General features: G+C 40.0%; 1 protein-coding gene and 1 pseudogene across 3 annotated transcripts; both read left to right on the forward strand.

The window, feature by feature from the left end:
* The first annotated feature begins 19,933 nt into the window (after positions 1-19,933).
* On the forward strand, positions 19,934-23,155 carry LOC147899847 (glucan endo-1,3-beta-glucosidase 3-like). Of its 3 annotated transcripts, none has more exons than XR_015541301.1 (5): positions 19,934-20,132; positions 20,316-21,581; positions 21,716-21,743; positions 21,839-22,470; positions 22,656-23,155. XR_015541301.1 is itself a non-coding variant. In XM_087376887.1 (4 exons), the coding sequence occupies exons 1-4, from the start codon at positions 20,060-20,062 to the stop codon at positions 22,011-22,013; spliced, it is 1,542 nt and encodes a 513-aa protein (XP_087233013.1). In that variant the 5' UTR covers positions 19,934-20,059; the 3' UTR covers positions 22,014-22,616. The 3 variants fall into 3 exon arrangements, 1 of the variants encoding a protein (XP_087233013.1); XR_015541302.1 differs by having other exon boundaries at positions 22,880-23,154; XM_087376887.1 differs by lacking the exon at positions 22,656-23,155 and having other exon boundaries at positions 21,839-22,616.
* A 4,148-nt stretch (positions 23,156-27,303) lies between these two features.
* On the forward strand, positions 27,304-58,430 carry LOC147899848 (uncharacterized; annotated as a pseudogene).
* The last annotated feature ends 71,911 nt before the right edge of the window (positions 58,431-130,341 follow it).

Here is a 130,341-nt window from a genome sequence, read left to right on the forward strand (position 1 = left end):
AAGGAGAAATGGACTCAATGATATGAAGAGGCAAAAAGAAAATGTGAGGAATCCCGAAGAGCCTTTAAAAGAAGCATTAATAGAGAGGTTAGGTGTCTAGAAGATCTGTCTCTATTTCCAAGCAAATGAAAAACTACATTTCCACAAGATACAATTATAGAGCCTATGAGATGCTAAGAGCTATGATATGCATGTAAGTAGTAGTCTTTGATGGGTGTTTAGAGTTTTGTGTGTGTGAACATGTGTGTGTGTTTGAGGGTGGTCTTATGAGAGATGATTGTTTGAAGGGTTTACATTTGGGAGTAGATAATGTCAAGGTAGATGAACCATTTGACATTATAGATGATGTCAACTAGCCAAGCCTCACAGCTAAAATAAATTGCACCTATCTTGATCAATATTAAGAAAATCGTTATATTTTGCAACCTCTAGAGTTCTCACCTTTGTCTACTCCATCTCTTTCCTCCATACTCTCCCCTAAGTAGCATGTGAGAAATCGGGGGATCGAGCTCTCCTAGTCATGAGACAACATCCTAATACAACACTAATCTAAGGAGGATGCAACCTAAGTGCAAACATGATGAAGAGAGTGCTCATGACATGTACCTCAAGTCAATTAGGTTCCAAGATAGCTTAGCTTGGACTCATAAAGAGAATCTTGAGATAGTGCAAAGTGCTTGATTTTTATATTACTTCAAATGAACCTCCCTTTTATAGGTGAGGGTACTTACATCCATATGCTTGCTCACATGTGGGATATTTCCTCCATGCCATGTGGTAGCTTGCCCTTTACTCATACCTTTGCTCTACATGTGCTCATGGCACCACAACGCTCAACAGCATGGCTCCTGTCATTGTGCATTTCTAACATGGTATCATAGTTGAGTGTATAACTTTCACACCAATGCCAATGTTTGTCACATCCTTTCCTTAGCTAGACAATCTCTACTCAGTTTATCCAAAAGCAAAAATATTGTACAAGAAACAATTTACCTATAATAAATGACTACTACGTGTAAAATAAAGTATGCTTATAGCTTTAGACATCCTCTCGCAAGCTCATCCATGTAAAAGGAGTAGTAGCATTTATGCAATCCCCCTTTATTAGTTTGTCAATTGCGCTAGTAGTAGTTTGGCTACTAGACTCAAGCTTGATGGTATTTACCAACAAGTATCCTTTTCCCATAGACATTACAATACATCCAATAACTTTATGTCAATCCATGAAGCATCGAGATCTATGGCACAAATATATTTGTCCTTGGAAAGCTGTGTTTCCTACCATAGCTACTAGCTACCTTTTTGGCTAATGATAGAATAGAGATTTCCCAAAATTAGACTCCATTTATATTACAATTTGATTAAGCTTCAGGACTATCTATTGATAAGACATGGATTGGGATATTGTTTTAGAGTGTCGATTTTTTCGGAGGGTGGGAAGGAAACGAATTCCATACAATGATAATCTCATGACATGATTGTGCAAAGGAGATGGATGTTATATCACTTAAAAATAACAAGATTCATGAAAGAAACAAGAATGCTATTGTAGCTTTAAGAGTAAATCATTATATATGCTTTTAATAAGGGAGAAACTTATGTTTGCCTTTCTCTATTGGCTGTTACAAAAGAGTAATTAAGACATCACGGATCATGTACCTTCGAAATAGATGACGATGTCTTAATTAAATCTAAGATGTTGGAGATCACCAAAGGATCTTAATAACATAGTAGGATGAAGTGGTGGAGATGAGTTTGGGCAAAGATGGAGAGCTTAAAGTCAAGGCTGAAAAGGAGATGAGGTGTTGGTGAGCTATTAAAATATTAAGAGGAGACCAAGGAGCCATCATGAAGTAGATTTGGTTGACCACAGGAACTAAGTAGACCTAGGATTTGAAGAGAAGCTCTCCCATTGCTAGTGGAAATGAGCCCAATAATAATAGCAGCCAAATGACTAAAATGTCCAAGACTAGACTTACCTTGTAGGTAAGGAGTGATAAGTCCAACCACAAAATAAGGAAAAGTGAGAAGGGCTACATGCAATGTTAAGGAGGAAGGGACTTGATAGTAGAAATAGATCTTGGTGAGGTGTTTCTAATGTCAATAGATGAGAGATCACCTTGGTGACCTAATGCATGACCTTGGGTGTGTAAAATAAATACTTGTTAGGGAGGATCTTGTGTTTTAATAGTGATACCTGGCATGGAGAAAGGGATCCAACAAACCTAGGAGATTAGTTTTCTCTAGATAAGGTCTATAGTGGAGAGCTCATTGATTCCCTAGGCACCATTTTACAAGTTGTTGACCATGCTCGGTTTTGAAAGCACATATTAAAGATACTTTGTCATGTGCACTGAATCGTCATGGTACTTTAGTCTCTTGGATGGTCTTGTCTTGTCATATCCTTTTTTATATAACTACAAAAACCAAGTCTATAGCCCAAGTGGCATTTGGTCCAAAGCACTCTTAATACATTGGGCAACATGCAAGACCCTGCCTAACACATTTGGTGATCCCATCCCAACCCATGTTGTGTTGGACTTTTCTTTTAGGGACTACTATAAACAAGGTGTATGCATGCTGAATGACTAAGAATAGAGAGAGAGAGAGAGAGAGAGAGAGAGAGAGAGAGAGAGAGTCCCCCTAAGAATCTAAAAGAATGGAGTTTAATGAGACCAAGGAACTTCACCTGAATGACTAAGAATAGAGAGAGAGAGAGAGAGAGAGAGAGAGAGAGAGAGAGAGAGAGAGTCCCCCTAAGAATCTAAAAGAATGGAGTTTAATGAGACCAAGGAACTTGGTGAAGATACACAAAATGGAGACAAGGTGGCTTTGTGACTCCAACTACACCAACCTTAATGTACACAAGGAGGAAATACAAAGATTTGGAAATAAGAACATCAAATGAGCATCGTGGTTAAGATGAGGAGATACCCTCTCTAGACAAAGGAGGTAGCCTCTCTCTAACCTCTCTAAATGAAGGAAGTAAACTCTCCAAATGGAGTGTAGGAGGTACCTAGAATGATTCTTTGCCACCAATTTGTGCATGAATACATCCCAATATCTTATTCTAATAATTTTTTTCCCACACACCCCATAAATATTGAAAGAATCTTTTGGGTACCTTGTATGCTCTTTAGATTATCCCAATGTTTCTCCTCGCTTGGGACCTTTATGTTCTCATCCTTATTCATCCTCAACACGCCCAAATCCAAATAAAATGTGATGAAGTTACTGGGTTTCAATCTTGAGCTCTATGAGTGCTGCAACAATGTCAACATAAGAACGGATGAACCTTTGAGTCTAACACACATGCCCCAAAGAGGATTCACTTCCCTTGGATTGCAGGGAAAAGGTAATATGAGTATCACCTCCACCTTGGCTGGACCTACAGTCATCCCTTTAATAGAAACAATGTGGCCATGGAGAACTTCTTGTAGTGCTAAGAAGAAGCACTTGTCTGGGGATTTAGGCACAAGCGGACTTCTCTGCACTTATCAAATACCCATCTCAATTTTTGTAGGTGATCGTTCTATATGGATGGATCAAGATGGAAGGCATTCTTACCATTGAAAGAAGAGAAGTCATCTAAAATAACCTCAAGGAATGTGTCAATATTATCTTGGAACAATTTGGTGACAAGGTATTGAAATGTGGTTAGTGCATTACATAGAACAAAGGGCATCATCCAATATGCATAAGCTCCCCATTGAGTGACAAAGTTGGTTTTAGACTGATCATGCTTTTAGACCTTGCCTTGGTTGTACCCACTATAACCATCCATGAATGTGTACAGAGCATGACCTACCACTGTTGTCTCTAGCACTCTCTTAGTTAGGGGAAGGGGAACCTATCTCATCATTGTGGCTATATTCAAACTCATATAATTGACACAATCTAAGAGTTTTTTAATCTCTCTTTTGGGTACAACCATTCCACACCCACTCAAAATTGTCAACTGGATAGATTAACCCTACTTGCTCCATCTTTTGAATGTCATCTTAGACTACCTTAGATAGTTGGGATTCATGCAATAAGGTCATTTGATCACTGCTTATACATCAAGGTATAAGTCAATGAAGTGCTCCATGAACTCAATTGGCACCCCCATTTAGATCCTGTACAACCAGGCAAAGACATCCACATATTTCTTGGAAAAAATAAGTCATATTGCTACTAGAAGATGATCAAGTTTCCAAACCCAACTAGCGATCTTCAAATTCTAAGGTTGAGCCTCAGTCCTAATGTTGAGGTACCATCAGCTTCTTGCCTGGATCAACCTGGGGCATGCTTGGGGATGTGGAGTTACTTGTCTCCCTTGTTCCCAATCCTTCATGTGCAGGAATATCCTCAAGCAAAAATTCTGACACCACTTCATGCAGCCAAGGCTGTGGGAAAGAAAATGGGGGGCTCTCTTGCAATGGATGAAATGGAGAGGAAACACTTTTGTTATTTTCTTCTTATGCCATCATGCTTGTTTGAGCATGCCCTAGTATAGTAAGACTTCCACGGTCACATAAGTGACTCAGGGACATAACCGTGATGGGGTAGCAAGGACACAAGATATGGATAGATCATACCAAATCGAGGACCATGTGGCAACAACAGAGGAAGAGGAGACTAATGGTACTATAGAAGATAGTGATGGTATTGTAGAGGACATAAATGGTCCTATAGACACTGATGATGCCAAGGAAGATGACGATGGAATCGTAGAAGAAGATCCAGATGATAGTGAGGAGGATCAACATCCAATGCTTAATGTCACCTAGGGACTAGTAATAGACCAAATGACTAGTGGAAGGACACCTACCACCATATTACATTAGGATGGGTATGGAGGAAACCAGGAGTAGTAGACTAGACAACAAAGAGCAATTGCACATATTCCAACTACAGTAAGGGACCTTCCACACAATGGAGCACACCAAACCCCTTATGGAGAGAAGGACTAGCTGACCTTAGCTCACTTGACCTTTATTTGTCAAAGGCAGTCCTACAACTGAGGATCTTCTAGGAACCATCCTGTTGACCTCACCACCACCTTGATCGGCACTTGTAGTCACCATTATATGATAAGGCCAAAAGGAAACCTTTCATACACTAGTGTTGCAAGACCAGGTGTAGATGCATCCTAACTTAGATCTTGTACGATCCTTGAAGTATCAAGATGGGTCTCAGAATCCTCTTCTGACATAACTGCACCATGTTGATGAATAGGGAGACCAAGGGTCCCATCCAATCTAGAATAATAGCTTCTTCCTCTTTTGATCCAGCTTGATGCAACAAGCATGTCAAGCTCTCACCCTCCCCTTGGGCTATCACATCATAGGTTTCATCTTGAAAAGCTAAGTCGTCTATGTAGGCAACATGTTCTACCCGAATAGTCCAATCCTCAAGAGACTAATCCTCCTCCTCCACTCTTTTCTGCTCTTTAAAAATCCTCTTCCCATAATTCTATTAGTCAGTGTCGTGCCTTTCCCATAACCATACTATAGGTGACTATAGGTGCATTTCTAGGGATGTGGGTCTCAAGGGCAACCAAAATTCATCAGTTGGCCAATCTTGAATGGCCCTTACTGCTACTGACATGATTGCTTTGATGGTCACTTGACATAGTTGTCACCATGGATGACATGGTGGTCATAGTTGTCATGGTTGGCATGGTTGTCACCTATTTGACATGGTTGTCACTTGATCAACATGGTTCACCTAGTCGACATGGTTTTCACTTGGGCTGTCGTGGTTGTCACATGGTTTTTCATGGTTGACCACGTAGTCAACTGGTCACATGGTCACCTTTGACATCTACTGGCCTCATCGAGATTATTCATAGCATCCCCCTCTAGAGAGATTGCATTCAAAGTCAGGGGGGAGGGGGGTAGATATTGCTTTCATTTGGAACATAAGGGGAGGATCACCACGCCTCAGAAGTTTTAATGGGACCGACTAAAATGTAGGACATAGGGGGAGGAGGATTAGCAAGGATCATCAATAATGTGATCAATCAATCTCTTTGTTTTACTATAGCCACACCCACTCTATCTCCTAGATAGACATCCTGTGTAGATTAAAAACGTAACTACTGATCTAAATCAAGTGCCGCCCACAATCATCTTCATGGGAGGTAGAGAAGTCACAAGTGGGTTATGAGACGACATGGTTGCGATGTCTTCTGCAAGTGTTCCACCTTATCAATGCTACTCAATGCTGCTAGACAATCAATTGCAAAAATGATGTGATCAACTCCAATCAATCACCTAAGCAAACTGAATGTCTTTGGCTGCATCATCTCCCTCTAGCTCACCACTCCTCTCGATCTCTCGTTTAATGGAGGCTCTATAATTATTTTTCGATTATCCCAGGTTCTATATCATTCATCTGGGACATATCGTCTTCAGATAACGAGAATTGAACCCATATCTCCCTAGAGATATTACTTTAGAGTGCATCCCCATACATTGAATGACATGGAGAGCATCGTTGAAAATCTATGAGAGTGCAAAAGTCACGGTGGGTAGCTCCACTAAACATGTGTAGAGGCCCCATGCCTATCAACCTGCTCCATGGTCCCTTTGAAGGCAATCAGGATCCCTTGAAAGGCAACCTGGCCCTAAAGGTCACCTCCACTGCCTCTGTCTTGCACAATTCAAGTGCGTGCATCATCCACAAGAGCTTGTGCTTTCGCGAGTTTGCCATGCCAAGGTACCTACCCATGGATGTGAAAATGCTTGCAAGCATTGCCACTACCTCAATGGCACTTGGGCTATCCATTGAGCAATGGCTATAAATGATGCGCACTTTGCGTGGCGATGCCACACACAGTGCAACCTATCAATGGTTGATGAAGACGAGTGCATAGACAAGGATGAGGACTCTGAGGAAGAAGAATCCAAGCTCCAATTGTAGGTGCTTTTGCCTCAAACAATACGTACAATGGTCTATGAATTCCTTTAACTGGATAACATTTGTAGGAGGGGTACCTACACCCTGTGGTATGTGAACCCAAGGTCACTTCACTTGTGGAGAATTTTCTTCCACTACAAGGATGAGGATGACGTGCAATTCGAGGCAGCTATGAGACTACTTTGATATCTATATCATTTTGTGTGCGAGCTACTATGGAATAACCAGTCTCAAAAGGAAATTCCTTTGTCATTGTAAATTATTCCCACCCAAGTGTTGATAGTAAAGAAGAAAGCTGCCATTGCATTGCATTACCTAAAGCTAGGCATGAAGCTCATGGATCTTTCCAACTACTATGGGGTGGTAAAGTCTACAATAGGCCAAATTGCCCTACAATTTGTGCATGCCTTGAACAAGCACTTGAAGGGCGTCATATGTTGGCTTGCAACAGATGCAGCCATGCAAGAATTGAAGCAAGGTTTCTTTGCTCTTTGAGGATTTGCCAACTGCTCCCCAATTGCTATGGCACAATCCATAACATGCACATTGTGATAGAGCTGCCTTCAAGGGAGTGGCACACAACATGGAGAGACCACAATAACCAGTGGTATTCCATGTCCTTGCAGGCTGTAGTGGATGTGGTTCTTAGACATCCTTACAGGGTGGGCAAGATCTATCAATGATTTAAGGCTCCTAAGAAATTCTAGTCCATACCACCTGGTGGAAGGAAGGCAAATTTTGAATAGTCCTACATTCTTTGAAGGGAATAATGAGATAAGAGAGTACATTCTCATAAATGGTAGGTATAACCCTCTACCTTGGCTTGTAATCCCCTTCCCTGCACTAGACTCTCAAAGGTTGAAGGACTTCAATTTCATCCACTCATCTTGGATTGTTTGTTGAGAGGGCCTTATTCAGTTTTCATTGCATGGCCATTCCTACAAAACACTATCTATAGGATGCACACCAATTTCTTGCCAAGGATTGTCGTAGCTTGTTGCACTTACATAACATATGTCAGATTCAACGTCAACATCCCCAAGAATTTTATGCCATACCTCAATGTTTAGTTGAACAATGAGGCCACTGATTATGAGATAGGGGAGTACACTTGAAACGCTCTCCTTAATTACCTTATACCTTAGTGACAAGTATTTTTAAGCTACAATCTCTTGTAATGATGTTTACATCTGTGTCTACTGGAAAGCATGAAATAAACAGTGGAGCAAAAGCATGAAAATAACATCATGTTGAGTAGAAAGCAATTCAAATGTTTATTTCGATTGTCCTTGAATGTCATCTTTTCAAAAGAGTACTAGAGAAACGATTTGCATTTCATATTTTGAATAAAAGGCACACCCAATAGCTTGAATTCATGGCACATAATCTAGGAGGCCACACATTTGTTTTCAATGCATGCAATGTATGCATTGTCAAGAGTAGTAGGACTAAGAACCCAAAACAAATACATCTCATTCCACCAAAACAAAACCTGTTTCCTACATGAAGCGAGGCACTCTACAATGTAGTTCAACAAGCTATAGAGAGTGAGAGTTCTCTCCCATGCCACCTTCTTCTTGAACTCTAGGTGCTACGGCTCCATCCTCTCCATGTGTTTATGCTTGCTGCTATCCTTGGTTGCCTCTACTTTGTTAAAGCGTGCCCATCTCTCTTGCACCTGCTTCTCAAAAATGCCAACCAAATTCTTGAGTGTGTCTTGCACCTCCCACTTGCCTTCAAAGAACCTTTAAGCCCTTTTGTGTGGTATCATGGTGCTAGAGTCGTCTCTACATGACTCTTCCACCAAGGCATCTTTTGTAGCTACAAGAGGCAACTTCTCCACTTTGGGGTTGCTCTCATCCACTACACAAGTCACATTTAAAAAAACCAAATTGAGAGCAAAAACATGCAAACTAAAATGATGAAAGCAACTGAGATGAGGGGCAACTGTTCATTGAGTCCACCACTATGTTGTGAGGGTTGATTTGACAATCCAACCCAACAACGCACTATCTTTGTGTACACCTACAAAGAGAAGCTTATAGTCGACAGTCAATGTTTGATCATTTCTTCTTTGCTATTTGAAATTTATATCTTGTTCCATAGACCAAACAATGTCTCCCATTTGTCTTTGCATTCTGTGTAGCAACATTTTGGGCCATGCAAATCTCTGATGTTTTGGTCCATCTATCTTGAACTCATGCATGTATGCCTTCCTCTTGCAACAATTTGTTGAACTGCTTCTTGCTCTTGATGATGACCATGACATCCCACTCCTTGCACTTCATTTTGTCGACAGTATCACCTTTGTTCTTCTTCTTCTTCAAGGCTCTGCTCACAATTGCAAACTTGGACAGAGTGGCCTTCTTCTTCATCACTGCTTTCTTCATAGTTGCTCTCGTTGGTGCAGACACCATGCTTGGAGGGTGTACTCCCTCACTTGCAAGCACATGCACCTACATTGATGGAATATACTCTAGAAGTTGTGTGATTTATGTTGATGTGTCCTCCCATGTAGCATTCAAGTCGACTTGGGAGAGGAAAGATGGGTTTGCCATGGAGGCTGGGCCTACATGTGAGCACTTTGGGTTGGCTAGTGGAAATGGAATCCCTCACGATGAGAGCAAAGAGCTCATTGGTAGCTCATCGGTGCAATGCATTCAAAGACATGTTCCAACTCATGTAGACTAGGAGTTTTTGAGTGCAGGGGGGTGCCGTTGAGCACCCCCTAGGCTAGGAGTCTTCCTCTAGTTGGCCGTCTTTGCATTCCACATGTTTCGTTGACAATAGCTCACCTCGCTATCTGTCTAGAATCACATGTAGCATGGACGTCCTTTGGCACATGGAGACATGCTCTTAAGATCAAAATCGAGGTCTTTTCATGTGAATTTCCACGTGTCATGTGGTTTTGGGCATTTGCAATTTCTTTTTAGAGGCATTGTTAACCATGATGGCCATGGTGGCTCCATGTCAGTTAACTGGAGTCCAAGGGGGCTTTAGTGCAAGTAACAGGAGGTTTGCATGGCATTGTGTGGTTGGGGCATTGCATGGCTTGGTTATACAAGGTTCTCTAGTTTGTGCTATTGATTCGATTCTAGTTTTTTCGAGTGGCGGTTCATGTCATGCAAAGGTGGAGGAGTTGAAGGTGTTGGTTGATTTCAAGGTGATGATGGTTGGTCTTTCCATTTGGTTTTCAGTTTGGCTATTTGTTTCTTTTGCTCAATTGATGAAATCTGTACAAAGAATGGTCGTGAGGTGGCATCCGTGAGCTCCAATTTGAAGGGTTATTTTATTAGATAATGGAAAACTAAGTGGTCTAAAGTCACATGATTGGCACAAGATGTTACATGTAGTCGTAATGTCTTTAGGCCGTTTCATATTTTCATGCCATACATATTTCTAAAAAATATTCATAGTACACCTATTAATGTGTTGCCTTTTCAATAATATGTGCTTCAAATAGCACTTTGGGGTTGCTTATTAGCAGAGGATGTCAGGAGTGCTTCAAATAGCACTTTGGGGTTGCTTATTAGTAGAGTATGTCAGGAGTGCCATTAACAAACTCTGCTCTTTTGTGAGGTTTGCAACCCAAAATCATGATCTACCATTGAAGTTGCATTCGTTTTCTTTTGTATACATAATTGCATTTTTGGATGATGTTGTAGGTGGATATCGTCAAGCCTACAAATTCATCAATCTAACCAATGAGAAATGAGAGAGAGAGAGAGAGAGAGAGAGAGAGAGGTGCACAAATTCAAAACGTAAGACATAATAACTACCTCATATACACAACCCTAATGTAGGGACAATTACCCTATCTATATGTGGATATTTGTTGTGAATCTTACTGGGTAACAGTCCCCTCTACAGTGAAATTAGGTAATTAGGAGAATTTGATTCGATAGGCATCAGGGGGGGGTAGGGACGGGGGGTGGCTCATCATATTTGTTGCCTGTTCTAGTGAAGGATAATTTTGACATGATCACTAATTTTATGAATTGGGAGAAACATATGTGGTACTCTACAATGTAAAGATTATGAATGTTTGTGCTACGAGAAACAAACAAGTTGAGTGAAATCTCATGAGCTCTTTATCGGATTTAAACCGATGACTTATGCCTTGTGCTTCCAAATTAGTTGTGACATGATCTTCCCTGCTATCAAATACTATAGGCTCAACGACAACCGATGTAAAGGCCCATATTTTTAGTATTTTTGTGGTTATATTGTGCATATGTGCTAATTGGGAGACCTAATCCATTAAAAATAAAGGAAGTGTCTACTACAAGTGTGTCTTTGAGAGATCCTCTCATTAACTAAGGTCATTAGAGAAATCAAGAACTAGAAATTCGGAGGATAGCTCCATGGGTCTCTCCAAGGAGCGAGGATTGATGGACAAGATTGCTGGATTCCTCTACGACTTTCTCCTAAACAGCAAATATCCTTTGACTACAAGACATGCAAAATCATGTATCATGAGATAGTCATACAATAAAATTCCCCATAACATAAGGTCTCTTTTGCGAATGGCTTCTGAGCTTCCATACACCTCTAAGTGCCATGCCACAAAGCTCAAGGATCATCCCAAAATGGTGCAAGATACATGCACATGTTCTTCACCGTTTTTCATGGAGCTATTAGGGCTAGATTAAGATATCCCTTCCTTATGGTAAGCCACAAAGGACTACTATAGTCACAACTAATAGTAGTCCCTTCTTTATGGTAAGCCACAAAGGACTACTAATAGTCACAACTATGTGAGATTTGGATTGGCATCCAAATGAATTGACACCCATCTAATCCAAGATGTACAAAGTAAGACTCATCTTAAAGCTCTAGCCATCTGCTCTCTGTGTGGTATCCTGCCTTCCCATCAACCATGATTCTTAACATGCCATTTGTTAAGCAAGTAGTTGGGATTCTCAACATGCGATTAATTGGGATTCTCAATATCCATTCACTAAGGAATTTTCAGAATGGCATTCCATAATTTGGGCCAATGAATTGCAATAAACTATCTGTTTTAGCCTAGGTATAATGTCCTAAAACCTTTCTAGTATCCTTAACCCCTTGAATACCTTGCTTATATCATAGTATTATACATTTTGAACAAATTGATATGCATCCATATAAATAACACAATCATTTTGGCAGGCATGGATGGAGGTGTATTCCATACCTAATGCTACATGAACTTACTATTTTCTTGGACTCTATGGCCATGTTTGTTGAGATCTTCACTTTGTATAGTGTGATGAGTCAAGAGCCATTTTTTGAGAGATCCCCAACCCTCAATTGCATAACCACTCCTTGGACCCTCATCCCCTATAATGGATCCAGGATAATGAGATCTCCTCTCCTTAAGGCATTGTTCACCTCTAACATTGGGCTACCACTTTATAGTGGGATTGCCACGTGTCCTTCTAAGGGCAAGGTTCATTTTAGCTCTCTTCCCTTTTCAACACTTGCACCTCATGCACTCGTGATTGCACATATTTTGATAGCATCCTCAATCATGAGTCATGTTCTAACTTGCCATTGACTTCATCCTCACATGCTTCCTTTTTTATCCATGGGCTCCAATTTCATCTCATCAACTTATGCTATGACTCGTGCCTTGCTTGTGATCTATTTTTCTCCTATTTTTAAAGATATGTGGCTTCTTTAGTCCTCCACCTTCAACATGTGCAAATCTTATTGGTTGCATGTAATCGAGCTCCATGCTTGTTTGTGCTCACACTTTGACATGTGCAAGATTCTTTGGAGGACTTGGGTTACACACTTAATTGCATGTGAATTGATCCTTAAGAAGAGGCATTGAAAGTCCATGTTGCCCTTTAATTGTCCATCCCCTTATTGCCACGTGTTGCCATGTCTAGCTATCCATGAAGCAGTCTATTGTGGTGGTAGTTGCCCATTTCTCTTGTTCTGGCTTCTGGTCCCTACACTTTTTACTGCGTCAATCTTGTGCCAATCTGCCATGTCATCTATTTCTTTACAATCTACGTCAACCTAATCTGCTTGTCACTACATAGTTTCCTTAATTTTTTTCTTACTTTTTCATTCTATCAATGTGTCGCCATTGTCACCACATGTGTGGTCGGCCTTATTGGTTGCTCTGTTGTCCATAGTCTATTTGTCTTGCACTTTGACTTGCATTAGCCATTGCCATTACATCAATGTCTACAAATGCTCTAGCCCTTTTTCCCACATCTATTGCAATGATTTTTCGTCTTGCATTGGTAGTCAAGTTTAGACTCTATCCATGATGCTCTAGACTCTTGCCCTTGCATTGTGCATGATTTCAGGATCTAACTCTCACATATTGCCCTACTTCCACATGCTAGTTGCCCTTCAACATGTACTTTGTTCACTCACGGATGGTTAGAGCTCCTTCAGCTTTGATATCATGTTGAGGTTTTATATGGTCACTTTGTATGGTGCCATGTGGTGGGATCCACATTCTAAGGGAGCCCCATCCCTCGGTCTCATAGCCACTCCTTGGAGCCTCATCCCTTGAAATGGGTCTAGGGTAAGGAGTCTCCTCTCCTAAAGGAATTATCTACCTTCAACTTTGGGCTACCACTCTATATGTGTGATTAAGCTTCATGTGGACACTGCCATATTTTAACCCTCTTCCCTTTTTAATGCTTGCACCTCATGCACTCTCATGATTGCACATATTTCAATAATGTCAACTTTTGGAAGCAATGTATGAATCAATCTATGTCAACTTTTGGAAGTAATGTACGAATCAATCCATGCAAAAATATACATACCAAATTATATCTATGTTTAAATAAATTCTTATTACAATAGAACCAGTTTCCTTACTAGAAAAGAGAAGTGACACTTGTGTCAAACCATGCATAGGTAGCCTATAGATTCAATATGAGATGAATTGTTGTGAGATGAGATTTGCTTGATCCTATGTATAACATTGTCTTTGATTCATCTCTTAGAGAGCCTCCTTAAAACTCAAGGGGTGTTTTTATAGCTGCTCTCCATCACTTTGAAAATCTATTTCTTCATGTTCATTCCTTGAATCTAGACCAAAATATGCATATATCATGCTATGCATTGTACCATCTTGCTCATGATTGCTCTCCTCTTGTGTAGGTACACATTCATGTTCTTGGACTTCCTCATGCTTCTTTGTTGCCTTTTTTGTGCTTCTTTTAGCAAATTTGATAGTTTCATTCATATATTCAATAATGCAATGCACATATAGGCTTTCATTGGTTCCCCTTCACCACCCTAAAATAAAATATCCACATAAGTTTTGAATCTCACAAAATACGGATGATTCTTATGAGTATAAACCTTCTTGCTTATACCTCTTCACTATTTTGCACATATATTTGCAACTCAAATCGCCCATATTCTCAAATATGCTTATTACCTATGAGAAAATTATATGCCCATTTTTTTTTCTATTTATGGCACCCTCACATCATGCACATTGACATAATATCTTCACATGCAGGTGATCAAAATGACTTGGAGTTTGCTTTGCCACATTTTTAGGTGCTTGACTACATTACAAATCACAAAATTTCCCCCATAGGATTTTATTATAATATGTGCCAAAAAAACAACTATCTATTATAGAAAATAGAGTTCTAATTGGAAAACTTGAAACAAAAAATCCTAATCATCGATATAAATGAACATAAAATCCTAACGGTTGAAATGGTCATCAACACAGAATACGCATTGAAATAACAATTGATATAGTAGTAATGTCGATATAACAACTGATAAAAGATGGTTGTATCTATGCTTGCAAGACCACTTTCCAATGCTCCTTTGACTTGACTTGGCCCACAATTCTTGTGTGAGAACATGGTAGGGCATGTTCTTTACAATATGTGTGTGCTTTGTCCACAACGGCTTGTATGATCGAATTTCCCTCTATTGTGGTGAAAGGGGGAAAAAGTCTGACAATCATTTTGTCCACCAATGAGAAAGGAGGAATATTCCAACATTCTTTAAATGCTTGAGCCTCCTCATTGGTGGATTCCTAATTTTTTTATTAGAGCACAAATTAGTCCCTTGTTAAGTAAAGGGCCCTTTTTTACTCCAAATCTTCCCTAATGACTATGTGTTTTCTTTTGTGGCTTTTACCTTAAGTACCTACAATTTTCTTGTAAGTAATGGATATGGAGTGCGCTAACAAATCAAGTTGGGCCATGGCATACTGGTTTCTAAAATATACACAAGGCCCCATATTATCAGAGACTACTTATAACCTTATATGTTGCTATTTTATTGTCCCATGTGACATTTATCACCTTAAAGTGGTAAGTTTCCCATACTTTGAAGGTGAGAGGTGGACATGAAGAAGCTCAGTCATCCACTCCCAAGACAAGGCTTTAAGGATGTCTTTTGTGTCGAAGGCTTTTACATCATTTATCTCACCCCTCTCCTTCATCTTTTTGTCTCTTGCCTTTTCTTTCCATTCCTTATTTCCCTGCATCTCTTACTTTTTTCGCTCCTTTTCTCCAATTTCTTCATCTTTTGCTCCCTCTTTTCTATTTCCTCTATCCTTTTCTCTTGTTTTGTGTTCAATGTTATTCCCCTTCCTTCCTTTTCTCTTGTTTTGTGTTCAATGTTATTCCCCTTCCTTCCTTTTCTCTTGTTTTGTGTTCAATGTTTTTCCCCTTTTCTTCTATCACCTTTTTTCCCCTCTTTGTGTCTCCCCTTTCCTTTCCATTTCTTCTTTCCTAGTTTATTTTATTTTTCCTTTCTTTCTCCCCTATTTCTTCTTTCTTTTTTATTCTCGTTCCTTTTCCTCCTCCTTCTCCCCATTTTTCTTTTTTTTAATCTTCTTCTCCTTCTTTCCACTATCCTATTTCTTTCACCTCCCCTCCTTCTCTCTTATATCTCTCCTATTTTTTTCATTATATGCAAAGAAAAAGGGTAGGAAGGACATTGGTGGGACGAGGGAGAGCGGGGGGGGTCACAAAAAGCACAATTTGATGATAGCATGCTTCTTCTCTCCTTGTTTTGGATAAAGTAGTCCAAGTGATGTATGCACTGCTGAAACCTCTACAAATTGAAAACATGCACTCATTATTTATATGAAATATGGGATAAAACATGAGTGTGGTTAGCTACTTATGAAAAGAAAGTGGCTTCATATTCCAGTCCATAATAATCCGTAAATTGATATTATTTTTTATGAAGATTGGCTACCTCAATAGCTTAAAAGGTGCACTATGATGTTGTAAGCTATCAAGTCACATCACATTATATTCTCCATCACAAAATACTCTAAATACATTAAAGCAAAAACACATCTATTGCAATAACATGGGAATGTAAGCAAGGTTCTAAATTTCTTTTTCGTTTCTTGAAGGAGACAATCAATAGGGGAACCAAGTCAACACCATGCTATATTGTCAACAGAGATGACAATAAAGGTAACTAGGTTTCTACCCAAGTACATTCCTAAGTTACTTTACTTTAACTAATATAGGTTAACCATATTGGAATTTGTAGAAATGCTAGGTAGACAACATTTTATGAAGTTGTCACTCACATCAACCTGACAAAAAGCAAGCTATGCACATCATAGGAAAAAACATAAATCTATTATTTTATACATTGAATGGCTGTAAAGTTAAAAATAACTCTGTTGATGACATAAATAATGCTATCAAAGGCAAAGCCAGGGCATTAGTTTATAGCTATATTTCTAGGGGCCTTTTGTACCAAATATTGTTATATGTGGCAAAGTTGAATAATGGAGAGTGATGATCTTAGAATCAGATAGAGTTTTGTTTTATTGTTTCATGTTTCTAATCGAAATTGAATAATGGCAACCTTAGAATGGACATGTTTCTTTTAATTGTTCCATATTTCAAAGTAAAATATTCAAAGCATGGTGCACATATAAATTTGTTTAAGGGTACAGACCTTGCAATATAATTGATATTGAGAGAATATTCACCAGATGTCTATGTCTAGTTTGAATGCTCATCTATTTTCCTTTACATGTACATTAACTTCTAGGATATTAATACTTGATACAATGCAAGATGCAATTCATATTCCCTTTTAATGATGGAAAAGTATGGCACTTGGATGTTTAAGTGCATGATCTAAGCAATAATAAAAATTTCAATTGTGCTAATGAAATACAGGATCGTAAAAAATCCTCATGCCTAGTGAATGTATGTACTAAGACTTAATGAATGCATATATCAAATGTCCATACTATGTGAGGGGCAAGTAAATTATGAGTCTAAAGAGATGTTTTATAAAAGGGCTTTGGTGATGTTTTGAAAATGTACATGCAACCCAAGGACGGGTCCAAGAAAAGGAACGGGACTAATTATAGATCTTGGGGCTCATAATTCCATGATTAAACTTAGTTTTAATGTCCTTATCAAAAGTACCACAATTGGAATGCTAAAAATTAAAGAACGCTATGAGAGAGAGAGAGAGAGAGAGAGAGAGAGAGGGTGGGGGGGTGGGGAAGGAGAAGAAGATGATGATGGTAAGTAAGCCTTTACCGTTCCACAATATGCGAAAACATATATGCAGTTATTTAGGCTTAGGACAACAAAATAGTAGCACCTTATTGCATTAAAGTGATGCACTTTGATAGCTTATTATATTCTCTTGCAATTAACATCATGTCAATACGCTATCAGATCAAACATTTTTGCTCCACCAATTTGTTAAACATAATGCATATTGGAAGTGGCATTTGTTGCAATATGCCTTCCTTTTGCAAAAACGAAAAGAATAGTCTTAGAGAAATATTCTAAAGTACACTAGTGGGTTCTTGTGGCTTTTTTTGAAACAATAGTTGGTATACCCTTCTAGTTTGAAAATAGCAAAAATCCTTAGTATTGGGGATGGGATAGGATTCTAAAGGTGAGAGTGTAAAGGCGAGTAGTTTTGTTTTTAAACATGAGCTTTTTGTGCTTTTCAAGCTTTTCATGTTCATTATATTAGTCATGATTGTCTCTCCAATCTATACATTCCCTTGAAAGCTCTTCTACAAAAAGACTACCACTTTTAATTGTTGTGATCTATTTCTTCATAGCTTCTATGATATGCATGTTATGATCCCCTTCTTTGTCATTCCTCATGAGACTTTGGGGCATGTAAGTTTGCTACTCATACCTTTGATCAAGTTTAAGAGTTTGTACATTGCATAAGGATGATAGCTTTTGGGATTGAGAGTTTTACAAATTAACATATATCCAAAACAATTGTAACAGTTATCATGAAGTCACAAATTTGGTACTTGTGATTTTTATGGAATATTGGCTACTCAATGCAACAAATCTTAATTTTGATTGGACAATCTTGTATAATGTCATGAAACTTTAAGTTTTGGAGACCTATTCTATTTAACATTATGTAGAATTATGGAAGCTCTATAGCTACTTTATTGAGGTATTGTAAATGCATCAACATGCGTCTTTCTTTTGCATGTAAAAGAACATGGAATTGCCTTAAAGAAAATTTCTAGTTTTAATAGGAGCAAGGATGGGCTCCTTGAGCATTTGCTTGAGCAAAGACTCTTGAATTGTAAATATGAATTATAAGGGTAATGCCCAAGCACTACTAGCATAAGGCATATGCTGACAAGGTGAATGTACCTAGCAAATATAATATATATAGCTGAGTGGTAACATCTTAACATGTAAGTGAGCATACAGAAATTCCATGAATTGTTACCTTTAGGGCATGTTTATGCGATGCTCACTTTAGGGGCATGCTTTATAAAAAAGAAACATAAGAAGGGGGGTTAGATTTGTACAAAAAAGGAAAGATTATAGCCTCCTTTAGCAGGTAGGCACAAAACAAAAGGATTACTGTTTCTTACAGCGCAAGAGGGCTTAATTTCATAGCCGTGTAGGTCTACCTAATTGGCAACATTTTCTTGCATAATACCTTAGAGTTACCCTTATATTCATCAAACAAGCTGGCATTTCTATGAATCTTGTTGAGAACCACCTTCTTGTGAAACTTCCATATGGTCTTCAAAGTTAAAGCTCGGACTAGTTGCGAAGCAACAGTAAATAGTATCATTGAGTTTTCCTCTATCACCCAGCAGTGAATGTGACTTGGAAGATAATATTTGCTCCCTCAAACTATGTGCAAATTTTCCTCCAGACTAGTTGCACCAAAATACATTTCCAAAACAAGTGAGTTAAATCTGAATGAAGGAGTGGCCTTCCAAAGTTGAGATATTTTAACCTTCCACATAAGGCTACCTTGTCGTGAGGGGGGCTTGAGAACTCCACATGTTTTGGGTTGTAGAGATTATCCAAGTCTCTTCTTGCTCATTAAAATCAACAATTGAACATTTGTGGGGTGGCTTCCTAGATTTAGAGGCAAAACCTTAAAAAAAATCCATAGTTCTTAAGATATTATTAGTTGGCCAGTCAATTTTGATTCTCCTTAATACTCCTTGCATGAATCTATGCAGTTAGCAATTGCTTGAATTGAAAATTAGTCACCAATCCTAGGATCTCATATATCATGCCAAATTGGCTGATAACATGGGGATTATGACATCATTGATGATTTAGGCCACTCCCATTTCACTTGCCTGCGAATGTGGGAACCCCGAGCATGTGAGCCAAATTTCCTCTGATCGCGAGAGTTTTCAGCATGCTGAGGTCGAGGTGGCAATCGGGAGATATATCCTTGCATGAGAGTTGCAAACTGAGTGCATAGGTTGATAAGGCTAGTACTCATTTGACATCCAATAAAATGCCTTTTACAATGAACTCCTTACTTGCCGGATTCCAAGGTTTGGCCAACTTCCGGTAGCCAGTGCCCGTAGGCGGCATGACTAAAACTGAAAGAAGTTTGGGTTGCGTGTGGAGGGGAGGGGGAATTTGGAAAAATGACGAGGCAGAAAGAAGAAGCGTGCACGTGGAGAGAAAGTGGCAGACGACCGTTTTGTGGTGTGGGCTGAGGTGGCGGTACGACATGCCAATTCTAAAACTAATAAACTCGCAAAGCATTCATAATACAGTCTCTCGGCCCACGCGCTCCGCAGCCCCCTTCTTCTTCTTCCTCCTCACTCCTCTCTTCTTCGTCTTCTTCTTCATTAGCTGACCATGCCTCCGTCGATGTAGTCGCACACTTCCACACTTGAAGCCCAGCTCCAAAGGCCACAATGCGGAGGCCGTCGGGTCTCTGGCCGCTACGACTATTGGCGTGGAGTCTGTTGGTAGTGTCAACAACTGCAGGTAGGTCTGGTTTGCGCGTTTCTGGATCGACGGAGTTTTCGGTTGTGGGCGTGAATGTGGAACGCAGCACATAAAAGAGCTGTGTGATCCTAAATCTTTAAAGCTTTGATTCATTGAGGCAATGGGTGCTCTGCAATACAGAGAAGATGATGAGTAGTTATTGTTTGTTGCTGGGAAGTGCAGCTGGAGCTTTCGTGGGTTTGAACTATGGCACACAATTCTCAGCTTCTCCTTCCGCCGCTCAAATCGTGGACCTCCTCAAAGCTCAGTCCATCACCAACATCCGCCTCTACGACGCCAACTCCTCCATGCTTCAGGCCCTCGCGCACTCCGGCATCCAGGTCATGGTCACCGTCCCCAACACGCAGCTCCTCAGCGTCGGTGAGTCCAACTCCTCCGCTTCTAACTGGATCAAGAACAACGTCCTCTCTTACCTCCCCAACACTAACATCACCTCCATCTGTGTCGGGACTGAGGTCCTCACCTCCGATCCCAACGCTGCTCTCGTCCTAGTCCCCGCCATGAAATTCCTCCACTCCGCTTTGCTTTCCTCCAATCTCTCTCAGCAAATCAAGCTATCCACCTCCCATGACCCCTCCATCATCCTCGACTCCTTCCCTCCCTCCCAAGCTTACTTCAATAGGAGCTTCAACACCGTCCTCCTGCCCATGTTCGATTTCCTCAACTCCACTGGCTCCTTCTTCATGCTCAACATCTACTCCTACGACATCTACAAGGCCAGCAACGGTATCATCTTGCTCGATTACGCGCTCCTCAATCCCATCACTCCAAATGAAGTTGTCACGGATTCGAACACTCTTTACCAGTACAGAAGTCTGTTCGACGCTGTTCTCGACGCTGCTTTCTTCGCCATGGCTCAGCTCAATTACAGCCAAATCCCCATCGTCGTCTCGGCAACGGGTTGGCCCCACTCCGGAGACTCTTCTGATACGGATGCCACACTTGACAATGCTTCCATCTACAATAGCAATCTTATAGCACATATCCTCAACGATTCAGGGACTCCCAAGCGCCCACGAGCCACCATCAACACCTACATCTTCGAGCTCTTCGACGAAGATTTGAAAATAGGTGCCCCTACTGTGACGAATTACGGCCTCTTCAACGCGTCTAGTCCTACCCTAGCTCCCATCTATCTGTTGCGATTGAGCAATTCAGGGCCATTGTTAGCGAATGACACAACTACGCAGCTGTACTGCGTATCGAAAACAGGGGCTGATGCGGATGCGCTACAGATTGCCCTGGACTGGGCTTGTGGCGTCGGTCGAGCAAATTGTTCCGCCATTCAGCCTGGGCAGCTGTGCTATGAGCCAGACACCGTCCAGGCGCATGCCTCCTTTGCGTTTGATAGTTACTACCAGGCGAACAATAGAGTCGGAGGAAGCTGCGATTTCAACGGCCTGGCTACTGTGTCGACCACGAACCCCAGTAAGACTATCCTGCTCTTGAAATGTTGTTACTTGCGGAGGTGTCCTCCAGGGCAGCTATCCCTTCGCTGAACTGGTGAAAGTGGTTGGTCCGTCTGCTCTTCCTCTTCCTAAGTGATTTTGTGGTCTCTGCAGGTTCTGGCGTTTGTGTCTACCCTGGAAGGTATACATTTGGTTCGAGAAAAGCTAACTGCAATGCTTTTACCTCTCGTATTACTCATCCTTATGCTCTCGAAATTGTCATGTGAATGTTTGCAGCCCTGGCTCTTCGAACGTAACGATAAATGGCACCACAAATTCTACCACGGATGCTGGGAATTCGACCAACAGTACCACCTCCGCTGTGGACCACAGCAGCGTAATATCTTATATTCACATCCTGTTCACTTTCACCGCGCTCTTCCTTGTGATGACCGTTACCGCCCATTTTTGAGGCCGTCTTTGGCTTCCGGAATCAATTGAATGGTGCCATGTCAGTGTCGGGCTGCGCCTACTCGCAAGACTTTAGACGCCTTGAAACACGCCAATTACTCTTCCGAGTGCTTTTGTGATAGCGATTCATTTTTTGACGAGGTATACATTCCGTCGTTGATGACGCGAAAGGTTGTCCCATTGGATGTAGCCCAAAAATATGACAAGACGAAGGATCCTAGCACGAGCCAAAGGGGGGGATCGATTGCACGTCCTTGTTGGGCTCTCTGTAAAACATTTTGAACCCGGTGGGGAGGGAAACGTGACCAGATGAAGTGAATTCGCACTCCCGAGGAGGCTATGGACGCTCAGTGCGGTGATGCCATGGGATTTGTCTCAGCTGACGGCCTGGCGCGGATTGTAATGGTCCATAGCAGTGTGTGATTCCCCAGCCATTCTAATGGAAATGCATTTAGCAGGTTTGTATTTTTGTCTGAAATTTTTGGTCTTGATATCTTCATTGTTTTACAGTCTACACGCTTCCAAGTGCGGAATCGATTTCCAATGGGAAAATCGATGCCAGTTGTATTGCCGGGCTCCGAAACCGACATTGGGGACGGTAGTCTGGCAAAGTAACGGTTGTTGTTTCTGCTTTTCGCTGTAGAAACGAGCCTTTCATCTGCTTTGAAGCTTTCCAACCAAAAGTGAGCCGATGGGACTGAAATACATATCTTGCTCGGAATAATCCGTCAGTCATCGCCGGTTTTTGCGCCCATAGCTGGCCCGCTCACCGCACGACGGACTATCAAGACACTGCCCATGGGCCATAGGAATAGGATTTGCACTGGGATATTTACTCCCCAGCACCTTTTCTTCGTTTATTTTCAGACTCCAGAGGAGCAGGATGACCACTAGGTGATTCGTTCTCACTGCGACAGGATATAGTTGCCCAGCGTCTGCCACAACCTGTAAGACGAAGTGGCTCCTGAGTCCTGTCCTTTGGGTCGGCTGCTGCACTGCAGCAGCTGCAGGCTGAGGTACTTCTCTAAATAAATAGCGAAGTCCTTGGTCCGGCTGCAGTGCTAAAGGACCGCATTGAATTGAGTTAAAGAGCGGCCAGGCCCCGTCAAATAGCACAGGTAGAACGTTTTTTAGTATCGCAGGCCGCAGGCAGTAAGGCCAGAGAAAAACCTTATTTTGAACCAATCAAAAAACCTTCTCTACTCAACAGTTTTTAACCCGTAATTTCAAGTTTAGTTCAAAAATTGATCGGTAATTTCAAGCTTACTTCAACAAGTGGCCCTTATTTTAAAGAAGTGATGAATTTACATCCGATACCGTGTTGTTTCATTATAAAAACAAAGAATCATTGTATTAATATTTAATATTTTACTACAGGAAGGAATGTGGAACGATATTCAAATTTCATTGTTCTTTTTCAATTGAAGAACTTGCAAAATTACAAAAAACCCATGGCATCTTAAAAAACAAGATTAAGATGCTACATACTTGGAATAATCCCACAACTTCCATCTTGAAAACATCGAATCATCACTTGCAGGTTTAGTTTACTCTCGTCACCCGTGTGCTCTTTAGATGATTTCTAAAGTAGATCTGAAATTTCAAATTAAATATCTTATAAGATATATCAAGCTACAACATTCAAACAATAAATGTAAAAGAATTGCAATCACCTTACTTACCTAGCTTAAATAGTACAGTAATCCATCTCATGTAGAAGAGTGAGAATGAGAGAGAGAGAGAGAGAGAGATGCACACTAGAACAATAACAAAGTATATCAAAAAATATGGAAAATCAAATCAATTGCATGTACATTATTAGTATATATCTTTTCAAACCCAATCATACTCATCCATCCTACACAAAAGAGAGAGAGAGAGAGAGAGAGAGAGAGAGACTAGTACAAGAGCAAGCAAAACACATCATAAAATATGAAAAATCCCATCAACTACACATCCATTATTCCATCCTCTAGAGTAGATCCCTTCAAAACCAATCTAAAACATACTCAAGTCTCATACCATTATTTCATCCTCTAGAGTAGATCCCTTCAAAACCAATCTAAAACATACTCAGGTCTCATACATAACTAAGAAGCTAATGTTTTATGATTGATCAAAAGAAGAAAGAATGTCGTACACGATAAGATGGAGCTATGGTACAAAACACATCATAAAATATTATTTTTCTATTGGATTCTCAACTAAAACTAGCGGAGGGTTCAAAATTTTTTTCATCATTGGCCATATATGCTTATAATTTTTTAAATTAGATTAAGCAACTAAAAACCACACATTCAAGCAATCAAACATAAACAAAAACCACTCATTCAAATCTCACACAAACACACGACACAAATGCAACACATCATACCTAAGACCCACACACATACACATCACATGAGAGAGAGAGAGAGAAGAGAGAGAGAGTTCATTATGCAAACTCATCATGATCTTTGCCCAACCTACACAACCATACATGAAAACATGTTAGTAATGATAATAAACCATATTAGTATATATCTAAGTAAGCACAAACAATTTCATTGATACGATTATTATAAAATAGTTTGCCTTGCACTTTCAGCGAAGATATGTCGACTTGTTTTAGCTCCATTCTTCCACATTTGAATTGCATCGGAGAAATCGAATTCACTTAATGGTGATCCCTCAATGGATATACGCATCAATGCATCCACACTCTTGGTGGATAAGCGGTTTCTCAATTTGTTTTTAATTAAGTTTTGTGTGCTAAACCCTCACTCACATGATGGAGTACCACAACACTGCAACATAGCAATCCCAGCCAGTGTCAATAGCATAGGATACTTTTCTCTCATTGTAATGTTTTTCCCTACCCGAACCCATGTATCTCTTAAGCCCAATTCTCTCCATTCATGTTGAGCTTGTAGCTTGAAGTAGTGGTATTCCCTTTTTGTTTGGTGTGCATTAATCAATGCCTCAAACTCCTCACCATTGCCTCGTAAGACATTTTGCCCATAAAAAGAGACTAGCTTATCAATATTTGCATGACCATACTCTCGAAACTGAGCAGATGTCAATGGAAATGGAAAAGTAGAAGGAACCAAAGCCTTAAAGCCAGCTAAAATACTATTATCATTAAATATTTCTTTAAGGTTCTGAATAACTAAGCTGGCAAAAGATCTTTGAAATGCAGTAGACCTATCTAAATCACTTCCATCAAGCTCTCTATGTATGTGAATATCTCGATACATATTACCACGGAGAGATGAACGGAGAACATATAAATGGCCCAAAGTCAGGAAGGATGGGATATCCTGGATTATCAAAACTAAAGGCATTTATGTCTATTTGTCGCTCACTAATAAATTCTATCGTGATCGCTTCTATCTCAATATTAATGAGACTTATGACAGATGAAATTTCAACAAAGGTGCTTTGAAACACTTTGCTAAGAATAGAAAGCCTCTCTAGAATATCTGCCATAAAGTGAAGATTATATAAAAATTCAAAGCTAGATATTTTTTCAAAAAGCAAAGTATTCTCTGCTTTTGTTAGTGCCAATAATGGCTCAAGGGTTTCACAAACTTTATGAACCACCTAGTGTCTACTCAACTAATGGACTTTATGAATGCGACTCATATGCAATATGGCACAACCAAATTCAATTTCCAACTCCTTTAAAAGTGATGTTTTTAAAGCACTTTTTGAGAATAATCCAGCAATCGAGCTCATACACTCATCGACCAATCATAGCAGAAGCTCCATCAAAGCCAAAGCAAATCATCTTTCTTATATCAAGACCAAGATGAGATAAGAATTGCATGGTTGCATTATGAAGACTCTCTGATGCTCCACTCTTAATCTCTAATAAGCCTTAAAAGATCATTATTGGGCGATAGTCCTCCAAAAAGGACACATAGACAATAAGATGCGGAGTCACTGCAATATTAGTAGACTCATCCATCATTAGACTAAAGAAAGGAGACCTCTTTAGTCTCAAAACATTGATTGACTAATATGCTGAATAAACATAGCACAACCTTTGTCATTATGATACATGCTAGGTGGTAATGCTAGACAGTTACAAAATGAAATTAACTCTAAGATAGGGGCGTACTGGCTGAATGCAAGATCTTGTTTTACTACATGATATGCGATAGCAAAAAGATTCAAAGTTGCAAGATCGGCCTTATTTTTATTCTTGCTTAAAGCCTCTGTTATAACTACCTTTTCTTTTCCGTTTAAGTATGATGCTATTCTATGTGTTCGCGTTTTTGCGTGTTTTGTAAGAGCACTATGCTGGATATTGATGGAACCAGACTTACCAAACTCACTATTGCACCCTTTATCTTCTTTACAAAAGGTGCAAAAAATCCTACCCACCTCCCTATCAAAGCATGCCCAATCGAACACTCTCATCCATCCCTCATTCCACTCACGACATGCCCTTCTTCTACGACTAGCTTCCTCATTTTCAACATCATCATCTTTATCTTTCATTTGTTCGTGCTTTAAAGTTTTTCTTTTCTTAGATTTCTCCGATGCATCCTTCTTTGTGAACCCATGCATCCCCAGCAAAGATGATTGAATGAAAGAGATAATGCTCCCTTCACATGAAAAAAAAGAACCTAAAAGAGAATTATTCATTTACCCAAAAGAATGTTATAACTAATGATGGTTTTTCTTTTAAAGCTAAAACAAGCACTAGTAAACAAATTTAAATACAAAATCATGTATCTAAAGATGAAAAAAAATTTGATAATGATATTTCTTTCTTTCAAAGAGAAAATCATATTCAAGAAATAAGGTTATACTTGAGTGTGACATTCAAATTTCAGTGTTCATTTCAATCTAACTAATATAGATTCAAATGCGAACTAAATTGATAGACTCAAGAGCATGTTGATCTTTTGATTGGGGGGTAGTGTGTGTGAGTCTTGAGATCTAATCCTTATTTATAGCTTTTTTTCATCACTAGAGACAAACCTAGAACAAGTGATAAGGCAGAAGAAAACAGAACCTCATAGGCTATAGCAATATTATTCATAACATCATTTCGGCCACAAGGTTGAAGGGACACTAAACTTTAAGGCATATAATCCTAATTTGGGCAGGCTATGGCGATGGCTATGGCACCTCCCACATGCTCTCTTTTGCCTTCCCTCTGACATTCTACTCCTCATCAGCCCTTGCTCTTTCGCCTTTACAGCTAACCTTTGCTCCCCTCGCTCCTTTCCCTTGTAGCTCGTCCTCCCTCCCCCCCCTTGTTCTCTTCCTCCCACACAATCCTCGCTTTAGTGGCAAAAATGAACATTTGGTTGAACACAAAAGGTTTCAAACGTGCAACATGTTTAAAACATCGAATTTCGGGAAGGCAGGCATTTGGAAAGCCAGCTAGGGAGCAGGGATCGTGCAGAGTCGGAGGTCTTGTTTGCTCAAACGAGTGGCACACCGTGCCACAGGGCAAGGGATTCGAGAAGCCAGTCATTCGGGAAGGCAGCCAGGGCATCGCTCCAGAGGTTTCAAAGCTGCGAGGTCTCCTGTGAATGGAGGTTTCCTCTGAGGTTGCCAGAGTGAGGCAAGGTCGGCAAGCAGGAGCAACACCAGTGCAATTCATACGCACTAGGTAGTGCGCAGTGCTGAGGGGGAACTCACTATACGATGGGTTTTTGTTCGAGGTGGCGGTGAGCATTGAGGAGCTTGTGGAGGAGGGGATTGGGAAGTGAAGGGAGATTGACAAAGTGCTCAGTGAGCAAGAAGGTGAGCAGAGAGGATCAAGAGGAGTGCAGGCGGTGCAAGCCTTGAGGGTTGGCGGTCCGCGGAGGCCTTATTAGCTCACTTCTTTTCTCTAGCGCTACGAGAAAAGAGTGCTTCTAAGTTCTTGAATCTTTTCTACGGCCCAGCCAGTTGTACAATGCAGCCAACGCATGAAACTGTGGATTCTAGAGCGAAACTTCAAACGAGTAGGAACTTCAAACTTTAAAGTTCCTGGGTCCTCGAGTTTGGAATCTGGAGTACCTTTACAAAATAAAGTTAATCTCGATTCGCGAACTCCTGTACGTACTCTTGAAGAAGTGAGAACTTAGAAGGCGGCTGTTGGAGACTGTGCTGTGTGCACTTTGCAAGTTTAAATTTTGCACTGTGCAGTGTGCACTGTGGAGTACGAACTACGAAGTGGACTGCTCACTATGGAATGTTCAATGCGATGGAGGCTGGTGTGACGAGTCTTGTCTTAGAAGTTTGTAAACCCTAAGAGAAGATAAGGTGGCTTAATCTATGGCTACAAAGAGATTAGATCTACAGCTATAAATCAATCTACTTTTTAGTGTCAAGTTATTTTAAATATTAGATATATCTCTTTTATATTTTATCATATATTACTAATTTTCAAAGTCCCTAGGCAATCTTAACGGGTATTCTAAAGGAAACTTTAATTGTAGCCTAGATTTTAAAGGTGAATATTTCAAATACCTTTAAAATACATTTTGCCATAAAATTTAGTCCTTATAAATACCCTACTTGGCACAACTTATACCGGTTTTTTTCAATTTTAAAGAGGTTTTTTTCTAGCAAGGAACCGACGAAAGGCGACGCCCCTGTTTGGAGCTACTAAAAATATATTTTCCATATCTGTTCACTAATGTCGCAGGCGCACTGATTCTTGCGTACGCGTCCATGGCGGCTCCAAATGCACCTATCGTAAGATTCGCCATTCGCTTTACGTGCATTGGAGCTCCCGAGTCCCTTCGACTACCCAAGCAATTGAAGCGTGCGCAGGAATGATGACTCCGATATCTTTCCTTTCGTATCTCTTGAGCCGCCTCCTTCGAGTCTTGTGCTCTGATATGAGTTGAAAACAAGAGAGCTCTCATTGCTCAAGCCTCAAAACAGCGCTGGCAGCTGGCTTTAGATATCTGAGGGCATCAAAACCAAGGCACGCACGCAGCTGTTTCCTTTTTGGGGGGGTCTCTCAGGATTAAAAAGACGTTCCATCATCGATGATATGAGGCTTCATGAATAACACTCCTCTCCAGTCCTTTGGTGATTGTGATTCGTTTGGAGTGAGTGGCACTGTCTCCACTGCACGACCACACACCATTCAGCTCCACGATGCGCCACCGACCCACACCCACCAAGCTTTTTCCTAAATAAAATTCACTAGATTCGTGGGACAGTGGAATACATAACCTTTAATTATAAGATAATCTATGGCTGGCAAAGCAGGTTCTTAAGTTAGACAGTGTCTTCTAGGTCTTAATAAATAAGAGAAAGGCATGGGCCTGTTTCTGCACACCTAAGTCCGTGACAGCGATTGATTGGCCACCGGTGAGCAAAATCCAGTCCATGGAGGCAAGGGTTGCGCTTGCAAGTTGTTGACATGCGCTTGGGACTTTATTAAGGGAGGCCTCATCTAACTTGCGGCCTATGCTTCAAGACATCAACACACTTGCATTGGAACGAGTAGCATAACTCGTGTATGAAGGGTTGACCAGTTTGCACACCCACTTGCAAGTTGTTGTCACGCGCTTGGGTGCATGCACACAAGGCGCATGGAAACAAACCCTAGGACAATGGGTGACACTAGTGTTGCAAAGACTTTTTATTTCAACTTTATTAAGGGAGGCCTCATCTAACTTGCGGTCTATGCTTTAGGACATCAACACTTGCATTGGAATGAGTAGCATAACTCATCTATGACGGGTTAGAGACCTACTTTGTTGGGTCTCAAAATAGGATCTTAAAATGTCTTTAGTTTCCACGATTAAAATATCGGGTTTTAAGACCCTCTACCATAGGCACTTGGCTCACTCAATATTTGGCTATGAGACACTCTAAAGTGATAGTCAACATTCAATTTTAAATAGACATGCTTTTCATATTTGTATGTCATTCACGTTTCAATTAATGGGCCTTTTTCATTAAGGATTTTTTATTTACCACCTAGGTCAACAGGAGAAGGTGAAGGCCCATTGAGAGAGAGAGAGAGAGAGGTTTGTTATGCATGAGGGTAAGGGTTGATATTCTGCACACATCACCAAATTCATTAAGTGTGTCATGGTTAGAGCTAGTGTTGTTTGGTAAGACTTGTATGCTACTCCTATACCAAGAACACATTCCCAATTGTAAGTACCTTCATCATTGCACATATTTAGTTTTCGTAAATTTTCATATATATCTTATATTTTTTCTCCCTCACCATGTTTGATTTTATTCTCGCCTATCCATGTTCGCTTGCTCCTTGGGATAGGGCAATTTTGAGCTTAAATCCATATAGCCTCCCTTGGTATTGCGGTTGCTTTGTTGTAATGCCTTTGAGCAATACATCAAACCCACTTGGGCAATAATAATCTACTCTTTGGAAATATTTCTTGATTTTAGACTTCCTTAGGGAACAACGAGTTTCATTTAATTCAACCAATTGTTAGCTTTAACCCTGGTTAGTATATACAGATTCCAACAACCCAAACAAGAAACCCACAAATTTCTTACATTCTAATAATGAGGATGATACCCAACGAACTTATATACACTTGGGGTATTACGGCTATAAAACAATATGTTTATGCACATGCATGCACTTGTGTGTGCATGTGTGTGTGTGTGCCTACACATGCTTATTGGAAGTTCACCTACTTCGATGATCACCTCTCCTTGGAAGGCCTAAATTGTCTAGACTTTTTGGTTTCTTACAAATAGTTTGTCCAGTGGACCTCTCAACTTTCCTCATGGATTTGATTGTTTTGTGCAAGATTATGTGCCTAATGTGTTTGAAATCTTCGATGCCAATGTAGTTCTACATGGCAACGTAATGAATCTTGGTTTATGCGATACATTAGTTTGAGTAAATAAATAAATAAACTTCATGAAATTATTTTGAATTAGACATGTTTGTACGCTCACAAATGTGTATGTGCATGAACAAAGACACACCGATACCTCTACACATGTATGTATGTACAATTTGGCTAACCCTCTTTTCATATAGAAGTGGGTGGAGAGAGAGAGAGAGAGAGAGAGAGAGAGAGAGAGAGAGAGAGAGAGAGAGAGAGAGAGAGAGAGAGAGAGAGAGAGAGAGAGAGAGAGAATCCATATTATTATTATACATTAGAGTGGGGGGATGTGGAGGTAGAGAGAGAGAGAGAGAGAGAGAGAGAGAGAGAGAGAGAGAGAGAGAGAGAGAGAGAGAGAGTGGGGGGGGGGGGGAGGGAAGGGGAGGGGAGAGGGGAAGGGGGGGGAGAGGTTGCATTGGGGAAGTGGATGGAATCAGTGGGTGGGTGGGTAGGAATCTTATTGGGCAAGACATGCAAGGAGGTATCATGTGGCACAACCTTTTCTTGTACTTAGGAGGAGCTTGCACGAAAGAGACCAACTTTCAAAACCACTCCTTGCTCCAACTCTACAGCTGTCCTACTGCACATTTCAGCTGTGACATCATTCTACAACTCATTCTTTCAAAGGTAGCAATGCGCCACCATGTGGCTCATCTCAACTCACTCTTTAGGGGGATTTCCAGCCAGCGCACTCCCTAAGAAGCTCTCTGCATTGCACGTTCATTGGGTGCCAAATGGCAACTCTCCTCCATCCATTGCAAGTAGGATAACCCATTTAAGGACCCACATTTGGATCACAATGCAAGGTTGGAATCCTCGGTTTCCTTGAATAAAATTTTAAGATTTTATTTATAAATCTCAATATTTAAGCACATTTTAGGGATTTTTCAAATTGGATCTGGGTTAAGCCTTAGCATAGCTTTTAGTTGGAAAAATCTTTTTTTAGCATTGCATGATTGTGTAGGCGTTTCATTTATACTATCTGTGTGTATGTGTCTTTACTTTTTTTAAACATAAAAAAAAAAGAGAAACCTTTTATGTCTTTGGGGTTTTTGTGTGTGTGTTATAAATATATGTATTTGTATTGAAATGTGTGTTGCAGGCATGTGTAGGTGCTCTCTCTCTCTCTCTCTCTCTCTCTCTCTCTCTCTCTCTCTCTCTCTCTCTCTCTTTCTCTCTCTCTCTCTCTCTTTGCATTTCATTTATACTATATGTGTATGTGTCTTTACTTTTTTTTAACATTAAAAAAAAAGAGAAACCTTTTATGTCTTTGGGGTTTTTTTTTGTGTGTGTGTGTGTGTGTGTGTTTTTTAGATATATGTATTTGTATTGAAATGTGTGTTGTGGGCATGTGTAGGTGCAGCATCTCTCTCTCTCTCTCTCTCTTTGTATATATATATAAATTATATATATATATATATACACACACAGACAGACAGACACACACACACACACAAAATAAAAATAAAAATAACTAAATATATATATAAACATACACACACAAAAATAAAATAAAATCATGAGAGCCACAAAATATTAGAAAAGCTTTAGAATACAAGTTTGGTAAAAGCATTGAAATGCAGTTATGTTGTAAGATAGCTTTATAAAGGCCAAGTGAGTAATGTAATCCATTGAAGTTTCTTGTCATCGATGCTTAAAACTTGATGGAGATTTTGAATTCTATGGAACCTCTTGAGTGGATGACATGAGTATTTGGGCAAGCTGAAGTTAACGAAGAAGAAATATGTACTCCACATTACTTGTGTGAGTTTTTTTACCTAGGACTTGTGTTTTGCTACCATTACTGTGCTTCTCATCTCTAGCAGTGCCTGTGTGAAGCATTTTCAAGCCTCTTGGTCTCTACCACTGGCTACACATAGCAGCATTTTTAAGCCTCTTCAATCACTAAGGTTACAACATTTGGTGGCTTAAGTTAGCAAAATCCTTGCATCTTCTTCAATTGTCAGCTCTTTAAAATTATTCCATAACACCATTAAATCTAGAATCCGTCCAAGCGCCTTTTTGCAAACCCTATTCTTTTCACATCATTATGCTCAAGAATTGTAGCTTGCATTCAAAATTAATAGAATTAGGAATCGCTTTCACTTCTTGTGCAAAATGGCCTTAACATTGTTGACCAAGGGTATCTAGATGAAATGCTTCCAACTTCAAATTTTAGAGCATTCGTCACAATATCTCTTAATAAAATTCATGACCACCTGGATATTTCATGCTACCTCCAATCGAGCCATAGTAATCCATCTAGGTGCATGCTTTGTGTTTCTTCGGATCAACGATTTGTGAAATATCCTCACATTCTTTGTGTTTGATGTCTAGACATCGCTTGCAATCTTCATGCACTTAAGATGAGTCAGGTAACCTTTTGGATGAACGATTGTCAAATCAATGACAAAGACCAACAACTTATCAAGCTTCACATATACAATTGTGCCCCTACTTTGACCTATTGTGGTCTCGCTGTCACACATTTGGATGCTAAATTTTTGTGGTGGATAGATCTTGCAAGTACCATCATGAAAAGTTGCATATCATTGAACTGTTTTTACATTCCTTCATGATTTTTTTTTGGGACGTGCAAGATCTATCCACCACGCAAATTTAGCAACCAAAAGTGACCAATTGTGTTGGTCACTACATCGAAACAATGGTCCTTGTTGGCATACATTTTCACAATGTCATTTTCAAATACACAACATAGATGCATAAAAAAGAATTTGACTATTGTAATTAATACCATAATTCCAATGAGCCACTCTTTCTTACCACCTTCAAGATCAAGTGACCTACCCTATAGAAAAGAAAATTCAAAACTTGGGTGTCTCAGCTTGATACATGGCCGTCTCCAACCCCCTCCCTCCACTTAAAGCCTTCCCTCTCCATCCAACACATGGCATGCCTTCCCTTTTGTCACGTGTTTCTTCCTCCTTAAGAGATGTAAGAGAAGATTCTAAAATCATCCCATGATATCTTTGCTCCAATGATGTAGCATGCCCAAATATATGTGGAAGACACAAAATGAATGAACTATACCTATCACTCCTTGTAGCACATTTCTGACAATGAAGTTGGAGCACCCTTGGACCTCCTCACCTTTGCTTACCACACCTCTTGTTGGGGACTTTCTCAGCAGCCCTCACCTTTGCCCACCTCCCCCTCCCCACTCCTCATGGGTTGCTTGCTCCCTCTTCCCTCCCCTACTTGCTCACTTGTCCTCTCTTCATGACTACTCCCTCAGCCCCTCACCTCCACGCACCACCCCTCTGGTGGGGTTGCTCTTCAAATCCCCTCACCTTTGGACTACCTTGCCCTCCCCTATCCTTGTGGGTTGCCCCCCTTACCTTCATTGGACGTACCCCACCCCTCTCCCTCATAGCTACTCTCTTAGCTCCTTCACATTTGCTTCACCTTCCCTCCCTTGTCCTTGTGGTGTGGCTGCTCCCTCAGCCCCACACCTCTGCTCACAACTCCCTCGTCATGGGTTTCTCTCTTTGCTCCCCTCACCTTCACTCCCCCTCCCCCTCCCTATTCCTCACATCTGCTCCCTCACCCCCGCCTTCACTCCAACACTCTTTCCTTGTGCCCCCAAGTAGATCATAATCAAGAAAGGCAGAATACTATGATGCCTTCAATGCCTCCTACTAGTACAAAATTACCAACAAACAATCTAAACTCATTCCATGAATGCAATCCTGATCCTCTACAAATCATGGTATAGGTAGCATGATACACATCGACTTGATGATCAAGACGTGCTGCATCAAAAGGGACTTCCAAGCATGATTGAAGTCTATGAAGCCTTTCTTCTTGCCATTTCAACCATGTGGAAATGCTACAAATACCACATCATCATTTCAAGACAGTAATGAGGCATAGATCCAATGCAAACATACTTTTCTCATGTCCTTCATAACCCAAATCAAAATTAGAGCACCTTAGCTGTTTCTAATTTTTGGAGAAGGTGAGCTCCTTCAACTATTAGCTTTATTCCAAAATGCTTATTACTTAACTTTGGGACCTAAATGCATGCATGACAATAATCATCCACATTTGACATAAATCACTAATGCATTCAAGATATATTATCTTTGTTGTAATGAGGTAGCATGCCCAAATGTACGTGGAAGACAACTCGTATGCACATATTACCAACAAAGTTGTTGTGATTTTAGGGGTTACCTTACATCATGTTAGGGGTCAGAGGAAGGCTAAATTGGTGGATAGAAAGGTTGGGTAGATCTGAGTACACATGAAAAAGTTTACCATGTGGTTTTAGCATACAGGCCCTGGAAAAGGGCAGAAGGGCAGTAGACTGTGGTTGTTTGCAGCACATGCAATAGCAAAAGCAGCAAGTTTTTAGCTTCTCATAGGCCCAACAAAAGGCTGAATAATGGCATAGTGCAGAGTCTCTCGATTCATGGATCCCTACATCATCAGATTGGACCAGTTCTTCCATCCATGTATACTCTATTGGCTCAAGTGAGGCAAAAGTAGGTTGCAATAGCTTATTGCAAATAGGTTGTAGTAGAGAGAGTCAACAATCCACGCTACCTACCCACTAGGACAAAGAGCAATGCGAATGTGTGAGGTCTTGGAATTGACTTTGTCACTTTCTTGGCCCTTGCATCACATTATCAATAAATAGCATGTTGAAGTTGAATCACCTTTCTCATTGCTTCCTTTCTACAACTACAAACTTTCATGATTGCACCTTGTAGTCATCAAGTTCATTAAACGTTAGGCCCTACATTCATAAGGAAACATCTTTTGTAGAAGAACTTCATAAGAGAAAGGAAATTTGCTTAGAAGATGGAGAGAGGCATAGACGTCTACTACCATGCCAAGATTGCTTTTCAAGCTCATTACTATAGCTCATTATTTTCTACCAAATTATTCGAGAGCTAAGATTAAAGGGAAATTTGCTTCACATGCTCCTCTAATTTTAGATCCTCCGCCTTATTTTCTCAACATGCATCTTTTTTTCTCTTAGGCACCTCCAGATGTCCTCAATTACAATTATTATTGCCCTTGTTTGCCTTTGCCTTTTCTCCTCTCGTGCTTGTTTCATCCACTCTCCCTGAAAGACAAATAACTATTAGCTCCAATGGCTTATGATTCTAGATCCAAAGAGATCATCCAAACTCGTAAAATTGTAATTAATAACTCAATGAAATTATAGTTACTTCAATTTTCATAAGCTAATCTCTTCCTTTCCCTTCAAATAATGGGATTGGAACTTCACTCTAGCAAAGTTTTAGGAGCAAGTGTAGAACCAGCTGTAATGTAGTTGAGATCACTACTATCAACTGTAAACTCCATAAGGACTGGCAGATTTGTTCCATGGAAGACTTGATCAAAAGGAAAGTAGTGTGTTGTTTGGCAAACAAATCTTCATCTTCACAAAGCCTTTTCCTTGATGCCACCATATTGCATGAGAGTTCATTTTATATATCATTGATAGTTCCCATGATCAAGGTAGGTTGTGGTGAGACATTCAAACCCATGACTATAGAAATTTGAATCCATAGGAAAGAAATCAGCATACGTTCAAAACCATACGAAATTTGAATTCATAGGAAAAAATTCAGCATATGTTCATCGGGGGATTCACAGGGGGAAACTTATGATATCACGTGAGTGTACAATAGGGGTTTTTTTTGAAATGAGGCATAAGCTTATACATTAGGGGTGGGGGCCCTTTTTTTTTCCCCAATATTGAATTTAAGCTAGGGGGACCATGTCATATTTAAGAAGGGGGGACATAATATAGGTTACCTTGGGTAACTAGTCCAAACAAGTTTGATTTTGTGTATGGTTTTAAATAGTCATAGGGAAAGTAACCTAAATTTGCTTATTGTGTAATCTAAATGCTTGAGAGAGAATGTAGATTTAAGGAAAGGGGGGGACATAATGGAATTTTGGTGGTATCTTATAAGCTTAAATAGGGTGTTTTATCATCCTATGTGGATCTTAAATAGGGGGTTTTCTTGAAGTTCATGCACGCAGGTGACGTCCCCCTTTAATGAAGAGTGAATCCCCTGGGGTTCAAAACCACTACACAGCAACAAAAACCATGCCCATGTGAACACCAACGGCTAGGATGGACGGCAAACATGCAACTCGATGTTACTTGAGTTGTTGTACAATTGTAGCAAATTTCCCCCACTCGAGATCAATGGCTTGGGCATGGGTAAAGGGGCACAGGTGCTACTGCTACCACTACTAAAAGGAAAGGAGACCATAGCTGCTGCTACTAGGCAAGGTCTTTGCCAAATCAAGATCTTAAGGAAATCCTTGCAAGAAGTCACCTAATTGAATAGGGTTGCGACATCCTTTTGACAAGTGAAGAAGATGGGTTTCCTAACTAAAAACAAGAATATAATAGTACCTGCACATAGGTATGATGATTAGCACATTTCGAAGGGTATTGCACAAGACGCTCACTATCGGTAAGTCTCAGAAACATTTGAGGTGACATGGGTGTAGCATCTCGAGCTCTAACTAAAACGCATGTTCCTTCTCCATTTTTTGATTATTGGCCATGGCATCCACCTTTCTTCTCTCCCATCTAGTACCATGCCCTTGTAGACCACCTTGAAACTCAGTTTCATTTGTCCGCTCACTCTAAACTTCGATCTTTGTCAACCTCCGGGCACTTTGACAACTAATGGCATGTTATCTTAAGGGACATAGTAAGGTTCAAATATCCTCCCACATCAATAAACTGACCATCGGGATGAATGTAAAAGGTGCTGCTTTGTAGATTGCCTTATAGCCTTTGATATAGTACCCAAGAAACACATATGGTAGAGAATTCAAGACATTGGAACCCCCCTAGAAAACATGCATGTTGCTCATAGACTATACGAGAAAGTGAAATGCTAGCTCCACAGCAACTTTCAAAACCTTCTCCAGTGAGGTTGGGGTCAAGCAAGGCTACCCCCTGGTTGGGACTTTAGAGGTCACCTCCCCACCAATGAGTCCACAAATGAGGACATTGGGAGGTAGACTAGTAGCAAAAAATGGCTATGACAAAGTCCTCATGAGTAGATCTAGGTACATGTGTAGGCTACCATGTTGATGGCACCCTAGAGCTATTACATAGGCCCTCGAAGAGGACAAAATTGTAGACAATGTGACTGGGGCATATGTAGAAGCTGGTTTGTGGCCACTCTAGGTCTATTTATAGGCCTAGGAAAAGGTTGGCTGATGAAGATGGCACTGGCAGCAGTCTGTTGGCTCAGGTTAGGTCCAATTCTAAGTATCAGTAGAAACAAAATATGTTAGCAAGTACATATGGGGTGGTAGTATAGTTAGGCCAGTGGTGGCAACCTACCACCATGTGGTAGTATAGTTAGGCCAGTGGTGGAAGGCTACCACATGGTAAGGTCCACGTAGTCACTACAGACTGGTTGGCCAATCTACAAATCTGGTTGGCTAGATCTAAAGGGGTCTCACCCCCATAAAAAGAAACTTTAACAAGGTTCTTCGCATCATGTTGTGCCTCAACTTTGGGTTGCATTTAGAGTAGCAAGGAGACCAGGGATGATCATCCTTATTGCCTCAATATTGGATGCATGTAGAGCAACAAGGCAACCAGGGATACTTCAAGAGAACATTCATTGTAGCAACAGATCTCTAGCAAGAAGAATGGCAATAAAGAGAGGTGTTGGAGCAAGTTCTTTCCAACCCATTGCAGCTCCATTGGAGCACGCAGCTAACATAGTTTTTGAGGTGCCAGCAAGAGGTGGGGAAGTGGAAAACACCATTGGCCAAACTTAAGTCAATGGTCTTACAAAGAGGTCTTAAGTGATGGAGGAATCAAGGTCCTAGGATGCCCAAATGCTCAAGTTCTTCATAGGACCCTTCCTCACTAGACAGAACTTGATGCAGCCTATGGACCATTTGGTTAAGAATTGATGTGAGCCAACTACTAAACCTTGAAGTATCACATGAAATTTCACTTCAAATTGAGCTTTCAAGAATGGTAACCTACTCATTGTCCTTCTCTTCATCTTGCACACTTACTTCTCCTTCACACTCTCTGGCTTTCTAAGACTCTCATTCTCTCCTTCCCCCCCTCTGGTTGCGTGCACTTATGTAGCTCAACACAACCCAATATCCATCCACTTTATGTGCTTCAAAAAGTAGCAAGACATGTTTAAGTTGCAAACACATTTTTTTAAAGAATGTGATGTTTTGAAATCTTGGGTTAGCAAAACTTTGATCTTATTTAAAATAGAATTGTAGTCAAGCTAACAAAGAACTTATCATACCACTGCAAAGGAAGTAAGACACCTGCTTTTATAAACAAAATTGCAATCAAGCCTACGATGAAGTTATAAAACCACTGTAAGGGAAGAGCAAGACGATTCTTATAAAAAATGGCAAGCTTCTAAGGGGATGACTCTTTGATAGAGTTTGCTTGTAGTTTGAGCATCAATTCAACCATTGGGATTGAAATTGAGTGTAGATAGATGGCAAGTTGATGTGGCTAGGAGCCTCGCAAAGTATTGCAAAAGATAGTACTTTGCTGTAGGATGCGGTCAATGTTGCCTCACATGCGTGCATCATGTTGCTAAAGTGCCTGGATCAATGTGCCTTAGATGTTCCATTTTATTCCAAAGTATGGCTTGATTAATGGCCAATTAATGGTACAGTCCTCACCCATGTATGTTGGCATCCCAATGGTGATGTCGCGGTATAGCATAGAACTTAGGATGGATTTTGAGGCATGGAGGTGCATAGAGGTATTCATGCAAGAATGTCTCATCAAAGAGCTTGGGTCATCTCGATTGGGGATCCAGCTTGCAAATCCAAGCTTCAGTAATCTGATGCTGGTGAATGTTGATTGGGAAGTTGTTCAAGGTCCATTTGCCTCGAGTTTTCATATGTGTGTTAGTTGTTCCATAAGTCCTTGATGGGGTTACATGGAAGTGGGATTACATCATAATCATCCCCATCATTGGAATTCAACATGGGAGTGTGATTTGGATCACTTGGATCTTGATATTCAAATTCAAATATCATGTGCCATTGATGGCATCTCAATTAGTGTCAGAGGTGATGATGGTGCATGCAGAGAACATGGGAACATGGGGGAACAATATTGAAGGGTTTTATTTGTGGGAGGGTTATACGAGGGGAGGGGGGAAATAACTAGGAAAATGGATTGAGAAACTTGGTAATTTTTGATGGTGGGATTAGCAAGAGTAGGGAAGAAATTAGGAGTGAGGGACTGGAAATCTTGAGACTGTTGGGTAAGTTGGAAGTGGTGAGAGGCATGAGCAAAGAGGCAGTGAAGCGAATGTAGATTTTACTAGAGCTTCGAAAAGCTTAAGAGAGTGATAGCAACAAGGGTAGTGAGATGATGAGATCGGCATAGAGAGTGGTAAGATATGGCAAGTTCAATGTGAGATAGGCCAAGTCATCCTCTCACACTTCTTTTTCTTAGTGAGACGGGATCATCAATTGCAAGGGTGGGATGGTGGACATGTCATTACCTATAATCCTGAGGGGAGGACTTCCTAAGGCACACTTATGTAGTGAAATCATCCGTACTAAGTGTAGTAAACTTTGCATGGATGGACAAGAAAAATATATTTTTTTCATTTTTTGACAAGTCTTAACAAATGTTGTGCAAGGCGTTTGCCCCTACTGAATGTTCCAATGTTATTTTTGGATGAAAAAATAGGATCTTGAGTTGGATTTACTTCCATTGGATTAGTCCACATCCTCTGCAGCCACAAGCTCTTGGTAAAGCAGCATGGTCATGCATTAGAGTAGGGCTTCATTTTATTGTGTCATCCATTTCCTCATTGGTCTGCACTAGTAATTAGAGTTCAAGCTTTGACATTGCAACCTTGTAGAAGTCTAGCTTATTACACTTCTCCTTGTGCTTGTGGTATATTGATGTATATGCACCCTTAAGATTTTCCATCTATAAGGTGACATGTTCTTTTTTAGGAATGGATTCATTGGTACCTGACCATTTCTCCAACACTTGGGTGGTTACTTGTAAATTGGTGGCAAGATGTTCTTTGATAGAAGGCATTCCCTTGTGAGCTGCTCAATGTGAAAAATGCATGCTACCAAGGAATTCCCTTGTGAGCTCCTCAGTGCAAAAAATACGTGCTGCCAGAGACTATTGCATGTCTACAAGCTTTTCTTGGCAATCTTGGAGTTCTTCTTCGTTTTGGACTAGTGTGAGCCTAGGTTGTACAAGCTCCTCCATTTGTTAAGCATGGGCTGAGGTCAAGTGGTCATTGGTGGTCGGTAGGATTGTCATAGCATGAACAACCACCTCTAATAGCTATGTTTAGCTCTGCTGGAGGGTGGAAGTCATGTCAAACATTGTTTTCTCCCAAATTTGGAGAGCTTGGTTCATTCGAATTTCTTCAACCTCTTTCTTAGCTATTTAGGCCCGAAGTGCTATGACCTCTATCTTCATTCTGTGGATTTGGTCTTGGATGCCTGCTACAGTTTGTCATTCCAATTCTTGGGTATGCTCCTCCTTGGACAAGCTAGTGAATATTTCTGACATTTGGAGCATCTGGTTGGCTTGATGTGGGAGGATGACAAATGTGATGAGGTGTGTCAAAATTGTTGATACATAAGGTGCCTAGCATCCACCTTGATGACCCTGCAGTATTGGATGTGGTTTGCTCCATCGGTAGCTCTGACACTTGGGTGTAGTAGCATTTTTTTGATCTTGCAGTAGATCCCCTTATGGCTCATTGAATGCCATGATGTTGCTGGGTTGTGCTTTTACTGATGTAGCCTCTGGCTCTTGCTACTGCTACTGATGGAGATCTATTGATTGCAACAACTGAGCACTAAGCTATAGCATGTTTGTGGCAATTCCTCATTCCCTACGTCCATTAGAGGTAATTGTTCCTTCGGGGCATCTTCATTGGGCAATTTGGCATGAGGAGGCGATTGGGTATGTCTAGATCCTCATGAGGTTTGGTGATAGTGGTAGAGCCATTTTCTTTTCTTGCACATCCTTACTGATGATTACTACCAATAAGTGGGGAATTTTATATTTTTGGTAGGTGAATCATCGAGTTTCTTTGTGAAGAAGATGACCAAATGTTGGATCAAGTCTTGTTTCACTTGCCTACTACTGAGAAAAACAAATGTGTGGAGTCAAAGCAGTCGATTCTTTCCACAACACTCAAGATTGTTCATAGGAATGTAGATGCTTCCTTGAGTCTAGGGTTGATGATTGTGCGAAGCATTATTCCATCCCTATGGAACTTAGTGCCCTTGGAGAAGAGATGTTGAATTTCTCAAATTTTGGCATCAACAACAAGCCTTGAGGCATATTTTGCCCCTTTAGTTGGAGCTAAGAGAGCCTTTTGGATTACTATAGAAGTGAGAATAATATTGAGTGGACTTTGATTTGCAATGATGGTGCCTTTTTTGCTAGTGTGTGCATTCCTGGAGTGATATGAGTGGTGAAATTCCTAGAGGTATGCTATCATGGTATAAGTTTTCTATAGGGATTGTAGGCAGTGAACAAGGAACCAAGTCCCCTTTGCACTAAGAAGTCTTTTGTGGCATTAGTAAGTGAATATACCAATGGAGGTGGCCACAGAAGTTCCTGGGACTTTGCTACATCAATGGTCATATAGTTGGAAGGAGACCTGGGCTACATTGGTATTTCTCTTGATTCCATTTCATGCATTGACTCTTCATTAGATCTATCACTCTACACCACAAATGCTTGGGGTCACTTTGGTTGAGAAGAGGTAGATGGCTACGACCTTTGGCAGGGTTCTCATTGTTTTGCTGAGGTTGCAGATTCTTTCATCGAATCTTCATGAGCTTTGGCATTTCTTCCCATCCTGCATCCATTTTGGATAGGATTGTACCTTGATCATTCAACTTGTAGATCCGTTTGTATGTAGATGTGATATTTGTGCATGAGGACATATGTGTGTTTTGAATTTATTACATGCTTTGAGAGTGTGAAATGAAAGTGTGTTAACGTTTTTTGTTGATGCAATTTACTATGTGCCTATTTGAAATTGTGTGAGTGCTTATGACTTAAGAACTAGGTAGGGAATAACTATATGCTTATTGTTGCTAGAAAGCATAGGGCAACTAGGATCCAGTCATCACCTCTGAGCCCTAGGTTGAAATAAATTGTCTACCTATATGTGCAAAAACGTACATATTCCAGTGAGAGTGTGTTTAACAATCTAGTTCTAACTAGGGGGGATTTGGGATTCCCAAATCTTTTATTTGTCAATATTGGCTTGCGAGATATCATGGATGAGTTGCAAGTTGTTGTAGGAGTGTTTGAGTCAGCTGCCATTGATGATCGATCTGAATTGCACTCCATCCAAAATTTCTAAGAGCACAATGCCAATGGGGTTGACCTTATTGACTTTATAAGAACCTTGGCCTTGATACTTTGATTTGCCCTTGTGGAATTTGTAGAGCAAGACAAGATTACCTTCATTAATCTCCTTATCTTCGAGATTCATATCAAACCATGCCTTGCTTCGTCTTTTTTCTACTATCATTGCATGGTAGGCTCTTAATATCATTTCAATATGCTTCTCAAGTTGGAGTAGTCATGGTTCAAGGGATTCTTTATCACCAAGGTGCTCTTGTACTACCACTCATAGACCGAAGATAATGAATTCTAATGGGACTACTTCCTCCAAACCATATACTAGCTAGAATGGCATAAAAGTGATGCTGACTTTAAAAGTGGTTCTGTAGGTCCATAAGGCAAAGTTGATATTTTTTGCTTAGTCAGAGAATTTGGGTTTTACTACCTTGTGAGAATATTGCATAGGGTTTTATTCGTGGATTCTACTTGCACATTTCCCTAGGGATAGTAGGGAGTGCTATCCTGATATACAAGAATGAATATTGAGAGAAGTTTCTAAATCTCTTCATTGACAAAGTGTATGCCTCAGTTAGCAGAGAATATTTCCAAGGGGCAACCATACTTTGTGATCACATTTTCATAAAGGAACTTGGCAATACTTCTGGTATCAGCTTTGCATACTGCCTTTTGCCTTAGCCCATTTATTTTAATAACATGTTGCCACAATAATGTACCAAACTTGTGTTCCTTTAGCAACAGGATGTATTGGTCTTACAAATTCAATTCCTGATTTTTCAAATGGTTGATGCACCATGCTTGTAATTAGGGGATTGCAGTCCTTGTGTTGGGGTTTCACAGTTCTTTGGCATATATGACAATTTTTTTATGGGGAGGGTTGGGGGGGGGGAGAGAGAGAGGGGGAGAGAGAGATGAGGGGGGTATGAGAGGGAGAAAGAAAGAGGGGGGTATGAGAGAGAGAAATACCCCACTTCTAGCCCACAATGGCACCTCAAGCTTTCCTTGAAATAGCTTCCAAACACAAACCCACAAGGGTCACTTGAGAAGTTAACCCCCGTAGAGATTGTTGAGTTCGTTGCAACAATTCAAAAAATGTGTCAATCTGATATCCTACATGAAAGTTATGCTCTCTAAAACATTCCTCACCACGGGCCCTCATGCATGTACAGTGTAATGCATAGGGCCCCCCCTCGAGATGAACTCCCAACTCAACTTGGCCCCTCTCGTACATGCTCCCAACCCTAGTCTCCCACTTTCACATGCATACAAGAGCTTCCAACCAAGGTCACCAAAAGGGCACCGAATACCAAAAGAGAATTGGAACTTTGTCATTGAAAGGACGTATAAGCTTAGATGCCGAAGCCACCTTGAGAGTAGCTACTCCCATATACTCACCCCACCTTGAGGAAGCTTGAGCTCTATCTCAATCATGAGAGTGTTAACCACAAAAGCCTAACCTCAAGCAAGGTTGACTTGAATGGGTAGCCACAAATGCACCCAAGAGCCTAACCCCGATTTAGGAACATCCTAAATGAGTGGCCACATACTCACTATGCTACTAAGCTAAAGAGTGCCTTCTCCTCATAATAGGGGGCTTACACAAGTTGAGCCAGTCTAAAATACCTTGTTACACACAATGATATTTACAATGGATTCTTCATAGAGAATTATTAAAATCAAGAACTAGTTGCCAATTTCATGCCTTGGGAACCCAATGACAATTAGTCATGGGCCTACCTCTAAACTTGACATAGAATTCTACATGTCCCCTTAGCATCTATTATTTCAAGATTGTCTTCGAGTCATGCACTGGGGGTACATTGCCGAATGAAGGGGGAATCTTGCAACCATTACGTCTGTCCACATGGAAGTGCTTTAAGAGGGACACATGAAAGGCATTTGAATGATCACTTCCAATGGGAGAGCAAGTTTGTAGGTCACATTGTTGATGCCATAGAGGACATTAGAAGGCCCATAACAGTGATGATTGAACTTTGGAATCATGTACTTGGTGGGTAGACTAATATTCTGAGCACTGACCAACACTAGGTCACCTTTGAAGAACTCAACTTGTCTGTGTTTCTAGTTAGGATAATTGGTCTTGTGGGCCTTGTTATGTTCAAGGCTCTCTTTTGGCAATCTTCATCCTATCTCTCCAGTTGTTGAGGAACTCTTTTAGATCTGGATCATCAATCTGTGAACTCCTAAAGCTAGGGCCATCGGAGTGGTGACATCCTTACAGGTGGCAATTTCAAATGGAGTGAAATGAGGCAGTCGATCAAGTGAGCGATGTTGAGCGAGCAGGACCAAATTTGTGAGAGAAAAAGCGAGAGAAGAAAAAATGGTTGGGCTACCAACACATAATCTCATTGTATCTATGTACTCATCATTAATAAAGATTTATAGTGCTTCCTAAACATTCAACATGATTATAACATAATATTTAGGTGCACATTAGGTACTATATATTTGAACTGCATCACTTGAGAAAAACATGTACTCATTGTGGGGGTTAAAGGTCACTGTGCCTTTACCCCGGTTATGTACAATACTCAAACACATATATAAATGAATGAAAAAGAAGATTAGGGTGGTTCTGCACCCACCAAAACTTGTGTGGCTCTCTGTTTCTCTCTCTCCCTCTTCCGTTCTTGCTTCCGTTGAGAGCACTCTCAACTGGTATCAGAGCCCGAGTGATCTAGCTGAGCGTGTGTGAAATGCTTGGTGTGAAATGCTTGAAGTCAGCATCTCTATGGAAGGAAGGAGAAGCTCTATGGGAAGCTTTGTGGGTGACTTTACTTGCATCCGAGTGTGTAGAGACCTTGGAGGAACCTTTGGAAAAATCACTTTGGCTTTGCGAAGTGGTTTTGAGAGCCTGTTAAGTGTTTTCAAAGAAAAAGTCGTTTTTTGAGCTTTTCCCTGTTCCGTTCCATGACAGAGACTCCGTATTGACTTGTAGAGGCAACTATTGCTTGATTTTGGTGTCCACTTCACTTCAGGAGCTTGGAAACAACTTCATTCTTGAATCTAGGATCATTTCATTGGATTTTTGACTCACTGTGTCAGTTTCTGCGTTTTTCTGCCCGGGTGTTAAAACTCAAGTTTGAAGCAACCATTTGCAGATCTGTCAGTTCTAGTGGACTTAGGAGGTCCTAAAACTTCTATGTTGCTCATCATTCACACTCCAGTGGAGTTTACAAATAGCTCTGTTTCCAAAAACGTTTTTCAGCCCGTGTGTTGGACCTAGTGATTGAGACCACGGTTTCCAAACCCGTCTGTCCCATTGCATTCTGGATGCCCAAAAACCCCTACCTGTCAGTTCTTATGTGATTTGGTGGAGGATTTTCAGAGTTATAGATCTCTGTGTATTCGATTTTGTCTCTCTGTTATGCATTTTTCATTCTAAGGTTTTTGAAACCTTAGATTTATGCCACATGGCAGTGGATAAGTGTTGACTCCCATTTCTCACTCATTGGTTGGGATTTTGAGTTTCGACAAAAGAGAGATATTTGCAAATTTTCTTGCTAAGTCCGATTATGCAATGGTGCCCATGTTTTGAGGCATCTCAGGTTCTATTTTTAGTAGCGGTCATTACCATGGGACTATGATTTCTTGAGCATACCTTATGCAAATCACTCTGGTTGCAGTTTGAGCACTGTGCGCTCATTTGTGGTGTGCATTGGGTTGCAGTGGATAATTTATAGGCCATTTGGATGCATTGCGGTCCTTGTTAGATGCGCTGATAGGCCCAAATTGCCTTGTGGGATGCTATTTTTTATGGACGCTTCGCACATGGATGATATTTTATGCTGAGGGATAGCTTTGACACATTGCAGGTGATGCACTGATAGTGCTATGCTCTCTTGGATGAGATATTATTAATGCATATGCCAGTGGACGATGTTTATGCTTGAGTCATTTGGCACCTATTGGCATTTTGGATTACCATTGCAGTTGGCATTTTCTTTTGGGCCAGATTTGCTCATATGGATGCATAGTACATGCACATGAGTCAGCTGCATCTTTTGATGCTTTGAGCTTTGAGTTTTGGTGATATTTCACTCTATTGTGGCATACACATTTGGGTGCACCTAGTATTTGGTGTGATTCTCTATTACAGGCACTAGCATTCGGGATTTTTGCTTCATTTGCATCATGGCATCCTCTTCCATGTCTGAAAAGCAGGTTTTTAGCATTAAAAAGTTTGATGGGACAAACTTTTCTTTGTGGAAAGAATAGATAAGGGATGTGCTTATTCAAAAGAAGTAGATTAAACCCTTGGCAGTAATTGAAGCTAAGCCTGCAAATATGTCTGAGGATGATTGGAATGAGTTGGATGCATTGCAAGGTCTACTATTAGACTTCATCTTACAGAGTCAGTTTATTTCATAGTAGTAAATGAGCAAACTACGGAAGATTTGTGGAAGAAACTGTGTGCCACTTATGAGAAGGAAACTACCTCTAATAAAGTTTACCTCATGAAGAGGTTGTTTAAGCTATAGATGAAGGAAGGGATCTCCATTGCTTCTCACTTAAATGAATTCAATATTATTTTCAGCTAGCTTCAGGCTCAGAAGATGAATTTTGATGCGGAGGCTAAGGCAATATTTCTCTTATGTTCATTGCCATCCTCATGGGATACCTTCCGTACAGCTGTCGGTAACTCTGCACCTGGTGGAGTACTGAAATTTGATGATGTTGTGGGTAGCTTGTTGGCCAAGGAGATTAGATGAAAATCTATGGCCGGCAACAAGCAGGATGCAGCCTTAAATGTGAAAAGGGGTAGATCACAGTTTAGGGGGAAGTCCCAAGAAAGAGGGAAGTCTCGTAGCAAATCCAGGGCACAGAACATTGAGTGTTACCACTGTGGCAAGAAGGGCCATATGAAAAAGGACTGCTACAAGCTGAAAAGAGAGCAAAAGGATAAGAAAAAGAATGCAAATTGGGGTGCAAATCAAAAGGAAGAGAGTCCAAGGGAGGACAAAGGAAAAGTGAAGATCGAGGAGATCAATGCAGTCACACATGATAGTGACAATGACGTTCTCTTCATGTCTAGTTTATCTGCAGAGTTGCTTACCACTTCAGATGATGCATATTCCTAGGATTGGATTTTGGATTCTAGTGCTTCATTCCATGTTACTCCCCATAGGGAATGGTTCTCCACTTATGACAGTGGAAATACAGGTTGTGTGCATCTTGGAAATGACTATGCATGTGACATAGTGGAAGTAGGTGACATAAAGTTTTCTTTTGCAAATGGGTCTACATTTATTTTGAAACATGTGAGACATGTGCCTAAGTTGACCAAGCGTCTTATTTCAGTGGGTCAGCTAGATGATGCTGGTTTTCACACCACTTTTGGCTTTCAGAGTTGGAAAATTCAGAAGGGCTCTATGCTTTTGGCTAGGGGTGCCAAGTGTGCGACTTTGTATCCCTTAGATGTATCAAGGGTATTTGATCATGTTGTTGCAATAACCGAGCAGCCAAACACTTCTTTGTGGCATTGCAGGTTGGGGCACATGAGCTAGAATGGAATGAAACTCTTATGCCGTTTGGGTTATGTACCGCATTTGAGTTTCTCTGATTTTGAATTTTGTAAGCACTGTCTCTATGGGAAGCAGACTAAATCAGCCCATAAAAGAAGGGGAAAGAAAGAGTTTGAAAATCTTGATTTGGTACATTCAGACGTATGTGGTCCCATGCCTACATAGTCATTAGGCGAGGCTGAATACTATGTGACATTCATTGATGATGCAACTAGGAAAGTGTGGGCTTATGCTATAGCTCAGAAGAATGATGTGTTCCAAGTATTTTAGAAATGGCTGGCCTTGGTTGAGAATCAGTTAGGTAGAACGCTTAAATACCTACGGACTGACAATGATGGAGAGTATCTCTCTCATGGCTTTCATCATTTCTGTGATACACGTGGGATTAAGAGGGAGCTCACATCCCCTCGTACTCTAGAGCAAAATCCAGTTGCAGAAAAGATGAACTGTACCATTCAAGAAAGGTTGCAATGCATGCTTTCCAATGCAAGTCTTTATGGTGGTTTTTGGGCTGAGGCAATGAAGACTGTAGTGTATGTAATCAATAGATCACCTAGTAAGAGTTTGGATAGTGGTATTCTTGAAGAGGCATGGAGTGGCAAGAAGCCCTCTTACTCTCATTTGTGTATATTTGGGTGTGAGGCATATGCACATGTGCCAAAAGAGCTTCGAAAGAAGCTAGATCCTAAGTCTAGGAAATGCATCTTTCTAGGTTATGGTGAAAGTGGAGAGGGGCTATCGTCTCTGGGATCCAGAAGCAAAGAAGATCATATGCAGCCATGATGTAGTCTTCAATGAGAAGAAGATGCATAAGGCAACCATGAGGGATGTGGAAATGAGGAGAATCACTTTCCAGGATGTGAATCCACCTACATAAGTTGATAGACAGCAAGCTGTCCATACACCAATGTGCAAGAAATGGTACCACCAAGTACTCCCACAGGTATACAATCAAGGGTAGATGATGGATCATCTATTGGTGGAAATGATGAGCCAAATGTGGCTGATATGCAGGTGGGACAGCAGGCTAAAATGCCCTTGAGAAGATCATCTAGAGTGTCTAGACCGCTTGATAGGTTTGTTCGGGGGGTAGACTATGTGATGCTTACTGATTGCGGGGAGCCTTCTTGCTACAGAGAGGCTATGATGCACGAGGATCAATGCAAGTGGGAGTATGCTATGCAATCAGAGATGAGTTCACTTATGAAGAATAAGACTTGGGACTTGGTTTCTTTGCCACATGGAAAGAAAGCATTGCCATGTAAATGGGTCTACAAAATGAAGGTCACAGGTGATGATGTGCCTAGGTACAAGGCCCGTTTGGTCGCTAAAGGGTTCAAGCAAGAGAAGGGTGTGGACTTTGATGAGATATTCTCTCCGGTTGTGAAGATGACCACACTTAGATGCATGCTTGGACTAGTGGCATTAGAGGATATGGAGCTTATGCAGATGGATGTCAAGACAGCTTTCTTGCATGGGGATTTGCATGAGGAAATTTACATGGTGCAACCATAAGGCTTTGAAGAAAAGGGCAAAGAGCATTTAGTTTGCAAGCTGAAGAAGAGTCTCTATGGTCTTAAGCAAGCGCCTAGAGAATGGTATCAGAAGTTTGATGCTTTCATTTGGTCCCAAGGTTTTAGAAGGAGTGAAATTGATCACTGCCTCTATACTAAAAGGGCTAAGGATAATAGCTTGATAATGTTCGCACTATATGTGGATGATATGCTATTGGCTAGCAAGAATACTTATGAGCTAGATGCATTAAAGGCCAAGTTGCATGAGGCCTTTGATATGAAGGATTTGGGACTTGCAGGTCATATTCTTGGTATGCACATCACGTGTGATCAGAGTAGGAAACTCCTTTGTCTTTCACAAAAAGAGTATGTTACAAAAGTATTGTAGCATTTCAATATGGAGGGGGGGAAGGCAGTGAATACTCCATTGCCTCCATATGTGAAACTGAGTCATACAAATAGTCCCAAATCAGATGAGGAAAGGGCCAAGGTTCCTTATGCATCAACAGTTGGGAGTCTTATGTATGCTATGATAGCTACTAGACCAGACATTGCATTTGCAGTGGGAGTTGTTAGCCGGTATATGGCTAATCCAAGAAAGAGGCATTGGGAGGCAGTTAAGTGCATCATGAGGTATATGAAGGGTACCAAGGAGATGTGCATCTGCTTTGGTAGAGGAGACATGCATGTACTTGGGTACATAGATTCAGACTATGCAGGGCATGTGGATAGTAGATCCACTTCTGGTTATGTGTTCACCTTTGTAGGTGGTGTAGTGTCGTGGATGTCTTGTGCATAGAAGTGCATTGCTTTGTCTACCACAAAGGCTGAGTATGTTGCAGCCACAGAGGGTTGCAAGGAGGCTATATGGCTTGATCGTCTAGTGAGAGATTTGGGGATTCATACAGGTGTACCGACATTGCATAGTGATTCCATGAGTGCTATTCAGCTAGCACGGAATCCGGTCTTTCATGCAAAGACCAAACACATTGAGGTCAGGTACAATACTCAAATACATATATAAATGAATGAAAAAGAAGATTAGGGTGGTTCTGCACCCACCAAAACTTGTGTGGCTCTCTGTTTCTCTCTCTCCCTCTCCCGTTCTTGCTTCCATTGAGAGCACTCTCACTCATCATTATTAATAAAGCTTTATAATATTACCACAATTTTGAAGATGATTATAACATAAGCTTGCAAGTCTACATTATTGATAGTATTATGCATTCTCATGAGAGAACTTGCATAGAAATGATTTGGCTACCAAGAGTAGCCTTGCTCTAAATCTCATGCAAACAAATGGTAAAAGTTCCATTAAATTCATATTTTGATGAATGAAATTTTACTAAATGGTGCAAAAGGTCATGATAATCATCTAAATCATGCCTTGACATTCGTTTTGATATGTAACATGACCCCATTTGGATTTGTAAATCAAAAGATGCAGGACATTGAGATTCTCATGTTTTGGGCAAAAATAGGGAGCGCATTAACCCAAAACATGAGAATTTTGATGTCCTATATCTTTTATTTACAACTCCAAATGGGGTTATGTTACATATCTAAACGAATGGCAAGGCATGATTTAGATGATTATTGTGACCTTTTGCACCATGTAGTAAAATTTCATGCATAAAAATGTGAATTTTTATTAAATTTAGCCAATTTGCTGCATGAGATCTAGAGGAAAGTTTACCTAATCTCGGGACCATGTCAATTCGTTGTCTATTTTGCCATTTACTATGGATTACATAATCAAATTTTGATTTGTTTTGGAATTTAATTCATTTTAAAAAAAGGGATGTACTTATTCTTTAAATTTTGTTGGATTGGTGGGATATAAGAGTGAGTCATTAGGGAGAGATGTTTTTTCAAACACTAAAACATGGGTTTTGTTCCATGAGTGAATAGAGTTTCAAAAACCAAGTATTTGCACATTCATGTAATGTGGACTATTCCATCCAAGGAGTCCTAAGAAGCTTTTGACTTGTGTGGAAGATTTCATCGGTGATTTCACTTATAATGGTAGAGAGAGAGAACTTGATTATGGAGGATTACCAAAAAGTGAACGAGGAAAATTAAGTAAAGATAGGGTGTGTCTTTACTTAATGATGCCTTGGCAATGACATATATCCAACTCTCTCATGGACTTTTGGAGAACTTAGATATTTTTGCTACTATTTGTCAATCTATTATTGTTTTGTCTTTATTGTTTCTTTTGGTTCGCTCACTTTTCCTCGCTCAATTTTTGGTAATCTCAGTGCTAATGTGGATGGATTTATGATAGTGGAACTCAAGTATATCAAGGTGCAAAGCCCAATTATTTTGGTCCACTTGAACATAGTTGCAAAGATAATCCTCTGTGGTCTTATTCACTTTTTTCATATGCCCATCAGCCTCGATGTGGTATGAAGAGGAAAATTTGAGCTCGGTCTCTAGAATCTTGAAAAGCTCCCACCACATATCACTAAGAAAGTGAGGATCACAATCTAACACAATAGCCAAGGGCAAGCCATGGTACTTGAACACATGCTAAAAGTATAATTGTGCTATGTCCTTGGTGGTTATTAATTCTTTTGCAGGAACAAAATGCACTTGCTTTGAGAAGTAAGCCACCACCATGAAATTGTTGTGTATCCATGAGAAGATGGTAGAGACATGATGAGGTCCATACTCACAACATCCCAAGGTCAAGATGGGAATGACAGTGAGTGAAGAAAACCTGCTTTCTTCTAGCACTCTGATTTCACAAATTGACAGGTCGAATAGTTGCGGACATATTCCACGACATCATCTCTCGTAGCCAACTAGAAAAAATGGCATTTTAACTTTTTGTACATTTTATTATGATCTAGATGCATCATCAATTTGTTGTCGTGGAACTCCCACAAGAGTGTCTTCTTTGAATCCTCATTGTTGGGGACATAAATCCTATTTTCTTCTACATAGAGGAGTCCTTCAACCTAGTACATTCCCTAAGCTTCCTTTTCCTCCTTGATATACTTTATGATTGCCTCTAAGTCCAGGTCTTGGGTAGAAGCTGCCTTAATAGATTCTTTCAAGGTACTTGTTACTATGCAAATGGTGCATCAATTCTACTTTATGGCTTAAGGCATCGGCATTGCATTTTGCTTACCTGCTTTGTGTTAAATCGTGATATCGAATTCTGCAAGGAGGTCTTGCCACTGAGTTTGCTTTTTTGAAAGCTTAGGTTGTGTTTGAAAGTACTTCAAAGAAATATTGTCTACTATGAACAACTTCATGGGTTTATCCTATAAATAGTGCCTCCATTTACAAAGACACTCGATCACCACACTAGCATCTCCTTTTCATGAGTGGTCCACCGTCTTTGTACATTATCTAGTTTCTGAGATTAAAAGGCCACCGAGTGGCCATCTTGCATTAGAACTCCTCCAATTTATAGTCCAAAGCATCAATGTGTATGTCAAAAGGCTTATCAAACTCTGGAAGATTGAGCACTAGCATGGAGCTCATCTTCACTTTCATCAATTGAAATGCTTGGCAGCACCTGTCAGACAATGCAAACCGATTGCTTCCAAGTGAGATCCGTAATGGAATGCATATATAGCAATACTATTCACTATGATCTTTGTTTGCAATAAGTTCAAAAATGGAATGTTGTCTTTAGGGAGTTTTCATTGTATTTCTCAATGATACCTTGTTTATTTCAATAGGTGGATCTCAAAATAAATCTCTACCTATTACAAATGTCCCTCAACAAAATGATATAAGTAGCGAGAAAAAATGCATCATGACCACAACTACTCTTGGATCCAACACCGAGGCAAAAGTATTATGGGATTCCTCCATCTAAGCTACCAAGGCATAAGAGGATCCCACTTCTAGAAAGTTGAGCTTAGGAAAATTGTATGTGATATTCAGATCTGAGACTCACATATTTTGAAATTGGGCCAAGGTCATCTTGGGTGCAATGGCATGTACATAGGATTGACACATCAATCAATGGTGATAGTAAGTATGCCAAAAAGCATCATGCTTCAAAAAAGGAACTCTTCACTGAGGCTAAAGTCCTGCTGCAACATCCATAGTGGGCACTTGAGTAGGATCTAGCCTCCATTAGCCCCCTCTTGTAGATCAAAGATTTTTCCTTTGCCATTTTTTGAAACTTCGTTGGATCATCGGACTTCCATACTGTCCTTTTGAGTAAGGTGGAAGCTTTGGAGCTTACCTTCCATTGAATTACATATGCCATGTCATCAATAACCCAAAATGAGGAGATGGCCTCATACCAGGTTGCATGGCCAAGTGTGAGCTCTTGAGGCTACTTCTCCTGTTTGTGTGAGTGCTCACTGACTTCTTCCTACTACTCCTCCTCATAGGGACATTTGACATCCGAGAAGAGCATGGGATTACGAATTTTACACCAAGTGTTGGTACCCATGTCATCTGGACCCTCCAATCTGAACTACTACTACTGCGTGTTGGTGGTGCTATGGTGTACTATGAGGTGGATGGTTGTGAGGGGTCAGCTAGTAATAGTAGAAGTGGGGTCTAGATTAGGTGAAGTGTTAGGATTCAAAAGGTGTATGGTTGTGAGGGGTCAGCTAGTGATAGTAGAAGTGGGGTCTAGATTAGCTGAACTATTAGGATTAGAAGGTGGGGGCTGTGGGCAAGAAGAATTAAATAGAGCCAATGCTGTATCAGCATCTACTTCATGTAGAGCCATTGGGTATGCTATGTGCAAATCATCAAATTGGCTAATACAAGTTTGAATTATGTTCTAAATAGCTTCAAGGATATTACTATATAGGACTATGATGCCGATAGGGGGATAACACTCATTGTTGTTTGCAAAAAGTGATTGAAGACAAAATTCGGCATCCCCTCGGCCATACAGTTGCAGCCACTTGAGGCTTCTAGCCAATATCTATGGGTTGCAAGGTAGGTCCTATAGGTCATTGGGCTTAAGAAATTCTAGCATAGGGCTCTCATTGGAAAAATGGATGAGTCTTGGATAACTCGCACCCATGCCATAAATTATATACTATGGGGTGGTATGCAAGTGTTAGAATATCAACATAATCTTGGAGGACAAATATATTGATGAAAATATGCCATAGCTATGATAGGATGGGCCATTAGGTTATTACGGTGGCAAAGAAGTGTGTCTAGGTCATTGGTAGAGAGTGGGTGTTCAAAATCGATATCATGCTATATGACAGCATCGAGATAGTGTGGAGGAGAAGTTGTAGGTGTCTTCAACTATGCAGATAGTGAATGCTAGTGAAGATGCATGTGTGGAGGCATTTAGTAATCGCTTGTGGAACTTGTCGGGGTCTTGCGAAGGAGTAATTGTTCATGTAGCCTAGAGATCTTCTTGAAGGTGGATAATCTGCATTTGCCTCTACTAGATTAGTGCATGGAGGCGCTCGATCTATTGGGCCTATTGGGCCACTCGAGCTTCTAGAGCCAGCTTCTCTTCCTACAACCTTGCATATTGTTGCTGATCCATGGTCGCCTATCTTTGGAGAGCATCATTGTCAGCCTATAGCATATCATTTCGAGAGTGTTTGGTGGCAAGGGATTCCTCCATCTCTACTGAAGCTTTATCTCAAGCTCCTTGCCAATTTCAACTGTTTTTTGGCCATTGGCCTCTACCATCATTCTGTCATCCTTTTCTTTTTGAAGTGTTGTGTAGCAAGTGGTAGCCACCACCAATTGGCATGATAGCTACTGTCATTAGGCACCCATTACTACCCCATTACCATGGGTGGTGGTCAATTGCTTGACTAGAAGATACCATTTGCTACCACAAACAAAGAGCATGCAATTATTTTAGTGCAAGCTCCCACTTGCTACTACTAAAGTAGGAGCAATAGAAACACACCACTTGCTGCCTAGAGTAATAGAAACGTAGCTCTTGGTAGTACTTGCTACCAATTGCCACCATTAGCTATCAGTTGCTACCACTAGCAACAATGCCAAGAGAGCTACCAATCCATTGAATCCATATGTGATAGCTACCATGTGATTGTGCGGTAGCGACCATGTAGTAGGCAATTCTTTTAGTGGAAGCTACCACTTGTTGCCACTAAGTGAGGCAATTTTTTGAGTGGAAGCCACCACTTGTTGGAGGCACTAGCATAGTGGTACTTCCCAACTGCAACTGCTTGCCACTAAAGGGTTTATTTGTACATCTCCAAAGGTGACCAGATTAAACATCATTGGATGGACCAGGGTTCACTCAAGATTCAACGCTTATTTTTAAAAAAACTTACGAGATGCTTTCATCAGCTACATTGATTGAGTACATGTTTTCACTCAGTACATGGCACTTAATTCAGGTTACAGATATTCAATTTGCATGATGGAATAGTAGCCACTCACATGCTTGTTGGAGAGGCACTAGCATAGTGGTACTTCCCAAGTGCAACTGCTTGCCACTAAAGGGTTTATCTGCTATACATCTCCAAAGGTGACCAGATTAAACATCATTGGATGGAACATGGTGCACTTAAGATTCAACACTTATTTTTAAAAAAAACTTACAAGATGTTTTCATCAGCTACATTGATTAAGTACTTGTTTTCACTCAATATGTGGCACTTAATTCAGGTTACAGATATTCAATTTGCATGATATAAGAGTAGCCACTCGTGCGCTTGTTGGACGCACTAGCATAGTGGCACTTCCCCAATTGCAACTGCTTGCCACTAAAGGGTTTATCTATACGTCTCCAAAGGTGACTAGATTAAACATCATTGGATGGAACACAATGCACTCAAGATTTAATGCTTATAAAAAATAACTTACGATTCAGATGCTCTCATTAGCTACATTGATTGAGTACGTGTTTTCACTCAGTACATGGCACTTAATTTAGGTTACAGATATTCAATTTGCATGATAGAACAGTAGCTACTCGTGTGCTTGTTGGAGGCACTAGCATAGTGGTACCTTCCCAACTGCACCTGCTCACTAACAAAACAATGGTAGGTATTCTTTTGCCCAATACATACAACAACAAGACAAGTATCCCTTTCATAAGTTTTGCTTGTCATAGGCAAACTTGAAACTCCCTATCTATTAATGTTTTCCAATCATTTTAACGAGTACTAACAAACTAATATGCTTAACTAGTACTAAATAACTAATATGTTTAATGTAGGTGGAGTTCTTTCTTATCTTCAAGCAGAGCCACCTAGAGGTACATATTCACCAAAGGGCCTTTGAGAAGTTGAAGCCTTACTTTGTGCACAAGCTTAAGGTTCGGTACACTTGTTGCTACATCACACATGTGCAGATGCCTTTTTTGAAGGATGTTGTAAACCACTTATGATAGGTCTCTCCTAGTGTGCATGGAGCAGAGTGCAATGTAGATGTGAAATTTGTGGTTTAGCTGATAGTTGCAACGCACGTGTGAAAACCTTTGTAGGCATAACTGTCCTTTGGGAATCTATCCTTTGCCCAAAAGCAATCTATGCTAGCTACCATACCCTTAAGTGCTTGATGGGACAATGCTCTTCATGTGGAGCACAAAAAATGGCATGTTGCCCAAGGGAGGAATCATTTACTGCACGTACAGTGTCCGTAAAGATATTTGAGGATGTCCAAGTTGGAATTACAGTTGATGGAAAAAAGAAAAAAAGGAAATTTCTTTTATTCAAATAGACGCAATGCAGGGAGCTTTTGGTAATGTTTAAGGACCACTTGAACAAGTTTATAAAGCATAACTTTGTCTACAGATGGTAGGCAGAGCAATTCAAGGAGTGTCTTGTTCGCTTCCCCAAAGAAGTGGTGGTATCTGTTGTGGATTTTGCAGAAAACCACACTTTCAAAGAACAAAACGAGATTCAATGCATGCATTGGCACTCCAACCAAGTTATAATCTTTGTCCAAATTATGTATGTGCATATCGTAGGCATCATCCACAAATACTATCACTTTTATATATCCGATGATAGGATGCATGACACTCTTTTTGTTCAGCATTACTTTATGCTCCATTATAAATGGCTGAAAGATCAAGGCATTCAGGTCAATGAACATTGGGTGTGGTCAGATGGAGCAACGTCACAGTTCAAAGCAAAGAGGCCGTTTTACTTCGTTGCTCGATATGGCACAATGACAGGAATGAAAATGACACAATTTTTTTGGTTTAGGACATGGCAAGGGTGAACAGGATGGTGCATGGGCTGTTCTTTAAAGACATCTCACTCATGAGCAACTAAAGTCAAATGGTGCAAGCTCCAATGTGCAAAGGAAGTGGTGTTATTTCTAAGAGAGACATTGTCTGAAGGGGCTCGACCCGTTACTCGAGTGTTTTGGGAAATCAAGGAAGGTGATGTGGACAGAAGTAGGAATTGGGATTGTAAAGCTATGCCTAATTCATGTGAGTTTCATTATGTGTCGGGCTATTCTTTAACAAATGGAATAGCTTTAAGGTGTAAACAATTTTTGTGTTTTTGTAGTGCCTACATGCAAAGGCAAATGGAGGAGGTGTTCCAATACATCACACATGCCCTTTTGGGAGTATGTTACCCTACAACCCTTAGAGAATATCATTAAATATGAGGACAAAACTGATGATCCAGCATTTGAAGGACATCATGATGCCTTGAGTGATGCACTTTGTGTTGGTGATAATTTTGCTATTATAGCTCCTCCTGACAATGATGAGCTAGCAAGAACAAACAAACTTCTGTTGCAAAACCCTCTGTGCCTTCTGAGAAATCCTCAACACTCCCCTCTTGCTCATTGATTTGCTGATATGCATCCCTGCCTTCCTCTTGTGAGCGCCCTATTGCTGTAGCTTTTATGGCACACAGTACAGTTGCAAGCGTCCAAGAGCACTGCTATGCCCTTCACTCCCCGTGTCAATTTCCAGCAATAGCCTGTAACATAAATCTTTGTATCAAGACACACTACATTATTTTACAACTACTTGTACAATCAAGGTTACATATTCATGATGTATAGGATAGGGAGTACAAGGAACATATGTCAAAGTGCTACATTACAATGCACAAGACAACTTTATTGGATAATGGTCTAGAAGAAAAGAAATTGAAGAACACAAAATTCCATTGAAAATGATTGTCGGTGGGATCTTACAAAGCCAAAAGTGGCCATAGTCTTTTGATAGAGATTTTTTGTTACAACACTAGCTTCCGACAGAAACAACTAGAAAGGCAAGTGTTTTTCAGCCTTGGAAGTAGCACCACCTTCCCTTGCATCTTAACAAGTGTCATTCTTCATGGTAGGTTCAATTGTCATGGTATTTTCTCCTTCAAGAACAATCAATTAGTAATTGGAGAGAAGATGCATCCATCATTACCAAAGAAAGGAAAAGGCCAACTGAATTCACCTCTTCCAAACTTCTGTTTCGTTGTTTTTCACAACAACATCAAGGTCTCTGCAAGTATAGGGTTCCCCTCGCTTCCATTTCTCAATTTTGAACCAGCAACTGTCTTTTGAAAAATTTGAGGGACCCCGTCACTTATATCTCCCGAATTTGAACCACCAAGTGTCTTTATCACATTGTCTCCCAACACCCCCATGCTATCGGTAGGAGAAATTGGATTTGGTGCATCCGCTTCTACTCATTCCATTTCATTAGAAGTATGACTAGCATTTGCCTTGTCCAGAGAATCTGGCTCAATTGAAGGGATGTCATTTCTCAAGTTTTTGAGCAAATCAAGCAAATCTCCATCAACAGTAGCAGTATTGACCGATTCACCCACTACCAGACAGCCAAAAACAAAAGATGTGAGCAATCATGTTGTCAAAAAGGAAGAATGAATAACCAGTCATGTCTTATACCATTTTCAGGACCCTCATCAACATCTCTTTTCAGCTCACAGCTTTATTTTTTAGGTGTTTGCAATTCTACAATCATGAAGATAGATATGGAATGGCAAAAGTATCACACAAGGTACTAGTCAGACACAAATATACTTGCCAACCAAATCAAAAGTATGAATGTAACAATGTCATTATAGGCAGCTACAACTATATATAGAATCCAACACTGTGAAGAGGTACCTTCAAAAGGAATTTTAGCTACCACTGTGTTAAAGCCATCTATCCACCATGTGATGGATAGTAGGTAGCTACCTATTCCATGGAGTAGCTACCACTGTGACATAGCTATCTATCCACCATGTAGTACCTACCACCATGTGGTGGGGACAGTAGGTAGCTACCTATTCCATGGAGTAGCTACTACCACTATGACATATCTATCTATCCACCATGAGGTAGCTACCATGATGACCACTACTCCTTAGGTTTTAGCTATCTATGCACCATGTGGAAGATACCAGACGTCAAGTCATAGCTATGTATCTACCATGAGGTAGCTACCACTACTCCTTAAGTTGTAGCTATCTATGCACCATGTGGAAGGTACCAGACGTCAAGTCATAGCTATGTATCCACCATGAGGTAGCTACCACTGTGTTGTAGCCATCTATCCACCATGTAGCTCCCTATTCCATGGAGTAGCTACCACTACCAGACGTCAAGTTATATCTATGTATCCACCATGAGGTAATTACCACTGTGTTGTAGCCATCTATCCACCATGTGGTGGTGGACAGCAGGTAGCTCCCTATTCCATGGAGTAGCTACCACTGTGTTGTAGCTATGTATCCACCATGTAGTATCTACCATGGTGTTATAGCCACCATGAGGTAGCTACCATGGTGACCATTACTCCTTAAGTTGTAGCTATCTATGCACCATGTGGAAGGTACCAGACGTCAAGTCATAGCTATGTATCCCCACCATGAGGTAGCTACCACTATGTTGTAGCCATCTATCCACCATGTGGTGGGTGGACAGCAGGTAGCTCCCTATTCCATGGAGTAGCTACCACTAATAGACATCAAGTCATAGCTATGTAGCCACCATGAGGTAGCTACCACTGTGTTGTAGCCATCTATCCACCATGTGGTGGTGGATAGTAGGTAGCTCCCTATTCCATGGAGTAGCTACCATGGTGTTGTGGCCACCATGAGGTAGCTACCATGGTGACCACTACTCCTTAAGTCGTACCTATCTATGCACCATGTGGAAGGTACCAGACGTCAAGTCATAGCTATGTATCCACCATGAGGTAGCTACCACTGTGTTGTAGCCATCTATCCTAGCATGTGGTGGACAATAGGTAGCTACCTATTCCATGGAGTAGCTATCCACTGTCATAGCTATGTATCCACTATGTAGTACCTACCATGGTATTGTAGCCACCATGACGTATCTACCATGGTGATCACTACTCATCATTAAGTCGTAGCTATCTATGCACCACGTGGAAGTTACCAAACATCAAGTCACACCTATGTATCGAGCATGACGTAGCTACCACGGTGTTGTAGCCATTTGGTGTGTTTTAGCTAGCACTTGTGGGAGGGCCTTGTAAGGTAGCATTTGGTGGGAAGGTAGCCAACCCCAAATCTTCACTAGTACCATACACTATGTTGTAGTTTTCTATGATGTGCTAGCAGTAGCTTGTAGTTACCAATTCATGTCTAGCAACAACTGCCAACAACAGATTGCTAAGTACTTGCCACCTAGCATGTGGAATTCATCAACATTTGTGATATGGCTTGGTAAGGATTATTTGGTGGGAAGGTAGCGACCCTCCAGTGCTACTACTATAAAAATGGAAAGGCTTATTAGGTAGCACATGCCGGATAATTAGATAGCTACAACTTCACGGGCATGCACCTTGCACCTCATAGGTATATAGGTACAACAGACATAATTAGAGCATGCAAGATACAAAACACAAATTCAAGTTGGATGATTTGTGAACATACCCTGATTGATGAAAGCTTTCATACAATGCGTCACAACTATCAAAGAGCACCAACAACTGTATCTTTTGTGTAATTATCTGGCTGCATTGTTTGTCCATACAATGGTCTGAGCTGGCAACAAGGTGTGCAAAATAGTACATGTGGTATGCATGCTTGCATGGAAGCAAGAACATGTAGAATGCTTCGGCATCATACATCAGCAACCCACAAGCTATACAAATATAACATGAATCAGATGTGTAAGCATCAGCAGATGGCACCTTAGGTGGTGGAACACTCAACAAAACAAGACTTTTGTTCACTCGCATGTTTCTTACAAAGTCCATCTAGGCTTCTGCACACATTACTGTCATGTCTTTCATGTCAAACTCTACTTGAGCCCTGGCCATAGCATCAACAAATTTTGTGTCTACCAAAGAACCATCAAGTGTCTTAATGCTCAATATCAACTACCCAATTGTTTGCTTCAGTTGGTCCATCTTGATTACATCAACTGTCGTAGCACTCTCCTCTGCTTGCAAAAGGCAGCCTTAGCAATTGTGCCATAAAAGTATCTACCAGTGCTCTCGCACCCATCACAATGCATATCCACCTTGTGTGCCTCAAGTGCCTTCGTCGCACCTCATTTCATTCTAATAGTGCTGAGGAATGCATTTTGGAAACTTGGACCAGCACACTATCCAAGTCTACAAGAGGCAAGGCAGCAAAAATTTTCTTCTTTGACCTTTGGAAATCTGATGAGGTGGGTGTATCCCCCACCTCAATTGGCATACCCTTCATTCAATGAGAGTTAGGAGGTTCCTCCATAGAGTGGAAAGCTGCCCACCTCTATCGCTTCAGCATCAGCTTTTCAGGTTCCATATTTGCAAGTACACTCTCAGAGAAAGATGCCCAATCAATTGGCCCCTTTAGATGTTCAAATAGAAACCCCCTTGCGAATGATTTCATGACCTCCAAACCATAATTCCCAATAGGTTCTTGGTACACAGACATAAATAAAATATAGAATTTTGCCCAAAACTCTGGCCTCACGGTCCGGCACTTAACCTTGGCACCTCTCTTAGGCACAACATCGAAACAGGCCAACCAATCTTGTGCAGTGAAATCATCCTTACCAAGGAGTCATGCATCTTAGCCGCTGTTGCAGAGGTTGTATACCTCATGCGCTTGGGTTTTAGTCATGCAGAATACTTTTTTCCTCTCAAATGCCACGTACGGAGGATGCCACTGATTTATCTGCTCAAACAAACAGTGGGAGAAGAAGGCATGCTGTGAGAAGGTGCATGCATTTCCTTTAAAAGAAAGATCTTATCATGCATGAAGAAAATCGACGAACTTGCAACCCAAATTTGAAACCTCACCAAAGTCACTAGACTGTCAACCTCAAGCACTCTCGATGGTGTTCCTTTCTTTTTGTTGTGTGGAGTTGAAGTTGACGCTCGACTATCAACCTTGGGCAACCTCGATGGTTTTCCTTTCTTTTTTTTCTGTGGAGGAGAAAGTGACGGTGAAGCTAAAGATGAGAAGGGAGATGCTACCTTCCATTTTCCTCTCCTTGCTTTCTTTGGAGAGGCAGAGTGGATGGGGGGGGAAACCTCCTTCCCGCGTGTCTTCATTCTGCCTTGGCTATGTGTAGCTTCTGCTAGTCCCCATAATAGGATGTTCATCAGGTAATAAGACTAAAACTAGCAACCAGCATTGAATCCTAGAGTAGTTTTCAAATTAGAGTATCATGTTCAAATTAAGACGAACTACAAGAGTCACTAAGTGTGGTAGCAAGCCATCCTTGCAACCCCAACAAAAAGTGGTAGCTAGTGTACCACCTAATCATGCATACCCCCGTAATTTTATTCGATTTACATCCAATTGCTCAGCGACGGTTAGTGCATGCTTTATCACTGTGCCAGCACCATTATGTTCTCCCTTTCCATGATCACTACCAAAAAGGCTCCACACATCATCCGAAGGCTATTCAAAGAGTAGTACCTTGCAACAAAATAGAATGGGCGTGCTACCTTGAACTAAGATGTTGCCCCATGTGACCAAACCCAATGTCTTTTTATCTTCAACCCTTTAGACAATACCTATTGGTATTGAAGCATAAAGCAATGCTACACAAATAGTGTGTCATGTTGTTTGTCATTTGAAATGTAGAAGATGGTTTAGTTCTTTATCTCTCCCATCTCCCAATAATATCAAATGTGAACCAAGATGGTACATGGGTCCTTATGCTAGTGCATCAACTGGATTTCATTTTGCACTTTGAACGTGTAGTTCTCTACAAAGTCAACAATGGAAAGAGAATGGAAACCACCACATCCTCTAGAAAAATTTTGATGCACTCTTTAAAGTAAGTGTTTTGCCCAGTAACTACAAAAGTTGTGGGAGATATAAACCTGAAAGTGCTACAATCCCAATGTATAATTCCCCCATTCATTCCCTTTGCAAATGAAACAAAGTTCCTTCTTTTTTAGGGATGTGAAAAAAGTGGGAGTTGGGATTTTCCCAAAATTACTAATACAATGTTTAATGTGTTAATTCAAATTAATTTTGTTGATTCCCTCTATATTATACTCTTTCCAAAGCAAGGTGCTAAACCTCAAATATTCCAAATGTTAAAACATATATTAAATGTAACTTGGGTTTCTATCTTTGGGCATAATCACAATTTTGGATTTAATCCTTGTAAATTCAAAGGAGTCACTATAATTCTCCAAAATTTATATGGAATATATATGATTGATAAACTATGCAATAATGTGTTTTATTAATTGAACTTCAAAAATGGGATTTGCAAACTTGCAATACCTCAATTAAATTCACAATTAAATTATTTATTATATGGTTTATTTATAAAAAGTAAAAAATCAAGATTAAAAGCAAAATATAATTTTCATCAAGAAAAAGCAGGCAAGGTAGAAGAAGAAGAAAGAAAGAACCTGAAGCAACTATAATAACCTAGTTATTATCCAATGTTTTAAATGTCGAATTACATTAAAAACACTCCAACATGCATGGTGAACTAAAATACACAAAGACGAGGAAACTCAATTGGACTAAGGAGAAATACAGTATAGCTAAGTACTTTTAGTGCATTGGCAATGTTGATCAACTAAGTTACACAACCTTGACCCCACCTTGACAAACTTATCTCATACTCTCTTAGTACTCAATCAAAGCATCAAAAATTTCATCAAAATAGCCCCATTTTTCTTGTAGTGACATTTGAGTGATTGTGTGATATCCTTTGAAGGATTTATAGTGGATAGTTATTATGGTCGATTATAAAAGCATTGTCACCTTGTGCTTCGGGTTATTATAACCATTCTGATGTTGGCTTTGTCTAACTCGCGCATTACATGTGAGTCTAATGACAAAGAAATCATTCGTCGTGATGCATGTGAGTCCAATAACAAAGCATCCCCGTCACGATTATGAGATTTGTCTAATAGCGATCATGCGTTGGACCATCATATTATGTAACAAGTGTGAGTGGCCCAAAGTTCGTAACATGTGAGAGGTGTCTGCCAATGGACTACACACAAAATTGGAGGGCACTAGGGCTGTTAGGAGATAGGGAGACACACATGTGATGATCCTTCCAAGGGAGGTTCGAGACGGGAGGAGAGGATAAGCATTGCCATTTTAAGAACACCCTTTCAAAACAAAACAAATGCCGTGCTGTTCTCGATGCCCAAAGGTGAGTTTGACTGTCCAATGGAACGTGGACGCGCGTCAGCCCAGCGCCAGAGCGGGCCCGCCTGGTCGTCGACCTTTATCAACTGGGGGAGCACATCCGCAGGCCACGTGTAGTATCTGCAGGTATCCTGATGTGACCGTCGAAACACCTTGAGCGGGACACGTGGCGGCGGACGACGCCCTGACGGCATGTAATGCGAAGGTAGGCGAAATATCTTCTGCCGCTCTTTCATTTAATTTAATCCTCGTTGTTTGGATAACGATGTCCTTTTCCTGCCACCTAAGCTACGTTCGTTCCTATGCACGCTCATTCAAGTTTCCTTTTACGTATGGTATGGTATTCTTTTGAAGTACCCATACGTAGAGAGCAAGCACACCATCACAACTAATATCAAATCACATTGTGACATGATGTTTCTTCTTTCTCTCCAATCTATTATACTCTTTCTTAGCCTAGAGTTTTTAGGCAAGTAGCATTGTCACATAAAAGGGAAATCTGGCCTCTCATGAAACCACGTGTCATTTCATGAAACGATGTATTATTTATTTTCTAGATATAGATTGGCAAGAAATGCTTCCAACTTCCAACTTCCAACGCAAGTAATTCTTCCAACTTCCTCGTTCTCCTCTTCTCTTCCACTCTTGTCTTTCCTCATTGTAGATTGGTCCTTTCAATCTGCGTGCCCTTTGAGATTTTCATCAACAATTGCAAAGTCTTAGTCCCTTCATCAATTCCTTGAGATTGATAACAAATCTACGTGCCCTTTTCTTTGAGAGTTTCGTCATTGATTTCCCCTCATCGATTCGTTCAAATCTTCGACACATCTAAAATTCCTTTGTAGAACTCCGTGCAATCATTGAAAGAGTGCTTTCACAAGAACTCCTACAGACCATCGTGCAACCATTTTGTAAGAAGGACGAGATTTGGCAATTTGCGAACAACAAATTCTGGTGCAAATCTATTGAACTCATCTCCTCCCACTCATGTTCTTCCATTCCCCATTATTTCTGGTAAAACTGTAGTCTTCTTCTTGTTCCATAAATCCCGATTGCCAAGTCCTGATAATGTATGGATAATGGAACTTGTCGGTGAATGAGTGAAGCAACACTCATCTTCTTTCATTTCCCATTGTTTTGGGTATAGTTGTAGTCTTCTTCTTGTTCCACAAATCCCGATTGCCAAGTCGTAATAATGTATGGATAATGCACTCATTCGTGGCACCGCTGGTCATGCCTTGCAGCTGAATGGTGTCGCTCAAGACCCCATCATCATAGGAAAGCGTCTCCATGTCCACACCTACTTTGTTTTCTAGACCCCATCATCATAGGAAAGCATCTCCACCTCCACACCTATTTACCTCATTCGTGATGCCGATGGTCATGGCTTGTAGCAGTTGAATGGTGCCGCTTAAGAGCCCATCGCCATAGAGAAGCATCTCCATCTCCACACCTACTTTGTGTTCTAGTATTCCTTTGGTAGAGCATTAGAAAATATCTAAGCAATTTAGCTGATGTAGCAAGTTATGGCAAGTCTCCACACCTACTTTGTGTTCTAGTATTCCTTTGGTAGAGCGTAGAAAATATCTAAGCAATTTAGTTGATGTAGCAAGTTATGGCAAGAGACCTGGGACTGTAGCAGCCTGCCACATGGCCAGGCAGGGCTTGCAAAGCCCAAAGAAGGTAGACAATCAAGTGGGTCAGGCGGCCTGCCTAGGTCGGCAGCCTATTTCCCCTACTATAAGTCGGTCCATAATACATATGGAGGGTTCAAGGCATTTAGACCTATAAAAGGAGCCTCTCAAGGGGGCATAACTCACTGCCTACAATTCCACTAGAACAACATTTGAGGAGCAGACTGGAGTAGCATGCGTGTACATTAACAATAGATTTTGGTATAGATTGAGGGCCGCATAAAAACCCTGGCTTGGACTTTTTATATCTAAGTAATTTAGCTGATGTAGCAAGTTATGGCAAGAGACCTGGGACTGTAGCAGCCTGCCACATGGCCAGGCAGGGCTTGCAAAGCCCAAAGAAGATAGACAACTAGGTGGGTCAAGGGGCCTACCTAGGTCGGCAGCCTATTTCCCATACTACTAAGTCAGTCCAGAATACATATGGAGGGTTCAAGGCATTCAGACCTATAAGAGGAGCCTCTCAAGGGGGCATAGCTCACTGCCTACAGATCCACTAGAACAACATTTGAGGCGTAGACTGGAGCAGCATGCGTCTACATTAACAATAGATTTTGGTATAGGTTGAGGGCCACATAAAGACTATGGCTTGGACTTTTTATAGGCCTAGGAAACAATAGACTAGTTGGCCATTATTGGACAATGGGTACAGCAAGTAAGTCTGATCAAATTGACCAGGTTGGCCCTACTTCTATTGGCTAGATAAAGGTTCAGATTGGCATGAACCTTGCCCTCCCTAGCCCTATATAAATAGCCATTTTTGGCTCCTTGGTTGACAACCTTATACTCATCTTTTTTCTAAGTTCTATATAGCCATTTCTTGCAAAACCCAAAGAAGATAGACAACTAGGTGGGTCAAGGGGCCTGCCTGGGTCAGTAGCCTATTTCCCCTACTACTTAGTCGGTCCATAATACATATGGAGGGTTCAAGGCATTCGGACCTATAAAAGGAGCCTCTCAAGGGGGCATAACTCACTACCTACAGATCCACTAGAACAACATTTGAGGAGCAGACTAGAGCAACATGCATGTACATTAATAATAGATTTTGGTATAGGTTGAGGGCTGCATAAAGACCCTGGCTTGGACTTTTTATAAGCCTAGGAAACATCAAACGAGTTGACCATTATTGGACAACTAGTACAGCAGGTCAGTCTGATCAAATTGACCAAGTTGGCCCTACTTCTATTGGCTAGATTAAGGTTCAGATTGGCATGAACCTTGCCCTCCTTAGCCCTATATAAATAGCCATTTTTTGGCTCCTTGGTTAACAACGTTATACTCATCTTTTCTAAGTTCTATATAGCCATTTGTAGCTCCTTGGTTGACAACCTTATACTCATCTTTACCTATATTTGTAAAAGTGGCCTGGAAGGTTAGGGATCTCTTGTCCCAATATTAGTAGAATGTGGAATATGTGTGGTGCTCAGCCAGTTTTTAGCAAGTTGGTTGAATAGAATGTATATTCTTGGACTTCTCTTATCTTGAGCTATATTGAACGAGGGTATTTGCAGCAGACTGTCCATGGGGAGTAGTCTAGAGGTGTGATTAAGGGTACAACCACAAGACCTATTAACGCTCTATGGGAGCTTATAGGCTGAGGGATTTAGGAGGAGGAGGACATCAAGTTTTTGAGAGTACAGAGTTCCACATCCTGGTGGTACACTGGACTCATCTTTTGTATTGTGTCCATATTCATTGGCCAAAAATATATTGATGGTCCTACATCTCTCTAGTTGGCATTGTCTATTTAAATGCTTGCACATCCCAGATTTTGGTATAGGTTGAGGGCTGCATAAAGACCCTGGCTTGAACTTTTTATAGGCCTAGGAAACAGTAGACCAGCTGGCCATTATTGGACAACTCGTACAGTAGGTAAGTCCGATCAAATTGATCGGGTTGTTCCTACTTCTATTGGCTAGATTAAGGTTCAAATTGGCATGAACCTTGCCCTCCCTAGCCCTATATAAATAGCAAAATTTGGCTCCTTGGTTGACAACTGTATACTCATCTTTTATAAGTTCTATATAGCCATTTCTAGCTCCTTGATTGACAACCTTATACTCATCTTTACCTATATGTGTAAAAGGGGACTAGAAGCTTATGGATCTCTTGTCCCAATACTAGTAGAATGTAGAATATGTGTGCTGCTCAGCAAGTTTTAACAAGTTGGTTGAATAGAATGTATATTCTTGGACTTCTCTTATCTTGATCTATATTGAACAAGGGGATTTGCAGTAGACTTTCGATGGGGAGCAGTCTAGAGGTATGACTGAGGGCATAGCCACAAGACCTACTGATGCTCTATGGGAGCACGTAGGCTGAGGGATTTAGGAGGATGAGGACAACAAGTTTTTGAGAGTACAGAGGTCCACATCCTAGTGGTACACTGGACTCATCTTTTGTATTGTGTCCATATTCATTGGCCAAAAAGATATTACTGGTCCTACATCTCTCTACTTGGCATTGTCTTTTTACATGCTTGCACATCCGCCTATTGTTTAAGTACACATGATAGAAGAAGTTTGATTTAAATTAACACCACCGTCTATCCTCCTAGTGTGAGAGAAAGCTTTCGCTGCATGGTAACTCTATTTCCCAACATGGTATAAGAGCTACTTTTGGAGATTTACAGGGGGTGAAGCTTGCTGACCAGGGACCAGCTTGCCTTGATGCTCCATCTACATCATCTTCAAGGCCTCTGAGTCTTGGCAGTTTAGACGGATGTTCCTCAGGTTTGTTGAGCTCCTAGAGCAATACTTGGATCTGAGTCTTGGCAGTTTAGACAAATGTTCCTTAGGTTTGTTGAGCTCCTGGAGCAATACTTGGATCTGCTCCAGAGAGGCCACGTTGATTTTGAGTTTCTCATTTGAGCAAATTTTGCAGCAAGGGAAGCGCACAAAATCCCAAGCAAATCGGAGTTGCTTGAGCAGCACACTAAGAGTTCAAAGGGAGGCAACCTTGTTGGCTGTCATTCAAGGCAACAAGGTGATCAAGATTACAAAAAGCACTACCTTACAATTGGTTGTCCCTAGGGAGCAATCTAGAGGTAAGATTGCAGGCAACATGAGGCCTACTAACACTTTATGGGAGCATGTAGGCTGAGGGATTTAGGAGTGCCACGGAGGTAGGAGGATGGTTTTTGAGAGTACAAGGGTCCACATCCTGGTGGAGGTTTTTAGAACCTTGCATTGGAAAACCAAACGTTTCTCCACGATCCAAACAACACACTAGAAGGAATAGCTCAGAGACTGGTGGAAGCAATACCACCTACTGGGTGGCCAAAAGCATTCATAGTTGGATCGTGTAATGTTTAAAAAAATCATGTTACAATCTACTTTTCTGAGTCCTCAGATAAGAAGAATACTGATCTGAACACACATGAGACCTTCAAAAACCAAGGAAGCCCAAGCAATAAAGTTATTCGCATGCCCATGGTATTCTAAGCAATCAAGTTTGGTACTTTGTAGATGCCTCTCACCACCCGTGCAGCCTGAGAATATTTTGAAGAGTTTGCACTATCTCGGTTGCATGTAGCTCCCAGACGGCTATCACAGAGGAGATAGCAAGGCAACATTTACCTCTTGGGTCCTAGAGAATGTATGGACCTTCTTCTATGATCTAATTTACCTTCTTAATCTCAAGAAGATGGACTATGACAAAAGCCTAAAGCCTATGCTATCACTTTTGAAGTCTTCATTCCAATTAGCCTATTCTTGGAAAGAAGCTATTAGCCTGTACTGCTATCAGTTTTAACTTCTTCACTTCATTCCAAGCCTCATCTTGGAAAAGATCGAGCCATCCATATGGCCTCACTATTATCTGTACTACTGTACTGTCCCATGGCAAAGCCATAGGTTTTGTTTATAATGTAAGATAATTCTCACTAAGTAATGGTCCTTATCAAAACAAAGAGCACACTATTGAAACAAGAGCTTGCTGCTTGACACCAATCTATTTAGCAAGCATTCATAGTTGGATCGTGTAATGTTGAAAATAAACGTGCTACAATCTCCTTTTCTAAGTTTCCAAATCAATAGAATACTGATTAGCACACACATGAGACCTGCAAAAACCAAGGAAGCCCAAGCAATAAAGGTATTTGCATGCCCATGGTATTCTATGCAGTCAAGTCTGGTATTTTGTAGACCCCTCTGACCACCCATGCAACCTAAGAATATTTTGAACAATTTGCACTATCTCGATTGCATGCAGCTCCTACATGGCTATCTAAACAACCCATCCATCGTGCAGGCCTATATGCAGTATCTTTAGACTGCTCTGACTCCTTTTGTAGTCCATATGGCTGCATAGAGTAGTCTTCTTTAGCCACAATCTGAGTCAAAATAGCCATAAACTATTTTGAACAAGAAAGAGAAGAAGATACCAAACAATAATAATAATAGTATAAATGGATGCAAGTGGAGGTCATACCTCCCAGTGCTGTCACATATGTTTGCATCTTGAAAGCTTGTGGTAGCATCCGATCCATAGTAAAAGTCCAAGAAACACGCCTTGAGAATGATAGACTAAAATTGGAAAGAGGTCATTTTGTTGGTAGCAACTTGGCTGGTGTGTCTGCCAAATTTGGATTCCTTGTGAAATCAAGCGATGTATTTTGGCAAGCTTATGCTCACGAGGTAGTCTTATGAACTACAATAATTGGAGCATATGTTGAACATGGGCTTTGTGAGGAAACACTAAATTGTTTTAAACAGAGTGTCTCGATGAGTGATCCTAGAGTTCTCTCCCTTCTTTGGGCTTTGTAGGCCCTACTTGGCCATGTGGCAAGCTGCCACTGGCCCAGGCTCTCTTGCCATAAGCGTGACCTGCTTCAAGTCCATTTTGCTAGCCCAATCCTTGCCCCTTTCCATCGCCTACCAAACCAGGCTGCATCTGCCCCTGTACTGGCACTTGTGTAGCCTTAAATCTACTGCTCTATTTTTGTACAGCCATTTGTGCTAATCCATACCATAGGTATGTCCAATCCTAGCTGTGGTCTAGCAACTCCATGATGTTGTCTCCTCTAGACCTGCCACATCAACAAACTGAATTCATATGGTTCCTTTTAGTCTCCTCTCCCAAGTTGTAACAATTCTGAGCCATATCCAGAAATTGGCACGTGTTGGTTTAGTGATTAAACATCATCATGAGGAGGTGCCTATGGTATGGATGGTTGTATCGAAATAGAGCAATAGATTCAAGGTTACACAAGTGTAGGCAAAAATCATTGAGCCATACAATATCACATTTGACTCATATGCCAATATGGAAACTCTAGAACAAAGTTGGGAGATTCATGCAACTATGACTAGCAACAAATGGGAGTCACATGGATGTGTCCAACACATGGCTTTCATAACTGCACTTATCAAGATGGGAGCTATGATTGCAGCTTTTACTCATAATTCACATAATAAAAATGCTTTGAATGTTTTCCATTAGAGGAAGCTTGAGGGATTCAAGCTGAATGAAATCACCTTTTTCTATGCTCTTGAAGTGTGTGCCAGTCCATCAAAGGAATCTTGAGGGCTTCAAGCTAAATGAAATCACCTTGTTTTACACTCTTGAAGCATGTGCCAGTTTGGCTGCTTAACAGAGGATAGCTTCCATCAAAGGGTAGCAAGTTGATCAAGGTTATAGCAAAAGCATTGCAGTTGGTTGTCCACAGGGAGCAGTCTAGAGGTGACATTGTAGGAGGTTACAGCAAGCACTTCCTTATAGTTTGCTATCCACAGGGAGCAATCTAGAGGTGAGATTGTAGGCAGCATCAAGCCTACCATCTTGTGCCTTGGACTTAGGATATTACAGTAGGAGAAGCACACAAGGTGGAGCTTGGACCTAAGCAAATTTTGCAGCAAGGGAAGCTTTGTCTATGCTCTTGAAGCATGTGCCAGTTTGGCTGCTGCTTAACAGAGGTGTAGGCAAATCATGCTGCTATATTAGATCATGGATGTCTCCAACACATGGCTTTGGAAACTGCACTTGTCAAGATGGATGGGATGTGTGAGAGCATGCGCAAAGCAAAGAGATTGTTCACCATAATGCATTATTATAATGGTCTCCTAGACTGCCATAATTGTGGCTTTTGACCACAATGGGCATGCTTGGAGGCATTGAATAGCTTCCATCAAAGGGCAGCAAGTTGATCAAGGTTACAGCAAGCACTGCCTTACAGTTGGCTGTCCACAGGGAGCAGTCTGGAGGTGAGATTATAGGCAGCATGATATGCTAAATGCAAAAATGCTAGTTGCTCAATGCTAAGTGCTAATTCTAAATGCAAAGTGCTATGTATGAAATTCAAAGTTCTATATCTCAAATTCAAGTTGCTACCAAATATAGACAAAGTGAGAAATGAAAAATGCTATATCCCAAATTCAAATAGCTACAAAATATATGCTAAACACGAACTCCTATGTGCAAAAAGAATCATACATTTCTAAAAACAAAGTACCATGTGAAAAATGTAAAGTGCTATGTTCTATATCCCAAACTCAAATTGCTACATGCTATATGCAAAATACTATTTGCAAAATGCAAAATGATATGAATCCAAGGAAGGGCACATTCCTTGGTCTTATAATTTTTGGAGAGGAAATGTGCCAACTCTCCCCCCACACGAATGTGTGGTTAAGTTTATTTGTTTATGTGTTGGTTACAAAGTGCTATATGCTAAATGCAAAAATGCTAGGTGCTCAATGCTAAGTGCTAATTCTAAATGCAAAGTGCTATGTACGAAATTCATAGTGCTATATCTCAAATTCAAGTTGCTACCAAATATATACAAAGTGATAATGAAAAGTGCTATATCCCAAATTCAAATAGCTACAAAATATATGCTAAACACAAACTCCTATGTGCAAAAAGAAAGAGCTATTTACCATGTTCTATATTCAAAATGCTATATGCTACATTCAAATTGCTATATGCTATATTCAAATTGGTAACAACATAAACTAGAGATGTTATAAATTTTGTGTGCAAAATATAAAGTGTTAACAACCTTGATATTTTGTCAACAGATTATTCGAATTGGTGAATTTCAAGTCATTTTAAATGCTCTGGTCTATAACAGGAAAATAAAGTAGGTGCTTCTGCTTTAACACATAATTTACTTTACAAATATGAAAAAGTCACTTATTGAGAGGAGAGAAATTGCTTCCTACATTAGCATAGAAAACAAGAAAAGACGATTACAACCGAGTTTCTCTTCACGGCTATTCATCGATAAATTTCTAAAAGAATGGAACTAAATTACTTCTCAATATATTTCAAAGATGCAATATTGTGTGTTTTGTGGTAGAATAGAATTTAACACATGTTCTTTTACAAAATTAAAATCAGTAATATCACTACTAGAATCAAGTATAATACCATATGACTTATCCAATACATTCATAAGTTTGCATGTAGAAAATGGCCTAGGACATAGATAAAAAATGGCTTGTAAAGCATGCATAGATAGTCCATTCAGAAAGTTGTACTTGATTCCCTATGATCTAGACTATTTATAGAATGTATTAGGTGTGGACATATTCCAAAGGCAAATGCTTTCTATAATCGATATATTCTAAAGTTATTACATCTTTAGCAATAGGTATACTACAAAGAAGATCGATGTTGGATAATCCACTAATATGTTGAAATTGCCAACAAAGATTTTGTAGTAACTCAACAAACTTACTATCAATAACGAAACACCTTCTAGCATTTAAATCTAGAACAAACCCCATATTTAAAAAATACTTGACAATGTATGAATGACCACATCCAAAACTAGGAGTAAGTGTTCTTTCTTCAGAAGTTATTCCTAATATTCTTGAAATACACTCTACTGACTCACCATTCGATCTTATGAAAATTGCACATGAGGACAACTACTTATCATTACTAGAACAAATCAACATGCTACCTACAACTCATCAATTCAAAAAAAATACATCACATGAAGTCGGCACAATTGTACTTCGTGATTCAACAAGAATTATTGAGTGTCATCTCATAACATCTATGGAAGGTCTATCACAATGTGACAAATGAACACTTGAGTATGCATTATTCCCATTCCTCTATCCTTTTGGATATGGTTCTCATGATGGCAAGATGTTCTTCAACATATATTTAAAAATGAGAATATCAACATTGTTCTCCATGTTCACTCTTTACAAACCATACTTCTTATTGATGTACCACATATGTCAATCTATTATAATAGCAAACTCTACTCAAACTACAGTATTACAAAGAGATATTGACCAACAAAGATGACAAGATCCAAGAATATCTGAACAAGAGATAATTAGACGTATTCTTAAGTTTTAGATACCAAGTTCTATTCCTAGATCTCCTTCATGGCACCGTAGAAACTTAAAAGATCTAATGGCAATGGTTGAAACATGGGGCCTTCCCAATATATTCCTTACACTTACTGCAGATGAGGTATCAACCACGAGATGGTGTGAAATCGATCAAATAGAAACCACTGCTAAACAATTCAATAAAAACTTCACATGGAGAGATTGTCCAGTTGAATGCACAGTGCTCTTCCATGTTAGATTGCAACAATTCTTAGCAAGATATATTCTATGTGATAAAGGACTACTAGTAGAGTCAACCATCACATCATAAGATATGAGGTACAAAATCAAGGATCTATGCATGCACACATAATGCCATGGGTAGATGAACAAGACATAGAGACCGTATCAAACTAGATAGATGCATATATCCCTTATATGAATGATTTAATAACTGGCCAAAGAATTCAATTCAAAGAAAGCTTAACTATATGGTAAAGAGAAAACAAATCCATACATGTAGGCCAACATGCAATCTATTTGACTCAAGCACAAACCACAAATGCAAATATGGATTTCCATATCCTATACTTTCAGAGACTAAACCTACTTTAGATCCTCTCACACAAAGATGGATCTACTTCCATCCATCCTTAGAACATCGTAATGTCGTTCCATACCATGCAAGAATATTACTCTTGTGGCAAGCACATATGAATATTCAAAAAATATCCAACACAGGCCTATCATATTAGCTTCTAAAATATGCTATGAAAACTGAACCCATGGGACACATGAACTTAGATCCTGGTGATGCGAAACTTCTAAGACTACATAATCTAGATCCAATTAAATTAAAAATGATATCTGCATACACTCTTTCAAAGACAACATCTCCAACAGAGGCAACATTGTCATGCTTACAAATATCTCCCATTCAAAGAAGTGAATCTGTGCATTTCATTGACTCCTCTCCCCCATCTATGCACCAAAAATACCTTCGTGAACATTGTGTTTCTGTAATGCATCCTATAGATACATATTGTGGTCGTCCAAGTGTCATGGAGAACTTGACCTTCTATGAATTCTGGAAATAATACAATGTCCAAAAGTCAAAGAAAAAAAAACAAAGATAACATAACTATCGTAGATTCTTTCGGAAAATATGTATATCCACCATCAACACGAATTGTACATTTCACAGATTACCACCCTGCTCATCACTTTGAAGGATTTTTTTACAACCTTCTACTAAAGAACATAAATTTTAGAAATGAGAATGATCTCATTTCTGAAAAAAATCATACGAATTCTTACTTCTTAGAATGCCATATTCGAGACCTCGTAAAAATAGAAGAAGATATCGAATCTCTGATCGATCAATATTGCAAAATGCACTTGCCAATTGATCAAAATCGCCACCAACTAACAAACATGATACTCCAGAAAAGCCCATTATATGTTATTCAAAACTCCTTCATGAAGATACTAATATACATAACATGGCATGCACAAAATTACTTCAAATGATGAACGAGTTCAAGGACTTCGAAAATGCAACTCTTTCTTCAGAAGAACAAGAAATTTACGAAAAGATTAATGGATCACCCACAGGATTTCATGTCATTTGTGGTAGTCCTGGTTCAGGAAAAACATTTATGATCAAGTACATTACTTATAATTATGTAAAACAAGGAAAATCCATTGTTCTAGCAACCAACAACAGGAGCTGCTGCAATGAGACTAAGTCGATTAGCAACTACTATCCATCATTAGTTTGCTCTACCAAAGAGACACGATATGTTTTGTGCCTCCTTACCAGTGTCAGACGAATGATACATAGAATTGCAAAATGCAAAAATCATAATAATTAATGAGATCTCAATGATGACATGCCAAACATTAAACACAGTAATCAGACACTTGTGCAAAACTTGCAAGCAAACAATCTTGCAACCTTTTGAAAATAAAAAGATTCTCTTATTCGGAGATATGTCCCAATTGCCTCCAGTATGTAAATGCAAGGTGCAAGAAAGTGAATTTTGTAGAAAATGCTATATGGGAAACTCGGGTTTCTAGACAACTACAACCTTTTCATTCCTTCACACATCAATACGTCACCTAGAAGATCCAACATACATAGAATTCTTAAACATAATCAAAATAAGACAACTAATGGTAGAAGAGATTTAGTATTACCTAGGTAATTTGATCATAAGTGATAGTGAAGCAAACGATTTCATTGACAAGGACATAACTATACTGTGCAGCCATCAAAATGACACATGATACTATAATGAGCTCATATTACATAAGAAATTCAATGAGCATCAAATTAAAAGTGCCCATCACTGTGACATCCAATGCAAATCAAATCTTAGAATTACAAGAATGGATAATGGATCCAGATTTCCACTCCATACAACAAATAGCAATAAGAGCGAAAGTAATGATCATAGAAAATATAGATCTCACAATTGGAGCTACAAATGGCGCTATTGCAAGTGTCATATCACTAGAAATAGATAATAACACAAACAACATTTTAAAAATTCATGCCAATATCTTATCAACAAATGAAAAAACCACACTAAGACAATCAAAACATAAACAGAAGGTATTATACTCCATATGGTATCACAAAACAACTTTTCCAATCACAATAGCATATGCAATTATAGAACACAAGTCACAAGGATGCACACTCAAAGGAAAGGCTCTTGTAGTAATACAAAAATCATTTGCACCAAGCCTAACATATGTCATGCTTTCACGAGTTACCACTCAAAACAATTTAAGAATCTTAAATAAAATCAATCCATCTAACTTCATTCCAATGCTTCCATGAACTTAAAAAAATAAGTAATCAATAGAAAATCCTTTTATTAAATATTCATCAATATAAGACAAAAGAAACTTTTGATATACAAACTAATATGCAAGATCTATCAAACACTTATTTAAAGAACAGCGGACAATAAAATATGGCAACATCAAACGAGTACGTTTTCAATATTACGCATTGTAGTATTTCTTCACATTAGTTTATATTCTAATTTATAATAGATTACTATTTCGCAAATCTTTAATCAATTTAAAAGTAAAGCCCGATTGGCTCAACAAGATCAATAGAAATCAACAAAAAGAACAAAGGGATAAATTTATTTTTTGTATACAACTCAAATGCGTCTCGCAAACATGGCTGGAAAGGAATCAAATGAATACATTTATGGATGGAGCACACTACAAGACCTTAGGAATTTCATGGATAACAATCAACATGAAGTACAACAATGGAAGGCAAAACATGGGGACAAAGAAATGAGGGCTAACGGTTAGCAAAATAATTTTATTTATAAAAAATAATTAAACTTTTCATTTTAAAAATACAATAAATAACATATACATAATATTAATTCAAACATAATGTAGGTTTAACTAAGTACATAATTCAAAAAATCACAAAAGAGGATGATATCATTACTCCAATGATGTCGAGAATAGAAGCACAAGCTATAATAGATTTACACTCAAAAGAAATTTCAGGTTATTGCCTTGAACTTCTACACTTTGGCTACAATGTAAGCTTAGTCGAACTCCTCAATATAGATCATAAGACTGGAAATGTCTGACTAGCGGAGTTTAACAATATGTTCCAAACAGATGATCAAAAAAAAGCAAAAGAATTGCCATTTACCATAGAAGGTATAACTTCCATTATTGATTTGAATTTTGCAAAAGAAGCATATGGCAAACATTTTGAGTTTTTCCCGACTCCACCAAAGCACCAAACCAATCCTCCATTAAAAATGAAACATGATGTTGACACCTGTACAAACCGTTCCACTCGAACTTCAAAACAGAAATCCTAGCCACCACAAACTTAAAAAGCAAAGCAGATATACTCGAAGAGAAATTCATAAGAGAACTCAACACAACCGACTTGACATATGGCTCCAATAACCTTAGTGAAAATCCAGTATCTATAAAAAAAATTTACTTTCTCAAAAATAAAGACATAATCTAGTATATTTACATAGTAGCCCATTTTCAATACATGTAAAGGACTTCCTATTTCAAACTATAGTTAAGTCGTACTCTTGAAAGACTCTTAATTCATAGCATATATTACTCAATTTTTTTCGTTTTCAAAGCATTACTACTTTTTTACAATACACATAAAATATTTCATGTATGAACTATTATTAATTCATGCTTTAAAAAATGTCATGTTTTTAGTGATATAACAATTCCAATAATAAATACTTTTAAGTATAAAGACAAATTTTCAAGAAATTTTCATATATTGTTACTCTTATAATAATATTGTAGTGTATTTCTACTATTATAGTGCTCTTCTTAATATCATAATTAATACTTCTCAAATTGCAAGTTTACATAAATCTATGTTCTAAATCCACTTCAAAAATTAAGTCAAAATGGAAAATATTATTTAACAATTTTTAGGAAATAGCACTAAATTCATTTATATATATTCTAGCTCAATACAGCTACCTGCCCAAATTAGCTCAATACAGCTACCTGCCCAAATCTAGTTTATTAGCACTTTCTCCTTAGGGGTAGTGCGATAGTGGAGGATTGAAACTCTTTTGTGAATTTCCATGTGTAATTTTAAAATTACTTAGTTGTGTGCTTCAAATTTCCCTTTATGGAGAAAAGTTGCCATTTAATAGCCCAACTCCCTTTAAAAAAGAGGCTCTTTCGCATCCAAAATCACTTGCTTTACTAGTATACAAGGAGGCAATGCCCACGTGCATTTGTGCACTCTTATTTTTTTCTAAAAATCAAAATTGTAAATTCACAAAAAAGAAATCTGAATGATTAGCCTCCATAACAGGTAGGTAGGTAGTTACATAGCGAGTTCTATGAGAGCTTATCTGACTAGTAGCTAAGTAAACTTGGCGAAAAAGATCAATTTCCTTCTCAAAGACTCTAAAGGAAGACCTCATTGACAAGTAATCCACAAATTTCTAAAACTGGAATTCCCCTCGAAAATTTCTTTTGAAGACCACATTGTTACAATGTTTCCATATTCGTTGAAGCACTATAGCTCTAACAAGTTGCTTTACTTCAACAAGAACGTCATTCATACTGCCTCTATCCCCCAATACTTGATTTTTAATAGTCTTTATAATTATATGGAATATATGTTAGGGGAAACTCTAGCATCATTCAAACAAGGAAAGATAATATGGGTAATTTAAGAGCTCATGGGAAAAATAAATCATTCTAGCAATGCTTTCTTTGTAAGCAAAAAGCTTAGAAGACTTCATTGTTCTCCATTATGCAATAGATGCATGGAGTAGACCCAAAAGGCCTGAAAGGCATCTCCAACCAATACAAAGACCTCAATGCTGTCCACATTGATGATAAAGGACACTTCTATGAGGCTAGTGCTATCCATGACATGAAATGTTAATGCATGAGTGAGAGAGAAATGAATTGAGATGAAAGGGCCTATGAGAGCTAAGAGAGAAGATTGAAAAACTAAGAGATGAATGTGAAAGCAAAGAGAGGAATTGCTAAACACAAACTGAAGGAAAACTACTAAAACAGACTACTCAAACCTGGACCATATGTTGTCTAATCCTTGCTACTTATTGCAGGAGTTTGCTGCCACCAATCGCGAATCACCTACATTCATAGAGTGCATATGGCATACTTCATGTAAATGTCTGAAGCTCTAGTTGGGGTGTGCTTTAAAATAACATGAAAAGAATTCCAATCCCTAGCTATGTTGGGGTTAATTGTGAACTCAAGCATCCTTTTCCTTTTACACCTAGCATATTCTTCTACAAAAGTAAACTTGCACTAAATTTTGATATTTGTTGTGATACTAATGCATGAAATGAAGGATTCAACATGGATGACATAAAAGCTAATGAAAAGAAGCAGGTAAAGCTTTATACAAAGGTTAAACATGTTCCCTTATAGTTTATCTTGTAAGATTTCATCTTACTAGTGTCATCTTTACCAACTTTTAACTTTATTAAGAAGCATTCTAGACCTAGGATCTTATCTTAAGAAAATGATGAAAGCATATGAGACATGCATACTATGATATGTTGGTGACTACTAGGTGGAGCCTATTGACCACGCACTATCAAGATACCAAAACTATGGAACTCGTATGGAAGAAGTAGTCCTTAAGGCTAACATGTAGGAATTTTATTACCCTTTACTAGTTTATAAATGTGTACAAGTACTCATAAATGAGCATCTATATCAACTTCAGTTCAACACATTATGTGTGCAATATACATCTATATCAAGCATACTCTATACTTATGAATTACTAACAAAAGAAGTATTGAGAGCCTAATAGGGTCCGTCACACACACACGCACACACACACACACACTACACACATGCACGCAGGCGTGTGCATGAGAGAGAGAGAGAGAGAGAGATAGAGCTATCAACATTTGCACAATACCTCATGGATCTATGAGATAAAGTACAACACCAAAAAAGTGACTGATTACATCTAGGTAACCAAAGAATCGGGGGAGTGCACTAGGCTCAGCTCCTCCCAATTTATTATAAAACAACATAACTACATTCTAATACTATCATAAGGTGGCCTTAATAACATCAATTTAAGACTAAGAGTCTTTGGGTGTTTGGATTTGAAGTCCTTGATCAGTGCTTGCCCAGCTCAATAAGCTACCCATTTGCTTGCTTTGTGTGCTTGCTTTACTTTGGCGAGTTCACTATTTCTTTGTTTAAGTTGGGTCACAGTGAGCTCCTCAGTGTCTCTTTGTGCCACGTAGCTTATGTGTTTGTCATAGGATCTTAACTCTTGTTGCCCTCCCTTTGAAGCAGACTTGTTGTTGTGTGCCATTTTGAGTAATATTCCATATATCATTCTCGTTGTTGTATTTCCTTCTTAAGGTATATGATTAGATGGTTTATGTCCTTGTCATCATCATGATGAAGGCATCCATCTTTCAAACTCCCAACACATAAAATCATTTTATTAGTCATTCTAGATTCTTGCTCATGATTCACTTCCATGTAGAGAGAGAGAGAGAGAGAGAGAGAGAGAGATGGTTCTCCCTGCAATCAACAGGGCCAAGACATAATGGACATGCAAAAACATGGATGAACTAAGTTGCCCAGTTGAAGAATAATTCGAGTGTTTACTTGGGTGATATTTGGAGTCTCAACATTTGCATTGGACTAGATAATGGAGATAAAATCAAGAGAGGAACATAATTTTCTTAGTTGTTACCAAGTCATACTATCCACTACATCTTTCATCATTTATGTCATAAAGGTTTGTTCATGGCACATGTTCATGAACCACCATGCTTATGTTGTGGTTGGTAGGATTTCAGTGATAATATATTTGGTTGAAAAATGAATCCTTAATCTTTTATTGAAAATGCACCAAAATTGCATAAAACAACATAGTTGGTAGAATGCTTCAAAAGTTTAAACCAGGCAAAGTCCTCAAGTGACTAGAATTTAAAGGAGGTCATAGTTTATCACATATGGGCTCAAAGTAACTATATTCTCCATCTAAATATCTTTTGAATTTATATTTTACTATTCACTAGTGATAGCTCACTACTTCTGCAAAGCCTTGATACAATTCTATAGGTTTGAAGCATGTCTCTAGACTCTACTACATGAGGCCTGCATATGAAACCAAAACTGTACCTGAGAAAGGAATATATCTAGCATAACTAGTACAAAATTAAAGTGAAGTAACTTGACTACATGAGGCCTACATACAAAACCAAAGCTATAAGAGAAAGCAAGATATCTACTATAACTAGGACAAAATTAAACTATATCTACTATAAGTAATAAAGTCTCAATAAAGTAAACTTGTGAAGTAACGCCAGATAGTGTCTCAATAGTGTAAGTAATAGAAAGTAAAGTGAACCAAAATTAATAGTGTAACTTGTAGAAAGTAAAGTGAAGAAACATGAAATAGTTGGTAAGGAGTGATCAATAATAATAAACTAAGAAGAGCTCACACACAATATAGGATTGCAAATCCATCGGGTTCATAGAGATGGTAATATACCAACTTGACATAGAAGTTTAGAACTCATGCCTTCAATAGCCTTCCTTGGGTCTCAATACCTTTGAAATGATTGCATGGGTACCCTATTTTATGTTGCATGAGTACCCTGTACATAGCTTACTATCACTAAAGTCAAATGAATTTTTAGTCTTCACATAAGCAAAGGATTAGACCATAAGTATAACTCTAGGATCTAGATAAAACACTCTAACAACCTTGTGTTATGCATTCATAGGGCATTCACATAAGGTTTTATTTTTAAAGTGGTAGACTGTAGTTTAGGTATGTTTCATCTATCCTACATAAGAACAAAGCCCCTAAGAGGATACTAATAACTAACTATCATTTAAATCTTTTTGTATTTTGTAGATCTAATTGATTCACCCATTTATTAAATTCAATGGGAATTCCCTACTCAATGCACCCAATGTATGCATTTGGAAGTTGGATTTTTTCAGGACTAGAGGGATTCTTTCAACCGTGTTTCAATGTGATTGCTTCAAATGTCCTTTTGTGGACAAAGGGCTTGCTGCTTCTCTCTTTAAGCATCCCTTTGTTTTGAAGGCCTCAAGGTTTGTGAATTAACCCATAAATTCTTTTATTTCTCTTGATCATCCATCCTCTTTGAATTATACTTGCCTCAAGTTTTTCATATTGATTTAAATCAACCACTTGGATTAAGCAAAGCTTGCTGTTGATAATATTTGATTGTTTCATAAGGGTGGGGAGAGAGACATATGTGCATGCAATGCGCACATATGAGCACGCGCAAACTGTCACACACGTGTTTGTCATTTCCATTTATCGAAATGCAAGGCCTATGGAGGCTAGTTCTCCAATTTGAACACTTTTTAGCCAGGAAACTATGAAAATTTGAATTGCCCATTTCATGTTCTACCTTTCCCTAAGTGTAATTACCACATTTCTTGCTTGAAGACCATCATTGCTTGGGTTTGGCTCGAGTTGTTTTTTTTCAGCACTTTGCAAAGAGGGAGAACATGTCCATCCACAATTTCCCATTGTTAAAATGGTGTTGAAGGGCTCGGGCTCGAGGATGTCTAGACAGGCAAGACACACTCAGACAAGACTCCCATACACGTGTAAGCGAGGCCTTATGGTTGGGGATAGTGCAAATGAACGTGCTCAAAGCTCTCATGGCCACCAATGGTGCACCTCTTTGTGGGGCTCAATGTATTCTGCGTGCAAGGCTCCTTAACAACACAAGCTCCCAAACTCCTCGTCCCTCTCCTCTTGTTGCACTTTTACCATGATGCATGACCATTCTGCCTCTCCTTGTCGCCGCGCCGCGCCCTCCCATTTCCCTTGGCATGACTGTTTGAGATCAGCCACAATTTATTGGCTTCCTCTTCCATTTGTCTCTACAACATGCCCACCAGCTTCATCTCCATTCCTTCTATCCCTCATCCCGTTCGGCTTCACTTTTGCTTCTACATATGCTCGTCTTTCGATTTCGCACATCGTCTCTGTCTCTCGGCGCTCTTTCTGCCTTGCTTTCCGGCCCACCTTACCAGTAGCAATAACCCGATTAGCTATGAGGCAATACCCCTCACTCTTCTGTATGCCCTTAGAATGCCACTTCGCTGATAGTTTTAGATAACGATCGCTTCACTGACCGAACTCTCAAAGGCCTATTTGATCCAGATACTGTTGGCCACTTACTGGCACCGTCCTTCTGCGCCACAGCTCAGTGAAAATGTGGCCTGGTTGATGATCGGGAGGGCGTTAATGGCAACGAAGACTGCGTATTCTTCTGCTAGCAGCTCAAGTTCTTCACCTTCTGAATATGCAGATTGGGATGATGCTCAGATTCAACATCACTGGCACGATTCCGCGTCAAATTATGTAACTGGACATCGCTTGCAAATGAATGTAACTTGTATTCCTACCTCAACACGGTGTATGGCCACCAGTCTATCGAGCAAGTTTAGCAACACATCTACAGCCGATTTGCTACAATCATATCGAGGTAGTGCGGGCTTGTTATCTTGGAGTCCTAATTCGCTCCCGTTGGCTCATGAAGATGAGCGTTTCACATCCGTGGAAAGACTCCCGTGTTTTGACAAAGTCCCTCGAGATAAGGTCCACATGAAACACGACAGGCTGCAGGCTTGTCCGACGCTGTCTGCACAACAGCAACAATCTTGTAAGCAAGATTGTCGACTTGAACTGGTACAATCCAATCCCTATCCTCATGTTCAGCAATGGCAAGGCCAAGTGCAGGAACCTTCCTTCCCGATGCAGTTTGATCGCAAGAATGTTGAGTGGGGTATTTTGCCGCCCTTCCCAAACTTTCCACAGCAACAGCGGCGCAATCAAGAGGATCCACCTTTGCCAATCGTCCAACAGCAGCAGCTGGAATCCCATCACTGCAGCGATACTTTGAACTTGAGTCCAAAAGGGCAATCCATGAAGCATACCGTGTCCACGTACGCTGGAAGGACCGAAAACTTCCGCACTAGGAAGCTCTACAGAGGGGTACGACAACGACACTGGGGAAAATGGGTTGCGGAGATTCGTCTTCCTCGCAACCGCACTCGCCTTTGGCTTGGCACCTTCGATACTGCAGAGCAGGCTGCCTTTGCTTATGATCAGGCTGCATACAAGCTGCGAGGGGAATATGCTCGACTGAATTTCCCCAATCTGTGTCAGCCAACGCAGTCTATTGGTGATGTGGCACTATCACAATCAGTTCCCTCGACGACATCGAACAGTGGAAAGAGATCGCCTGAGGTAGCTACCAGCACCCCTGGGGGTCGGAGTCAATCATGCGAGCAAGTTGTGGGTGAGAAATACGCAATGATCAGAAGGGACGCATTGTCAAAATTGAAGGCGGCGATACATCAGCCCTCAGATCCTCCGAAATTTGGTCGTACTGACGAGGGTACAAGTTCACACAGACTAGAGAGCGCCATCTTTCATCAGGTATCAACCCGCAATGAGACCGTCTATCCAAGCAGAAGTTACATTGCGGTTTCAGGACAGGAACCCAGAGCATGTTCGTCTATGGGGATAGAGTATGACGTAGCCATCAAGCCTATGCCGCCGCCCTCACCCGATCTACTCTGGGCAGAACTAGATGAAAACTTGAAGAACAGTAAACCTCAACTGGACACTGATCTGACATGGGACGTCCTTGCTCCAAGGCCGGCATCGGAAACCCATCTCATTGAACACAATAAGTTTCAAAATGCTTCCCCCAAGGAGCCCTAATCCAATTCCCTCTCGATGCAATAAGGCCGGCATGCAGTTCTATTTACGACCTCCGCTCGCGGCAAACAAATCAGGTACGAGTGTAAAATTGTAACTCAGATCTAGCATCCAAAGCTTTTGGAAACCCGACATCCTAAGGCTCCCCATTTGGTGTCAATTCTACGGAAACGTGGACGTGTAATCAGTGGGCAGTGTGTTTTTTTTCTTAGTAACTGTGACTTCCTTTAGTTCAGCTTGACGTGACTTAGAATGCTTAGTGCATGAGATTTCTATGTGATGCTCTTGAATTGCAATTGTATTGCAATAGCTCTCTTTCAATGACTGCCTTTCCTCTTACCGATAGGCCGCGTTAAATCGAGGTAGGAGATAATCTCCGTGAATATTGTTTTGCAGGCTACTCTTGACTTTGAGAAAAGCTTAGTCATTGCATGTACCGTGTTACTAGTAGCCTCGGGACCTTGTACATAAGTTTACAAAAGTGAAAGGCCTCAAACATGAAGTCAAGATGTTGAGATCTCTTTACGAAGAATGGAACTTGGGTTATGTTGTGCTTAGAAACCTCAGGGAATATACATATGATCATTTAATTGTTAGCAATTAAAAGTTAGTAGGTGCTGGTTATGTTTTAGTAACCTTTAACCTAGTACTAGGTAATTATTTATAGTTGCTCACTCTAGTCAAAGGACTCATCACACATTTGAGTCAACAAGCTAAAAAGTAAAATTGGTAGATTAAGAGTTCCCCATGAGGGAGGAAATCTTAAGTTTTTGAAAGTACTTAAAAAACATCGTTGAATTAGCTTCTTTCATAAATGCTATGAGTTTGCATGACCCACCTTTAGTGGGTCTTGTAAACTCTTACCATGGCATGACTACATGCATGTGTGTTTGGTTTTGTGTGCATGTATACATGTGTGTATATGTTTTACGTAAACATATGCAGATGTGTATGTATGTGTGCAGTAATCCAAGAGGTTATGGTAGCTCATGAATCTGTAAAAGTCCAAGAGTTTAAGGATGGTAATCTAAGAGGTAGTGGCAGACCAAGAGTCTAAGGGTGGCACGTGGCATAGCCCAAGAGCCTCCATACTCTAAGAATCCAAGGGTCATAGTCCAAGAGCTTGTGGTAGTCCAAGGGCGGTAGTCCAAGAGCTCGTGGTAGACTAAGAGTCCAAGGGCAATAGTCTAAGAGCTTGTGGTACTTCATGAGGCCCTAAAAGTCCAAGAGTCCAAGTGTGATAATCCAAGAGCTAATGATAGTCCAAGCGTCCAAGGGAGATAGTCCAAGAGCCCAAGGATGGTAGTCCAAAAGCCCTTAGTGGTCTAAGAGCCTAAGGGTTATGGTCCAAGAGCCCATGATAGTCTAAGACTCCAAGGGTGCTAGTCTAAGAGCCTATGGTAGTTTATGAGCCTATAAAAGTCCAAGAGTCTAAGATTGGTTATCCAAGAGGTAGTGATAGTCCAAGAGTCCAAGGGTGGCAAGTGGCAACATTTCCTAAGCCTTGTCCAAAATACCACATATTAAAAAACCCTCCAAGATTCTTTTTTTGAGCATCCTCATATACTAGGTAGGATATATAGAATCATGGAGACAATTTCATTAGTTCCACTTTGTTTATTTTTTGCTATTCAAAGTATCGCTTGATTACTCTCGCATGAAAATTATCCTTTACACTAACCTCATTTACAAGGACTCGCAAGCAAGGAAATATTTTAAGAAACTGGTATTCTGTTTATTCCATTATTATCCTTAGCCTTGTGAGGCATCATCAATCTATAATAAGCAAATGTATGTACGTTAGTTAGAAGGAAGTACTTAGTTTGTGTTAGTTGGCATGGTTTATTGATCGATAGTAGTAGTAGGTAAGTATTTGTGGTTTCTAATAGTATTCAATGAATTTGTCGAATGATCTATTCAATAAGCTAAAAGGTAAAAGTTAATAGACTATTATTGGGTGTAGTGGTCATCAATACTACTTTGCAATAGTTGTAATCATTAGGAATCTATATAAATGCTTCGTTAATAAACTAATCCACCACCCAATAGTGAGTTAGTTATTAATCATTAACATTACGTTATGTTCATAGTATGCATTCAAATGTAAAAATAGTTTATAGGTGATGGTAATTCTTTAAATATTTACATATTGCTAAGCCTTATAGATACTCTATGCTATGAAGACAAATATAGTGAATGTTTGCTACTCTTATTAGCTTTTGCACTAATTTTAAGGAACTATTGCACATAGTTATTATTATTAATTTTTATGTTTGTTCTCGAGGGGTCACTCATAAAGATGTAAGCATGCATGTGGGTTCAACAAAAGGGGTTTTTTTTATTTCCTTTTTACATATTTTTTACATACAGAAGGGTATCATATAAAGGGGGTATTCACCGATTAAATAGAAAAAGGGTGTGTTTTATTCAATATAAATTTACAAATAAGGGATTTTACAAATAGGCCTTACACGCACGCGATATATAGGGTTTATACATAGTGAACCCCTCCTCTCCTCCCCGAGTGTAATTTGTTGTGTGAACATTAGATGTGAATATTATTGGGATTTTAATGGCTATATGTGAAGACCAAGTTTAACTCAAGGATCAAAATTTTTTTCCCTTTTCTTCAGCAAAACGTACTTTCAATATTTAAAATTAATTTAATTTATAAGTGAGAACTCTGAATATGATTTGACTTATTATAGATGTGTTCATGAAACCAATCTTGTGAATACTAATTAAGATTTGGTAGATACTGATATTGTATGAAGACATATCTAACTTTCAATCCTTTTTCTATTTCAGCTCCTCAAAGAGTACCTATTCAGCTCACTTGGTAACTACTGCCCATATCACAATAATATCTAACATCCTTGATCTTATGGACAAAGCAAAAGGACTTTGGAAGAAGGTTATTTAAAGAATGTTTCATTTTTTTTTCTGCATATAAGCCCTTCAAAGTGCATTTGACATTGTATTACTTTGGTGAAGAAAGGTTGTAGCATAAATCGCAGCATGCTTCCCTCTATTATCATTTTACAAAGTCTAGTAAAGATTTATGTTCTAGGTGTGGTAAATAATAATGAGAGGATTGTCTCTTATTAACTCTCTATTCAAGTTTACTTTATGTCACCATAATATAATAGTTATTCTATTCCCTATTGGTGTCTTTACTTAAGTATTATTTTATGCCTAAGTCATTACTCATCCTTTGATTGAGTGGGACAAGAGGCACATCACAATAAGATTCTACTTCTATACACAATAAGACAAAGCACCCACAGATGCCACCCACAGACGTGCACACAGACGCATTTACAGAACCAAAAAAAAAACTTACGGACGTGTCTATTTGTGCGTCTATTTTTGTGTCTAGAGACCCGCATCTAATAGTACATCTATAGTACTATATAGCAGACAGACGCACATATAGACATGCATGTAGATGCGTAATTAGGTGCTCTATTAAAAAATTTAAAAGACAGACAGACGCATCGTTAAACGCATGTATAGACGCATTTATAAACGGTCTTATAGATGCGTTTATAGATGTGCAAATAGACGCTTCTCAAACAGACAGGCGCATATATAGACGCATTTATAGACGCACTGATAGATGCACTACATAATATTTTTTTTGAATTTACAGAATGCTATGTATGTTGTGTATGCTATATAGTTACAAGAATCCCATTTCCACATTGTGTAATTCAATTCTTATAGCCAACCGCATTTTAATTATAATTCCAAATAAAACATTACAACTCCAAAACGCAATAAAATTGAAAGCTCAAAAAGTGCTTATATGTACATATAGCACGAAGCTAAGCCACATCATGTGGCTTTAAGTACAAAAAATAAGAGGAGTGTATATACAAGAGGCACGAAGCCAAGCCAATGGCTTTAAGTACAAAAAAGAGTAGCTAGCACTACTTCTACAACTAATCTATGTTCTCCATGTCCTCGCTCCCTTCTACGCTCCCTTCTGTGCTCCCTTCTCTGCCTCCTTTCTCGTCTTCTTGTGTAGGGACCTGTAAACAAGGGACAACATATATCAATATATGAAAAATCAAATCTTTACTTATAATATTGACATTATTTAATTATTTTCAAATTCCTCGGGGGCCGCTCCAGTAGCCCGGATATACTGCTCCCCAGTAATCAACCTGTCATGATAGAAGTGCTTCCATGTATCTCCTCTACGATGGTGGCGATGGTAGGCTATCTCGACAGGAGTAGGGTATCTGCCCACGATATCAAGCTGCAAGATGACACAATTTGCGGAGGGGTTAGTATAAAGAAACAACCTCCTAATAAACTACATAAGCAATATAATTTGAGATCGATACTTACAAATTGGGCCTCCCATGATTCAACACCCCCTACTCCAAAATGCACGCTTCCATATTGCTCCATCTAGATCCTTTGTGCCTCCATGTGCTATAGACTGAGGTCCTCCCTCGCTGACTTCATTGCTTTCTTCCACTCACACTTGTGAGCGGTGTGGGATGGGCCCCTTGGTGGTTGACCTCCCTCGAGCCTGGCAAGCTCCACTAGTGCCTGGCTCTTAAGCGAAGATCTTTTATTGCCAAGTATCGTAACAATCTTTGACTTGGCCCATTTATCTATGAACTGACGATTGGGGGGGTTAGGAAACCTAGAGCGAACAGCAGTGAGGGTCTCATCAGCCAATCTCTTTGGCTGGTCTTTGTAGTGGATAAAGCAATCTCTGTAATTGTTAGCAATTACAGAGTGCATGAAGGCCATGATGTCCTTCCCCCATGCATCCATCAAGATGCCTCCTTTCTGAGTGATGTCATAGAAGATCGTACCATCACCCGAAGGCACATCTAAATCATTTGAATCATCATCGTCCCCACCACCACCCCTCCCAAAGCACTATGCCATGCATCTCCCACCTCTCCCTACTACTACGCCTGCTACCATGTCGTGTTGAGCTAGTACACTGGCCACTCATAGCTGGAGACTGCGCGGGACTACGTGGACCACTTGTAGCTAGAGAATCGAGTCTCGACTACACAGGAGTACGCCGATGGCTTTGCGAGATAGAAGGACCTCCTGACGGCATGGGGGAAGGGGCATAATACGGCATGGGGGAAGGGACATAAGACGGCATGGGGGAAGGGGCATAAGATGGCATGGGAGAAGGGCCTCGGCTATGTAGCCGGCTGGGCTGTGCTGACTGTGCTGGGGTAATCTCAGCTGGTGTGGGGTGGTTTGGAGTCTGTAGTGCCGACTCCTGGGGGGTGTTTAGAGTACCCGTCCGTCATATACCCATATAACTCCGCAAGACTAGGAGGGTGCCCTAAAAGGTTATATAAGTCCCTAAAAATAGACTCCCAGAGATCAAGTGAGCTCGAAGAGCTTCTTGGCCACATGATGAACTGGAAAAAAGAAAAAAAGACGATTACTGATAGGCTGAGAAGAAAGGGGAAGGGAAGAAAAGATTACTGTCGGAGTGCATCTATAGACGCATCTGAGAAGCGCGTCTATTTTCACATATATCAATGCATCTATAGACGCGGCTGTCTGTGTCTGCAAACAAGCTAGACATGCATCTAGATGCACCTGTAGATGCAGTTTTAGACGCACTCTAAGACGCATCTATAGATGCGCTCTGCCGACAGATGGACTTTTCTAAAAAGTAGAAAAGGACATGCGCCCGACACAAAAATGTAACACTGATACCAAAATCATGCATTTCTTGGATACGACCAAGGACAAATCCAAAGGGAGCAACTTCCAAAAAAGATCAACTATAAAAAGACTTACCTTGGATAGAGGTATGGAAGCTTCTTCTCCTTTTTCAAAGTTGCTTCTCTTCCTTGTTCACCCTCTTCTCCTTTAAGCTTGGAAGTAAGTGTGGGTGCCTTCCTCTTAAGCATCGAAACTGTGGATCTGCTAATAGCAAAGCAAGCAAGCCACACAAAGTATAAGTAATGTGAAGAAAAGCAAAGCAAGCACACTAAAAGCAGATTTAAAAACCACATCTATAAGCACGTCTAATAGCGCATCTATACACGCATCTAAATATGCATGTAATTGCGCATCTAGATACACAGAGCAGATGCGATTTTAGATGCGCTTGTAGATACGCACCATAGAATAGACAGACGCGGTTTTAGATGCACCTTTAGACGTGCCACAGAGTTTAAAATTAAATAATTGAAGAAAAGCAAATTTTTTTGGGTTGTTTGTTTGTAGGATGTCTTCATCTTCAACAAGTAGCTCCAGTGAGGATGAATCCCTCTGTATCCACCATCGTGAAATGTGGTTGGAGCAAAAAATCAAATGTATGCGTGATCGATGTCGAGGAAACATGTATCATGCACATGTATTGTGCACGCATATGGAGAATGGGATGCGACCGTAAACATGGTAAGTGTTAAAGAGTTAACGTTGATTGAGATACCTATGGGTGTTCATATGTTTGAGTTATGATCCCATTTTAATTTGATATGGGATGCAATGCCACACCCGTATATGTTGCCCTATGCTTGCCATGAGCAGGCGAAGCATCAGCAATATGACATGGGATCTTCAAGAGGGACCGTTACGGATGCATGGAGTGATGGTGATAGTAGCCCTCCACCATTACCTCATGAAGCCGTGGAGGAGAAGGTGTTTGATGATATGGTACAAGATTTATATGTCCATCAAGGGAGGGATGATAGCATGGAGTAGGATGATCTTTTTACCATAGCATCGACTCCACTATTTGAGGGGTGCACATTCTCTATTCTACGTGCCTCCCTTGAGTTACTAAACTTACAAACCATCTATGGATGGAGCAATGCAAGTTTGAATGCATTACTCAAGTAAGCTTTAAAGTCTATTTTGCAAACATGGTGAATTATGCTTGTGGGTCAATTACTCGAATTCTTTTCCTCATTTATGGTCTTCACATGCAGGCTATTATGTAAAATGCTTCCAAGGGAGAATAAATTACTGATCTCAAGAGATATGGCAAGGCAACATGTGACCTCTCTTGGAGGATTAGATTACAAGCGCATCCATGCATGCGTCAACGATTGCATTTTGTTTCGTGGACTACATAAGGATGCAAGAGAGTGCCCTACTTGTGGAGAGGCAAGATATAGAGTTGATCTCAAAACTTTGGATGTGCCTCGTAAGGTTCTGCGACATTTTCCCATAATCCCTTGCATCCAACATATGTTCAAGTGCAAATCCATTACAAAGTTCATGTCATGGCATTCCTCCCATCGATCAACCGATGGCAAGTGGAGAACTCCCGCAAACTCTCCTGCATGGAAGCATATTGAAGACACATGGCCAAGCTTCAAGGAAGAACCTAGGAGCTTGAGACTTGGATTGGGTATGGATGGTGTGAGCCCATTTGGTCTCAAAAGCACCTCTTACAGTGTATGGCCAGTGATATTGGTGAATATAATCTTCCACCCTCTATGGCTATTAAGAAAGGACATGTTATGCTGTCCCTTCTAATTCCAGGGAAACATAAAGTCAAAAATCCTGATGTTTATTTGGAGCCTTTGATTGACGAGCTAGAGATACTTTGGAGAGGTATCGAGGTGCATGATGTGAGCAAGCCTCCCTCGTCATGAGACTTCAACTACAAAGCAGTCTTGATGTGGACGATGCATGACTTCCCAGGCTATGGCGAGTGTTCAAGTAAGCATTGCACTTCTAATTATGAATAGGCAAAGGATGTGGCACCCTAAACCCACCTTCAACTCTTGATTGTGTCTATTGTTCAGGTCTCACTACATCGGGTTACCATGCATGTCCTGTTTGTGGTCCTTCGCTAGTTGCAGACGCATTGAATAAGGTCATCTATGAGAATCACCATCGATTTCTCCCACCTGGTCATCCTAGATATGTTGCCCCTTGGAATGAAGTCCTCCCACAATCACTCATCACGGGAGATTGGATGAGAATTTGGGATGACTCCTCCACCACTTAGCATGAGCCAGTAAGGGTTTGTAACTATTGTGTGCTATATTGGCTGGGAATAAAGATTGCCCGCTAACACTTTATTTTGTTTAGATACTTCATGTTTTATCTTTTACCATATTGGTCCCACCTCAAGATCATCACCTGCTTGATCCCATGCATATCTTCAAGAATGTGGCATCTACCATTTGGGAGCATTTGAATGGGACACGAGATTCCGTAGGATAAGGGAGGATCTACGTATTATAGGGAGGATGCATGAAGCTTGGCCACAAGAGAGACCAAATGGGCATGTTTTTTTACCTCATGCACCGTGGAGGTTATCAAAGCTAGAGATGGCAGCGGTGAAGTGCACTATTACTACAATTCGTACTCCCACTGGATGCATGAGGTGTTTGAAGGGAGCCTTTACAAAGAGCAAGAAAAGAGGTGTAGAGCAATTATATGGCTTGAAATCTCATGATTGGCACAAGATGCTCCAAGTAAGTATTTTATGTGCATAATATCTTTTTCCTTTCGAATTTGTGAGTGAATAATTATAAGCAACTAATCAACCACCTCCTCGTGGGTTCAGTTCATACTACCTACTAGCATTTCATGTAATGCATCGAAGGACATGAAAGACTATATTTACAAGATGGGCGAGCTTGTGAGGTACTTTACATGATACAAAATATGATGCGTATCGATGCTCCATGCAAGGTGTTCATATTGCTAATATGGTGTACTTTTTCACTAGTATGTGAGCTCAAAGGAAATAGATCCCACCATGCTTGAGAATGCTTGAGTTATGTCAGTGGAGGTGGTTTGTTTAGTGGAGGAGACATTTCCATGTTCTATTCTCACAAGCCAACTACATCTTATAGTGCATTTGGTGGATGAGATTGCTATATGCAGTACTTTATATGCACGATGGTTGTTCTTCCTTGAGTGCTTCATGAAGACCTTCAAGGGCTTCGTGAGACAAAATGCAAGACCTGAAGGTAGCATGGCTGAGGGTTGGTTGGTACAAGAGTAAGGATGACCTCTATTGTGCCTCAAGGGAAAGGATGCAACAAAGTAATAGACACAGAGTTGCATAATAGTATCAACCTCTATTGCGTGCTTAATAGTGATGTGATGAAAAGATGGGTGACCATATACGAGGATGCAAAGGCAAGAAGACAAGAAGAAAGGGCCCTCTTTCATACATACCACGGATCTCGTGTGCCATACCCTCAGTATCTAAGAGCACTTCCAAAGGATATTCATGTGGATTGGCTACTTAATGAAATGGAGAAAGCAGAGAAAGACGAGGGGATGCATATCACAATGGAAGAATGGGAGTATGCTAGTGGATGGATGAGCAAGGTCGGTATATAGAATGTTATGCATAAGTTAGGAGCTTTTAATAATTTAGATTGCTTATTTAATTGATTTTTTCTTGGTGTAGTGCACTATGTTCAATGCTATATGGTGTGAGGGCAAGCATTTTCGAATACAACGGATTGATGATAAGAGAAACACACAATGATTGCGGCGTCATTGCTAGCTTTGAGGGAGCCAATGGAGCCATGGATGATTATTGTGGCATAATCCAAGATATTATTAAGCTTGACTTTCAACGCTTCTTTGTGTATGTTTTGGATGTAAAGTGGTTTAAGGACATGGTGGAAAGAGGCTCTAATGTAATAATCAAACGCCGTGCAAGTGGCTTTGTAACTATTGACTCCACAAAGTTTTGGCAAAGTAGAAAGGACACACTAGTACTACCGCAATAATGTGAACAGGTACTGTGCACACATATAAAAATACTCGCTTTTAAATATTTGATGCAAGGAAAATAACATGATTGTATTTGTGTTTGAATTAGGTTGTCTATTAACCAATGGTGGATAATAATAGATGGTGGCATGTCATACCTATTATGCCACATTCCAAAGTGATGTATAGTACATTTACTAATATGGAGCGTATGGAGGATGATCATGGCCATGGACGTGATGATGACCATGATACGAGAGAGGAGGATGATCATGAGATAGGAGATCCAGATATGGAGGCCATTACCCACGAGGACGAGCCTACCATTGGTGATGTTGATTTCGATGAGCACATGAGTAGCACAAGGGGAGCACAAGTAGTAGTGGGTTGAATGTATTTGTAGATCTAAACACTTGTTTAGATTTTGAAGTAGATAGTTTGGCAAGGGTTGATCTCATTGAGGATGAGATTGAACTGTAGCCCATCATTGATATTGGTAAAACTATTTTACATATTGTCTCATTCTCCTTACCTCACTTAATTCTTATATATGTGGGCTTGCAAAAAAGCATTGATGTTTTTGTTAAAATTATGTGCTTTGGTAATCATGGGCAATGTTTGGAAAGCAATGATGTGCACCAAAATCTCACTTTCTATATTCTCTGTTTTGCATCTAAATACACGTCTAATTCCCAATGTAAACGTGCTAATAGACATACTAATACACGCGCAAATAGATGCACTAATAAACACAATGTTAGATGGGCCTGTATTTTCTTAGTGTAGACATGCAAATAGACGTGTTAATACACGCGTAAATAGACGAGCTGTTAGACATGCTAGTAATTTCTCTATTCAAGAAATGCCTATAGATGCGCCCGCTATTTTGCGCATCTATCAAGCGCATCTATAGTTGCTTTGTGTTGTTATGTTATCCTTTTGGGGATGAATGTCATCAAGTGTATATCATGGCCTTGATTGCAATCCTTCTTCATTGAGTGAATATTTGAATGAGTTACATACACTATATTTATCATTGCTTATGGTGACTTCGTACTACAAATTTTCCATAGACTTCCTTGTTGAGTTAAACCATTGAATATGCTATACACTACTCATATGCAAACAATGAGGAATTAACATGGTACATGGTGTGACGATGCATTTGAGACACACAAAGTAGTAAAGCTCTTCTTTCTATTATGAATTATTCAATAAAAAAGGACCACAATAGTGCTTGAGGCAAAGAAAACTTAGAGCTCTTTGCAATAGGTAAGCACTACAATTCTTCACAACAAGCAACCAAATTGCTTTGGTGATGCAAATAGTGGGATGCACAGAAGTCCTCAATCAGAGATACCTCAAGAATGATGCACCAGATTAACTGTGCTTCTAAGGTTGGGAACATCCCTTGAAAGGTCAAGATGAAGTATCAATCTAGTGTTAATTACCATGTTGTTTTCTAAAGGATGATATGTGGCTCCATGCAAGGCTTGCAAGGATTTGGAGGGCATATTGTCTCATTTTATGCAAAGGAAAGATAGCAACAAGTGGGAAAACAGTTCACCATTGTCTGCAAATAAGATTTCTCATGATTTTTGGTTTGCATTACTTACACCTAATTTGCATACAATAAGTCTCAAGCAACCAATAAAAAACAAGGGACATCTAGAGCACTTCCCTTTTCCAAAGAGATTCAAGATGAAAAAATGAGTCTATACATACAAAAATGTTGGGCATGAGTAGAGAAAAGCAAATGGTATTACCACTAGCCTAAGGTCAGTGCTAATAACAACAATCTATAACAATGTACATAGCTCAAAAATTTTCCATAACCACTATATTCAGGGCACTACTAATAATAACAAAAGTTTATAATAATGTATATACTAAAATCTTTGGGACAGAAATGTATATACTGAACATTTGGAATGGTTAGTGAAAAGAAAAGGCATGCATTATAGCACAAAAATGACTGATAATAAATGAGCATGTGGGAGTAGATCTCAAGTCTTTAAGTATGACCAAGTCGTTAGAAAATTTGAAGAAAAATCCATGACCATTATATAAAGGGTAATATTGTTACTTATTATTTTGACCAATATTGAGAGATACTAATTGAGAGACAGTGGTTTCTATCAATATTAAAAGATATTGAAATCCTCCTACTTCACAAAGGGACTGAAAATCAACTCAAATTCAAATGAGGTAAAGACTATTTATCATGGAGAAGATGAGGGGGGTTAATTTTTTGCATTTTTATTATTCAATAAAAGCAAAGGCCATGTATGTACAATTAAGCTCAAAGGCCACAAATATCCCATATATGTACATATAGAAAGAAAATAGGGCTAATTATTACATAGGGAGCTAGTATGACTAGGTATCTCAATACAAAGGAGGACACAAGCCCTTTACAAGACAATAAACAAAGAGCTAGCACAATGAGGATCATGGAGATATTTGCAAGTCCATATGAGCCATTAACAAGGGAGACAACTCAAATAAGCTTCTCTACTACATGCCCATCCATTTTCGATGCTTATCTCTCAATGTTTTACAGGCCTTAGAGTATTTTTTGTGCCACAAGTGCAAAATCCATTGGTGTGATTTGCTGACAGAGAATCTATTAGAATGAAGGTCGGTATAGGCATCACTATAACCATTGGTATATGCCATATATTGACAAACATATCGATGCCTTTGGCATTTCAATACCGACAACCATACTAACTCTGTCACCCTGGTGGAATTGCAGGAAGTAGTTTGCAATCCTTTTGTTAGATTACAAAATTATTTTGACCTGGAAGTTCAATCATTTTAAAGATAAAAAACATAAGAGTGTGTACACCAAGTTTGAGATCAAAATACTCATATAGTCGTGATGAAGTTAATATACAAATCAATGTAACGCAAGTATAAAAGTGAAAGGCCAAGGATAAGAAGCCTTCATGGTGGCAAAAGAATCAATTAGTAGCATTCATGTCAAAGGGTGTGTCTTCAGCCAATTCCATCATGCCAAATAATTCTATCTCTAGTTCTATGCCCAAATCACCAACTACGTCATTGGGGTCTATACCACCTAATACTTGATCCTCTAATTCACCCACTTCCATAACATTAGGTGATACACAATCCCCATTTTCTTCCCCAATGTTGTGATCTCGAGCTTTTTCGATTACTATGTTTGTATTTCCACATTCTTCTCTACTCATATTGTGATCTTCATTTTCTTGCCTAGATCCTTTGGATCAATTGGATCCATTGGGATCTCCTTATCCACATTCTCTCTCTTTGAAAGTCAGTTTACCTCAAGGAGCAACATGGACCACATACCACCATCTTGGATCAGAACGATTCATATGAAAGACAACATGTGTTTGAGGTGAAATTTCCATTATAATAATTTACACATTAGTAAGAGCATGTTATAACTATTTAAAATAATGGCATTCCTTTATTCCTTAGTATGTACCTATTCAACATATTAGGGAAGAACAAAAATATCACTCTCATGGTTGGTCTATAGTTTGGTGGAGTCTATGGCAAAAAAATCTCTACTTTCTTTCCTAAATGTAGCATCGGGACCGTTGTAGATAGTTTTAAACCATTTTACATCAAGAATAAAAATACTAAATAGTCTAAATCCAACTTCATAGATTTTGTGTATCGTGGTCCCACAATAAACTAACTCTATAAGGATATTAGTATCAGATGCACTTGCTCAGCTATCTTGTATTGAAGTTAGCCATGAATCCACAATCAAATGTGGTTCTCTTAGAACAAATGCGTTCCACACAAAAATATCGTCCATATGACCATAATGCACAAAACTTTTTGTACTACAAAAGAAAATCATTAAATTAATGAGGATGCATTTTATAGTGATTGTGACCATGATTAACTTAAGTAAATGAAAGAGTAAGAAACTTACATGTCAATCACAACCTCATGTAAACTCCCACTCTCGCTGAGTTACTATCTCTCCATCATCTTTGTCTTTATGAAAAAGCTTGTTATAGCCAATCACATGACATGTTGTTGGGGAGAAGAGCAAGGTCCTATGGATATGGTTGCTTTTTCTTGTGCAAGGCTCCAAATATTCTCCTTGCATTTTCTCTTTATTTTTTGGCCTCTTCATATTTCTAAATCCAAGAGATGATTGATCTGGAGAGGAAGCTCGTGAAATATCAATAGCCTCTTTGTACCAAGTGCAAGCAGCTATTCATTCACTCTCCAATCCTAAATCCAATTACTTGCCTTGAAAGTTTGCGGTGCTACATTTGTTTTCCTTTTTTTATTCTTTCTCCATCATTTATTACTACCACTTGTCATGTGCCCACATGGTATTCCATCCTCTCTGCTGCTTGCTTTTTTGAGCTATCAGCTTGTGCCAACCTTTCTGCTTACCTTCTAGATTTTATACCTCTATCACTGCCACATTAGCATGCATGCCTACTTGCTACTAGTCTTCCTTCTATATTTCTTATCCAAGTCAATTGCTTCATTTGTCCATTATAACTTCTCTATTAGCATTCTCTCATGTTAGTTATTGTGTTGTTCCTAGGTTTGTTGTGTAGGCTGCCATTCATCGCTTTGACACTTTCTAGTACTCTACTAATATCCAATGTTGATCCTTATACATTCATCATTTGTGTTTATGTTTGGTAGGCATGACAAGAATCTTGTGTTAGCTCTCATGCCACTTGCTTCTTCTACTCATGCTTTTGTTGCAGTCTACCCATCATGGCTTTATTCACATCTATGATGCCTTGATCTTTGTGTCAACTTTGTTGCACACAATTTGATCATCATTCATGGCAGCCTTCACTCTGCAAGGCTACTTAGCTGGGTCTGTAGCTAATCTCACCAGATTGGTTCATGCGATGAACCTTATTGGCTGACTTGCTATCTCATTAGTCTCTTGGTTTTAGCTATCTATCTGTCAGTATCCACCCTAATGTCAGATGGTGGCATGTTTCTCTTTGCACCTAAGCTCACATCTAATGGCTCTAATACCCTGTTGACATTTTGATATGTTATTTCAACTAGTAGGGTTGCGTACTGAGGGTGCCCCAACCCTCATCCACCTATGCACTCCTAGGAGCCTTGTTTGCAAAAAGGAGGTTCGAGGTCTCTTCCTTGCTAGTCTTATATTTCTTGACATTAGGATACAACTTTGTATGTGGGATCGACTTACCCTTATAACATTTGTCACATGTCATTATAAGTTGACGCTCCATTTATTCCTCTCCCTACTTGCACCTTCATGCACTCATTTTTTTACACATTCTAACATTCCTCCCATCCCCACTCCTTGGATAAAGGCCTAAATGAAGTATTTGAGGTATCTTCCATGCTAGTCTTATATTCCTTGACATTAGGATATGCCTTTATATGTGGGATTGCCTTACCTGTATAACATTCGCCACATGTCATTAATTATAAGGTGAGGCTCCATTTAGTCCTCTCCCTACTTGCACCTTCATGCACTCATGTTTTTGCACATTCTAAAATTCCTCCCATCCCCACTCCTTGGATAAAGGCCTAAATGAAGTTCTTGATCTATGACTATGTACACAAACTACAAAAGAGATATAGTACAAGCAAGGGTAAAGGAAAATTCACGCTACAAAAGGAACTTGGGACACATCCTATGAGAAGATGGCTATATACAAATGTAAGAAAAGGTGTGAGCCAACTAGCTTATAGAGTCCAAATACTAGGTGGTACCCTCAAGAAATTTGGAAACTTGGAGGCTTCACTACTTGCACTAGTACACATCTAGTGGAAGGATTAGGAGTAGAAAAAGAGGTACTCTATGTTGTTAGTGACAATGAAGGAGGTGTTTCGCATGTAAGAGACACTCCTGCATGACCATGTTTGTCAAGGGAGTGTCCATGTGGGTAAATAGGGTTTTTTCCCATGGGGTCAAGTCAGAGCTAGAATGTAGCACTATCACATGGGTAGAATATAGTTTTCTATATGGGAATCATATGTGGCTACACAAATGGGATACACAATAGTACCATATGGCCTTGGTATAGGAAAATGTATTCAGTAGAAATAGGCTGTACAAGGTTAATTATTTCTATGCACAAACGACCAAAAGGCACCCTAGAGTGGTTGACCCAAACGTCCAACTACTACGAAGACATACTTATTTCCTTTTGGAGATGAGATCAATTGTGTTTTACTGGTTCAACATCACGTGCCAAGGACTCTAAAATTCCTACAATATATTTCAGCATTTGCCCATTATAGTTACAGTCACTAGGAGTTGGGGACATTTCATAAGAACTTGTCAATTGGTGCACCCTATACCCCAACTTAGTGACCACAAAGAAGTTTATTTTATCTAGCCAGAAAAGCTTCTTTATTTTTGCAAGCTTTAACGATGAATCTTTTACTTCAAATAAATGCTACAAGTGATACTCCAAGAGTATGAGAGCTAGAATCTCCTTTAATGTCTAGTTAAATGCCAATGACAGTAGTGACACATATGAGATAGCAGAAAGTATTCTTCTAATCGACCCTAAAGGCCTTTTAAATGTGGCTTTGAAGGGTGCAACAAGACTTTCAATAACCCACAAACAATGAAGATGCAATATAAGATGCATTGTCATGGAACAATAGTTGGTGGGCTATGATTAAATACCTTCCGAGCTTTCCCCGAAGTGTTGGCAAAGTGGGACATAACAAGAAAATGGCATCGAAATGTTTGTTATGTAGATTGTTAATTAGTTTGCTTCCCACATTTTCTCTCTATAAATAAAAGCTAGTAAAATCATGTAGCTTTTGTTAGATAAGGTAGCCTAGTAGCTTCAAAGTAAAGTCATTTTTTATATCTCTACTGATGTAGGTAACGTGAAGAAATGTATCGTGTGCATATTACTAAAAAGTATTAATTTAGCTCCATAAAGTTTTGACAATTAAATTTGGACAAGGAAATTTCAAATTTCAATGCAAAGAAAAGCATATTAAAATTTTTATTGAAAATATCTTTTTAGAATTTTAACATCTAAACTTTTACAATTTAAGACTACGTTATCCTCTCCCAAAAGGAGAGATGACACCAAGGTCAATTTTAAAATCAATCTTGGGTATCCAAGCCTCAAACAAGGTGGAGGATAGTCAAGGTTCATTTTGAAACCAACCTTGGGTATCCTCCTCCATCACCAATAAGGACAATTTAAAAAATGAATTGATGACAGAGAAGGATACCCGAAATCAATTTTAAAATTAACCTTGGATACCCTACTCCATCATGAAGGTTATCCTTTGCAAGGAGGTGCCTTGGGTATCCACCACCTTACATGATGGTTTTCCCTTCCAAACACCCAAGGTCAGTTTAAAAACTAACCATGTGTATCTTTCTCCATCACAAAGGACCTCCCCTGCTTTGAGGAGAGGTGTTATTAAGTTTGGTTTTAAAACCAATCTTTTCTATCCTCTACTTGCTTGAGACCCTGCCCTTCTAGGAGGAAAGGTTTTGCTAAGGTTTTCAAAAATGACCTTGGGCATGGGCATCTCCCTCCATCACTAAGTCTATCCCTTACTCTTAGGAGAGGTGCTAGCAAGATCATTGGTTTTAAAACCAACCTTGGGTATACTCCACTATGCCTGAATCCCTCCCTTGTAAAGGAAAAGTTCTACCAAGGTATCATCATCCCTCACCAAGACTCTCCCTTACAAGGAGAGGCACTACCAAGGTCAATCTCAACACCAAACTTGTGAATCCTTCAAATTACCTAAGTTCTTTCCTTCAAAAAAGGAGAGGTACCATCATCATGTTTCATCACCAAGGATCCCTCTATCAAGGATAAAAGGTGGTATGAATGTTGATTTTGAATTGAATCTTAACTATCCCCCATATTATTTGAGGCCCTACTCTCCAAAAAGGAGAGATGCCACCAAGGTTGGTTTTAAAATCAACCTTGGATATCCGAGTCAATGTTTGCTTGGGTGTAGCCATTTTTGGTGAGGCTCACGGCATATTTTGTATATAGGTATCTTTATTGACCCATTACCTATGCGTTCCGCAACAGAATTCAACAAACTTTGCCTTCAAGTTATAGTACACATTCTAATCTTGAACATGAGATTAAAAAACTATGGAATTTATTTTTGGAACAAGACCATTAAATTATTACAAGTGCTATGTTGCATGTGAAGCATGTATCTTGAAGAGTATAGGATATAATAATTTATTCAAAAACATCAAAACTTTGTTCTGCACATACATGCAATCAAGTAAGCATTCAAAAGTACACTGCGTGAGCTTCTCCTTAACCCAAAGAAACACCCAATTGAGAACATGAGGTATAGTTTAAGAGGCCTCCAATGTTGTGCTAAATTTATGCACACCCATTCAAGGGCATGCTCCGTAGGCTTTTTCTTGATTTGTTTAAAACCAAAATAGATTGAAATTTTTGGAATCCAAACTAGTGGGACTACTGTGGTAATATTAAAACATTGATACTTGGTGATATTGGTATCTAGATTCACCCTAGAATGGAAGAATTTGAAAATGTGCAATTTGTGCATGTGCAAAGATCTTTTAATAAATCCAACTCTATTTACAATTTTGTATTGGGTCTTTTTACATGCACTTGCTTGCTATATGGCTCATAATCATGCCAAAGTTCCTTGCATTTTATAATATACAACATCAAACCCAATAGCATGCCCTTTGGCCTATTGTATTTTGAAGCAATGTTGGTCACATTGCACTTGCTTGAGAGAAACATGTATCTCCAATTTTGCTGACGTGTATCACCAGAGGGGGAAAATTACAACGGCTTAAAATTTTTCTATCCCCATGCACTTTTGATTTTTTAATCTCTTGCCCTACAAATCTTTGAATATTAAAGTGCATCCTCCTCCTACCACCCTGCAAAGTACACTCTTCTCCTGCCACATTGAATCTACCTCATGTACAGTCAGCTCGATGTGACCTCATCCTTTTGGTTTGGCATTATCTTCTTTACTCGAGTAAGTTGTCTTATATTCTTTGCTCACCTCACAAGCTATCTAGTCTATATTCTAGTGGTGCTTCATTGATCATATTCATGGCATCAATGGCAAGATGTAGCTCGTCATGACTTGCAAGAGAACTAGATAGAGGCTGTGAGATAGGAAAGCTAAAAGGCTTGGTCAAGGCACAAGGAACAGATTACGAGGCAAGGAAAGAAATGGCATGTTATCAAAAAGGTAGTAGAATACACTTTTGCAACTTCTATTGAGGGAGAGACAATGAGAAGAAAGAATACTCCTTGCAAAGCCGCGACAAGAAGTGGTTGCACATGCACACATTAGATCATTGTCATTGAAGTTCTAAATATCAGGAAGACTCATGGATTAGTGTAGAGCGTTGGATCACATTTGATCCAATGGTTGTAGATAGAGGGATGCCTACCATTAAAGGGTGGAAGCTCGAGATTAAGAGGGACATTAGATCTAAAATAGATCTAATGGCTCAGAAATGGCATAGTGTGAAGGAGGATCACCACCATGCAATGACGATCTTTATTAAACGGACCAAAACTGGCACATCACATAGACCATTGGATGCTACAACTTGAGTATGCCACATGGCTTGCTATCTCATGGCCAACAGTCTGCGCATTAAATTTTAGCCTGGCAGCCCCCCATCTTTTATTCTAGCCATTGGATTCAAATATATCCATTAGCAATCATGTGATCCAAGGGCCACGATGCCCGTATACTAATAGTCATGCATTGCACCCACCACTCAAACTGATAGTCACTGTCATAGTACTGGCAAATGCTTGTAGGGCCATGGGATATGATTGAAATCCTATGGTTGGAATTGGAAGTTATCGTGGACCATTAGATCTTCCCTTAGATCTATGTGGACCATGGGATAGGCATTTGACCTTTTAAAACATTTCCAAATTAGATCCACAACTATGAATGATTGTTGACCAGTGTCATGAAACCCTCCCTTTACCAGGATGTTTTCCCCAACAAACTAGGAGATAATTAGAAAATTCACCTATTTCCTAATCCTCTCCTTATTATGAGGCCCTTTTTGAGTCCATATTTCCCCTAATAGTTGTCTATGAATGAGTTTTGGAATGTTTTAATTGTTTAATTTCTCAACTAGGCTGGCTTAGACTTAATGTGATTGTCCTAAACTAGCCTGGTGGTTGGAATGACAATATGTTTTGCAAGAGAAAGAAACAATAATATATTGTTATTGTCTAATTGATGACTAGTATAGTGATTGAAATTGTTGTGTTTCCTAGTAGTTAAATATTAATTAAGATTACTTTCTGGGCTGATTTGGATAATAGATTAATTAGTTTCTAAATTGGTATGGCTTGGACTTAGGCTTGGACTTAATGTGGTTGTCCTAAACTAGCCGGGTGGTAGGAACATCATGCAAATATCACCGAGCTAGCTCAGGTCAAACAAGGGTTGTATAATTTTCATAAACTAGTGTGGTTGAGAAAGGAAATATATTAAACAAAAAAAATTTAAGAAGATTAACTCATTGGTTGGTTATAATTGCTATGTTTCCTAGTAGTTGAATTATCATGTTTAATTTTTGGGCTGGTTTGGGTCATATAACAGTCAATTTCCAATCTAGGCTAGCTTACACTTATGTCATTGTCCTAAACCAGCTCGTTGGTTAGGACATCAGGACATCATGCAATATATCATCGAGCTGGTTTAGGTAAAATAGGAGTTATGTGATTGTCTTGAACCAGTGTGGTTGAATATAAAATAAATAGAAATATATTTTGCAACTGAAATAATTGATGACTAGCTCAGTGATTGAAATTGATGTGTTTTCTAGTAGTTCAATTAGTTTATTGCACAAGAATTGCTCAAAGGTAGCAACGAATATTGTGTTCGAAATTGGAACATGGTTTAAAAAAAGCTTGTATGAATGGGGAGTACTCCATCACAAGAGAAGAGGAGAGGAGAGGAGATGATACAAATTTCTAGAACTAAAAGGACAGGAGAGGAGAGGAGGAGAGTCTCAAATGTGATGGAGATGGTAAATTAGACATATGGTTCTAATTTGTAATACTGCTTGGGCCCAAATATAGCAATCTAGTAAACAGATAATTCTTTCATTGACACATGTTTGTCCCCTCAACTTTCACATCCAAAGAAGCATGAGAGTGTAATTTTGCATCCTTATTTAAGGCTGAAATTTTCAAGTCAAGTATTGTGTGCGATCCCTCCACAAGCACTACTCTCTAGAGTATGGATAAAGTAGTTGAGTAGATAGAATTTATTTTCATTAGTGCACATTTTTAAGAAGCACATAGGTGTAGCATCTACAACCACTCCTTCATGATGCATAAAGATTTCAAGTGAGCTATGATGCATGATACATCCACTGTCACTAGCTTTTTGAGCATGGATAAAGTACTTGAGCAAATATAACTTCTATTCCTCAACTTTCACGTCCGTTGAAAAGTATGTGACTTTGTCATCTACAATGACAATGAGAAATTTTTCAAGTTAGTAGGTATGACACATGATGTACTACTTCATCAAAGCATAGATAGTTGAGTAGACATAATTTCTTTTTATAGGTTCAAAGCTTTGGAACCCCTCAATTTTAGCATCTATCAAAGAAGCTTGTTTACTTACTTTCCTTTCCTACTATTTTAATTAACTTTTTTCTCTCCTATAACCTATTTTTCTTAAGGTTCCTTTTTCATCGACTACCATAATAGTGTCCCATATTGAGGGATTGTCTCTTTTAACACAAGTAATCCCATTCTCTTATCTCTCGGGTATGGTGAGACTTTTTGACATGGTGGCCCAAGCATATATGAAAACCATAAGGATTTAGCATAGTGAGAGAGGTCTAAGTAAAAGCCCCAGGAAAGTCAACAACATATTGCCTCACTCCCAAAGCACACCAAGGTAAAACTCCTTGAGTACTTTCACAAAGTTGCTTTGGTAGCTTGAAAAGTTATTAGTAGCTATCACCATCATTGAGTCATGTTCCATGTTGCTACATCTATGATTGGCTTGTAGAGGTTGGCATGAGGCCCATAAGACAAATTGCTTGAGGTCCATGCAAAGCAAAAGTGAGTGCAAATATGGTTTACACTTAGACCTTGTCCATTTAGATGTCATGCACATGATCAAATAATGAAAGGAAGAGTGGCACATCTACTCAAATGCCCATATGAAAGTCAAAATTCTCTATATGTGGCCCCCAGGTGTGTGACATTGTTGACAGATACAGATCCCATCATTCTAATAGTATTTTACCATCAATTTCATTTGGCAACATATTTTACCATTACTCATCCAATGTGTATGGCCTAAGTAGAAAAATGCAAATTCGTGACTCAAAAAATATGGGAAAATTAGACAAACATACCAGTTATCCCAACCCGGGGCTAACATCTTGCCTCGGCTATCCTTGCTCATGTCCTCATGGTCTGATAGGGACTCGATGTTGCTCGAATGTGGATGCTCGAGGATTGAAACTATGTGGTTGTCGATGCCTTTTTCGGATGGGAGGTCAGGGATGAAGGGGTTGTTAACATGATCTGGCTTCATCTATAGTTGGTTCAAGGAGGGGATCATGGTGGCTCAAAATGCTGCCCCCTTAGTGGCCAAGGATATACGATGTTGATGTCCACCGGTGGGCGCTCAGGTTCAGCAAGCCAGATCCTTGCACAAGTCATGTATTATGGTACATAGCAGTTGACACACCAAGCGCACACTTAAATAGAAGGCGGTTCTTTAGGTAGAAATTGAGTTGTAACATATTGAGAAAGAAAACAAGAGAGTAGTGTGCCGAGTTCTCTTCCTCTGACCTGAACTGCTAGATTAGGAAGTGTTCATTTATTGGACTCTCAGTTCTTAAATGATGTTGGTTTCTTGAGTCTATCTGTCATAGACTATAATATACTTTCTCTCTCTCTCACTTTGTTCTCTCTCTCTCTCTCTCTCTCTCTCTCTCTCTCTCTCTCTCTCTCTCTCTCTCTCTCTCTCTCTCTCTCTCTCTCTCTCTCTCTCTTGTGGGCACAATGTTCACTATTGGTGGAAACAAACATGCAACTTTGATCCTCAATAATGGCTTATCAAAGATCACAAGGGACTATATATTGAATACATATGGACTAAGTATTATGGCATCAATTTCGAGCAATCCCTTTAATGAAATGGTTTGCATCAGTTTCCCCCAGACTTGGCCCCTTAGCACCATCATTCCCATTCAACAAAGTGGTTTGCACTAGTTTCCCCCACACTTATACCCTTAACATAATCACTCCCATTCATAAGGTTGGAGATCCCATGAGCCCAAAAAACTATAGGACCACTATTATTGGGCATGTCATGTCCAAGATCTATGTTTTAGTGTTTAACACATAGGGTTAGCCATTTTGTAGAGCTTCAAGGACTCAGAGATGATGGGTAGGTAGGCTTCTAGGCCAATTAGGCAACTCTAGATCACATCCTCATACTCAAAGGTGTCATTGAGCATGCTGGAGCATAGACATAGGGTTTATTATTTCTTTGTGGATTTTTGCAAGGCTTTTGACACCATGTGGAGGGATTGCCTTACCAAACACTTGGAAGGTTTTGGATAGTCAAAAGATCATTTAGGTAGTCATGGCACTCTATGAACGAGTCTCAAGTAGGGTTTGGATAGCTACAAGGTGAATAGAAGAGATCATGAGCACTATTGGGGTCAAGCAAGGTTGTTCACTATAACTGTGTTTGGCCTATAATCAACAAGCTTGAGCCCTTCATCAGGATGCTTGGAGGGCAAGCTACTCTCTTATTGGCTCCTTGATCTAGATTCTCCTCTATGCATATATGTGGTCCACTTCCACCTAAGGGTCTCCAATGACAACTAGACACATTCCACTCCTTCTACGAGACATGTGATCTATAGGTAAACCTTGATAAATCCAAGGTTAAGATCTTCAACACATGTCGAGAAGCTATGCACAAAGAGTAGTTCATATTGGATAAATTACCAATGGAGGTTGTTGCATCTTGCACGTATTTAGGAGTTATTTTCTCTAGCCCAATTTCATGATGTGATCGTCGATGTAGGATTAACTAAGTAGGGGATACAATGCACTTGCTAGTATTGAGCGATAGTGTTTTCACTGTAGTCTCTAGGATCCCTAGACAACATCTCCTCTCTTGAGTCTTTCATTCATTGGGCATGGAAATCCTTGCTAAGGGCTTGAGCTATGAGAGTTAAATTGAGCTTGACTAGAGAGACTGCAAGTTCTCTTATTGTCATGGATGACCCATAGAAGTCCGTCCATTCTACACCAGCTCATTCTAGCTAAGTTTGGAGTACCCCCACTATAGCTTGGTGTAGTATTCCAACTTATCACATACCTCTACCAAGTCAAGGATTATGGTTCCTCAACCCAAATCAATGTAGTTTACCATAGTTGGGATTTATCATCCTTCATGACAATAGTAGGTGAGGGAAATTAGAAGTGTTGGTACACATACACACGTAGATGGTCTGAGAGCCTCAGACTCCATATGGATACATTGCACCACTTTCTATATAGCCCTAAGGCCCCCTTACCTATGCTCAATTACCATGAGGCTAACTAGCTATCTGGCAAGATAACTTGGTTACCCAATAAGCTAACCAATGTTGCTCACTTACATGATGCTAACCAAGTTATATGATAGGATCTCATGTAGCTATAGACATTCAAAGCCTCATAAGCCTCTATAGATCTTTTTATTAAGATTAGCTTCTATCGAAACCACTTCTTTTAGATATCAAAGAAGAAATCCCATCGATCCACCACAATACACATAGATCTACCTCCCTCACTCTTTAAGGATTTCAATCAAGCAGTTCCATTTTTCCTTGCACAAGGTATGCAAGGAGACTTGACAAGCTAAGGGCATACCTATAGAGGTATGCATTTGCACCATATGTGAGAAATTGAATATTGAGTCAAAGGAGAATTTTGCTTTTAGATGTCCTATGTATATACGATATCAGGTCATTATCATATCTCTTCATCCGCTATAGAATATGACTCCTCTCTAGCATCTTGTCTCATCCAGATCAAGAGCATTTGGAGACTTTAATTCATGAGGCCATATGACACATTGACTAGCTACTCAAGGAACATAAATGAGATTTATGTGGTCAAAAAAACTTCTACTAGAGTGTGACTATCACTGCATTTTCCACACTAGATAGCACAGATTAGCATGGCTGAAGGAGATGACATAGTTGAGTCCCAAAGTAAGAGATACAATAAACCCATCAGGGTGCTGATGCACAAATTAGGCTCAATGGATCTTCCATTTATATTCCCTTGACCAAAGACACAGCCAATGGGTGTGACAATGGCACTTGTCTGACGTAGAGTCACAACTAGGAGACATAAAGACCATGCATACATCTCATCACCAATGCTCTTCCATAGGTTTAATATTACTACTATAGGCCCATACATCATTGGATCCTCTTATGAACTTGATTTCTTTGCCAGAAGACAGGGACCATCATAGTGATACCACACCATAGCTTTTATGCTCTTCATGGATTCAAAAAAATTGTACTAGTTTTTTATGTTTATGTTTTGTACTTGTCTTGGGTGTAGATGCCCACTTAGAGGCTTCACCCATTCAGCTCATTGTTTCTAGTTGTTCTAGTCTCATAGAGCCTTTAATATTTCAAGGAAATGGGGGAAGGAGAGGTATAAAAAGAGATATAAAGAGCTATTAAAAAGAATAAGAAGAGAGGGAGGGGGACAAGGATAGGGAGGGCAAGATTATAGACATGATGGCATGATGTGCTCTATTACCACAACAAGAGGGAGAGTCATTTAACATCTACCATGAGAAGAGACGATGAGAGAGTGTAAATGTGATGACCCCTAACATGCACTAAGAGCCTTGAAACTTCTATTTATGTTGTCCATATATATCTAATTTTGTGAAGAAGTTATCCCCACCCTATTCCATTCTCTATCTTACCTATAACATAGAAATAAAGAAAGAAAGAAAAACTTGAGATGATAACCTCCACAATGCACTAAGGGTCCTTAAAGGCACTTTCAAGTCCCCTTAGTGCATTGCAGAGGTGATAATCTAATTTTGCCAATTAGGTCCCTACGAGTGCATGCAAAGGGAACTTGATGTACTAAAAGTCATGCAAGGGGGAACTTGAACTAATTCAAGGCCCCTATGTGTATTGTGGAGGATGTAATTCAAAGCCTGTCTGCACATAATGGAGGACATATCTATGCAAAATGAGATGGTAGACTCCACAGTGCACTAAGTGGCCTCACAAATACCTAAGGTCCCCTCAACATATTGTGAATGGCCCTTTTCTTGGGTCCTTTACAACACATAGAGGGAGCTTGAAGCTACTTTAAAGTCCTAGCAATGCATTGTGGAAGGGTTGTAGGGGGGGAGGTCAAAGGGATCCATAATGACCTAAATAGTCTAGAAAGCACCATCAAATATCCTTCAAATCCCCTCATTGCATTATGAAGAACCCATCTTGTTTTTCACAAATTTATCCTTCACAATGTGCAAAGATGGCTTGAAACTTTTTTATAAAGTTTTAGGCACATTGTGGAGGGCACATTTTCCATTAAAATTGAATAAATGAATAATTTGATTAAAAAGAGACAAACCTAGTATTTCAATATCCCTTCATGCATGGCAGCATTCTTATTTTTCAATTCCCTATTCTTATATAAAGATGAAAAACCGTTGACCAATCTTTTTGGTAAATAACAGTGATTTTCTTTGCTGAAAGAGACTATGTTATTTAAAGGTAAAAGACTATCTTCCTCAATGTCGCTACTAGAACAAAGTACATCTTTTAGTGGAACTAATGATCCTAAGAACTTTTTTCTTTATCGAGATTCATAATGGGGTTATAGTAGAGGTATTTATTACAATGGATCAACATTAAGAACTAATTAAAGATCTCTTAGAGAGCACTTAAATTGTGGGCCTTAAACCTTTCTAATTAATTTAAACTAACTTGTATGAAAGAAAAGACACATAAGAAAATTTGGTTACCATATCATGGTTGTTGAGTAAAAGAGGGTGTCTTATTATTGTACTAATAGAAAATTTGGTTACCAAAATCATGGTTGTTGAGTAAAAGAGGGTGTCTTATTATTGTACCGATAGATGTTGTATTATTCAACTATTCTTTCTAAAATTTTAAATTCATAATTTTACCATCAGGTGGTGGTGTTGAGTAATGTGTTTACATTGCAACTCATGGTGTGCAAAATAATCAAAAGAAGCAAGATTCTACTTAAGTCCAATGTATTACAAATTTCTCTAATAGTGTAACCATTTTATTCCATGGCATTTTCTCCCATGCATTAATTGCCTAGGCCATGCTCATAGGAGGGGATTGCATACAATCAAGTATAGAGAGTGAACTTCTTCACCAAGGGACTCTCTTGAACTATGGGACCCAAGCACGTATTCTATGTTTTTAGCTGGTAGCCAACATATGCACGAGGTGTATAGACTCCCTCATTGGCTCCTTGTGGGTGCTCTAGGTGTTGAGCTAGGAATCTTGTGAAGAAGATTGCAAGGGCAGATTCAAAGAGCACCCATGTGAATAAAGTCTATGTAATTTAATCTTCTCAAACTTAATCAAAATCTTTTTTTCCACAAAAAAGTCTTCTATTAAATATTAAATAAATTCCAAGAGCAAAGCACTCAAGGCAAACATGCATCATGCATAGCATTGAAAGCAAGTGATGTAGTACCATTGAAAGAGTCTAAGAATAAAAATCCTGGAAGAAACCAAGACTATGACTGAAAGTTCCACATCATGCTAGTAATAGATTTAGAGAAGAAACATTGCTTCTCCACTCTCTAAACAAAAGTATTCTCCTAGCCAATGTAGACCTCAAAGCTCCTTGCAACCTAGACCAAATGGCTATCAAGGACCACAAAATATGCATACATCTATAACCTCTATATATTTGGACCTTCAACTGTGTCTATTATGGTTCTTCGTTAACTCAATTCTATTTTGTACCTTGAATTGTTGCAATAACTTCCACCATTAGGGATAGGTTAGAATTAAGCCACTAGAACACATTGATTTGAGGGAGCAATAAAGCTTTAGAGTAGAATTAGGGCTAAACCTCCCTTCAAAAGGGCATGTATAAACGTCAATTTGAGAGGCTATCGTTCATTATGGATTTTTGTGGAATAGAACTCTCCTTGAGTAGATAGTGTTGAGATCTTGCCTCCTAACTTGTCCCTTCCACTCTGTTTGTTGGGCATTAGTAAATCCCCTTCCCCTTCCTCACACTCATAACTTATCTCTTTGTGTCCTCTCTCAATCTATCCCCTCTCTTCATTTAAGAGCCACAATCGGTGACACTCTGGGATGGCATTGTGATTCTCAATGCTTACCAAGGATGGCATAGCATCAAGCAAATACAGAAAGTACCCATGGTAGATTGAGGGTGGAAAACCTTAACATTTTTGGTGCCATCAATGGGTAATCAAAAGTACACTTCAAGATTTGCATTCTCTCTCTCATTATTTACCCATTTGCCCACCACTCAGTGGGTTAGTTCAAAAGGTCATTGGTTTTTTCGAGCATATGGAGCCAGTGGGCGATTTTTTTGGTGTTTTTTAGTGTCAAAGTAGGTTTAAATTAGAGAAGTTTCTAGGACATCTTAAGTTTGGGTATAAACAGACATACAAGAAAAGAAAATAGGTTTTGGCATGATTTTTGTAGATTTTCATCACTTTAGTATTCCTATTGTTTACAACTAGTTAGATAAATTTCTCTTATTCATGTTGTTTGGTGTAAATTTTTTAGTTAGTTAGGTTAGGTACCATGAGCGACATGCTAGGACCCAAAAGCCCCAATAGAACATGTCATTTCCTCAAAATCTAAGATTTTTGGGTGGCATCTATCGCACGTGAAACTGTGTGCATGTGAAACTATGTGCACAAGCATAAACAATGTCATGTGTGAAATTGGTGCACGTGAAACTGTGTGCATGTGAAACTATGTGCACATGTGAAATTGGTATACATGAAACTATGTTCATGTGAAACTGCGCACATGTGAAACTGGTACATGTGCAACTAAGCACACATGAAATGGCACACATGAAACTTTCACATGGAGCTATACACATGAAACTATGCAAAATTGGAACTAAAAGCTCAAAGTTTCACAATCACTCCACTTAAAGCTAACCTAGATCTATTAGTCAATTGAAAATTGTGACTTGATGCTTTCATGTGCTTCAGTTCTAGCAAATTGGTTGTAGAGCCAAAAAAATTTATCTCCAACAATGGATTATGTAGCTATGTTCCCAATTACACTTTTGATAAACTTGATGGCTTATTAATTGGCTCAATCTTCTAATTTGAGAATAGTTCTAGTGATGAATCAAGCCTTGAGGGTACCATGAGCCAAGATAGGCAAAACATGGTTCCTCCACATGAGGCAAGGGAGGCACAAGAACCTCTCTTACCTACAACACAACCCTAGAGCCTGATGTACCCCAAAGTAATTATTATTTTACACAAATGCAATAAGTCATGGACTGGAGGTAGTTCTCCAACCCTTGGACACCTGTCAAACCAAACGCACAAAGCTTTATGGCCTACACTTCCATGCAAGGATTGAATTCTCTTATTATAACCCAAGTGATCCACTACCTCCCTAGACCTTTTTAACTTTGGTGTACAATTATATAGGTGAGTCCAATGGCAAAATCATAGGGGATCACATCCTACTAACAATTACGCATATGATTACGGACAACATATATACTAGGATAACAATTAGACAAGCATCCCAATAAGACCTAGCATAAAGGTTCACCACCATCAACAAATCCATACCCACCTGTATAGTGCTCAGGAGCACAATGGGTCTCTAGGATTTGTGCCTTTACCACCAGTGTCAGGATGCTCCCTACCTCAAGTCTACGACCTCAACCTCAACCAATGCCTAATCTAATACCTAGGAGACAACATCCCATTCCCAATTCCCAAACAATATGCTTATCCTAGGAACCCATATGGGTCACCTGTGGACTATATGTCTCATTTACACCTCTACCACCAATTATCTTAGAGGAAATGTTAAGAATGGCACAAGCTATAGGAATTGGGTTGGCCATTCAAGTGGGCACTGCAAGAAGAGAACTTCAAGTGAAACTCTATCAATATCAAAGTTAATGAGTAAGCTCACCAGAAAGAGTGATACCATACAACACAAGGGATAGTTGAAAAGAGATGTGAGACCTTTTGGGAAATTTAATGACCTCAACAAGAGAAGGGCAAAGTGGGCAATGGTCTTGAGTCCTAACAAAAAGTTTAGTTTCACGTGTCTAAAAAATATACTTCACAATGGGATTTGCTCCCAATGGCCCCAAATGGAGTGTAGCCACCCAGCTTTATAGTATACAATAAATGCCTAAGGAATCCTCAAGGACTATATTGCAAGGATGAAACACTTGAACTCCAGATGTGATGAGCCAAGAGGCTTTGCAATGTACAATTGTTCCCATGCTTCCTAGTACGTCTAACAAATCATCATCTTTACTATCTTTTTATCAATCCAGTACCCACATCCTTTGGGTAATGTTGTAAGATGGCCATCAAACCTAGATAAGAAATTGATGAAGGAGGATATAACTTAACTAAAGTCTAGCATTATAGCTAAAGGAGAAGGGGATGAGGAAGCAAGGACTCCCATCAATAAGGTGGCTATCGAGGAGTTGAGCACTACACTAATTAGTTAGAGGAATTAGCAAATCTACATAGGCAGCATAGGAAGTAGTGATCTCACCAATCCCCACTTGTTCCTAAAGATTGGTGTGGGGTCTATAGAAAAAATCATAAGATTTCAAAATGCACACAATGATGGTCCAAACCATAGTTCTACCATAGTCACTACATGTGATTGGGAAACCATGACACATCTGAATGCCACTATCCACTCAACCCCTATCTCATAGTAAGCCCACCCAGGTAGTAGCTTGCTCTACCACCACCAATCTCCACCAATCAGGTGCAAGTCACCACCAAAGGGGTTACTCTTCTACAAAAAGGAATATTTAGAGTACTCGAGGGTACCTTGCCACCCCTAGTGCTACTACCACCACCATCTAGGGTCACACAAAAGAACCACATAACCATAGAAGAGGTATAAGATTGGGAGGGGTATATGCATGAGCCAAGTATCCACCTATGGAGGACTCCACACCCACTTGACTAAGCTATTATATAGTGCATGATGACTTTCCAATCCTCATCTTTCTAGCAGCAGCCCCAACTAGTGGGTGGGACAATAGCATAGCTAAGAGACCCCTAATATAGTGTCTACACTATCATGGACCCCATAAGGTATCCAAGTGCCCTTATACCTCTGCAAACCAATGCCCTAGTGTCTGCCATGTGCAATGGTTGTCAACTAGACCATTTATACAAGGATTTTCCCTTAGGAAAACCCAGTAGCAACACTGCCACTTACCCCAATGTCACAAGTATTAATTTGTTGAGTGCACCATGAGGGAGATTTGTCATTGTTTCCCTCAATGTGGTCACATGGTAGGCACTCCAAAGAGAGAAGCAAGAAGCTATGTAGTCTTGAGGTTGAAAAAACCAAGAAATGTGGATAAGGGAAAGAATAAAGAGTCATCATTCAAAGTGGCTCGCATAAAGATATTACCACTCTAGCCTCTTTGAAGGCCTCAAGTGATAAGCCTCTAGGGAAATCCTAAGCCAATGCTAGTGCAAACCACCAACTCCTAAAGGTTTTGGAAAATACCTAGACCATAGCCAAATGTAGGAAAAGCATAGAATAGAGGAGGCCCAAAATCTAGTGCAAGACTCTCAAGAAAAGTTTGAACAAAGGCTCAAGGTGCAAGGGTACTAACACTTCTATTCCAAGTTATGGCCCATTACTATCCTCAAAGAGGCCTATAGATATTCCTGATAAGATAAGGGAGGAAGGTTTAATGGCAAGTTTAGGGTACAAACTTATCTTTCTTATTATTCTGATGAAGATCCAACTAACTGCACCAACATGAAAAGTGCAGTTTTGAAGAATCGCCACCTACACCGGGAGGGATGTACATGAGGGAAGGTACATCACATGACTAGCTTGATTTCCATTTCCACCTTGTTATGTGGGAGTCCAACCATGTTTATTACATGAATGGAAGGAAGAATACCCCAAAACAAACAATGGGGAGGTAGAACCACAAAGTTGTCGATATTTGAAGTAGCGCTAATGTGGTGGATATGGATGATTGCAAGGAGGAAGTTGTTACCCCAACATGATTATGGATCGGCTTACCAATTGGAAAGCTTGTATTGTGGACTCATTGTTATAGGAGACAATCACAACTTCCTTTCCATCATACTAGCAAGGCTTAATGGAAGGGTTTTGAGTGTGGAAGATACCATCACAATGACACTCAGATTTGTAATCAATCATTGTGGTGCAAGTGTTTGGTAACCCATGCAACTGCAAAGATACAATGAGTACTACTAAGGAGGCCCTAGATCCATGCAACCAATTGTGACATCAATTAGAGTGATAGAATGGCTACATTGCAAGCTTGGGGATTGACACTTCACTCCTCCTCTTTGATGATTCATACAATCTTAGCGCCGCAATATGACCCCTTTACCAATGGTGCCGCTGACCTCGTAATTAGATGAGCATATCCACACCTAGGGATGCATCATTTCTCAATGGATTGAGATAAGGAGATGGTTTCAAAAAACACTTGTTATTTGCCCAAGGATACTATGATGGGTGCAACAAATTGGGGCACCTAAACAATCACGCCATCAACAAATTGTTCCCTCTATGAGATGGGCTTGATGCCCCAAAAAACAACAATCACCCACAAATTGCCAGCATCATACCAATGGGATTGCAAGGACCTACTCCAAGGTTATAATAACACTCCAACATATTTTTGTATACCAAAAAGACATCGACTACACTAATAACCCCTTCCACCAATGAGGCAATCTAGGGAATTAATAGTGCACATGTGGTATGGAAGAATCCCAAATCTAAGGACTTTATGAAGGTAACATTAGTAATCCTTAGAGGGTTACAACTTCTATCGACACGTTCTTATTTAATAGTAGTACTATTAAACAAGGCTAGAGGCCAAATTGTCAATCCCAATAGGACATCCAATTCAAGTACTAGAAATCCCTCCATGCAAAGAGCCTAAAGTCTTGATCCCAATACGACACCCATTTCAAGAAATCAAAAGATGCTCCATGCAAAGAGCCTAAAAAGATAGCAACATAAGAACTTGCCTTTTTACGTTCACAAGATGGAGATGCACACAGTGTGGAAGATTCCATGTCACTAGCAACACCACAAGAACTTGCGACTAGGATGAATGAGGGAAAACTAAGGAAAGTTGTGTGACCTCTCCATTAATGCAAAGGATGCCAAGGAACCAATTATTAGCAGTGAAATTGAGGTCCTCAAACATGTTATTAGCCAATGCATCACTAGTCAATCTAGTTACACTACGATATATCCCAAACTCGATTCTTATGATATACCCAATATTACCAACCCTAGAGTAGTTGCACAAGAACTCTCCCAAAGCTTAGGACCAAGAAGCACTCCTTCTATAACATTTTTACTCTCACTTAACACATTGTGGGATGAAATATACGCTGTTATTAGAAACCAAATCATTTTAACGTAATACATGTGAGATGGTTAGAAGGGCTAGAATACATTGGCTAGCGATGTTGGACCAATAGAACACATTCACAGGTGGAAAGCTCTCAAGGGAGCCAATGAGTCTAAGTCAAAATGTCAAAAGTCAAGATGTCCAAGTCAAAAGTTCACCTCAAAATATCAAAGGTCATGTCAAGAATTCAAAATGTCAAAACCCAATCCAAAATTCCAAAGTCTATCAAAGATCAATGTTAGGGTAAATTCTCCTCCTCCCATAAAGCATATTTGAAATTCATGAGAACCCCCTCGTGGCTCTTCCAAATATAAAACAATTGGGGGAATAGTTGCACATCATCGTGCCTATCAATACATATGCCTGGCATAGTCAGTGGTCACCAATGCAAAATCTATCCTCTCTTCCTAGGAGTTCGACGCTGGCCAAAAGATTGTAGACTCCCATTCGTGAGTGACGGATGGAGGCATTGTCTGCAGGTGTTTGCATGCTCAAGCACTAAAGTAGAAGCCGGTGCTATGTGGGTCATTAAGACCGTGTGAATGGCATGGAGCTTCGATTTGTGAGGAGCTGGGTGTTGGCACAATGAGGCTTTGTCTTACCTAAGCGTTCATCAGTAGAGCCTTTGAGTCATTTAGGTAGTCATGGGCATAGGTGAGAATCATTGTTGCGAGATGCTTAGATCGTGTGCTCAGACCGTTAAGCCCAAAACATGAAGCTCGAGATTCCATCGTGTTCCTTTGTTTAAGGCAAGCCACTCTTGTGCTTTCATCTTCTGCCCTCTGGTGATTCAAGCTCAAGGAGCTACTGTGAGAAGTTGCTCCATTGGTGTGCCCTTCAAGGTTTCATCGAGGTTGCCATCGCTACCCTATCACTTTAGGACTTTCGGTCATCATTTTGTTGTCGTTCGTCGCCTCTCCATCGCTATGCAAACCTTAGTCTCTCTAATTTCTAAGGTAGACTCACTCTGACAGTGACATGTGTTAGTTGAGGTGGTGGCTGACTGTGAGAGTAGGGTAATTCTGGTTAATTTAACTATAGTTAGTTAATCTTGGTTTGGTTGGCCCTAGTCAGTTGACATTAGTTATTTGAACTAGTACCCAGTTAGCCTAACCTTGGTCTAGTTAGCCTGACCTAATTAGACCAATTTGATTAGTCTAACTAGACTGTGATTAGTTCAGTTACTTTGGTTAAATCTTAGTTACAAACTAACTAGGCCAGAGCCACTTAGTCTAATTAGTGTAACCAGTCAGTTACTCATCCAGTTTTACTATCCAAAAAAAAAAGGTTGCAGAGACAATTTTTGCCATCAGACCCACGCATCTGTTAGTCATTTTACTGTCAAAAAATCAACAAAAAATCACAGATTTTTTGTGTATAAAAGATGCATGCCTTTGCATAGAAAAAGGGGAAAACAGATGCATTTTTAGTGCTTTTTGCAGTAGCCAAAAAAGGGGCAATAGTAAGTGAATGCTTAAGCAACTTTGGGGGTTTTTGCATTGAGTTGATAGCCTGACACTGACAAAATATGAAGAGGGGAGAGGAGAAGAGTGGAGATGAGGAGAGAGGGCATAGCTAGAGAGCACACCACAAATGACTAACTGTACACTAGAATTAGTTGAAAAAATAGAATATATACAAACCCTTTTAGGGTTAGGGTTAGGGGATCTAACCCTTTCCTTTATAGCACTCTATAAGGTTAGTGCTATGCACATATGATCACGTGATGGTGCTATGCACACATGATCACATGATGTTGAGCGTGAACTCTCAACACCTTCCCTCAAGATCAACATCATGAAGTAGGCCTTCCCTCAAGATGATGATTTTGGGGAATCGAAGAAGGACTGAGCATTACATTCCATCACACCCCTTTAATGGGAATGTCCTTCCTCTGCATCAAACCAAGAGCTAGTCGGTGTTTCTCGAATAGCTCTTTACCGAGTGGTTTGGTAAAGATGTCTGCAACATTTTCTTTGCTATCACAATGCTGCAGTGTGATGTCACCAAGCAACACTCTTTCTCTGATGAAGTGCTCTCTGACATCAATGTGCTTTGTCCTGGAGTGATATACTGGATTTTTGGCCAATGCTTGAGCCGATTGATTATCACAGTATATTGTTGTTGGCTTTGACTCATCAAAGTAATCTGTTTCTGACAATAGTCTTCTGAGCCATATAGCTTCACATGCACCTGTAGTGAGTGCTCTATATTCTACTTCAGTCGAAGACAAAGAAACAGTTGGCTGTTTGTTTGACAACCATGATATAGCACCTTGACCAAGGAAAAATGCATATCCCTGTGTCGATCTCCTGGTCTCATGATCTCCAGCATAGTCACTGTCACAGTATCCATGCAACCGTGGATGACTTCCTCTGTATTCTATCCCAAATTTTCTTGTACCTCTTATGTATCTCAAGACTCTTTTGGCTGCATTCCAGTGAGACTGCTTTGGATTTGCCATAAACTGTGCTAGTGAGCTTACTGCATAACAAATATCTGGCCATGTGATTGTCAGATATATAAGAGATCCAATGAGTTGCCTGTAGTATCTGTCATTGACTGTAGGCTTTTCTGAATCTTTAGTAAGTTTCAAACTCTATTCCATGGGAGTGGCTGCAATCTTGCAATCTGCCATATGAAACTTCTTCAGGAGACTGTCAACATATTTGAGCTGACTCATGAATGTGCTATCTGAATCTCTCCAGAACTCAATTCCAAGACAATAGTGCATAAGTCCAAGATCTTTCATGTCGAACTCTGCAGATAAGTCTTGTTTTGATTTTTTGATGAAGCTATCCTTGTTTCCTGTCACAATCAGATCATCTACGTACAAAAGTGCAATAGTAATATCTTCCCCTTGAACTTTGTAGTAGAGAGTATGATCTGCATTGGACTTCATGTATCCCAGATCAGCAAAATACTTGTCAATTCTGATGTACCAACTTCTGGGTGCTTGCTTTAAGCCATAGAGACTTTTCTTGAGATGGCAAACCTTGTTCTCTTTTCCTGGTTCAACATAACCGGCTGGTTGTTGCATGTAGACATCCTCATCTAGATAACCATTGAGAAATGCATTCTTGACATCGAGCTGATACACATTCCATTTACTGAGTGTCGCTAGTGATATCAAGAACCGTATGGAATCCATCTTTGCTACTGGAGCATAAGTCTCATCATAATCTTGACCATATTGTTGTGCAAATCCTTTTGCAACTAATCTGGCTTTGTATCTCTGAATACTGCCATCTGGATTGTACTTCACTTTGTATACCCATTTGTTGGCTATGGCCTTCTTTCCTGGTGGAAGGTCGCATAATTCCCAAGTGTTATTTTTATACAAAGCATCCATTTCTTCATTCATAGCAGTTTGCCATTCTGGCTTATCTACTGTGTCTTCGAAGTACACTGGCTCTTCTGTAGCCATGATGGTAGTCATAAGAGCATAGTTGGTGGTTTCCACCTGAATTGCTTTGCCTTTCTGAGCATATGTCAATCTGGCTGGTGGTCTGCTTTCCCTAGTAGACCGTCTGAGCTGCAGTGGCGCTGCTTGGGGTGTTGTTGGCAATTCTTGCTCTTCTTCATCAACCTGTTCTGTAGATGACTGTGAAGTCGATGCTTCTTTCTCCTGTGTAGGTGAGGTTTTCCATTCTGATTCCTCATCGAAGATTACATCTCTGGAGATAATGACTTTGCGGTTGATGGGATCATACAATTTGTATGCTTTGCTTTCTTCACTGTAGCCAACCATGATGCATTTGCGTGACTTCGCATCCAATTTCCTGCGATGATCATCATGTATGTGGGCATATGCTATGCAACCAAATATGCAGAGATGCCCAATGCGTGGCTTGTGTCCAGTGAATGCTTCATAAGGAGTCATACCTTGTATCGGTTCGGTAGGAAGCCGATTAAGCAAGTAGTTAGCTGTAGCTATTACTTCTGCCCAATACCGATTTGGAAGATGCTTTTCACTAAGCATTGCTCTAGCACTGTCTGCTAAAGTCCCATTCTTCCTTTCAGCTCTTGCATTTTGCTGAGGAGTATCTGCACATGTGAATTGTCTTCGAATGCCGTCATTTTTGCAAAAGTACATGAATGCTGAAGACATGTATTCACCTCCTCTGTCTGATCTCATGACCTTGATCTTTCTGCCTGTTTGGTTTTCTACCATGGCTTTGAATTCTTGAAATCTGGGAAACACTTCAGATTTCTCTTTCAGAAAGTAGACCCAACAATATCTGCTGTAGTCGTCGATGAAGGTCAAGTAATAAAGTGAACCATTGATGCTACGGGTCTGGGCATAACCCCATACATCTGTATGAATCAAATCAAGAATACCTCGTGCACGAGAGGTACTTCTGACAAAGTTGGTTCGCTTTTGTTTGCCGAAGCAACATGCTTCACAAACTTTTCCAAGAAATTGTAGCTTCGGAATCCCAATTGCCATATTCTGATTCCTTAGATCTAACAAGTACTTGAAGTTGACATGACCATATCTCTTGTGCCATTTTGCGGATAGTGGCATCTGTTGCATTTGAGCTGACATAGCATGCTTATCTGGTACTGTAGCTAGCATCCTGTATAAGCGTCCTTCCTTGACACCTTTTGCTACTAGCTGACCTTTTTTGGATTTGTCTCTGATAGTGCATTCATCACCGTCGAAGATGACTTTGTAGTTTTGTTCCGTCATTTGACCTACTGACAAAAGGTTCTTGCTGAGCTTCGGAACATAGAGCACATCTTTGACTAATCCTTTTGTACCAGTGAAATTGTTCATAGGGATAACACCTGTCCCTTGAACCGGATTCGGTGTATTGTCTGCTGTGTAGATGACATTCTTTTGACCTTCTAATGGCTTCATTTCTGTGAACCATTCCTGATGATTTGTCATATGAGATGATGCACCGCTGTCGATGTACCAAGGATCCTGTTCCACTTGGTCGACTTGATAGCTGAAATCCTCTTTGGGATTGAAATCAGTGTCTAGGTGCATTGTATCAGTCTGATGCAATTCCTCACTTGCAAGAAACATATTGCCATGTTCATTTGCAAAATGACTGTGACTAGAATGTCCACCACGATGATTTCCTCTTCCTCGGGAATTCCCTCGATTATTGCTGGATTGACCGCCTTGGTCATACTGCTTCTTGCAGCAATCTCTTTCATAGTGTCCAAACTTGTGACAATAGTTGCATTGAATGTTTGACACATTGGTGGATGCATTCCCTCGTCCTTGGAATCTTCCTCGGTTGGAATGATTTCCTCTTTGCTGATTTTGATGTTGCTGAGGATGCTGCTGATGCTGATGCTGATTTTGACTTTGTTGATGATGACCACTTTTCTGATATGATCTACCTTTGTTTTTGCCTTTGCCTCTACTTCTGTCTGAAGCTGTGAATGCCTGATCATTAGAATGACCTTTACGTGCTTGAATGGCCTGAGTCCTGAGTTCTTCACCAAGTAGAACTGACTGAATTTCTTCCGGTGTTGGAATTTGCCGTTGGATGGCAATACTCTGGACTAGATTCTCATATCCTTCTCCTAGTCCATTCAGGATTACTTGAACCATTTCTGCGGGATTCATAGTCTCTCCTGCTGCTGCAAGTTGATTGTTGTAGTCTTTGATGCGGAGTACATAAGCATGACCGGTTTCACTGCTGTTACAGAAACTCTGGTTGATCTGGTTTCTCAGGGTGAGAATCCTGGATGTGTTCTTGGACTCATAAAGAGCTGCGAACATATCCCATGCTTCTTTTGATGTCTTGACTATGTTGAGCTGTCCTAGCATGACATCTTGCACATTCTGCTTGATTAGGTGATAGGCATATTTGTCTTTCTTATCCCATTCTGCTTGAGCTCGGGCAATGGCAGGATCTGATACTGGTGCAGAAACTGATTGTGTAGATGTAGATCCCGATGTAGATCCTGTTGCTGGTGCTGTGACAACAGATGGAGTAGAGCTACTGGTGGCTGGTGGATCGGCCAATGGTCTAGGTATGGATCCATCGACATACTCCCATTTGTCCTGAAGCACAAGAATGGTCTCCATTCGGTATTTCCATGTACCGTAATTGGAGTTGTCTAACTTAGCAGATGCCTCCAGATTGAGGTTGCTAGTCGACATGGTGCAAACAATGTACTCAAAAGTGTCCTGAAAAACTCTGTATGAATCAACTGCAAATACGCTGAAGATGCCAAGTGTAATCTCTGTACCGTCGGTGAAGATAGAACTGCAGTAAATAAGATCTGACCTGTGTTACAAGGCTTGTGGCAATGATGCCGGGAATAGCCAAGAGGCTTTACAAGGCTGAAAAATGATGTGCACGATGCCGTGAGATAGCCAAATAGGCTTTACAATGGTGGCATGTGTGTGTGAAATCAAGTGCTATCTGCCCACTGAATCAATCTGCAATGCCTCTGAACTCTGAAGTCTGCTCACTGAACTGATGAACGTAAGGTTTCAGGTAATGCAATGATGTGAAATCGGATGTGAGCGTATGGACTGACTCCGAGTAGGTACTAGTCAGGAATTTCGGGCATGGCTTAGATTGGCAACTTGGGGAATTCAAAGCGTCCCCTCTATGGCGATCTAGTCTACTCTGATCTAGATCTAAACCAACCGTCGATCGATGAAAGAGCAGCAAATAATTCCTTTTCCTTTGTTCTTTTTAAGTGCTGGGTCAGATGCGTCGATGTAGAGGCAAATGTGCGTGAAGGAAGTGGTTTTGTTAGCGAGGCTCAAATGTGAGTGTAACTTGCGCCGAAATGTGCGCGTGATGTAACGAGCGCATAGAGCACAAAAAATCGAGCGACTTTCCTTTTTGGAGCACCCTCAAATTCTTCCTGGATCAAGAGATATGACTTGATCTAGGTGGAGGGGCAAAAGGAGTGCAAATGGTGCTCAATGATGATGTGTCACTGTGAGTCACATGCAGTGATGATGTGGCACTGTGCTTAGCAAGAGGTGTGCCAGTGAAGCTCTGTGCTGAGGTGGCAGGAGTGTGCACATGCAGTGTGTGCACAGTGTGCTTGGCAAGGGACTATGCCTGCAGGGGTCAGTGCTGACTGGACTGCTGAGGTGGCAGTGCTGAGGTGGCACTGATGACCTGGCAAATGACGTGGCAGATGATGTGGCAGTGCTGACGTGGCAGATGATGTGGCAATGCTGACGTGGTAGATGATGTGGCAGTGTGGATAAGGGTGCCATGTGGCTGATCCTTGACCACACCTGTGTGTGTGGTGACCCTGGGTGGATAAGGTTGGGGATAAGGCCACGTGTCTCAAGGAGGGAGACCGGAATCTTTGAAAGATTCTGACAGAATCTTCGAGATTCCGTCTCCCTGTGAATTTTCGTCGATGGGCTGGAGGCGTTGAAGCAGTCGATTGGCTTATTGGAGGCGCGCTTCTCTACCAGCCTGCCTCAACCTTTGCCTATCCAACTGCTCTTATGCTGCCGTCTTCTACCAGCACAACACTTCAGTCTGCCTTCATGTTTCCAGGGTGATGAGCCTCCTCAATATGAGCGATGCAAATTACTCCGCTTATTTGAAGGTGTCCCTTGGTAATTCTCATCACCTCAGGCACATTCTTCTTGACATCCTAACACTGGCGGCTATAGTCGCCTGTCTTCTGATATTTTGCATCTCTGGAGCTGCCTACCGCCGCTACGCTAGGAAGAGAACCCCTTCCCATGCATTTTCAGGCGATGATGAGCGCCATTCTGAAGAAGAGGAGTTAAAAAAAAATCGTAACATCGCTGCCGAATCGTTTCTCATTGGCGAGCTAAAGGATGCTACTGGTGGGTTCAGTAAGAGATTGGGCAACGGGGCATTTGGCTCCGTGTACGAGGGAGTTGTAACTGATGGCAGAAGAGTGGCTGTGAAAAGATTGGAGTCTGCAAGACATGGGAAGAAGAAATTTCTGGCGGAAGTGGCCACGATAGGGAGAGTGGATCACGTCCACATAGTCCGCTTGTTCGGCTTTTGCTTGGAGGGAGCTTGATGTTGTAGAAGGCCGCGTTGAGTGCGCTGTCGAAGGCACTGTTGTGAGAGGCTAGAGGTGCACGGCGGGGCTGCAAGCGCTGGCATTTTTTAGGAGAGGCGTGCGCTTTGTTGTAGGAGGCGTAGGAGCCATGGAGGAGCCGCATAGGCTTGGAGACAGCTATTCGAGGCGTGAGGCTAGCGGCAGCCGATCGACGGAGAAGATGACAATGGAGGTGGCCCGTGATACAAGAGGCTGAGAGCCCGTCTGCGTTGGAGTCTTCGCTGCTTGAAGCCTCAGGTCGTTGGAGTCTCACAAGCTGCAGTCGTTGTATTGGGAGGCTTAGAGCCTTAGAGCTGTGGAGTCCAAGCTTTGGCTAAGCGAGTCATGGGCTTTGCTTGAAGCCTTAGATAGAAGCTTGAGTGTTGGATCTGGTGATGCTGCTCGGTGGTCGACGTTGATGTTGGGTCTCTGTTGCAGGTGGGAGCTCTAAGTTCTTGCCCTTCTCTCAAGCTCTCTCTCTCTTTCACTCACAAAAGTTCTCAGAGAACTTCACACATCTCAAGGAAACCTTTCTTTCTCATAAATCACAAAGCTCTCTCACACAAATATAAAACAGATATATCTAAATCTCTCTCTTCGGAAGAGAAGAACTCTCACTCTCACGGAAGAATGAACGGAAATATCTCACCAAATGGACGGAATTTTCTCTCAACGGAAGTGAAGGGAAGGATCTCACAATCACTCAAGAGAACTCTCAATCTCACAATCTCTCTCACACTCTCAAGAAACTCAATGTCTCAGCGGAAGACAAGGGTGCTCTGATACCATGACAAAATATGAAGAGGGGAGAGGAGAAGAGTGGAGATGAGGAGAGAGGGCACAGCTAGAGAGCACACCACAAATGACTAACTGTACACTAGAATTAGTTGCAAAAATAGAATATATACAAACCCTTTTAGGGTTAGGGTTAGGGGATCTAACCCTTTCCTTTATAGCACTCTATAAGGTTAGTGCTATGCACATATGATCACGTGATGGTGCTATGCACACATGATCACATGATGTTGAGCATGAACTCTCAACAGACACTAGCATGATTTGTGAATGCAATACACCTCTTGTTGAGGTATTCTTCTCAGGAAAGAAAAGGCTAAGTGCATCAGTTGCATACATGGTGAAAACTCATTTTTCACTTTGTTGTGACCCATCAGTTGTACTGGAGGGTATCCCTTTGTTCTGCCTTCCTTTTCATGTAGCAGTGGGCTAATTGCTTTTTTCTAAAGATCAACCTTGACAGTGACCTTGGTCTGGCAAGAGGGGCTCACCTGACAGTCTAAGCAATGTAGCCCTCAAGTGTCGCAGATATCGGGCTAGGATCATAGAGTGCGAGAGAGCCCAATCGGTGATCCCTTAGCCTCAAGAGAATCTAGCAAAGGTTGCCCATATGGAGCAGGAGGAGGAGACCTTCTTTGATCTCTTGATTGAGCCATAGGCACCAGCAGAGCAGAGCGCCTAGGTCCCTTTGCAATAGGAGCATGGAGCCACGACTGAGCAGGTCTCAGTGGACCCTCCATCGGGGCTGTCCCCCTCGCCTCTGCCCCCCCTCCCCTAGAACCTATAGTCACCTGTACCACCCACCCCCCCCTTCTTCTTGCCTGCCTCCCCTCCTTCCCTCCAGGATTATAGCCCCCTCTGCCCCCTTCGTTACCCCTCCCCCTTCTCTCTCCAAACCCGTGCCTTCAGGCAAGGGGGTGCGAGAGTCCTCTCCACATGACAAAGCTCAGGCAATCCATTTTTGTAGCTTCCAAGTCCCAAGCCTCATCCAGGACAGCCTCTACCTAGTTCTGGTGGCTAGGACTGTGGAACTATCTTGAGATCCCTAACAGATACCCGATGG

Source organism: Dipteris shenzhenensis, chromosome 7 (assembly GCF_047967505.1).
Source record: "Dipteris shenzhenensis isolate YYH24624 ecotype China chromosome 7, Dip_SZ_1.0, whole genome shotgun sequence".
NCBI classification, from domain to species: Eukaryota; Viridiplantae; Streptophyta; class Polypodiopsida; order Gleicheniales; family Dipteridaceae; genus Dipteris; species Dipteris shenzhenensis.

What these genes read in the sequence shown, in the direction of transcription:
- LOC147899847 (XM_087376887.1), top strand. Translation starts at nt 20,060, where the DNA reads ATGCGGAGGCCGTCGGGTCTCTGGCCGCTACGACTATTGGCGTGGAGT. An exon ending in GGTAGTGTCAACAACTGCAG is followed by an intron (nt 20,133 to 20,315) that starts GTAGGTCTGGTT and finishes TGGGAAGTGCAG; the next exon opens with CTGGAGCTTTCGTGGGTTTG. An exon ending in TGTGTCGACCACGAACCCCA is followed by an intron (nt 21,582 to 21,715) that starts GTAAGACTATCC and finishes TGGTCTCTGCAG; the next exon opens with GTTCTGGCGTTTGTGTCTAC.